The sequence below is a fragment of the Schistocerca nitens genome, chromosome 3, assembly GCF_023898315.1.
Source record: "Schistocerca nitens isolate TAMUIC-IGC-003100 chromosome 3, iqSchNite1.1, whole genome shotgun sequence".
Lineage (NCBI taxonomy): Eukaryota > Metazoa > Arthropoda > Insecta > Orthoptera > Acrididae > Schistocerca > Schistocerca nitens.
Window position 1 is genome coordinate 689,395,009 of NC_064616.1, and position 144,179 is coordinate 689,539,187.

Here is a 144,179-nt window from a genome sequence, read left to right on the forward strand (position 1 = left end):
GTTTTACCAATACCAGCTTTCATCAGTGACATTGAAGAAGCTGTTTGTTCTCTTTCTATGAAATCAGCAGAAGAAATAAGACATGAAACTTGACGAGCAGTTATGAAGGCTCACCCACAAATGAGTAACATATCTCTGGCAGAGAGGGCTGCACTGCGTAAACTTTGCTAGGATACCGAGACAGTGGTTATCTCAGCTGATAAAGGTAACACTATTGTTTTAAAGTCATGTGATGACTATCATGATAAATTGAACAGTTTACTGGGTGACAGCACATACTGGAAGATCAGTAAAGACCACAGCAACCAGGTGGTAAGGAAGACTGCTTCGCTTCTGAACACCTCCCCCCTTCCACCAGAAGTTGTGTGAAGATTGAAACCAAGTGGTGCAGTGCCTTCAAGGCTTTATAGACTTCAAAAGATCCACAAGAATGGTGTTCCTCTGCATCCGATTGTGAGTAACATTGGCTCTGCAACACACTTTAGCATCGTTATTAAGGCCTCTGGTGGGAAAATGTGCTCATCACATACATAACTCTGTGGACTTCATTGGCAAACTGAGATCACTCAAACTGAGGATTTCTGATATGTTGATCAGTTTTGATGTAGTGTCACTGTTCACAAAGGTTCCTCTTTCTGAAACATTGTTCCTCATTGGAAAAACTTTTGATATAGAGATTTCAGCTTTGTTTGAACATGTTTTGACCTCAACGTATTTTTTATTCAATAACGAATTTTATGAACAGGCTGACAGTGTCGCCATGGATAGTCCTTTGTCACCTTTGGCGGTCAACTTTTTTATGGAAGACTTTGAGGAGAAGGTGCTGAAATCTGCTAGCTTGAAGCCCACAGTGTTTTGGAGGTATGTTGATGACACGTTTGTAGTGTGGCCCCATGGCGAAGACAAGTTAAAAGAATTCTAAGATCATCTGAATTCCATCCACAGACATATTGAGTTCATGATGTAAATCAAAAAAGATGGATGCCTTCCATTTTTGAATGTGTTGGTACAACACAAAGATGATGGCACTTTGGGACATGGAGTACGTGCAAATAGCTGCCACCATCCTTTGCAGACGATGAGTATACTCAGAACTCTAGTGCACAGAGCACACGTCATTGCTGATGAGAGCAGTCTGGAGGATGAGCTTTTACACATGAGAAGTTTTTGAAGCCAACGGGTACTGTCCACAGCAGATATGTAAGGTGCTACAAATAAAACCAACTGTGGGTGTAAGAAAAGCAGAAGAAGACATGGAAAGTTTTAAATCGATGGCTCTTCCGCCCTACGTGGGAAGCCTATCATCAAAAATAGGATGTATCCTCAGTAAGAACAAAGTGAAAGTGATTTTTCACCCTCCACCATAGACAGCAGCACTCCTGGCTTCCGTTAAAGATGATTTGGTGCTTCGGAAGCCTGGAGTCTACAAGGTCCCCTGTGAATGTGCCGTTCATACATCAGACAGACGACACATACTATCAAGGAGAGATGCACAGAGCACCGCAGGTACACCAGGCTCATACAGCCTAATAAATCTGCAGTTGCAGAGCACTTTATTGACACTGGGCACTCCATGGTGTACGATAAAGTCGAAATGTTAGCCTTGATTTCATCTTTCTAGGACTCAGTAGTGAAGGAAGCAATTGAAATTTGGTTGGCAGCAAATGTTGTTCACAGAGATAGCAGCTTCATCTCGGACAAATCATGGAATCCGGCAATTTCTGCAATAAAATCACAAAGACATTGCAACAGTGCAGCTCACAGAGATATGTTGATATCACCATATGGATCGACTGCGCAACCATAGATCTAATTCCATGCATATGTCATACCTCTTTGCCACCAATCAACGTCTCTGGCACCATGTGTATCTGTGCCCGCATGCGCAATGATGCAGTCCACAGGTATAAAAGGACAGAGCACGTGGTGGAGCATCAGTCACCTCGGCTCACTCGGAAGATGGCTGGACGGTATTCAACCGAAATATTAATAGAAGAAGTCGAATTTATGCGGCTGCATGCCTGAAATTTTATGTATCAGTCTTTGCGCCGTAAAAATATGAAGATGCACTGCAGGATATACAGAAATCTAAAAATGAGATTGACAGGAAATTCAAAATGGGAAAGGTAGAGGAGAAATGCAAAGTTGTAGAAGTACGTATGACTATGGGAAAGAATGATTCCACTGAATGATGTCACCTATACAAAAATTAAAGAAACATTTGGAGAAGATAAAAGAGAAGCAGTTGTGTGAATATCAAAAGCTCAGATCGGCAACAAGCACTAAGCAAAAAGCGAAGGCTGAAAGGTGGAAGAAATATAAAGTAGGGCTATACAAAAGATATAAACATGAATTACTACAGAAAGAAAGGAGGAAGTAGATGAAAATGTAACACACTGAGAGTAAGCTGTTATATAAGGACTTTCAATGATCTAATCAACACCTATGATCTAAATACAGTAGTAAATAGTCCCACAAGTTACAGTAAAGATGCAGAGACATCATGTAATTACCAATGCACCACAATACAGACAAAAGGTACAGTTCATAAACACAGCCATTGCTGATTACCATGGTGTATTAACAGAAGTATCAGATAAGATGACAAAGTCAGAAAAAATCTTTAAAGAGTTTCGCCAAACAAATCTATGGAGGCTCAAAGATCAATGCAGTCTAAAGACAAGCAATATAGAACTATACCAAACATCAAATGTAAATAAGGGATGGGAATCATTCTACAAAGCATTTTCCTATTACATGGAACCTGCACGCCCTTTACTATGTAGGCATACAAATGTTAAGTGCAATTAAATTTGGGTCACAGCACATGTAAAAAGAAAGAAAGAATAGCTAAAAACTATGTGTGGGAAACCTCAGATAAATCCAACACAAGCAAACTGTGATGTCCATAGTGACAAGAAGAGATTATAAAAGAAATTGATAAAAGAAACCAAATCCAATTACTGTTGTTGTTGTGGTGTTCAGTCCAGAGACTGGTTTGATGCAGCTCTCCATGCTACTCTATCCTGTGCAAGCTTCTTCATCTCTGAGTAACTACTGTAACCTACATCCTTCTGAATCTGTTTAGTGTATTCTTCCTTTGGTCTCCCTCTATGATTTTTACCCTCCACGCTTCCCTCCAATATTAATATGGTGATCCCTTGATGAATCGGAATGTGTCATACCAATTGATCCCTTCTTCTAGTCAAGTTGTGCCACAAATTCCTTTTCTCCCAAATTCTATTCAGTACCTCCTCATTAGTTATGTGATCTACCCATCTAATCTTCAGCATTCTTCTGTAGCACCACATTTCAAAAGCTTCTATTCTCTTCTTGTCCAAACTATTTATCGTCCATGTTTCACTTCCATACGTGCCTACACTCCATACAAATACTTCCAGAAAAGACTTCCTGACACTTAAATCTATACTTGATGGGAACATATTTGTCTTCTTCAGAAATGCTTTCTTTGCCATTGCCAGTCTACATTTTATATCCTCTCTACTTCAACCATCATCAATTATTTTTCTCCCCAAATAGCAAAACTGATCTCCTACTTTAAGTGTCTCACTTCCTAATCTAATTCCCTCAGCATCACCTGATTTAATTTGACTACATTCCTTTATTCTCGTTTTGCTTTTATTGATGTTCACCTTATACCCTCCTTTCAAGACGTTGTCCGTTCCATTCAATTGTCTGTGCCAGAATTACAATGTCACTGGCAAACCTCAATGCTTTTATTTCTTCTCCATGGATTTTAATTCTTACTCCAAATTTTTCTTTTGTTTCCTTTATTGCTTGCTCAATATACAGATTGAATAACTACATAAACAGAATTATAGCTTCTAAAAATATCACAAAGACCATCATGGCCACATAAAGAAAAAGAAGGAAGGTGTAGACCTGAAAAACAGTGGGAACAGTAGTATTTTAAAGCGACATTATTTTGAGGTAGTAGACAAACTAATAAAGCAAAGCTTTCCTGATGCAAAATGCATACAAAGTACTCCTCATAAGACAAAAAAATTGTTTCTTCTTCTAAAAAATGAACCTGTATTATAAAAATATAAATGCACCAGTTAAAAAAAATACCAAGAAACTAGATTGTATATCTACTAGAATATACGAGGGTTGGAACTTTAATAGTGGTAACTATTTACTTACAGCTCGTACAAAATAGATATGCATTTCAAACTTTTACTGACTTTCAAAGTAGTCACTAGCATTGTGTATAACCCATTACCAGCGATGTGGAAGTCATAGGATACTCTTAGCAGTGCCAGTTGTGTTGACAGTTCAAGTGTCACGGTCTATGTTCGTTTTTGGAAACTAACCTATGACCAGCTTAGAGACAGAAGCGATGTCACTTTCTGCAGGACCTGACCATTATTTTGCTGGACAATGCTCAAGCACGTACAGTGCAAGCTGTTACTGGTTTGTTTGACTGGGGGGGGGGGGGGGGGGGGGGGGTCTGCTAAGTGTTATACCACCTACTGCACTCCCCTGACTTAAGCCCTTTTAAGTTCAACTCGATTTCTAAACTGAAGGCAACACTTCACGGCATTCACTTCAGAACTGCTACAAATTTGTCAGGCAATGGACCACACCGCTCGAACAGTCAACACAACTGGCACTGCTAAGGGTATCCTATGACTTCCACATCACTGGCAACGGGTTATACACAATGCTGGTGACTACTTTGAAAGTCAGTAAAACTTTGAAACATGTATCTATTTTGTACAAACTGTAAATAAATAGTTGCCACTATTAAAGTTCCAACCCCCATGGTCCAATTAAAGTTAGTTGATATCTGAAACTTCCTGGCAGACCGCTGTGTGCTACACTGACACTTGAACGTGAGATCTTTGCCTTTCACAGGCAAGTGCTCTACTATCTGAGCTACCCAAGCACTACTCACAACCCATCCTCACAGCTTCAATTGTGCCAGTAATTTGTCTCCTACCTTCCAAACTTCACAGAAGCTCTTCTGCAAACCTTGCAGAACTAGCACTCCTGGAAGAATGGATATTGCAGAGAAATGGCTTTGGCACAGCCTGGCAGATGTTTCCAGAATGAGATTTTCACTCTGCAGCGTACTGTGCACTGATATGAAACTTCCTGGCAGATTAAAACTGTGTGCCGGACCAAGACTCTAAATCGGGACCTTTGCCTTTCGCGAGCAAGTGCTCTACCATATCCTTTCTTCCAGGAGTGCTAGTTCTGCAAGGTTCCCAGAAGAGCTTCTGTGAAATTTGGTAGGTAGGAGACGAGGTACTGGCAGAACTGAAGCTGTGAGGATGGATTGTGAGTTGTGCTTGGGTAGCTCAGATGGTGCAGCACTTGCCAACGAAAGTCAAAGGTCCCGAGTTCGAGTCTTGGTCCGGCACACAGTTTTAATCTGCCAGGAAGTTTCATATCAGTGCACACTCTGCTGCAGAGTGAAAATCTCATTCTAGTTGATATCTGTCACTTGCCAAAATAGTATTGTCAGATTGGCTGCCAGCTACTGCACAGTTAGTGACACACACATATGGCAGTTCACTTCACAAATGCTGTTAATGAATAACACATAGCAAAGCTGGAAGTAGCTGTCAGAATGAACTGCAGCAGACGATGCATTCTGGAGTTCTGAATTTAAACTCATGTCATAAGCTGACCACAACATCATGATGTTCTGAGAAAACAGCAGTCAACAACCTATGGCAGAACTAAAGCCATGATCACCTTGTTCACGGTGATTAAAGCTAACGTCTACGAGCAAAAGTCAAAGCAGAACAAAAATAGTTTTAGCATTAAAAGTTCACTATAATCCTTGCCATCTATGGTAACATGAAGCTATTCTTACACTAGGTACACGAGCTGCCGTGTTACCAACAGATCAGCAGTCCTCATTGGCAGTTAGTTGCACATTATAAGCAACACTGGCAGATTCCAAATGAAACAAGAATGACAGGGAGAAAAATAAGATGATGAAAATGACACAACAATCAATTAGAAATTAAAAAAATACATTTAAACCAATTAATTGAATAAAAATATTAATAAAACTTCTTTGATTAGACTTAGAAATGAAAAAAAAATGGCTACCCTTGGTAAGATTCAAACTCTCAACCTTCCACATGTAAGATTGATATGCTAACCATTACACTATGCCATAATTTTGGGAAGCTGTTATATTTATGACTCTGATACTACAGTTGCAAAGTTGAAATTGCAGCCTTCAAAAATCCGGCTTCATGCAACGTCATATGAAGCTTATCTAATGTAAGCCAATCTTTGTGATTATTATAATAGTATATGTGATGCTGAATCAAGTCTGCTGAATGCCAGACACAGAGTCAAAGTGAACTGACCAATTGTTGTGGCAGTTTGGCAATGGTGAATGGTTCGGGTGAGACACTGAGAGCTCTGATTGGAGGAAACCAGCTCCAGCACATGAAGACTATCAAGTGCTATCAAGACAGCATATGAGGACTATCAAGTAATTTTAATCAGACTATAATTAAGTTCTGCTTACAGTGGGTGATAAAGCCTTTGATCTTCTCACAATCTTAACAACGGAAGAAGGAATATTCCCAACGGGTTTAAAAAAAAGAGTAAAGTGATCCCTATTTTCAAAGGAGGCAGCAAATAAGAGCTAGGAAATTACCAACCTATAACTATTACATCTGTCTTACCTAGAACAACAGAATGTGTAATTACAGACAGAATGGTAAATTTTATAAAAAAATGCAATACTTTAATTGATGCCCAGCATGGGTTTAGGAAGAGTATATCCCCAAAAAAGCAATAGCTGAATTTATAATATGTGTCAATAAGGCACTAGACCAATAAAAAAAGTTTGTGGCCTATTTCTTGAGCTTTCAAAAGCTTTTGATTGAGTATGCCATGACATATTATTAGAAAGGCTTAAATGTTATGGTATAAGGGTGAAAGCAGGCGATATCATAAAATCATTTGTGGAAAGCAGTGTAGAAATTAACATAATGTGAACAATACTACTATAAATGTCTACTCAAATTCTGAATTAGTTCAATATGGAGTACCTAAAGGATCAGTACATGGTCCACTACTTTTTATTTTACATGTAAATGATATGCCCAAAATAGTAGATGGAAATTCTGCCATGTATGCAGATGACACTTCATTTGTTACACATAGTGTTTCAACAGGCAACTTACAACAGCAATCTTCTCTAAATATGGAAAATGGGAACAATTGTTCCAGAGGAAATAATCTTTTTATAAACATAAATAAAACCACATGTGTGCTAATAAATGTAAACAAATCACCTAACTTGAACAATATTACTCTCAAGTTTGGAGACTTGGTTCTAGAAGAGTCAGAAACTTATAAATTTTTGGGTGCAACAGTGGTACTTGGCATAAATAATATTTATCATAAAGTGAGTTCAAATATATTTCTAATGAGAAAAATGTCAAGGACAATAAACACACGAAAACTCCTAACAAAGTACTGTGGGCTAGTTCATTCACAAATTTCATACGGTATCGTGGTCTGGGGAAATTCTGCAAATTTGCACATTCAAAGGGTATTTAAGCTATAAAAGAAGGCTGTGAGATGCATATCAAAATTATCTCTTAGAGAGTCCTGAAGAAATAAATTCAGGGAACTGTAGCATCACTATACATATGTGAAAGAATTATTTATGTAAAAAGTAATCATTATGTATTGTTAACTATATTACAAGAAATAAAAATGATTATCTTGTTGAAGGAAATTGGTGCAAATTAACTGACAAAGAGCCTGAAAAAAAAAGTAGGATGCCTTCTATACAACAATTTGGCAAACTATGTAAGCATCATAGAAAACATGTCTGTCTTCAAAAATAAACTAAAATGTCACTTGATTAAAACTTGTCCATACAGTGTTGAAGAATACCTTGAGATAAAAAAAATAATGTAATTTTTTTTTCTTGGGTGTTAGAGGCTATTTTTGAAGAAACATTACTGATATATGCATGTAGTTGTGCAATTTTTAAACTCTTAATTTTACAAACTTCATGTAAACATGACACATCCAATACCATTGTACAGAATGGTTCACAAAGATAAATAAATAAATTGAATTGAGATGTTTGAAAGACTTCTTCATAACTCACTGTACAGGTAAGTGTAGTATTGTATCTAAGTGAGAAAACATAATGAAACAGAATTTTATTTCTTTTTAAGGCAAGCCTTGGATGACATTTGATCCCAGTTAGATGAAGACTTAATCAAAAAGTTTATATTTGAAATACTTTTATGCTAACTAGCATAATACTAGTTACTGAGTTCAGTAGTGCCTTGTAAACACACATTCACAATTATCTCACAAGTGTCTTGTTTGTGGACCCATATTGACTGGAATCTCTTTGCTTCTATCATCATATATTTTAACCCATTTCAGTTTTCACTACTAATTATGATTTACCCTGAATATAATTTTCCACTTTGGCACTTCTGATGCCCTCTCAGCTTGGACTGGGGAATAACATGTTACCAGTAGCACCTGTACACTATGTTTTTCTATTTGGGGAGCAAAATAATTGGCAGTGGCAGAAGTGAAGATAATATGAAATGTGGACTGGCAGTGTCAAGAACACATTTTCTGAGAAAGATCATTACATTAACATTTAATTTTCCTTTCCATTTCAGGAAGTCTTTTCAGAAATTATTTGTGTGAACTGTAAAATTATATGTAAATACCATGTGGATCATAAATAGCTCCTGAAACATGATGTTACACAAGAATGCTAAGGATTAGATGGGTACATTTGTTAACCAATGAAGAGGTACTGAATCAAATTGAGGAGAAAAGTATTTTAGCATAACTTGATTAAATATAGGGATAGATTGGTAGAACACATCCTGAGGCACGAGGGAACAGTTAATTTGATAATGAAGGTACATGTGAGGAGTAAAATCTGCAAAGTGAGCCCAAGGTTTGAATCTAGTAAATAGATTCAAATGTATGTAAGTTACAGTAGCTATGTGGAGATGATTAGACTTTCACAGGATAGACTAGGATGGACAGCTGCATCAAAGCAGTCATCAAACTGAACACTACTATAACAAACATCTCTGTATGTGATAACATGCCAAACTTTGCATTTCAATTATAACAATATTTAAAACAATACTATTAAATGTAAGTATCTAACAAAATTAATAACAGGTAATATTTGTTTATGAGGAGGTACAAAAGCAGTGACACCCCCCCCCCCTCCACCACCCACATGTGCCATTATTAGTAACTGATGCCATACTTGGCATCATATGTCTTATGAACAGCAGTGAACTACTCTGTTCTCTACAATAAAAAGCATTCCAACACATATTGGCAGGATTTGATATAAACAGGTAGCTGATGAATTTTATTATTCACAAATTAAAATTTCCTTTGCAGGAGATCAAGCACAAAGAGCACAGGAGAGTCTGGTGGCCTGCATTCATTGATGACATGGCTCCACCAGGAATAGTGCTGCTGTAAAGAATGATGGCGGTGATGATGATGATGATGATTATAAATTAAATTTATTGCCAACAAAAACATAACAATTTCATTAAAATTTGCTTAACAAGTAATGAGGCATTTTCATTGCATTTGGTTCTTTCTATAAAAGAAAGAATGATGCTTGTCATATTTCACATCTTACAGAAGGTACACTATAAATGCATGTTATAGTGGACAATTTTTTATTTTTATAGTTTTCCATGTATTTAAATGCCCTTTCACTTATCTAAATATACTATAATTTATAAACAAAATATACCCTCTGACATTTTCAATAAGTTATAGAAACTACATTCTATGCAACATTCATCCTTTTTTGTTTAGTGAATTCTAATATCATCAATATTTTTTCTGGTTCTTAGACCAAATGAATTTTCTCTCCTCTTACACACAAACTTGTGCAAAAATTTTAATATGAGCAATCTTCAAGGCAAGTATTTTATCCTATAGATACGAGCACAGAAATTAATACGTAAAGGTACACCTCATACCCATTTAAACAATAATTTTTCTTGAATTTCTTCAGGATGTTTGATTATGTATAAAATCAAAAGGTGTTCCATTTAGTTCTTACACAGTATATGCACAATACCAATAGATTACAATTTAGTTCTTAACAACCAAATATTCAGCTAAAATAATATCAATTTCCACATAGTTCTTAATACTATATCACTGCAGTTTATATGAAGGAACTTTTAATATTGTACTATTCTCAGCTAAAAAACACAACCATAAGAACAACAAATATACTTCTAAAAACTATTGTCTATCTCATATGATCACATAAAATGAACACACAAATACTTTAAAAGTTTTACAAGAAATCACACTTAACAGTATAATCAGTTAACAAAAATTATCAAACAGGTTAAAGTCCACTTTTATTACAATATTATCACCTGAGTAAGCTGCATACATTTTGAAAAGCTTGTGCTTAGTTTTGAGCTTAGTTATGTTGATGTGTTTAGTCCCAAATACTCAGAAGGAACACAGCCTTCCAGTACCTATTTAGATTTTAGGTTTTATAAAGTTTGACACATATGCAAAGACTTGAGTCCATATTTCATCAGAAGTTTTTCCATGGAAGTTCTGAAGGAGACCAGTCTTCTGATATAGCTCAAGCAGAGGCTCAATTGTTGATGCATATATTTGTAGACGTTTTTTCACCGTTTCTGGATTGTCATCAGCTCTCTGTACCAATGGTTCCCCTGTTACATCATCAATTCCCTTCAAAAGAGAACACAAAATTAGAAAATTACATGGAAGAATTAAGACAAGGATTTGATTATTAATATTAATTAACATTTAGCTGCTGTTGCTCTCAGTGAAAGATTATGACAAAACTGATGATATGATTCAAAATCATACAAGTATTTTTTTAATTGTTGCAATTTTTCACACTAAGTAGGGTTTTCAACATATTCACCAATGTATTACCAATGTTCCCAATAGTGAGCTTCATCAGGAGAGCCTGTGTTTTTCATTTGAAAGACATGCAATCAGGTTTTGTCCCCATGTTATGTCAACTAGTCATTTTCTTAAGCACTATGTGCATGCTGCAAGCCACTATCTTAGTGCTATAATTTGTAATATATACTTTTAACAGTTATCAAGAACTGTGAGCAAATCTCATCATGGGCAGATCATCCTGCATATGCAGTATTCTTGCATCTCTTATTTCTGAATACACTTACATCTCTTTAGTATTAAAGCAGTCATCATTCCAAAGATTGCTTTGAACACAACAGTGCTATACTAGGCATGGTCCTGTTTGAGATTATATGCTGTTGACTTACTCCAATCTCTGAACTGACTTACCCAGTCAGTTATAAGGAACTTACAGTTTAACGTGGATTCTGAACCATGGTGCAACTCAGCGTTTTTCACATAATCAAACATTACCAGAGGTGAAAGAAGTGATAAGTGACAGATAAAAACCCTAGGATTGACTGAGGATCAAATCTGAGACCTTTGGATTTGTAGTCTGGCACTTTATATCACTGAGTCACTGCTATTGTTTAACAATATGTGTTGGCAAGTTATTTCCAGTTTCGAAGCCAGTATCATGAGTCACCATTATGAAATATTCACATCATCAAACTAAAAAGTATTATTGCTTATACGGTTTTAATTTGGGTGATGGGTCTAATGAATAGATCATAGACTTTTAGAATTACCAATAATTTTTTGGTTGCTGTTCTAAAGAAGAAAAATGAACAGCATTTTCATGTAAGTTGATATATAGAGCCCATGTAATCTTACAGGTGGCACTTCTTCATTGAAGTTAGTCTTATCAGTCATGATACTGAAGTATTTAATGGGTGTACAATGCACAGGACATGTTTTGCAACAAAGGTTACAAAAGTATGTGGCACAAAAAATTGTTTTGGAATGGCAGGAGCATAATATGATGCAAAGATTTGGAGCGGGAGCAAAAACTATTCATACTTTAAAACCACATTTTAGAAAATTATAGTGCAGACAAGGAAGCTCATTTATGCACACCATGCATACCAGATCATAATACTATTCTATCTCCTATTCTGCAATCAGTTCATGAAGAAGTCTGGACAGTGATAAAATGGCATAAGAAATATATCATTTCACCAGGCCAGTAACTGAAAAAAGATAAGCCAGTGATGGAGTTAATGGCTGTTTCAAGGACACTTATGAGGATACAGCAGGTTGTGATAAGAAGGGCAAGGTTCTGTAGTTAGGTAGGCATTGGAACTCAATATGAACAGCAGCAAATATGAGATAGGCAAAGGGAATATGAGTAGAAAAGAAAATTAACAATGACATGTAATGTGTGATTGGCAGAGAATGCTTGAGTTTAGGGCATTCAATCTTGAGGATGCCAGTGCTAGTGTAAAATTAGTTTTTGATGAGTGAGTCTAGAACATATAGAATTTTTGAGATAGGTTGTCAACATGATAGAAATACACATGATATAAAATACTTTAACCTGATGAATCAATAAAATACTAACTATCTAAAGCTGCCTCTTAGATTGTGTGACTACGCTTATACAGTCCTGAGACAAACACAAAATCTTAATTAAGCAACATTTGTAAAATATTACAAAATACAGAACATTCCCCATACAGATATAGAGTAAAATTAACTATGCAGATAAATGTAGCTGGTTCATCAAGCAAAATATTGAATGAAACAGCCACTCTGTGACACATTAAAATCTGTCAGCAAGCAAAAATGGTAGGATAAAATGCTATTCACTGAAAAGAGTATATTACAAGCACGCAGGTCCTCATATTATAATGGAGGTAGCCCATAACTTTTTTGTGAGTTTCCCACGTCACCACATATTGTCACACACAACCATCCACGTGTTTTCCCACTAGCACACCACTTCATGGCTCAACAGTATGCAGGGAGATGTCACACTGCACTATTGTCAAGTATCCATAAGCAACCTTCACTGCTTCAGCAGCAGTTAAACTTCTCTTGATTCTCACATGCCCAGGTACACAGCAGGGAGTGCCACTACCTTCCCTTGGTACTACACTGGCAAGTGGTGTCCTGGATTCTTTGGAGAGTTTTGTGTGCTTAGTACAAGTGCTGGATGGAATACACAGCATTTAGGAAAACAGAAAAGATGAAGAATTTCATGCCTCGATCGTGTCTCAACTGCATCAGTGTCTCCAGGATTCCATTACATACAAGGTCAAAGGTAGAATACTCACCTGGGACCAAAATCTTGAAGACATCAGGGAAAACAATGACACTGTCCCCTGCTTAGATTTACCAGTGTATATATGAAGCGCTTATTTTGATAGTGGTACAAGTCCATTACCTCCACTTTTCTGCCTATAATGCTTCTGAAATTAATGATCCAAAAAAGAAAGAAAGGTTCATCTCTAGCAAGAAGCCATATGCCTGAATATTTCTGGTATCTCAACTGCAGATTTTGCAGCGCTCATTTAACTTTAGGACTGTATATCTCAAAATGAACAAAAATGGACTTGTACCACTACTGAATAAAAAAATCATAATTCTCTTTTAAAATCTCATAAAATGTTATTTTCAAAATATATTGGGAAGAAAATAAATTTAAAAGCTTCATGAGCCTTGCCAATAACTGGGAAGGAGGCTTACTCCAATCCTGAGATATGATCATTATACTTGCTGCATCTTAGTCTATCACATGGGGCTTCGCTCGGATTCCAAATTGCCTCGTGGAATTTTGGTGCTGTAAATTTACATGCACCACATGGGAATGGGCAACACAGATGACTGCTTGTTGGTATTTACAGCCACATCACTGGTACTTACAGAACAGTGTCCACTTCCAGCTTTGCACGGACACGGGAGATTTGCCATTATTCTTCTAGCAGCATGGTGTGATAGTAGCCACAGAGAGAGAGAGCTACTGGTGAGGCCAGGTCCCAAGAAAAGGGTCATATAGGTGAACCACATGACCTTCACTTAGCATATAAGGCATGAAATTATGAAGTGCTCCTCTCAGACACTTTTGAGTTTATGGTTTACATCATCTATTGGATGAAATTTGAGTGCAGTGGGCCTGGGACTGGCTTACATTACTGGACTATGATTTTTGTTGTTTTTCCCTTGACTTTGGATGCACAGTTTGCACTGATGATTCTTGGCTTTGTGTTACAGATTTGTATGGGCCTTCCTCACTGACCTATTTCAGCAAGAGTTCAGGAGACACTCACTTGTCATGGTGGTGGTTATAATTTTGAGTGTGTCAGTGTTTTTGTGATTATATTTTGTACCCTGCAATAAAGGAGTTCAACATTGATACAAGTTTAAAATCCATTCACAGTTCATCTACATTGGTGCTAAATTCCACCATTTTTAATGAAACAAATGCAGTGAGCTGCTTAACAAATTTTTGTACTACAAGAACCTTTCTTAAGAATAAATGTCTTTTAACTGGTGTCATCTAAAGAACCATTTTAAAAATAAAAGAAGAATGTTGTGTTAGCTCTCCCATAAGTTGTCAAATGATTTTGGCCTTGAGTATGATTGAACCCATTTACAAGCTTAAGCAATGATCACTTACCAACCTTAATCAGGTGTATGACAATTTCAGTGCAGCATGATGCATGAGTGCTCTCAGCTAACACCTTTTTAATGTATTCTACATCAGTATTCTGTCAAGAACTATATTAATTCACTTTACAGCACTATGAAGATGATATTAATCATGACACTGCGAGAATAGCCGTAAAAAGTGAACACTAGTGGTGCAAACATGAGGAGAAATTCCGTTCAAGTCACCATAAGCTCAATCAAGTTAGTGACTTTATTCTGTCAAAATACTCCCCTTATTAGTGATTATTCCCTAGTTAGCTTGCAGTGAAAATAAGATATTTTATTCCAGAATGAATTTCCACTTTGCACTGGAGTGTGCATTGATTTGAAGCTTCCTTGCAGATTAAAACTGTAATCCTGACCAGGATTCAAACCCTGAAGGTTCAAGCCATGTTCTGGCACACAGTTATAATCAGTCAGGATGTTTCAAACCAGTGCACATTCCCCAGAGAGAAAATTCTTCCTGGAAAAAAAGCCCCTAGGCTGCTGTTAAGCCTTTTCTCCACTATTCCCCCCCCCCCCCCTCTCTCTCTCTCTCTCTCTCTCTCTCTCTCTCTCTCTCTCTCTCTCTCTCCACTAGATTCTATGCATCAACTGGAATGTTGCAATGCACAGAAAGGAGAACAAAACTGGTCAGCCTGTTTTGATATGTACTATTTCGTAGATACATTTTCACATGTATTAAGTAGAAAATGTCCCTTCTTGTGACTTGGGATAATGATGTAATTTGGCACAGAGTTCTAGTAGAAGGAGAAGCACTCCGTCTTCAGGCCACGAGTGGCCTACCGGAACCATCCGACTGTCATGTCATCCTCCGAGGAGGATGAGGATAGGAGGGACGTGGGGTAAGGACACCGCTCTCCCGGTCGTTATGATGGTATTCTTGACTGAAGCAGCTACTATTTGGTTGAGTAGCTCCTCGATTGGCATCACAAGGCTGAGTGCACCCTGAAAAATGGCAACAGCGCACAGCGGCTGGATGGTCACCCATCCAAGTGCCGGCCACGCCCAACAGCGCTTAACTTCGGTGATGTCACAGGAACCGGTGTATTCACTGCGGCAAGGCCGTTGCCCCGCAGAGTTCTAGTACTGGGAATAAATACGAAATGCATATCTATGATGTCTCCAAAGCATTCTATGATCTCATACTTGACATTTTAGCTTCTAAATAGAAGATGCTTCAGCTACTGATGAAGGCTGTGGCAACAAAGAAAGACTGATAAAATGTAAAGCAACTGAGAATATCTTTGGTATTGTGAATCACACATTTTGTCAGACAGATACTTTAATGGAATTTAATCAATTTATTCACTGATTTTAAATCTGTAGTGCTGTTGGTTTCTTACATGAAGCAAAAAAGGTAAACTATTCTTATTCTACAGTATTACTACGGGCTGCTATCAAGCCTATTATCTTAGCAAGAGATTGCTGACACAGGCCTTGGTGCCAAGGTTGTTAATCCTTCTCCTTACAATAGTGCTGTGGCCAAGATTTTTGAATTCCTTATCACTATCCCACATTACTTCTTCTACACCACTACACATACTTGTTACATACACCAGTATCCAAACACTTTGGAGTGTACTGCAAAGAGAAGGGTGTAGGAGAAGTTTTATTTTCAGCAGTACAAAAATTACAACGAACTTGCTATGTGCAACAACAAATAAAAACTGGTGTGCATTTTGGGAAGTTTCTTCATTAGAAAGTAACTCTAACAGCTGCCAAGAATAGATCACTTATACAACCTTAGGAAATGTCAAATGTTTGCAGATCCACAGAGCTCTCCACATCTCTCTCTCCTAATGACACCCTTCGGTTTCTGTCAGAGATATAGAACTTGAACCATTTTGCTGTATTTCCTGTGACACCACAATATTCTAAATCATTTAAAAGAATAAATAAGAGTGATTAAAAAGTTTCTGTTCAAAGACCTTACAGTCCATAATCAGCATGCCAATCAGACAAAATCACTATGAGCATTTAGGCAATCATCCCATTGGTGCATCAGGAAAAGATACCTGTGTGGTAAAACACTGTGTCTTGCTGCGTGCAGAAGTCCATAACTGCCTGCTGCACACAGAACTTGTGCATCATTCCACAAGGGTGGTTTTTGACAGATATGCTGCCCCATACACATTCTTCATTCTTCAGTGGATGTCTAATGGTGTTTGTCCTTTGGCAGCCAAGAAAACAATAATAGCATGTTAGTCCTGTTTGAACACATTTGGTAATAATGTCACCATAGTTCACATTCCTGAATTTACTGCACACACGTTGGAATGACATGAATGTCACTCTTACCCTTTGCCTGTATGTCAGAGTTTATATCACAAATTAGAGTTGTGCTATGTTGCATATACACTGTAGCAATGCACTCAAACGGAAACCTTTTGATCGCCCCTTATTTTATTTGTTGTATATGGTTCAGAAGCTGTTGTATATTACCCTTTCTAAAACTTTTGGGAATGCTGGAAAAAGTGCAACTAGATGGAAATTTGACAGAATTTCTGTATCTTCTTTCTTAAACAAAGGCTTAACTTCAGCATATTTCAACAATTCAGGAAATGTCTCACCGATAAATGTCTGGTTACACAGATGCCTTAATATGTTACTAAACTCAACAGCGTACTCTCTTATTAACTTTGTTTATATTTTGCCATAACCACTACAATTTTTTAACTTTAAAATATTTTAATGTGGACATCACTTCTACTTGTGTAGTGAGGGTTATATTCACATTACTGAAGTTATTTGTAGAGATATTCCATGGCAGCATCTTCTAAGTCTGTCAACCCCATCTTTTCAGTAACAGTTATGAAATGCTTGTTAAAAAGTTATGCAACACTGCACACATCTGTTACCAATGTATCATTGTATATGGTATCATGGTATCTGCTCCTCATCATGTCTGGTTTTATCAGTCTCTGCCTTCACTAAACTGAGAGATATACACATATGAAGATGGCAGTAATATCGGGTAGACAAGATACGAAAGGTTAGTGCACAGGAGGAGCTGTCATTTGTACCCAGGTGATTCATGTGAAAAGATTTATGACTTGATTATGGACACATGATGGGAATTAACAGACTTTGAACATGGAATGGTAGCTGGAGCTAGATGCATGGGATATGCCACTTCAGAAATCATTAGGAAATTCAATATTCCAAGATCCACAGTGATAAGAGTGTGACAAAAATACCAAATTTCAGACATTACCTCTCACCATGGACAATGCAGTGACCGATGGCCTCCACTTAATGACTGAGAGCAATGGCATTTGTGTAGAGTTGTCAGTGCTAACAGACAAGTAGCGCTGTGTGGGATAACTGCAGATATCAATGAGGGACATATGACAAACATATCAGTTAGGACAGTGTGACAAAATTTGGTGTCTATGGGCTATGGCAGCAGATGACCAATGTGACTAATGGCACATCACCACCTGCAGCACCTCTCCTCGGCTCGTGACTGTTGGTTTGACCCTAAATGACTGGAATATTGTGGTCTGGTTGATGAGTCCCTGTTTCAGTTGGTAAGAGCTGATGATAGGTTCAAGTGCAGTACAGACCACATGAAGCCATGGACCCAAGTCGTCAACAAGGCACTTTGCAAGCTGGCTGTGGCTCCATAATGGTATGAGCTGTGTTTACATGGAATGTAGTGGGTCCTCTGGTCCAACAAAACCAATCATTGACTGGAAATGGTTGTTTGGCTACTTGGAGACCATTTGCAGCCATTCATGGACTTCATGTTCCCAGAGAACAGTGGAACTGTTATGGATGACAATCTGTCATGTCACTAGGTCACAACTGCTTGTGACTGGTTTGAAGCACATTCTGGTCAGTTTGAGTGACTGCCTCACATGAATCCCATCAAACATTTATTGGACATAATGAAGAGGTCAGTTCATGCACATCATCCTGCAATGGTAACACTTTCTTGATTATGGACAACTACAGAGGCAGCATGGTTTAGTATTTCTGCAAGGACTTCCAACAACTTGTTGAGTCCAGGCCACACCCAGTCGCTGCACACCAGGCAGAAGAAGGGTCAACACAATATTAGGATATACCCCACTACTTTTGTCACCTCAGTGTATATTGCATATTGTCTTTATTTTGTTATTTGATGTGATCATCTTTTTCTCTTAATGCATTTGCTTTGCTGTCTGTAGTGCCACATTTAATACTTTGCAGTGTCTTGTAATGATAAATAGTTCAAATGGCTCTGAGCACTATGGGGCTTTACATCTGAGGTCATCAGTCCCCTAGAACTTAGAACTACTTAAACCTAACTAACCTAAGGACATCACACATCCATGCCCGAGGCAGGATTCGAACCTGCGACCGTAGCGGTCCCGCAGTTCCAGACAGAAGTGCCTAGAACTGCTCAGCCACAGTGGCCGGCTCTTGTAATGAGCTATAGCATCAACATCAGAGCTGTTTCTGACTGACAGATACAGTTGTCTTTTTGAGCCACGTAATACATTTATTCCTTGAGTAATCCATGGTTTCTTTGTAGATTTTGGTCTAATCTGGGTTAGTTTTGGAGGAAAACAGTATTCAGATAATTTAAAGATTTCACTAATGACAGTTTTATAGTTTTTAATTCATGCCATGAGCACTGTATATCAACTCAAATACACAACAGACAGTGGGATAAAAACTGTCAAATAAAAATTGTTAGGGAGCCTCGAAAACCCCATTCATAGGGGGTAAGTAAAATGTGATGGTACCAAGCAGTGTCATATGCTTTATGTGGGTGACAAAAGACTGTGATGAGGTGTTGATGTTTAGAAAAAGCCTGTTGGATTGCTGTTTCCAACCTAACCACAATATCAGTTGTGGATCATCCCTCCCGGCAACTACACTGATAGGGGGACAAAAGGTCCTGAGATTTGAGAACCCAGTATACTCTGCAGGCAACCATTCTTTCAAGCAGTTTGTAGGGTACATTGCTGAGACTAATCAGTTGGTAGATATCAACAGACGATGGGCTTGACAATTGGGATGATGATACTATCTCGCCATTGCAAAGAGAAGACACTTTCAAGCGAAATATGGTTGAAGACCCTCAGTAGCTGGAGCATTTCAGTAAAATTCACATGTTGGACCATCTGATAATGAACCGAATCAGAGCCGGATGCTGTAGCATAAAATGAAGCAAAAGTTTGAAGCAGCTTCCAGTCAGTGAAAGGTTCACTAGACAATTCAACTTAGTGAGGTGTGAAACGTAGGGGGATGTCTTCAACTCATCATTTCTGTATTAGAAAGGTATCCAAGTAAGAAGAGGATGCCAACACTGTTGTAAAGTGGGTAGCAAGGCATTAAGCAAGAATCGACGCACTGGTACAATGACCATCCTGAAGGAAAAAAACCTGGAACAGTTGTTGATATTCGGTTGGCCCACAGTTGTGAGGAAGATGCATATGTTCCCGTGGAGGAGATGTAGCGCTCCCAGCATTCCTTCTTACTGTGCACAATTAGACAGTGAGCCTAAATCTTGTTTTGCTTAAAGGTGATAGGGATGGCCTCTGAAAGATGCCACTTGGACATTGCAAGGTCCTATGATGATCCTGAATAGCTGTTTCAATGTCTTTGGTCCACCATGGGACTGGCCCGTGAAAAGAGGAATAGCAATTCCAGCGGCATGGGTGATTGTGCCGGAGATATGTACCACAACCTCATTAATCTAATTCCAATCTGATGAGGAGGGGTGTGGTGTAGGAAGGGGGGGGGGGGGGGGGGGGGAGCAAGACAGCAGGTAGGTTATATGGTGAAAAGAACAGCAGGGGTATAACACTGTCTGTTGGCTCTTCAAAGATCCAATCATGGTGACTGATTCATTGGGTGGCAACAAGGAAGTGACAGAATCAGTGCCAAGTAGCCACTGTCACAGAGATCATTGTGGAGTAACCAATGTGGCAAAGCTATGAGATTGCGGGAAGAGACCGTAAGGTCAATAGTCAATATGTTGCCATGAGCTGCACTGAAGTGGGTAGGAGTTCTGTCATTTAGGAAGCACAGATGAAGATCAGGAGGAAGCTGGTCCCTACCAGATGAAGAGGAAGTGTTACTTCCTCACAGGGTGTACACTGGAACATCCAAGTAGGCAAGAAAGAGGAGGGGGAGGGGGGGGGGCTTTTGGGTTGAGGCGGTGATCTCAGAAGAAGTAAGTGAGCTGCCTGGAAGAAAATAAATGCTACAAGTTGTGATCACTGGTGTAGTTTGCACTCACACCACTATTCCAATGAGGTATACAGGGGAATTCACTCACTGATGACATCTGTGCAAACCAACGCACAAACCTCTCCAGTTGTCCTCCCAGTGCCACTATGACTCTGGCAGAATGCATGGTAATTGTGAAGCATTGGGAAATGGTAAACAGTGAAGTGAGTTTCTTGGAGGTCAATAGATACTGCCAAATAAGAGGAAATTTGTCATTGCAGTTCCAGCAAATGACAGTAACATCCACTGAAGATGTACTGGTTAGGCATGAAGGAGCAAGGAATATGTCATGTCACAGGATCACTGTGTGTGACCGGTGCAGGTGGGACAATATCAATGAACTTAGGCTCAGAATGTGACAGCACTGGGCAATCTGTCACCTTCGGGATTAGTGGAGTAGCCTTTGTCTTCTTCCCTTCAGTAACTTTTGATAGCTGAGATTCTTGTGAGGGGTCATCTGTTGAAGACATTGGGATGGATGAAGAGCAGGCAGCCCTGGGACACACAAGCTATATTTTGTCGGATCTCGGATCTGTGACTGGCGCTGATAACCTCGTTGTTGTGCGCCCTAAAACACTAATCATCATCATCTGATCTGTGTGTTTGTGGGTAGAGGGGTCCCAAGAGGGACCAGAGAAAGAAACTGCTTTTCCAGCCAGGTGCAGCAAGTGGTTCACAAAGGTAGTGTCATGGGAACCATGGTGGAGGGCGGTGGTAGATCTGGTTTGGAAAATATTCAGGTAGAAGGGTGACAGCAGTAACTTTTACCTAATTGATCATCATGTCAACAGGAAGCAGGCATTCATATTTTTTTTTTTTTTGTCTCAGTATATAATAGGTGCACAAGTGATTTATATTCTTGTATTTTAATTTTTAACTGACACACAAGACAGTTGTTCCCAAGACCAACCTTTGTGGAGTCATTATCCACAGTTTCCACATTTTGGGTCTACTGTGCAGCAAAATGACAGACAAGCAATGCGTAAACACCAAAACCACCTCATTGGCAGTGGGACATAAGGTTTCACATCAAATCGGTAAACCATTAATTTTTCTATGAGCACATTTCCTTCAAAGGCTAGGATGAAAGCACATATATCTGTTCAGTTATCCTTGGGACCTATTTGTGAATGACGGACAAAATGCACACCTTACCATTCAAGATTAGCTCATAGCTCTTCATCCATCTGTGATATAAGGTCTCTTTGAAAGATAACTCTTTGTACCATACTGAGAGTTTTATGTGCAGCAAGTCACTGGTATGTCAACCAGCCATTCACATGCCTAAGGAGCTTGATACTGTACAGTACAAGAGGCCTTAATCTATAGTGATCCAACACACATTTTGCCTAAGTCAACTTCTCCAAATCTTCTGTGTGTTCCACAAAAAAATAATGATTTTGTTACTGTAAAAGGATCTCCATCAGTTCTAGTATACACCAGGTAATAAGAAAATTGTTTCACTCCCAATCATCTGGCTTGTCCTTCTTCCCATCATGTAGCCAGGGCAAGGGAAAGCAGTAGGTTTTGTAACTGTCCATATTGAAATATCTACACTTATCTTTTGAGATGGCCAAACAAGAACAGCCATTGTATTGGCTCGGTTTGGTACATTTCATGTGTGAAATGTCTACCCTGATGCCACCTACACCAATCAAGGTCTCTTTCAGTGGGTGCTACCCAGCCAAAGCAAATGTTATGTCGCTCAACAGCCATTCCCAAGAGTCCTCATGCCCCAAGAAGATGGGCATCTACTCATTGACATGCAGCTCAGGCATCAGAAGTTGTTACCAGGGGGCTCTTTTAAAAGGATACATAATGAACCCACTATGTCAGATTGGCTGTCACATTGATTTTAAGCACATATGTGAGAGAGGACAAATGTACGGATTTAGAAGCATATTTCTCTGGGGGAAAGACCGATGCCACCTACAGGAAAATTGAAGAGGCCTTTGGATAAAAGAGAAGCAGCTCTATGAACATCATCAAGAGCTCAGATGGAAAACCAATCCTAAGGAAAGAAGGGGAAGTTGAAAGATGGGAGTATTTAGCAGGGTCTATACAAGGATGAACTTGAAGGTAATGTTATAGAAATGGAAGAAGATATAGATGAAGATGAGTTGGGAGATGAGATGCTGTGAGAAGAATTTGACAGAGTACTGAAAGACATAAGTTGAAACAAGGCCCATGGAGTATACAACATTACATCAGAACTACCAATAGTCTTGGAGGAGCCAGTTACAGCAAAACTCTTCCATCTGGTGTGCAAGATGTATAAGACAGGCAAAATACCCTCAGACTTCAAGAAGAATGTAAAAATTCCAATTCCAAAGGAAGCAGGTGCTGAGAGGAGTGAACATTACCAAACTATCAGTTCAGTAAGTCATGGTTGCAAATAACTAACATGAATTCATTACAGAAGAATGGAAAAACTAGTAGAAACTGACCTCAGGGAAGGCCAGTTTGGATTCTAGAGAAATATAGGAACATGCAAGGCTATACTTACCTCATGACTTATCTTAGAAGATAGGCTAAGTGAAGGCAAACCTGCATTTATATTGTTTATAAACTTATAGAATGCTTTTGACAGTGTTGAGTGGAATACTCTCTTTTAAATTCTAAAGGTGTCAGGGGTAAAATACAGGGAGTGAAAGGCTATTTACAACTTGTACAAAAACCAGGTGGCAGTTGTAAGAGTCGAGGGCCATGAATGGGAAGCAGTGGTTGAGAAGAGAGTGAAACAGGATTGTAGCCTATCACCAATGTAATTCAATCTGTACAGTGGACAAGCAGTAAAGAAAACAAAAAAAAATTGGAAGAAGGAATTAAAGTTCAGAAAGAAGAAATAAAAACTTTGAAGTTTTCCAATGTTATTGTAATTCTGTCAGAGACAGCAAAGGATTCAGATGAACAGATGGATGGAATCGATGGTGTCTTGAAAGGAGGATATAAGATGAACAACAACAAAATAAAACAAGGATAGTAGAATGTAGTCAAATTAAATGACGTAATGCTGAAGGGATTAGATCAGGAAATGAGACGCTTAAAGTAGTAGATGAGTTCTGTTATTTGGGCAGCAAAATAACCGATGATGGCCAAAGTAGAGATAATATAAAATGTTCAAATAAGTTATGGGAATGCAGCTTGATGACATTGACAACTTCTCATATTTTGACAGGAGCACAGGCTGCCATTTTCACGGTAAAACTGCAGCAAGTAAGCGCTGTTCAAGCGAATCTAAAACCTCAGTTTTCAGAGAAACTTTATAAAGGTCTCTCTCTCTCTCTCTCTCTCTCTCTCTCTCTCTTCTCTGTAAACACTAGATTCATCACAAACCTAAGACGACTGATGTCAGAAGTTATTGATAGTTATACTAACAATCAATGGGTGAAGTAGCCAAAACTTTGACCATCCATTTTCTAACAAGTGCACGAGTGTAATTCCATGCAGAATTTCAACAAAAACCACCATATCTATTCATAAGGTTACTTGCTAATTGAATTTCAACAGCTTCCTTAATGACAGTATCACAGCAGCTGGATGTACATGCTAGAATCCCCATGTTGCTATATGCCAAAGGATGACCGGTGCCAAGACAGCATGCTGCAATGGCAGATTTACTCACCTGTTTTAAGCATTTGTGCTGCTGATGCTCAGTACACTGGTCCTCCACAGTCCTGATAGTTTGATCACTGTATAACATGCCACAGATGCAAAGAATATGATAGACACCTGCCTTACACAAACCACGATCATACTTCATGGAATCTAAAAGGACCTTGATCGTAGATGGTGGTCTAAAAAGTCACTTAACATCATACATCCACAAAATACAACCAATTCCTGTTTGAAATGCTGCCTGTGTAAGGCAAAAAGGCTGTAGACTTTGGTGTCACCCTGGTATTGTTATCATTCAACTGGTGCACACACACATCTAACCTGTCTTTCACTGAAACCATTCTAATGAAAGGTTATTTTGAGATGGGCTAACTCAGCTGACAACCTTCCTCCTGACCAGCAAATCAATGAAGGGAAGACAGCCATTCTTTTCCACCTCCATTATGAAATAAATCTTTGAGTGGGCTAAATTCAGGTGTTATAAAAATTCATTCAAATTCTCACTGCTATGAGACCAAACAACAAAAGTATTGTCTACATATCTGAAAAAAACTGCAAGTTTCAAAGCCGCTGACTCCCATGCATGTTGCTCAAAATCTTCCATAAACAAACTGGCTATAATAGGTGACAATGGGCTTTCCATCACAATTCCACCTGTCTGCTCATAGCACTGGTCATTGAATAACACACAAGTGGATGTCAACACATGTCAAAATAGGTTTGTTAATTCAGCTCAAAACCAAACCTCAGTGAACCTAATGAACAAGACAGAGAAACATGGGTGAAGAGAGGGACTACATCAAAATGTACTACAATATTAGAGTAATTCGAACACATGTCTTCTAATTAACATAATAAATTGACTGAATTCTTAATATGGTGTTCAACTGACCTACTACAGGGCTCAACATAGTAGCAAGGTGTTTTGCTACATGATATGTCAGAGCACAAATGTTTCTCACAATTTGACAAAGAGGAACGCCCTCCTTGTGGACCTTACGGAGGCCATATAACCTAGGTAGGATAGCACAATAAGAACTGGGACTCTTGATAGTCCCCTGTGATAAGTAACTGTTCTTCAGGAGGCTGTTGCTCTCATCCCTAAGTTATGTGGCCTCCCTAAGGTCCACAGGGAGGGGTTCCTCTTTGTCAGATTGTGAGTAACATTGGTGCTCTGGCATATTGTAGCAAAACACCTTGCTACTCTGTTGAGCCCTATAGTAGGTTGGTGTAACCATCATATTAAGAACTCAGTGGATTTCTTACATCAGTTAGAGGGAATGCATTTGAATGACTCTGATATTCTAGTACTTTTGATGTGGTCTCTCTCTTCATACATGTTCCTCTGTCTGATTCATTAGGGTTGACTGAGGTTAGGTTTTGTGCTGAATCAACAAACCTATTTTGGCATGTGTTGACTTCTATTTATGTTTTATCCAATGACCAGCACTACTGGCAGATACATGGAGTTGTGATGGGAAGCCGATTGTCACCTGTTATTGTCACTTTAAGGAAGATTTTGATGAATATGCCTGGGAGTCTCTTTGACACCTGCATGCTTTTTTTCACATATGTAGATGATACTTTTGTTGTTTGGCCTCATGGCAGTCAGAATTTGAATGACTTTTTAGAACACTTGAATTCAATCTGCCCGAAAATTCGTTTCACAATGGAAGTGGAAAAGGATGGCTGTGTTCCCTTCCTTGAAGTGTTGGTCAGGAGGAACATGGATGGTATGTTGGGACATGCTGTTTACAGGAAGCCTACTCACATTGACTTTTATCTGCAGGCTGATAGTTGTCACCATCCAACTCAACATGGATGTCAGAGGGCCAATGTCATCTCGGCTCCTGAGAGTTTGTCAGTTGAGTTACTCGAAGTCACCTTTCATTAGAATGCTTATAGTGAAAGACAGATTAGACGTGCATTGTGTTTTTGACCAACTGTGCACCAGGTGAGTGATGATAATACCAAGGAGGCACCAGAGTCTATGGCCTTCTTGCCTTATGCAAGAAGCATTTTGAACAGAATTGGTTAAATTTTGTGGAAATATGAGGTGAAGTCTGTTTTTTGACCACTATCTAAGCTCAGGGTCCTTTGATTTGTGTCAGGCGGCTGTTTACTGTATTGCTTGCAGTTGTGGCATGTCGTATATTGGTCAAACTATCAAAACTGTGGAGGACCAATGTACTGAGCATAGGCAGCACCCATGCTTACAACAACCAAGTAACTCTGCCATTGCAGATCATTGTCTTGCCACTGGCCATCCTATGGAATATAACAACACGGAGATTCTGGCATGCACATTCAGCTATTTGGATACTATTATTAAGGAAGCTGTTCAAATTCATTTAGCAAGTAACCTTATGCATAGATATGGTGGTTTTTGTTGAAATTCTGCATGGAATCTCACTCTCTCACTTGTTAGATAATGGAGGGAAAGCGTTTTGGGTACCTCACCAACTGATTATTAATTTCACTATCGATAACTTCTGACATTGGTTGTCTTTGGTTTGTGATGGTGCTAGTGTTTACAGAATGAGAGAGAGAGAGAGAGAGAGAGAGAGAGAGAGAGAGACAGAGAGAGAGAGTGGAAGGGAGGGGTGGAGGGGTAAAAATTACAGAGGGAGACCAAGAGATGAGTGCAGAAGGATCTAAGTTGCAGTAGTTATTCAAAGATGACGAAGCTTGGACAGGGTAGAGCAGCATGGAGAGCTGCATCAAACCAGACTTTGGACTGAGGACCACAACAATAACATGAGTCTAAGCAGTTATTGTGCCCAGAGGGTCATCAACACTACAGGCAGTAGGTGCTATTTAAGGCAGTCTTCCTCAGTTTGTCCAAACTAGAGAAAAAAGTTTGAAAATGGAGGTCAATCTTGAAAGAGGACCAAAATTACTTCAGCTGAAAAATGATATAAAGGAAATGAATGAAGATGTCAACTGCAAGGAAGCCACTATTAGAAAGAAAGAGAAAGATAAGTGGAGATGGGGGACTGCAGTGCACGAAAGGAAGTAGGTGCTGCAATGACTATGGGCCTTGTGCACACCACAAAAGAGTTGTCAGTCCTCTGAGGTGTTCTTTTGATTGAGCTTCTAAATTCCTCAGTCAGTGATCTCATGACAAAGTGACCCTGCTTTTTCCATTACATTTCTACTTTTAATACTGTGGTCTCCACAGCACTTCTCTTTCAGAAAGAGGCTCAGTTTGAATAATATAACACAGAAATAATTCTATAGTTTTGATTAATAACTATATATGGAAAATTAGTGAATGTATAATCTATTATACGAGGGCGGTTCAGAAAGTAACCTCCGATTGGTCACAGTGCGGGTTGTGGGGGGAGTAGCGACGCCATCTGTGCGTTCACGCACTCAACAGGTCAGTCGGCATCAAGCCGTGGTCGAGTGAACGTCGTACCTGCGCTAGTTTAGTTTTTGTGGCAGTTTGAAATGTGTGCTGCAATAGAAAACCCCACCAAATGTGAAGTGCGTGCTGTCATAAGGTTTTTTACAGCCAAAGGATATTCTGCAGCAGCTATTCATCGTGAGCTTTGTGCCGTGTACGGACCAAGAGTTATGAGTGAAGGAGTTGTCCGTGAATGGGTACGTTTATTTAAAAGTGGATGAGAAAACGTTCATGATGAAGAGAGGAGTGGTAGACCATCATTGGTGACTGACGAACTCGTTCAGACAGTTGATGCAAAAGTTCGTGAAAATCGACGTTTCTCAATGTCGGAGTTGTCTACTGGTTTTCTACAGATTTCTAAGACTCTCTTGTATGAGATAGTGACAGCAAGATTGGGTTACTGTAAGTTCTGTGCACGATGGGTGCCCAAAATTCTTACCGACCACCACAAAACTCAAAGAATTGCCTCTGCATTAGACTTTCTGTCACGTTATGAGGACGAAGGAGAACCATTGTTAAACAGAATCGTGACCGGTGACGAAACCTGGATTAAGTACGTGAACCCTGAGACAAAAGAACAATCAAAGATGTGGGCACATTCAAATTCGCCTACCAAACCAAGAAAAGCCTCGCAAGATTTTTCTGCCAGAAAACTGATGGCAACGGTGTTTTGGGATGCCAAAGGGGTGTTGTTGGTTGAATTCATGGAACGTGGTACGACCATTAATCAAGACGTGTACTGTGAAACAATAAAAAAGTTACAATGGGCTATACAGAACAAACGCCGTGGTATGCTGACTTCCGGTATCGTTTTTTTGCACGATAACGCCCGTCCTCACTCTGCTCGCAGAACAACGGCCCTTCTTGAGTCCTTCAAGTGGGACGTTATCAACCATCCACCTTACAGCCCAGACCTGGCGCCAAGTGATTATCACCTCTTCATGCATTTGAAGAAATGGCTCGGGTCACAGCGGTTTGATGACGACGAAGAGCTCAAAGATGCGGTCACAGGCTGGCTCCAGGCACAAGCGGGTGATTTTTATGCAGAAGGAATTTCAAAGCTTGTGAAGAGATACGATAAGTGCCTCAATCGCTATGGAGACTATGTAGAAAAATAGTGCAAAGATGTAGTTGTAAGATGTATATATTAAAATATTTTTATTTAACTTGGTGTATTTTTTTAAATCAACCGGAGGTTACTTTCTGAACGGCCCTCGTATACAGGGTAGTCAGAAACAATCTGAAGAGCTTGTAAGGGTGTTGCAGGGTAGGTTTCTCTGAGAAATAATTGTTAAGGAAAAAATGCTACATTGAGCCATTTCTGAGTTAATTAGCATTGAAGTTAGCCAATCAGGCTACTAAGTGCGCACATTCAGGTGGCCTCGCCAGACACAATAGGTGTCAGTCTTTCCCATAGTGTATATGATAGCACACAATACTGCTCAGGTTTGACTTACTGCTGTCCCACATCCAACTTTTGTATTGCTCTCTTGTACAGTTTTAGGAAACCAAAGAACACATCTCTCTGGTGGGTTGCTTGAATCTGCACGTGCAACATCCTGATTGGCTAACGTCAATGCTAATAAACTCTGGCATGGCACAATGTACCAAACTTTTCCCTTAACAGTTATTTCTCAGCACAACCTACCCTGCAACACACTTACAAGCTTTTCAGACTTTCAGACTGATTCTGACCACCCGGTATATAAAGCAGAGAGAGAGAGAGAGAGAGAGAGAGAGAGAGAGAGAGAGAGTGTGTGTGTGTGTGTGTGTGTGTGTGTGTGTGTGTGTGTGTGTGTGTGTGTGTCTGAGATCTCCCCCTGGATTGATTTCAGTCAAATTTGGCACAGAAACAACAGGCCTCAGGAACATTACCACTGTGGGGCTACAACCTCACAGTTCCAATAATATGAAGATACAAGCAAAAATGTGGGTTTTTTTTTCGCAGCCCTTGGCATGTAGGTTGCCCTGCACAACAGGCATGTTGTGTGGGAACAGTATTGGCCCAGAAAATCAACCTCTGTTGCGAGGAGCCTGCATGTCAGTGGCAATGAACAGTTTTCTGGGCCCTGATACATAGGCTACCCTGCATAACAGGCATGTTGTGTTGGAGGTGTATCAGCCTGCTTCATCGATCTGCTTTGCATGGATGACAGGGGCCAATAAATGATTTTCAAGTCTCTGATGTGTAGCCTGCCCTACATGACAGGCACTTGGTGGGAATAGTATCGGCCTGCATTATTGAACTGTATTGCAGGGGCTACGCATGCTGAAGAGCATGGCTGGGGACTGGTTGAGATGGATAGAGGAGGGGGTGGGCAGAGCAGGGGTGAGAAGGAAATGGATAGAGAGAGGGGGGAGATGAATGAGGCAGGTGGTAGGTGTGGAGGGGTAGTGGGCAAGTGGAAAAGGAAGAGGAGGAAGCAGAGATGGGAAGAGAGAGAGGGAGGGAGGAAGATATAGTCAGAGGGAGAGGGTGGAGGAAACGGACAAAGCGAGCAGGAGGAGGAAATGAAGAGACAAAGAAAATGGGAAAGAAGAGATATATGACAGACAGAGGTGGGAGGATGAGGTGGACAGGTAGAGGGAGGAAGATGTGGCCACAGAGAGGGGTAGAAGGAGGTGAGTTAAACAGATGTGTCAAATGCACATGCAGGCAGAGCCACAGGGAAATGGCACATGTAAATGTAATAACAAATTTTAAGTGCTATTGCTCTGAGTATACAAAATAAGGAAAATTGGTATTTACCGCAATTTTTGGAGGTGAGTATTCTGTGTTGTAAACTCGCCCACTTGACGGGTGAATCCATCGTCCTTTCACCCTATTAACTATCACTTCAAATGGTACAATAAGATTCAGCACGCATGTGATAGGGTGGTTTTTCAGTAACAGTTCTGCTTGGTTTCTCGTTCTCGGGAAACCTGCAACAGCATTAAAATATCACTGAAGTAAGTGTCAAAACAGAAAATTTCACAGATGTTCAGTTTATATATTTACATGTTCCATAGTTCATTTGGTATCCCCACAAGTCTCATGCAAGTCAGATGAGGCATTGTTCACGGTTGAGAGTCAGAGTGACCAATGACACCATCACAACCGGTGTGAGTGTTGCATACAGCAGGCAGTGCCCCTGAGGTCACAACTTTCCTGGTTTGACCATGTGGACTTAGGAGTCAGTTCCATGCTATTCTAGCTCAAATTCTTGTTTATTTGGCCTACACTCATTTTAATTCATGTCATGAATTCTTTTGTGCTGTCATGCTCTCTTAGTTCCCTGTTTGACCCTGATCATGCTTTCAGACTCTCTGCTCAGCAGCTGGATCTACACTCACTTCTTTTCACAGAGTGTCATGTGTCATAGTACACTACATTCATTCCCGAGTGTTTTGTGGATTCTGTCACTTCACTATACAAGATGTAACAGTTGCCAATAAATGTGAGAGCCACACTGGACTGGTCTCCATCAGTGCCACTTGAATCTGCCTCCGAGTTTGCAGCAGGAGCAGAGAACCACCTTTCTAAAGTGCCAGACTCGCTCCAGAGACACAACAGACTTGGGCCCAGATTGATGGTCATTACATGAGAGGAGACAATGTTCCTATTTCTCTGCAACTTGTTGAGGCTGCCATACACCAGGGCATTTAGCAGCTGTGTGTGGAAAATGTTGGCGAGTTCCACAATGGGACAATGTCTCTATGTTCACAGTGAAGTCCACATGCACATCAGTAGGCCTATAGCCACACCATATTATGGCAGGCTTGGAGATACCTGGGTGTTACATGAAGTTTCAGTTAGGCTTAGGTTCACAGTTTTGAGCTTTGTGTGTTCTGTGTATTATCTTCATTTTTAGTTTATTTTCCACTCCATACAGAATTAAATGCAGCACTTTGACATGTTCTACATTTGGTAAACAGTTTCAAAATTTATGACAACATACAAAGAACACATAAACACAAGTGAAAACAATCTCTCTACATTCAGTATCTATCTTTGAGAAAATTGAAACTCTACAGTAGTCGTAACCACTAATTATTCCATTCTTTGTAGAGCTGAAAATGGAAACTACATGAACAGCGTAGAGGAAATAGATACCAATATACATATGGTAAAAAATTTGAACAACATTTTAAGTGAGCAAACAGAACTTAGAAATAAAAAATACATTGAGAATTTTGACAAAATTCTTACTTGTCATAGATATTTCATAACAAGAGACAACACCAAATTTAACATAAAATATAAGTACATTTTTGGCCAAAGGTAAAAATTTAATAACAAATGTTATATCTGACACATAAATCAATATTGTAAGAACTGCACACAAATATTACCACACACAAGTAGACATTATTTGGAAAATTACATTTAAGGTCCTATATCACAATTATAAATTATAATAAAACAAAAAATGGTTCAAATGGCTCTAAGCACTATGGGACTTAACATCTGAGGTCATCAGTCCCCTAGACTTAGAACTACTTAAACCTAACCAACCTAAGGATATCACACACATCCATGACCGAGGCAGGATTCAAACCTGCGACCATAGCAACAGTGCAGTTCTGGACTTAAGTGCCTACAACCTCTTGGCCACAGTGGCTGGCTATAATACAACAAAAAATTTTACTATTATATCTGGGTACCACTAAGAATGAACCACCATTCAAAACTGGTAGCAGCATATTAAATATAAAAAAACAACACTGGTGGATCTTGCAACAGCAGTATGCATTTCATACAATTTGTTGATGCTGCAGAACAGCATACACAAGAAATATTTTCAGACTTGATGCTTTCACTATTTTTAAATTTTAAGTGGTTGATAAAGTTAACATTGTCTTTCAGAATTTGGACACAATGCTGCAGTCGTTTGATCAACTTTTTGTGAGTATCTGAGTAAAGCGACCAAGTTTGAGATCCACATTACATTGAAACTGTCAGCAGTTCCTAAGTTCTGTCAAGCCTGCCCCATGACATTTACGGTGCAAGATAAAGTAAAGACAAAACTTGACAGATGGCAGAATCTCAGGGTTGGTGTCATTGGTTTTATCAAGCCATTGGGCCACCCCCAGGGCTGTGGTTGAGAAACCCAGTGGCAATGTTAGACTTCATGGCAATTTCAAGTACACAATCAACACACAATCTGAAATAGATGTTTATCTCATACGACATCCTGAGGACTTGTTGGTCAGGTTGGCTGGGGGTCAATTTTTTCCAAAAATTGACCTCAGAGATGCATACTTGTAGTTGCCATTAGACATCAAGTCTTGATGGATTTTAATATTATATATTCCTTGTGGGATGTACCAGTTTAATTGTTTGTCATTTGGGGTAGCTTCAGTTCCAGGAATAGTTCAGCACTTCCTTGAGCAACTTATCAAAGACATTCCAAGCTGCATCAACTATATGGATGACATTTGGGTTACTGGCTCCCTGAGAGAACAGCATCTGCAACATTTTCAGACAGTTTTTCAGCAACTATTACACAATGGGATGCACTGCAAGTTTGAGACATAGTTTTCTTGCTCCTAGAGTGTGGTACTTAAGTCCTGTCTTAAGTAAGGACAGTATAGTACCAATGGCACAGGATGATCCAGCATCAACAAGTTAACCATTCCTAAAAATATTAGGGAGTTTCAGTCATTTTTAGTGAAGGTAAATTACTATGCAAAATTCATTCCATGGGATGTTTACCTTTGACACCCACTGAATCGGATTCATAAGAAAGAAGTGAAGTCTGACTAGTCAGAGGCATGTCAGTCAGCATTCCAGAAATTGAACCAACACTTCTATTCCCCTCTGTGTTTAGCCATGTTCATCCCTGACAAGCCTTTGACTCTGAACACAGATACATCCAAATACAGCAATAGCATCATTCTCACTCACAGAAATACTGATAACTCAGAGCAGCTTATTGCAGTCACCTCAAAGACTTTGTCAGCAGCACAGAAAATTTACTGCCAGAGTGAGAAGGATGCACTCACGATCACACATGGTGTAAAAAAGTTCCCTGTGTTCTTGTATGGCACTAAGTTCTACCTCCTTGAAGATCATAACCTACTCATCTCCCTCTTTGGTCCCTGACCCAATCTTGTGGACAGAATGGCAGAGTATTTGACCTTCTTTCTGAGTAACTATTCTTGTGATATTCACTAATGGTCCACCTCACAGTGCTTGAAAGTGGATGCTTTGTCATGGTAAGTAGTGGGTTCCAATGTTGACTTTGATAAGCTGTGTTGCACTGGGCCAGAACCTTCAGAAATCCTAAACAAATTTCTGTTGACAGTGCAGGTAGTTGCAACAGCTATGAGGAAGGATCTGGTCCTGCCCAGAATAATTACGACAATCCTTCAGGTATGACAAAAAAGTTTTCCCATGTGGTCCGACCCACCACTCTAGGTATACTTCAAATTTCATGTTAGGCTTAACATTGTTGAAAGTGTCCTACTGTTGGCTATGAAAGATAAGAATTATCACACTGGTATTCCATCATTGTCATGACAACATATTCTGCATATGTTACATGCATCCCACTGGGAGATGTCCTGAATGAAAGTACTGGCCCAATGATACATCCATTGGCCAGAAATTGATTCTACCATTGAGAATGTGGTGCTCTTCTTGATGTATATGAATGACCTTTTCGATAGTGTCAGAAGCTCTGTGAAGGTATTGTGGATGATGCTGCTCACTATACGAATTTCGCAGTGCCAACAACCAGGCAGTGCTGCCACAAAAATTTTGTCCATGGTCCTTGCCAGAGCTCACATGGGGCTGAATACTTGTGGATTTCACCAGCCCCTTCTCATAGGCTGTGTGGTTGTGTGTGGTTACCAGGTTGTCTTCTATGATACTGCATGCTACAATTTGGGCCTTAGCTACTATTTTTGATATCAAGGGTTTGCTGCACATCCTTATCTCAGACAATGATCATCAATTTATGTCGGAGGAATCTGAAGTGCCAGGAGCTTTGCGCCCCCCACAGTATGTGCCATGATATCAGCAAGGTTCTGCTGTCTGGGTATGCATGTTCAGGCATTGTGGTGGGACATAAAGGGTGACAGCTTTACATTGTTGCAGTGGGTCAGCAGTGCCTGACACAACACACAAATCACATACGCCAATGTCAAACTGAGTGACAGGCACCACATCTCCAGCATACAGGAGACATTTATGTAGGTGGGAAGGACCAATCAACCCTTGCTCCAAGCACCAAGTGACAATCACAGACATTCCCATTGCCTGTGTACTGCTTGTTATATAATTTGCACCCTCACCCAAGGCATAAAGGAACACTGTTTCCCATGGATGATCTGTTGGAGGTGGAGTATGTCCCTGCATAATTGCAGTAGCCAGTAGAGGCTGCCCTCAGTCCTCATTGGTTCTCAACCACCAGCCTCTGATGGAGTATCAGCCCATCACCATCCTCAGTATCACCCTTGATGTCCCAGTGGACAGCATCCAGGCAGAATCCATGGTCGAGATACTGTCACTCCTCATCTCTTGACTTGGTGACTCTGGCACAGCCCAGGCATTTTTGTGTCTATGTGCCTCTTTAAAGGGAGGAGGGATTTGGTATCCCTGCCAGACTCATGCATGTCAAACGAGGAGTTGTTTGCTGGCTAGGAATGTGAAAGGGAGTGGTGAGAGGTTTATGGGCTAGGAATGTGATGCACAGTTGTAGAAACTGGTGGAGAGGCACAGTTGTATAAACTGGTGGAGAGCAACACACAGTCCTGTCACAGGTTTATCCTACCCCACCAGAGGCCAGGCCACCTGTGAAAGGAGCCATGTTGTATATCAACTCTGCTACAACACTGCACAGCTTTTTATGTCAGTAAAACTACCAACCAGCTGTCCTTATCCTCCACTCCCACAATCAGCCTCAACCTCAAGTAACCCACTGTCCCTGCATCTTCCATCCAATAGTTTTCCCTTCGACCATTTTGTCACCCTCTCATTACATGTCCCCATGTCACCTTCAGTGTACACTGCTCCCCACCAGCTCCTTCAATCGTGGATCACATGCTTAGTCTGTGTTCATTACCTAAAAATTAAATGGCCTTCACCTTATTGCTACAAAGGATAAAAAGTAAAACATGGTCAACAGCCCACACGTCGTTCACTAAAATGGCCGATAACTCAGATGGCAAACACAAACTATAAAGTAAGCAATTAAAAACAAGGGCATTCCATCAGGAAATGGCAGACCATCAAAAGTTGAGTGCAATGTGCACAAAGTGGTGGGGGAGCACCACATAACAAATGGCAATGGCTAAAAAGACAGTGCCCAATAGGCAATCTAGTTAAAATGATCTCCTCGCGGCATGAGGGCCTAGAGGAGGTTGTCCGAGCCACTGGGAGAGGCTTAATAACCTGTAGCTTGTTCCCATGAAGGGAGGAACAGTAGTGATGCCAAAGTGACACCACCTGCTGACAAATGGCAACACAGATATCATCACAGGGAATGTAAAAACTAGTTGGCTGAGGTATGAGGACTATAACCCTAGCAGCAGTGCCAGTGGCCTCATTTCCTGTCAGACTGGCGTAACCAGGAACCTACATAAACATCACACTGGCTCCATCAACAGTGAGCATATGAGACATTTCCTGGGCCTGTTGCACTAAGGGATATAAGGTGTACAGCACACAGGATTTGAACGGCACTGAGAGATTCGGAGCTGAAGACACAATTGAAAAGCCCATGTCTCCAGATGTACTGTGCGGCCTGATACAGGGCAAAGAGCTCTGCTGGAAATACTGAGCAGTGTTCTGTAAGCCAATATGGAAAAACTTCAGTGCCAATGATGAAGGCACACCTGACACCATGGTCAGTCTGAGACCCATCAGTATACACAAAGGTACTATTGTGGCCATGAAACTAAAGGTGATAGAGTGAGGCTGAAGTAGTGCCTTTAGGAAGTGAATGAAGGCCAAGATAAACACAGGCCACCACACAAAGCCAAGGTGGTGAAGGTTTTACACCCACCGGGAAACTTGCAGGTAGCGTGAAGTTAAACTGACGGAGAAAGAGTCAAAAGCGAACTCCAGGAGGTAACAGAGAAGACAGATGTGCACCGTACTGGCAATCAAAGGAGTCATCAAAGAAAGAGACATATGATGGGTGGCCATGTATGCCAGAAAAATGGCATGCATATCTGCTGAGGAGAAAGTCACAGCTGTAGAACAGTGGTAGTTCGGCAGCTTCTGCAGACAGACCCTCAACCGGGCTAGTGGAAAAGGTGCCAGTGGCCAAATGGATGCCACAATGGTGGATAGTATTGAGACGGTATAAGAGGGACAGATGTGAAGATGCATAAACCAAACACCTATATTCTATTTTCAAATGGACAAGGGACCAATACAAACAGAGGAGGGTGGTTCGATCTGCTCCCTGCTTTATGGCAGCAAGAGAGGGGAAGAAAACCAATGTGCACTCCGTGTGCATACCGGGGGGAGTCATTCCAGATGCGGAAAGGGTCCTTCCGGATGTCATGAAGGGTACAGGGTGCACCCATCTGCAGGTGATCGCTCATGTCGGCACCAATGATGTGTGTCGCTATGGATCGGAGGAAATCCTCTCTGGCTTCCGGCGGCTATCTGATTTGGTGAAGACTGCCAGTCTCGCTAGCGGGATGAAAGCAGAGCTCACCATCTGCAGCATCGTCGACAGGACTGACTGCGGACCTTTGGTACAGAGCCGAGTTGAGGGTCTGAATCAGAGGCTGAGACGGTTCTGCGACCGTGTGGGCTGCAGATTCCTCGACTTGCGCCATAGGGTGGTGGGGTTTCGGGTTCCTCTGGATAGGTCAGGAGTCCACTACACGCAACAAGCGGCTACACAGGTAGCAGGGGTTGTGTGGCGTGGGCTGGGCAGTTTTTTAGGTTAGATGGCCTTGGGCAAGTACAGAAAGGGCAACAGCCTCAACGGGTGCGGGGCAAAGTCAGGACATGCGGGGACCAAGCAGCAATCGATATTGTAATTGTAAACTGTCGAAGCTGCGTTGGTAAAGTACCGGAACTTAAAGCGCTGATAGAAAGCACTGAAGCTGAAATCGTTATAGGTACAGAAAGCTGGCTGAAGCCAGAGATAAATTCTGCCGAAATTTTTACAAAGGTACAGACGGTGTTTAGAAAGGATAGATTGCATGCAACTGGTAGTGGAGTGTTCGTCGCTGTTAGTAGTAGTTTATCCTGTAGTGAAGTAGAAGTGGATAGTTCCTGTGAATTATTATGGGTGGAGGTTACACTCAACAACCGGGCTAGGTTAATAATTGGCTCCTTTTACCGACCTCCCGACTTAGCAGCATTAGTGGCAGAACAACTGAGAGAAAATTTGGAATACATTTCACATAAATTTTCTCAGCATGTTATAGTCTTAGGTGGGGATTTCAATTTACCAGATATAGACTGGGACACTCAGATGTTTAGGACGGGTGGTAGGGACAGAGCATCGAGTGACATCATACTGAGTGCACTATCCGAAAATTACCTCGAGCAATTAAACAGAGAACTGACTCGTGGAGATAACATCTTGGACCTACTGATAACAAACAGACCCAAACTTTTCGACTCTGTATGTGCAGAACAGGGAATCAGTGATAATAAGGCCATTGCAGCATCCCTGAATATGGAAGTTAATAGGAATATAAAAAAAGGGAGGAAGGTTTATCTGTTTAGCAAGAGTAATAGAAGGCAGATTTCAGACTACCTAACAGATCAAAACGAAAATTTCTGTTCCGACACTGACAATGTTGAGTGTTTATGGAAAAAGTTCAAGGCAATCGTAAAATGCGTTTTAGACAGGTACGTGCCGAGCAAAACTGTGAGGGACGGGAAAAACCCACCATGGTACAACAACAAAGTTAGGAAACTACTGCGAAAGCAAAGAGAACTTCACTCCAAGTTTAAACGCAGCCAAAACCTCTCAGACAAACAGAAGCTAAACGACGTCAAAGTTAGCGCAAGGAGGGCTATGCATGAAGCGTTCAGTGAATTCGAAAGTAAAATTCTATGTACCGACTTGACAGAAAATCCTCGGAATTTCTGGTCTTACGTTAAATCAATAAGTGGCTCAAAACAGCATATCCAGACACTCCGGGATGATGATGGCATTGAAACAGAGGATGACACGCGTAAAGCTGAAATACTAAACACCTTTTTCCAAAGCTGTTTCACAGAGGAAGACCGCACTGCAGTTCCTTCTCTAAATCCTCACACAAACGAAAAAATGGCTGACATCGAAATAAGTGTCCAAGGAATAGAAAAGCAACTGGAATCACTCAACAGAGGAAAGTCCACTGGACCTGACGGGATACCAATTCGATTCTACACAGGGTACGCGAAAGAACTTGCCCCCCTTATAACAGCCGTGTACCGCAAGTCTCTAGAGGAACGGAGGGTTCCAAATGATTGGAAAAGAGCACAGGTAGTCCCAGTCTTCAAGAAGGGTCGTCAAGCAGATGCGCAAAACTATAGACCTATATCTCTGACGTCGATCTGTTGTAGAATTTTAGAACATGTTTTTTGCTCGCGTATCATGTCGTTTCTGGAAACCCAGAATCTACTATGTAGGAATCAACATGGATTCCGGAAACAGCGATCGTGTGAGACCCAACTCGGTTTATTTGTTCATGAGACCCAGAAAATATTAGATACAGGCTCCCAGGTAGATGCTATTTTTCTTGACTTCCGGAAGGCGTTCGATGCAGTTCCGCACTGTCGCCTGATAAAGTAAGAGCCTACAGAATATCTTACCAGCTGTGTGGCTGGATTGAAGAGTTTTTAGCAAACAGAACATAGCATGTTGTTATCAATGGAGAGATGTCTACAGACGTTAAAGTAACCTCTGGCGTGCCACAGGGGAGTGTTATGGGACCATTGCTTTTCACAATATATATAAATGACCTAGTAGATAGTGTCGGAAGTTCCATGCGGCTTTTCGCGGATGATGCTGTAGTATACAGAGAAGTTGCAGCATTTGAAAATAGTAGCAAAATGCAGGAAGATCTGCAGCGGATAGGCACTTGGTGCAGGGAATGGCAACTGACCCTTAACATAGACAAATGTAATGTATTGCGAATACATAGAAAGAAGGATCCTTTATTGTATGATTATATGATAGCGGAACAAACACTGGTAGCAGTTACTTCTGTAAAATATCTGGGAGTATGTGTGCGGAACGATTTGAAGTGGAATGATCATATAAAATTAATTTTTGGTAAGGCGGGTACCAGGTTGAGAGTCCTTAGAAAATGTAGTCCATCAACAAAGGAGGTGGCTTACAAAACACTCGTTCGACCTATACTTGAGTATTGCTCATCAGTGTGGGATCCGTACCAGATCGCGTTGATGGAGGAGATAGAGAAGATCCAAAGAAGAGCGGCGCATTTCATCACAGGGTTATTTGGTAACCGTCATAGCATTACGGAGATGTTTAACAAACTCAAGTGGCAGACTCCGCAAGAGAGGCGCTCTGCATCACGGCGTAGCTTGCTCGCCAGGTTTCGAGAGGGTGCATTTCTGGATGAGGTATCGAATATATTGCTTTCCCCTACTTATACCTCCCGAGGAGATCACGAATGTAAAATTAGAGAGATTAGAGCGCGCACGGAGGCTTTCAGACAGTCATTCTTCCCGCGAACCATACGTGACTGGAACAGGAAAGGGAGGTAATGACAGTGGCACGTAAAGTGCCCTCCGCCACACACTGTTGGGTGGCTTGCGGAGTATAAATGTAGATGTAGATGTAGAAGTACCATTGAGGACACACAGGATGCTGAAGGACCACATACAGCAGGCTGCCAGAGGAGGACCAATAAAGTTTCCTATCGACCAGGATCCCCAGGAACTTCGTAGTTTCAGCAACAGGTCCAAGATTTAAAGACAGTGGAAGAAACCAATTGTGCCACCAGAAACTCATAGAAACAATTTTGTCAGTGGAAAAATGAAAGCCATTGTCGATGCTCCATGAGTAAAGATGATCAGGACATTGCTGAAGACACCACTCAATGAGGCACGTCAAACTGCAATAGATGGCAAAATTGTAAATGAAAAGGGAGCCGGAGATGCCTGGTGGGAGAGAGGCCATTATAGGGTTAATGGAGATAGCAAAGAGGTCGAAGCTCAGGACGGAACCCTGAGGCACACTGTTTTCCTGGATAAAGGTGTCTGACAAGGCAGAATCCACACACACCTTGAAATCTTGGTCTTTTAAAAATTACTGAAGGAAACAAGGCATGCAGCCTGAGAAGCCCCACATGTAGAGTATGGAGGATACCAGTCCTCCATCAGGCTTTCTCTAAATCCAAAAACATGGACACAGTCTGTGATTTCTACATAAAGCCATTCAGGAAATTGATGGACAAAGTGACAAGATGGTCAACTGCCAAACAGCGTGCTTGAGAGCCTTATTGTGAAGTGGTTAGTAAATTGCAAGACTTGAGCCACCATACGAGCCAGGCATGAATCATACATTCCCTCACCCTGAAAACACAGCTGGTGAGAGAAATGGGCAGTAGCTAGAAGTAAGGTGCTTGTCCTTACAGGGCTTAGGTATGGGTATTACAGTGGCTTCACACCAGCATCTGGGAAATGTTTTTTTTTTTTTTTTTTTTTTTTTTTTTTTTTTTTTTTTTTTTTTTTTTTTTTTTTTTTTTTTTTTCAGACTACTTTAGGAATGCACCGCGAGTCACAAGTTTAAAACAGCAACAAAACGGAAAACACGATGAAAGACATACTGACAGGCATAGGATTAAAAAAGAAAACAGCATAATCAAATGTCCTTTGAGAGGGTTGTCAAATTGATAAAATGAAGAACGCGAGCAGCTGCTCGTGGGTCATCCGCTAAAATGGCTTCTACAGTACATGGCAGGCCAATATCGAGACGTACGGTGTTAAAATTCGGACACGACGTTAAAATGTGGCGGACCGTCAGCAATTGCCCACATGGGCAGAACGGCGCCGGCGCAGCCGTCAGCAGATGGCGATGGCTGAACCGGCAGTGGCCAATTCGCAACCGGGCCAAAACTACCTCCTCCCGCCGAGAAGGGCGTGAGGAGGACGTCCAAGCCACGGGTAGAGCTTTCAAGGCCCGAAGCTTGTTGTCTGAAAGTGCAGCCCAATCGGCATGCCACAGCGAGGCAATGCGCCGACAAATTACCCTGCTACAATCTGACGAAGGGACACCACAAGAAGCTGTCCGAGGCTGGAGGACCGCAGCCTTGGCCGCGGCATCTGCAGCTTCGTTCCCAGGGATACCGACATGGCCAGGAATCCACATAAAGCTAACCGGAGAACCGACGTCCACCAGCTGCTGAAGAGAGCGTCGGATCCGGTGCACGAAAGGGTGAACCGGGTACGGATCACCGAGGCTCTGGATAGCGCTCAGGGAATCGGAGCAGATGACATATGCAGAATGTCGGTGGCGGCAGATGTAAAGGACAGCCTGGTAGAGGGCAAAGAGCTCAGCTGTGAAGACCGAACAATGGCCATGGAGCCGATATTGGAAACTTTGTGCCCCGACAATAAAAGAACACCCGAGCCCGTCATTGGTCTTAGAGCCATCTGTATAAATGAAGGTCATATTAATGAACTTCGAACGAAGTTCGACAAAACGGGAGTGGTAGACTGAATCGGGGGTAACCTCCTTCGGGAGCAAGCAGAGGTCAAGGTGGACGCGAACCTGAGCCTGGAGCCAAGGTGGCGTGTGGCTCTCGCCCACTCGAAAGGTGGCAGGGAGTGAAAAATGAAGGTGTTGAAGGAGGCGACGAAAGCGAACTCCAGGGGGTAGCAGGGCGGAGACATACAACCCGTATTGACTGTCGAGAGAGTCATCAAAAAAGGAACGATAAGATGGGTGGTCAGGCAGTGCCAGTAGCCGACAGGCATACCGACAAAGCAGTATATCGCGCCGGTAGGTGAGTGGCAACTCACCAGCGTCAGCATGAAGACTCTCGACGGGACTAGTATAAAACGCTCCGATCGCAAGTCGTAAACCCCGATGTTGTATGGAGTTGAGGCGGCGTAAGATGGATGGCCGTGCAGAGGAGTATACGAAGCTCCCATAATCCAGCTTGGAGCGGACGATCGACCGATATAGGCGAAGGAGGACGGTTCGATCCGCTCCCCACGACATACCACTGAGAACACGGAGGACATTGAGAGAACGGGTACAACGGGCAGCCAAGTAAGACACATGTGGAGACCAACTAAGTTTCCTGTCAAATGTAAGACCTAAAAATTTTGTTGTCTCCACGAACGGGAGAGCAACGGGACCAAGTCGTAAAGACGGTGGGAGAAATTCTTTGTAGCGCCAGAAGTTAATACAGACCGTCTTCTCGGCAGAAAAACGGAAGCCATTGGCGACACTCCACGAGTAAAGACGGTCAAGAGAACGCTGAAGACAGCGCTCCAGGAAACACGTACGCTGCGCGCTGCAATAGATGGTAAAATCGTCCACGAAAAGGGAGCCTGATACATCAGCTGGGAGGCAATCCATTATTGGATTGATCGCTATGGCGAAGAGAGCGATGCTCAAAACTGAGCCCTGTGGTACCCCATTCTCCTGGCGAAAGGTGTCTGACAGGACAGAACCCACACGTACCCTGAACTGTCGATCCATTAAAAAGGAACGAATAAAAAGAGGGAGGCGACCGCGAAGACCCCATGTATGCATGGTGCGGAGAATGCCCGCCCTCCAACAGGTGTCGTAAGCCTTCTCCAAATCAAAGAACACAGCCGCGGTCGGGCGCTTCCGCAAGAAGTTATTCATAATGAAGGTCGACAAGGTAACCAGATGGTCAACAGCAGACCGGCGCCTACGAAATCCACATTGTACATTGGTAAGTAGGCGTCAAGACTCGAGCAGCCAAACCGGCTTAGGAATCGGGACAACAATAGACTCACGCCAGCATGCGGGAACATGTCCCTCAATCCAGATGCAATTGTAAGTACGAAGAAGAAAACCTTTACCCGCAGGAGAAAGGTTCTTCAGCATCTGAATATGAATAGAATCAGGCCCTGGAGCGGAGGACCGTGATCGGCCAAGTGCGTTTTCGAGTTCCCGCATGGTGAATGGGGCATTATAACTTTCACGATTCGAGGAGCGGAAGTTAGGTGGCCTAGCCTCCTCTGCCTGTTTGCGGGGGAGGAAGGCAGGGTGGTAATGAGCGGAGCTCGAAACCTCTGCGAAAAAGCGGCCGAAGGCATTGGAGACAGCCTCAGGGGCCACAAGGACGTCATTCGCGACCGTCAAGCCAGAAACTGGTGAGTGGACCTTAGTGCCAGATAGCCGGCGCAGGCTACCCCAGACAACAGAAGAAGGAATAAAACTGTTGAAGGTGCTTGTGAAAGCAGCCCAGCTGGCTTTCTTGCTTTCTTTAATAATACGACGACACTGTGCACGTAATCGTTTATAATGGATACAATTCGCCACTGTAGGGTGGCGTTTAAAGGCGCGTAAAGCACGTCGACGAGCACGTAGAGCGTCTCTACATGCCGCGGTCCACCAGGGGACCGGTACGCGACGTGGGGAAGAAGTAGGGTGAGGGATGGAATATTCAGCAGCAGAGAGAATGACTTCCGTGAGGTGTGCGACCTGACTATCGCAGCTTGGGAATGTTTGATCCTGAAAGGTCGCCCTTGAAGAGAAGAGTCCCCAGTCTGCTTTGGAGATGTTCCAACTAGATGAGCACGGAGAGGGGGTATGCTGCAGGAGATGGATAACACACGGGAAGTGGTCGCTCGAATATGTATCAGAAAGAGCATACCACTCGAACCGGTGTGCAAGTTGGGGAGTACATATAGAGAGATCTAAATGGGAATAGGTGTGAGATGTATCCGAAAGAAAAGTAGGGGCGCCAGTATTGAGGCAGACGAGATTGAGCTGGTTGAAAAGGTCTGCTAACAGGGAGCCCCTCGGGCAGGATGCTGGAGAGCCCCAAAGGGGATGGTGGGCATTGAAGTCTCCAGTTAACAAAAATGGTGCAGGTAGCTGAGCAATAAGTTGCATCATGTCTGCCCTGGTAACGGCAGACGACGACGGAGTGTAAACGGTACAAATGGAAAATGGAAAAGTGGGGAGAGTAATGCGGATGGCAACTGCCTGCAGGCCGGTGTGCAACGTGATGGGATCGTAGTAAATATCATCCTGGACCAGCAACATAACCCCTCCATGAGCTGGGATACCTACCACAGGCGGTAGGTCAAAACGCAAAGAGGTGTAGTGTGCCAAGGCAATTTGATCGCATGGGCGTAGCTTCGTTTCCTGGAGGGCTACGACGAGCGGACGGTGCAAGCGAAGCAGCAACTTCGAGTCCTCTCGGTTGGAGTGAATGCTGCGAATATTCCAGTGAATAAGTGCCATCGTAAGAAAAAAGGAAGATGAAAGAAGGGGTTACCTCGAAGGCCGCTGAGGGCCTGGCTTCGAGCGAGCACTGCCGCCGCTATCAGTAGGCGGACAGTCATCGTCCATTGGGTCTATAGGTTCATCGGCCATCTTGGGAAGATGGCCGGGAGGGGGAGCTTCCTCCGCCGGTGAACGGCCAGATGTTCGGCTACCAGCGGTGCGGCCAGGCGAAAGGGATGACGGCCTGGGGCGGCAACCGCTGGGTGGCGCAGGAGAGGAAATGCGCCGTGGCGGAGAAGGAGAACTGTGCTTCCTATTAGCCTTCTTGGATGGTCGTTTGGTGGAAGTACCAGACGAAGGCTGGGAGGTCGAGGTACGTAGGAAGTCTGCACGGGATGGTTCCTTCTTGAAGGCCCGTGCATCTGACTTCTGGGTCTTCGTCTTAGCAGAAGCTGATGAAGGGGCTGGTGTCTGTGGGGTGATGGGACGAAGAGGAGACGTCGACCGCGCGATCTTAGCACTGGCCGAACGGACGACCGTGGTGCTGAAGGTCAGATCACAGGTCTGGGTTGCCACCTCCCTGGTAGTCCGAGGAGAGGCGAGGACAGTACTGTATTTCCCCGCTGGGAGCAGCGTGGGCTTCCTACTAGCCAATAGCTTGCGAGCAGCCGAGGTGGACACTTTCTCTTTGACCCGAATTTCTTGGATACACCGTTCTTCCTTATAGACAGGACAGTCGCGGGAGGATGCAGCATGGTCACCCTGACAGTTCACACAACGAGGAGACGGAGGTGGACAGTCACCCTCATGGGCATCCCTGCCACAAGTGACACATTTAGCCGCATTGGAACAAGATTGGCGAGTGTGATTGAAACGCTGACACTGGTAGCAGCGCGTAGGTGTCGGGACATAGGGGCGAACAGAAATAACCTCGTAGCCCGCTTTGATGCGCGATGGCAGCTGAACACCATCGAAGGTCAAAAAAAGTGTCCGGGTCGGTACAAGGTCATTGTTGACCTTTTTCATGACCCTATGGACAGCCGTCACGCCCTGCTCAGCGAGGAAAGATTGAATCTCCTCGTCAGTCAAACTGTCGAGGGATCTAGTGTAGACCACACCACGAGACGAATTCAAAGTTCGGTGAGCCTCCACCCGGACAGGGAATGTGTACAGGAGTGTGGCCCGAAGCAGTTTTTGTGCCTGAAAGGCGCTCTCAGTTTCGAGTAATAAGGTACCGTTACGCAACCTGGTACAGGATTTGACAGATCCGGCTATGGCATCGACGCCCTTCTGGATAACGAAAGGGTTGACAGAGGAAAAATCCTTTCCGTCCTCAGATCGAGAAACGACGAGGAACTGCGGGGCAGGCGGTAGTACTTTTGTCACTGGTAGCTGGTCACGTTTCCGTTTTTGGGCAGAAGTCGAGAGAGATGGAGTGAAATCCATTGCGGAGAAATCCCCCATGATTGCCAGCGTCTCCGATGGCGCGCTCCTTCCTTGTGGGGACCCTCTCAGAGGGCACTCCCGCCTTAGGTGAATGTTTACACCTCAGGTCACACCTCCCGAGAAACAGACGGAGGGACCAATCGGCATGGTCAGAAGGTATCAGCTCAGGCAATCACCCCTCCCCGGGCCTGGCCTTTACCAGGGGGTACGCGCGTGCCTTACATGTCTACCCAAGGCGGGGAATTACGCGTTACCCCGTCACCGGCTACGCGTGCGAACGCGTGGGTCGGCCTTCAGGCGCGCACAGGGAGGAAGGAAGAAGAGGAAAAAGGAGAGAGAGAGAGAGAGAGAGAGAGAGAGAGAGAGAGAGAGGACAGTGTCTCAAACGCCGAGGCGGAGACCAGAGAAGGCAAGGAGAAGAAGGCAATGAGAAGGCAAGGAGAAGAAGGCAATGAGAAGGCAAGGAGAAGAAGGCAATGAGAAGGCAAGGAGAAGAAGGCAATGAGAAGGCAAGGAGAAGAAGGCAATGAGAAGGCAAGGAGAAGAAGGCAATGAGAAGGCAAGGAGAAGAAGGCAATGAGAAGGCAAGGAGAAGAAGGCAATGAGAAGGCAAGGAGATTATGCAGGGGAAAGAGTAAGGAAGACAGTGAGGTGGAGAAGAGCAAAGAAAGGAACCAACCAAAGAAAGGAAGAAACGAGAAGTGAAAAAGCAAAATGACCGCAAATAGAGGTCGTGGAACCGTCCGTCTCCAGACGCAGGCGCTAACTACCCCCTTGAGGGGGAGGGACTCCTTTTAGTCGCCTCTTACGACAGGCAGGAATACCTCGGACCTATTCTTACCCCGGACCCGCAGGGGGGATCTGGGAAATGTGCCCTCTGCTAGATGCGGTTGTATGTATGAAGCAGAAAGTGCTTGCCTGCTACAGAAAGGTGTTGCAACATCTGAATATGAACATCATCTGGCCCTAGGACAGAGAATTGGGATGAAGTGAGAGCATGATCTAACTCCCTCATAGTAAAGGCGGCATTGTAGCACTCATGATCCTAAGAATAGAAGGGTATTGCCCGAACCTCCTTTGCTTGTTTTTGATGGAGGACGGCAGGGTGATAGTGAGAGGAGCTCAATATCTCCGCAAAATAGCAGCCCAAGGTGTTGGAGATAGCAGCAATAGTGTCCACAAAGAGATCGTCTGCTACTGTCAGGCTGGAAATTGGGGAATGGATCTTTGTCCCAGAGAGCTATCACAGGTTGGCCCACATGACAGAAGAGAGAGTAGAACTGGTAAAAGACTAGGATATGAAATCCAGCTAGCTTTTATCCTATCCCAAAGAATGTGATGACACTGTGCACACAACTGTTTACAATGAATGCAAATGGCTTCAAATGGCTCTGAGCACTATGGGACTTAACAGCTGAGGTCATCAGTCCCCTAGAACTTATAACTACTTAAACCTAACTAACCTAAGGACATCACACACATCCACGCTCAAGGCAGGATTCGAACCTGCGACCGTAGCGGTCGCGCAGTTCCGGACTGAAGCGCCTAGAACCGATCGGCCACTCCGGCTGGCTACAATGAATGCAGTTTGGCATCATAAGATGATGGTTAAAAACATGGAGAGCATGTCTCCACACGTGGATTGTATTTCAGAACACCTCAGTCCACCAAGCAACTGGGACACAGTGTGATAAAGAGGAAGTGCAAGGAATGGAATGTTCTGTGGCAGTAAAGATAACATTTGTAAGATATTCTATCTGTTCATCACAACTGGGGAAATGTTGTTCATTGAAGGTCACCAGGAAGAAGTAAAGCCTCCAGTTGGCCTTAGTAAGTTGCCATTTGGGTGTGTATGTAGCTGGGATAGGAATCAGCAAACAGATAGCATACAGGAGATGGTCACTCAAGTATGTGTCAGAGAGAACGGACCACTCAAGATGATGGGCAAGCTGGGCAGTGGAGAAGGATAGGTCCAAATAGAAATAGGTGTGCTTGGAGTCTGAAAGGAATGTTGGTGCTCCTGTGTTAAGGCAGAAGAGGTTAAGTTGACTGGGGAGGTCATCTAAGAGGGCACCTCCTGAACAGGTTCTGGGAGAACCCCAAAGGGGATGGTGCACATTAAAGTCACCAAGAAAGGGGTGAGCTAGTTGCCCAATAATCTGCAGGAAGTCTGCCCTGGTGACATCGAACACTGGAGGTATGTAAAGAGTACAAAGGGAAAGGCCAACTGAGGAAGGAAAAGGCAAACTGAAACAGATTGAAGGTGGGTAGTCAGGAAGATGTGTTGACTATGAACATCATCCCGTATGAGGAATTCCATCCTCAGGGGGGGAACGTAAAAACGGACCAGGAAAAAATTGTGAGAGCTCAAACCAGTCGTGAGGACACAATTTTGTTTCCTGAAGGCAGAGAACATGTGGACGCTATGATTTGAAGGGCAACTGTAAATCCTCTTTGTTGGGTCTAAGACCACGAACATTCCATTGGAGGACAGTCATAACAAAGAAAAAATGAAGGGGTGTCACCTGGGTGGCTGCCGGTGTCAGCCTTTTAAGGCTCACTGCTACAGGGTAGAGAGTCAGGAGGATCCTGCTCCATGAGGTCTATATAAGCATTGGCATTCTCTTTCTGTCAGCCTACAGAGTCCAGGGCAGAAAAACAGTTGGTGGTGTGCACTGGCAACACAGAGGTTGGCCGGGCGAGGTTATCATGTGGCGACACCATCGATGAGGATCTTCAAGTTGGCAAAGGAAAAAGACTGTTTGCCACTGTTTGACTTCTTGGAGCCTTTTCAGCTGGCAAGACTCCAATGTGAGCTGGCTGGAGGGATGCAGGAAGTCGTCATGGGAGTATTCCTTCTGTCCTTTCCAGCCTGCCAGCTGAGGAGCTGGTGACTTTGCCCCGTTAGACAAAAGTTTGGTGGTGTGTTGCACAGTTGAAGGAGGAGACAGGGATGCTACCATGATGCTGGGTGATTTCACAACCCCAGCGCTAAATTTGAGATCACATGTCTGCATGGCTATGTCCTTTGTGGAGCGATATGTAGCAAGAACAGTACTGTAGAAGCCAGATGGTGGAAGACATGGTTTCTGGCTGGACAACAACTTGCAAGTGAACAGGTAAGGCACTTTTTCCTTCACCAGGATCTCCTGGACAGTCCTCTCAATGAGATACACAGGACAATCATGGGAGGAGGCAGCATGGTCATGTCACGATAGACATTTGGCTGGGTTTCAACATGACTCTTGGGTGTGGTTGTAATGATGTCACTGGTAGCAACTCATTGTGTTTGGAATATACGGTCTGACTGATTACTTCATTACCTGCTTTGATTGTTGATGGAAGAACCACTCTATCAAAATTGAGAAAGAGAGTGCGTGTGGGCACTAAGGGGACATCTACTTTTTTATCACCTGATGGACGGCAATGATACCCTGATCACAGAGGTACATTTGGATTTCTGCCTTGGTCAGACCATCAAGCAGCCTAGTATAATAGTATAAATAACACCATGGGAAGAACTCAGCATTCGATGGGCCTGAACATAAACAGGATAGCCATGTGGAGTGAAGCTGCAAGGAGTTGTTGTGCTTGAGAATCAGAAGTAGTCTTGAAAAGCAAAGTGCCATTGCATAAATGAGAGCAGGATTTCACAGGGCCAGCAATTGCATCAACACCTTTTTAAATATTAAATGGGTTTACCATAGTGAAGGACTGACCAACTTAAGTACGTGAAACCATAAGGAACCATGGTGCAGCTGAGAGTATCTTTGAATCGTTGACCTCATTCCATGTATGTTTCAGAACCACTGACTGTGAAAATGATTTTCTCATTGTGAGAAAATCCCCCATGATTGCCAGTGTCTCCAATGGCATGCCTGTGTCTCCAATGGCATGCCCCTTCCAACTGGGGGCCCCCTTCAGAACAGGGTGCACCCACCTTAGGTGACTGTTTACACCTCATGTCACACCTCCTGAATACTTGACAGAGGGACCAATTGGAAATTTGGAAAGATAGCAGCTCAGGTCATCACTCCTCCCTGGGCCTGGCCTGTACCAGAGGGTACATGCGAACCCTACTTGACGACCCGGAGTTGGGAGTTATACATTACCCAGCCACCTGTTATGCATCAGATGCATGGGCTGGCCTTCAGGAGCACTCAAGAAGGAAGAAGAAAAAGAGGAATCTCAAACACCAAAGTGGAAGAAGGATAGGAGAAGATGAACGAAGAAAGAAAAAAGGAACGAAAACAGTGGAGAGTATTCTGATATTGACTACCAAAAATGCAGAATACATATCCAAGAGCAGCCCAGACATGTTCCCCAAGGGAGGGGAAAAAGAACAGCAAGATGATAGACATGCAGCATGGAAGAGAAAAGATGCTGCAAAGGCTGGAACCCCATGGTAGCCAAGCGCCAACTCAGAGAGAAAAGGGATGAGTAGGTGGAGATGGACAGACAGAGAGGGGGAAGGAGGAGATGGAAGAGAGTGAGTGAGGGGAAAATGGACAGAAAGGGAAGAGGAGGAGACAGACAGAGAGAGGGATCAGGAGAAGATGGACAGTGAGAGGAGAGAGGAGGAGATGGACAGTGAGAGGGGGCTGTGAAGATGGCCAAAGAGAGGGAGAGAAGGAGATCAATAAAAAGTGGGAAGGAGGAGATTGGTAGAGAATGGGTAAGGAGATGATGGGCTAATAGAAGCTTGGAACAAATGCATTGCTGGGCAATGCCAGTACTCAAGCTAGTACTAAATACTTGAATGATTACTGGAGCAGGTAGGAGTGTTAAGTTGATGTGAATGTAGGACCGTGGTTGGATGAAGGTACTAAATACATGAGGCAAAGTCCAACATAGATGTTGGGTTGATTCTCATTAATGGTATGGAAGGGGAAAAATGTCACCATAGAGGTCAAGTGAAAGAATGTTGGTACTCAATAAGTTGAACATGGCTGATTCTGGATTTTGGACAAAGTGTTGCACACAGTATTTTAAGTTTGCCTGAACTATTTGTTTGCAGTATGCAAGAAGGAAGTTTCTGAATGTGTGGTAGCTGAAATAGGTCAGTAATGCAGCCACTGGAAGGTTGGTGTAGCTAACAGCTGCATTGGATAAGGGGTTGGGAGGGGGGAGGGGGAGGTGGGCAGTCTAATTCTTAGTGACTCTAGTTCTTTGGACAAGTAGAAGAAAAGGAACAGTTCTAGTGCAAAAGAGTCAATATTTAACTGCTCAGTAAATACAACGTGTAATCTCAAAAAAGTCAAAGTAGCATCCAGTACTGGTAGATCTGAGCCCATATACTGAACACATGCCAGGAAAAATAAAATACCTTTCTAGTCAATGTGTATTTGTTGAGCCTCTTGTATAAGATCTGGCCTGAATCACTTCATTAAGCATCACTCAAAGCATGGCAGAACTATTGGCCTTGGCATTGTTGAGTGTGTTGTCTTATATTAAACTCACCAATCACCCTTGCTACCTGCAGAGTGGTTTTTGGTCCTCAGGTGTGCCTGCCAATCACCACACCACCACTGTTGGAAGGTGGCATTGTGACACCTGTCCTCCCTGGAAGGTGGCATTGTGACACCTCTCCTCCCACTATCTCCAGGATAAGGTTGGAGGAAGGTATCTCATCTTTTGATGGCACAGTGTACACAGACAGCAAAGCTAGTCTATCAACATAAATGTGTAACTCCAACAAACCAGAGACATCCTGAACTGGCAATCATGATTGTTGGAATGAATGATGGTACTGGTCTGGCACTGATGGCTGCAGCAGGAATCCTCTCAGCTCTTGGAAATAAATTTGGATTTTGTTTGGCAATGAAAACAGCCTCTGGGCTGCCACAAGATATATCAGTTGCCCCCCAACAGAGGTAATTGAGCTCATAATCCAATATGACTGTCAGTCAAAACTCTGCATCTAGACTCATGAACTGATAGTGGAACAGCTGTGGTGGTGCTGACATGGTGAAAGGGTCAAGAGGATGAACAGCATCCTTGGGTCGTGCCTACACAAATGTTTGACTGGGTTGTGGTCAGCAATTTACATTGACCTGTAATGTTTAGAAATACAGTTAATGCAGCATCATGGTTAGTACATACAATTCCCTTTTCCATCTGGATCTTAAAAGTCCAGATCATTGTTTCTGTCACCCATTTGGCTGAAGGTGAAATGGAGTAAATGGAGAAGTCGGTATGTGCTGAATGTGACAGTGATCAGAAAATCTAGCCAATTTGACTTACACATATTGAGAGCCACTATTTGTCACCACAGCATTTTAAAGACCATCGATAGTCTAAATCTGCACCAACGTAGAAATTGTGGGCTATGCTGAGGTGAATATCATCTTTTGCATTTATGTGTCCACTATGATTATCACAACTGTATTCATTAAGAGTCTGTTTATACATAGCCATTCCCATGGTTCTGCCATGTCAGACCATGGAGAAAACAATTGTCATAGAGTTGTTTGATGGGATGCACATTGCTGGCAGGAGCACTCCAGGCACTTGACATCACTATCAATTGCAAACCATGCAGCATGTTGGAGTGCCATAGCCTTTGTACCAACAATGCTTCAATGGCCTCTATGCAGCAGTGACAACATTTTGAACTGGAGGCACAATGCCACTATGAGATCCATTCTCATTCAATAGGAAACAACTTCTGTAGAGACAAAAACTGCATCAGAGCTTGCCAGAAGATAGGAACATGCACTGGCATTTGCATGCTGACATGTTGACTAGTACAAAATTTTGTATTGATATTGACACAAAGACGAGGTCCAGTGATGTAACTACTAGGTTGTCCAGTCTGGAATGCTGAAAAAGGCGCAAACAGGTCTAAAAATGACTTAATACCTGCAATGAACACAAACTTTTTGCCACACAAGTAGGTATGAAACTCCCAAATTGCATGGACTATTGCAACAGCTTCATGCTTCATTTGGGCATAGTTGATCTGTGCAAGAGTAAGGGTCTTTAAAATATAAGTGATGGGATTTTCAGTTCCAATACTTTCTCTCTGGAATAGTAAGGCCTCAGAGTCATGAAAGGAAGTTATGAAGAGCTATTTTATGCCTTAAAAGGAATATGGTAAAGATCAGAATACCATTTTTGATTCATTCCTCAAACTGCTTTGTCACAGAGCACTGTCCACTCATACTCCATTCCTTTCTTCCTGAGTACATATTTTAGTAATTCATTTTACTCACAGATGTTTGATTCTTAGGAAGATACATACAGTTAACTGCCTTGATGTACTATTCAGTGAGTAATATGGTTTTATTGCTAAAAATAAAGCCTGAGTACTTATTTAATATTATGCTGGAAAAATTACGATTTGGCAAATTTCATTTAAGTTCTGCCAGTTACAATCTATGAGCAATATACAAAGATTATCCAAGATATTCCCAAGTTATTGTACCAGTGATGATAACAATGTCACATAGAAGAAGGTGTAAGTAGATGAATCATGAACACTAACTTCACTTAACGAAGGTTTACTCAGCACTTGCACATACAAGAGTGCAGAGGGAACTGCCTCCGGCCAGAACACATACAGTATATGTACAGCTACAGAACATTCCAGTACAATGATTCTTGACATTCATGGATACTTCTAGAATCTACTCAAACTGAAGATAGAAACTAAAATTGTACAGTACAGGTGAATTTTGAACTCACGACCCTCCATGAACAGTTTAGTAATCATAACCACTACACCACAGTGCTACTCAGCTTCTTCTGCGAATTGCTCCCTCCCAAAGAGAACAGCATCTCAGTGTTACATCCTCCTAGTCTAGGAATGATTGTTGCCCTGGTGGTGATCTTCTTAGAACTTCTTTTGCCACTACGATCTTCATCACCTTTCCAATTGTTGCCTGTTGCTGCAGCTTCAAATCTACCCTTGGTTGCAGGATCCTTATAGGGATTCATTCGAAGGACGTGGATCATATCTCTGATCTTCCGTCGTCTTGTGTTGGGGTCGAAATCTTCACCTTCATAAGTAACATCAGACAACTTTCTTACAACATTATAAGGTCCAAAGTAGCGCCTGAGGAATTTCTCAGAGAGACCAACCTTCCCTACAGGAGTGAAGATCCAGACGAGGTCACCAGGCTGGTGGACAACAGGGTGGTGGCTCGCGTCATACCTCCGGAGATCGTTTTCTTGAGCCTGCAGCGTGCGGAGTAAAGCTAACTTCCTAGCTTCCTCAGCTCTGGTTAACACCTAGCTGATGTAGTCATCGTCCATGTCACCAGGATGTAATGGAAACACAGTGTCCATTGTCATAGTCGTTTCACACCCAGGCACCAGGAAAAATCCCGTAACTCCTGTGGTGTCTTGTTTGGCGGTGTTGTAGGCAAACATCACAAAAGGTAGCACCTCGTCCCAGTTCCTCTGCTCAACATTGGCAAACATTGATAGCATGTCAGCCAAGGTCTTATTAAGGTGTTCAGTAAGCCCGTTAGTTTGCAGATGGTAGGCAGTCATCATGCGATGAGTAATGTTGCACTGACGGTTTATCTCTGTCACAAGATTCAATTGAAAATCTTTCCCTCGATCCATAATTAACAACCTTGGGGCACCATGTTTTAATACAATGTCTTCCACGATGATTTTGGCTACCTCGGATGCTTCGGCTGTTTTCATGGCTTTTGTAATGGCATAGCGAGTCAGATAACCAGTGCAAACAATAATCCATCAACTGCCACTAGCAGATGTTGGAAATTGTCCAAGGAGGTCAATCCCAACACGCTGGAGAGGCGTTTCAGCTGGTGGAATTGGTATGAGTCAGCCAGGTGGTTTCTGAGGAACTGCCTTTCTCCTCTGGCACTCTCAACAGTGTAATGCATAGTGACGGACACTCCTAAATAAACCTGGCCAGAAAAATCTCTTGTGGATTCTATCGTATGTCTTAATAAATCCTAAATGTCTGATGGAATTTCTGTAGAACATCTAAGAGCACGTGTTTAGGAATCACCAGTAGCTACCTCTTTCCAAACAGAGCAAAGTTTTTCTTGCAAAGTAATCCATTGACTAGCTTAAATTGTCCTTTCACATCCTCTGACTGATTTAAGGTGAGCATAATTTGAGATACCTTGGCGTCCTTCTTCTGCTCAGCAGAGAGATCCTGGAGTGCAGCGAGACAGTCACTATCTTCATCAAAGTCTTGATGGTCTTGCACAGGGTTTCTTGAGAGACAGTCAGCATCTGGTGTTTTCTTCCACTTTTGTACACTATGGTAATGTCATATTCTTGAAGATGTAGTGCCCACATGGTGAGTCATCCTGTTGGATCTTTAAGACCTGTCAATCAACAAAGTGAATGATGGTCTGCAACAACTGTGAATGGCCTTCCACAGAGATACTGCTGAAATTTGCACATGGCTCAAATCACAGCAAGACATTCTATTTCTGTAGTTGAGTAGTTTCTCTTGGCTTTTGTAAGTGTCCTAGAAGCATAGGCTATAACCTTCTCTTTTCCATCCGAAATCTGCACCAGAACGGCACCGATCCCATACCCGCTGGCATCTGTGTGTAGTTCTGAACGTGCTCTCTCATCTTACAGACCAAGTACAGGGTCAGTCATCAGAGCTTTTCGCAGCACATCGAAAGAATCTTGTTGAGCACCATCCCAGATAAATTTAGCATCGGCTTTTAATAACTCTTGGAGTGGTCTGGCTTTGATACAAAAGTCTTTGATAAAACAATGGTAATAAGAACATAATCTGAGGAAGCTTCTCACACCTCTAATACTTTTAGCAATAGGAAATTCACCTTTCCTGGGTCTGGTTGCACACCTTCATTTGACACAAGGTGTCCAAGTATTTTAATTTCTTTTGCTCCAAAGAGACACTTTCTTGGATTCAGTTTCAGTCCAGCTTGTTGGAGACACTTAAGAATGGTCCTCAGTCTTTTTATATGTTCATCAAATGTCTCTGAGAACACTATAATGTCATCTAAATAAGAAAGACACATTGTCCACTTCAGGTGCCTTAGAAGATTATCTATCATCTGCTCGAAAGTTGCTGGTGCATTACACAAACCAAACGGCATTACCTTAAACAGGCCCTCAGGGTTGATGAATGCAGTTTTCTCACAATCAGCCTCCTTTACTTCGATTGGCCAGTATCCCAAGTATATGTCCATGGTTGAGAAAAACTTAGCCCCCTTTAGACAATCCAACATATTGTCAATTCATGGAAGAGGGTAAACGTCCTTTTCAGTTATCTTATTAAGCTTCCTGTAATCAACACAAAAGCGCCAACTGCCAACCTTCTTCCTGATGAGGACCACTGGTGATGAACATGGGCTCTGTGAAGGCTGAATCATGTCATTCTCCATCATTTTCTCTACCTGATCGCGAATTATTTGACATTACATTGTTGACACATGGTATGCTCTCTGACTTATTGGTTGATGGTCTCCTGTGCTAATCCGGTGCTTCACCATCAATTTGTCTAATTTGTTCTTCACCTGTGGATTGAAGCATTCAGAGAACTCTTGAAGAATGGCAAGTAGCTTCTTCTGTTGTTCCTTACTGAGATCTGGTGATAGTCAAGCTAGAAGATCTTGTTTTGTATTGGTAGAGCCAATTTCACCCACAGACTCAGCATGGGAGGTTTCTATGAAGCTCAGCTGTCCTTCAATTAATGGCTCAGCATTTGCTACGCACATGCGTCTTGGACAGATCTGCGGTTCTCGTCAACAGTTAACTATCCACAATTCACTGAATCTGTTCTTAAACGAGAGGACAGAGGGTGGGATGACCAAGTTATTCTTCACTGATATGCTTTTTTTACATTCCACTGCAAGATCCATGGGTTGATGCATGGCATGACATGTGACAGTTACCTTTCCAGCACTGAATGCAGGAATGATCACTTCATCCAGCACACGTAGTCTCCACACACACAGATGCGCATCTTCCTGTCCACAGTATCTCATCTCATCTAGCATAATCTTCGAGTGACCACAATCTATAATTGCCTGAGAAGCTTTCAAAACGTCCCACCCAAGAATGATGTCATGACTACACTCTTTTAAGACGATGAATTCTAAGGACTGTGTATGGCCACTTATACCCACTTGAATGGTACATCTTCCTGTAGGTTTTACATATGTCCCATTAGCCACCTTCAGCAGAGATTTTTATTGTTGACAAATATGGTTTTCTGTAACTGGCGACGGTACTTCTCCGAAATGACTGAATATAATGCTCCAGAGTCCACAAGAGCTTGGGCTGGCCAGCCATCCATGAGGATATTGACATAGTTTCCCATCATTTCTGTAGTGATCGATGGCGGAGGATTTTTCTCTTCGGTGGCCTCACCTCCAAGGAAGGTCGCACCCTTTAGTTTTCCAGGTTGCGGCAGCTGGGTGATTGTCTGGAGCTCCTAAACGGCAATGTAGACCTTGATCAGCATGTTGGAGAGCATCCTTTCCAGCACCTAGCTTGCAGCGGTGGTGACCTACGTCATCCTGCACCCACATCATCTTGTTCATCTTCATTGTCCTGGAGCTGGCATCGGCTAAGATCAGTCTGCTGTCTTCTGGCATGGGTGTCTTCAAATATCTGCCACCTTTCTCAACAATAGTGCAGCACAGTGGAAACATACTGGTTGGTTATCCTGGGTCCTCCAAACGTCAGTCTTCCTTGGTACCCAAACAGGTTCCTCATGTGGCATTGTAGGAACGTAACTCCGCCTGGGTCTCGACTTTTTCACCATCTTAAAGGGAAATGAAGGATGAGAGATTGGGTTCAACGTCTGTTCCACTTCCTCCCTTATGACCTCTTGAAGTGTCTCGGTTTTTTGCTCGCCGTGCAATCCAAGTGCCTTCTGAACTTCCTCTCACACTATCTGACGAAGAACACTTGTGAAATCAGTTGCTTCATCCATCACAAACAACAATATGATGTCTGTGAGCCATTCAAACTTCTTGCATGTAATTCTTTCTTGATGCATTGTCTCGATATACTGGCACCATTTTATGAAGACGTCTGCTGTCAAAAACTCCTTCAGGAGTAGGGCTTGATACATGTCCTCAGCAACACCCTTCATGAGATATGCAATCTTATCTTCCTCCTTCATTCTAGGATCCACTATTTTACACAGCTCCAAGACATCTTCAATGTAGCATGCTGTAGTTTCTCCTGGACACTGTGCCCTGCACTTTAATTTATCTTCAGCCTTGCACTTCTGTCGTCGTGTGTCGCCAAAATACTTGTGCAGTTCTGCCTGGAATACTTCCCAGCTTGTGAACTTCTCCTCGTTGTTCTCATACCATTGCTTTGCAGTGCCCTCCAAGTAGAAAAATATGTTAGCCAAACACATGGTGTCAACCCATTTGTTAAATTTGGCTATACGCTCATATACCTTCAGCCACTTGTTTGGATCTTGGCCATCGTCACCAGAGAACCCAGAAAGATGTCTCATGTGGTGGCACACAGTTGTTGTCATCGTAATGTCCTCTTCTTCTTCTGTCTCCGATGGATTGCGATCTGTTGAATATGGCTCAAACTCGGGTTTCTCACCACGTAAACGGCGGCTCTGTCATGGCCTGATTGGAGCCCCTGTGTCATCAATAATGCGTGCTATCACAAGGTCCAATACCCAGTGCCTCCATCAGAATAATGTCACGTAGAAGAAGGTGTAAGTAGATGAATGACGAACACTAACTTCACTTAACAAAGGTTTATTCTGCACTTGCACATACAAGAGTGTGTAGTGAGCTGCCTCTGGCGAGAACACATACAGTATATATACAGCCACAGAACATTCCAGTACAATGATTCTTGACATTTGTGGATACTTCTAGAATGTACTCAAACCGAATATACAAATTAAAATTGTACAGTTCAGGTGAGTTTTGAACTCATGGCCCTCTATGCAACAGTTCAGTATCATAACCACTACACTACAGTGCTACTGAGCTTCTTCTGCAACAACATGCATGTGAATGTCAGTGACCAATTACCTGTTCCAGGAATTTTGAAAAATAGCTAGGACAATAGTCACCCCAAATGGCAACCTAAAGACTAGAAATGACTTTGTTTTCTCACCCAGTGACAACTGGGAATGGGAAACTGAGAATAGGTTCCTGATAAACCAAATTCCAAATAAAATTTACCAACTTTCATACTACAAAATAGATCATCTGGTCATGGACTTAGTTACATAACAAGAACAGAAGGTCTTTCACTGCTTCAAAACTGCCACATACATATAAAGAGCAACTGGGTTTCTTGAATAGGACTAACAAAGAAATCCAGGCAAAATGGAGAGAAAAAGACTTTGACGCTCAAACCTTCTAATCCTGCTTTGATGCCCCCACACACAAAACATGGGGGACTGGCTGTATTCATCGAGATCTGTGAATTTCCTGTAGTTTCATGACAATGTCCACTTGCATTTTAGTGACACACACTATTTAGGGTGAAACAAGTTCAAAAACTTTTAAATAAGTCATCATCCACATCCTTGAAAATGCCTTGGTGAACCACAGATTAACTGATTAGCTGCTCAATGAGTTGAAACTGTTAAAATCGTCAACATTTGATACATTTTTAGCACTGGTGCCAGTAATGTCACTTGCAGAGTGACATGGTTAGATGAAAGCTTTGCAGAAATTTACTGTGACATTGGTAGTGCCTTTCAGCTACATGTGCAGACTTGCTTGTGATGCATAGAGTGCAGGGGGTAAATCGAATTTCAAATGTGTTAATCCATTTAATTGAGAGGAGACAGAACTTGCATTCACCTGGAAGTCTATATCCTGCACCAAAATCTGTAGCTATATAAACAATGATGGAGCCAAAGAATCTGTGATGGTGTCCTTTTTTCCCAGACAAAAAAGCATGGCGCCAATCACTAAAAACATAAACATGGTGAGTGTTTGGACACAGCTTCAATTTTTGTGACACTGCTTTTAATGACATGGAAAGAAAATGTAAGCAGTGAATAATACGTTCTCATAACTGAAAAGCATTAACATGATTTTTTCACCATCAAAGGGCACCCCACACATCCGTGCTTTCAATAAATGAACAAAACGTTGGGAGTGCCAGTACTGAGGTCAGGTAGATATTGTTGTAAATGGCTTCTACAAAAGTTTGAATCATATGTGTTTGGCATAGGTCCCCATTGCCTCCACTCACCCTGAGGGCAATTTACTATCTATATATTCATATGCCCTGTTTTTTTGTTATTTTATTAAAACCAAAACACTCCAGGCTAATACTTACATTTCCAAATAAAATTTGAATGATTTGAATTTAAGTTATTGATTTTGTGCCATTATTTGCCCTATGGTGACTGAATAGTGTATCAAATGTGACAATGGAGGCCATTCCATTACTTCTAATAGTTACACATTGTTGAAATATGCAACAACAATACCCAGTCCAACACTATCACATAGTTCTCACTAATCACAAATGTTCATCACACTATATATTCCACAAAAGAGTGAAAACACATTACCTCATATTTGCAACAAAGACTAACTTGAAAGTTTTGTTAGAAATATTAGTGCAGAGACTCCAAATATTCCTAACAGTTTCAAAGAAACCCCCTTACTCAGTCAGTTATAAATTTACATTATTAGTGAAAGGCAGCTATAATTACAACAGCTGATAATCATTCACATGTATGTTTTATTGAGAACCAATGCTCCATTAACATAAATAACATTCATACATGCAATACTGACCATCTAAAAGCCAGTTGTCATTAGGAAGTTTCTTTAGCTCTTCATTTACTAGATTCATCATGACATCATCTGGTACAAGACGACCTTCATTGATGAACCCCTGAACTCGAACACCAAGTGCTAGAACAAAAATAATTTTCAGTGAAAAACTTCTTTATCAGAGATAAATCTTCTTACATGAAAAAACCACAAGAAATATGATAAAGAACAATTATTGACAGTGAAACTAACAATGTGTGATATTCTTCAAAAAATGAAATCATAAAATCTTTTCTGCCCAACATTATATGACTTGACTTATGCATCTAAAAAATATCCTTCACATTTATAGACTGTTAACATATGGTGATGTAAATAAAAGACAGTTTAATAATACATCTGTAAAAATATTAAATTATGATTTGTTTTGATCACTTCTGGAGAGAGTGGCTATTTTTTTAGAGCACTGATAATTACCCCACTCAATTGAATATTGCATGAGATTAATTTGAAGTGATTCTATCAATTCAGCATGTTAGAATATACTTTGCTTTCAGAAGGAATTTTCATTTTGTGGTGAAGTGTGCACTGGTTTGAAAGCTTCTGGTAGATTAAAATTGTGTGCCAGAATGGCACTTGAACCTAGACTATGGCTAAACCATTTTCTCTACAAAACGTTTCTTCTAGAAGTGTTAGCCCTGCAATGTATCCAAGAGAACTTCTGTGAAGTTTGGAGGGTAGGAGAAAAGGTACTGCTAGAAGTAGAGCTTTGACAGTAGATCGTGAGTCATGCTTGGATAGTTTAGTCAGTAGCGCCTGTGCTAGAGAAACGTAACAGTCCTAGATTAAAGTCCCAATGTGGCATATAATTTTAATCTGCCAGGAGTTTTTATCTCTAATGATTATGCAAATGGTATTTTCTATTAATGCTGTATATCTCATGGATCACCTTATGAACATCTATGTATGAGACAGCTTCCTTTACAGGATCAAAGGTCACTTGTCACAATCTAAGCACCACAAGTTCTTATTTTGTCACTTGTCTCTTCTTTCCATAGCAACTTTTATTCCCTTCATCAAAATTTATCTCCATCTGCTCCATTTCCTTGTCTTCACATGGATGTATTTTTATAGTGATATTCCATGAATCATGAACCTTCCCACTGATGGGGAGGCTTGCGTGCCTCAGCAGTACAGATAGCTGTACTGTAGGTGCAACCACAATGAAGGGCATCTGTTCATAGGCCAGACAAATGTGTGATTCCTGAGGAGGGGCAGCAGCATTTTCAGTAGTTGCAGAGGCAACAGTCTGGGTGATTGAGTGATCTGGCCTTGTAACATCAACCAAAATGGCCTTGCTGTGCTGATACTGTGAACAGCTGAAAGCAATGGGAAACTACAGCCGTAATCTTTCCCTAGGGCATACAGCTCTACTATATGGTTAAATGAGATGGCAGCATCTTGGGTAAAATATTGCACAGGTAAAATAATCCCCCATTCACATCTCTAGGTGGGGACTACTCAGGAGGATGTTGTTATCAAGAGAAACAAAACTAGCATTCTACAGATCAGAGCAAGGAATGTCAGATCCCTTAATCAGACAGGTAGGTTAGAAAATTTAAAAAGGGAAAGGGATAGATTAAAGTTATATACAGGGTGGTCCATTGATCGTGACCGGGCCAAATATCTCACGAAATAAGCGTCAAATGAAAAAAACTACAAAGAATGAAACTTGTCTAGCTTGAAGAAGGAAACCATATGGCGCTATGGTTGGCCCGCTAGATGGCGCTGCCATAGGTCAAATGGATATCAACTACTTTTTTTAAAATGGGAACCCCCATTTTTTATTACATCTTCGTGTAGTATGTAAATAAATATGAATGTTTTAGTTGGACCACTTTTTTCGCTTTGTGATAGATGGCACTGTAATAGTCACAAACGTATAAGTACATGGTATCACGTAACATTCTGCCAGTGCGGATGGTATTTGCTTCGTGATACATTACCCATGTTAAAATGGACCGCTTACCAATTGCAGAAAAGGTCAATATCGTGTTGATGTATGGCTATTGTGATCAAAATGCCTAACAGGTGTGTGCTACGTATGCTGCTCGGTATCCTGGATGACATCTTCCAAGTGTCCAGACCGTTCACCGGATAGTTACGTTATTTAAAGAAACAGGAAGTGTTCAGCCACATGTGAAATGTCAACCACAACCTGCAACAAATGATGATGCCCAAGTAGGTGTTCAAGCTGCTGTCGCGGCTAATCCGCACATCAGTAGCAGACAAACAGCACGAGAATCGGGAATCTCAAGAACGTCGGTGATGAGAATGCTTCATCAACATCGATTGCACCCGTATCATATTTCTATGCACCAGGAATTGCATGGCGACGACTTTCAACATCATGTACAGTTCTGCCACTGGGCACAAGAGAAATTACAGGACGATTACAGATTTTTTGCATGCGTCCTATTTAGCGACGAAGTGTCATTCACCAACAGTGGTAACGTAAACCAGCATAATATGCATTATTGGCAACGGAAAATCCACAATGGCTGTGACAAGTGGAACATCAGCGACCTTGGCGGGTTAATGTATGGTGTGTCATTATGGGAGGAAAGATAATTGGCTCCCATTTTATCGATGGCAGTCTAAATGGTGCAATGTATGCTCATTTCCTATGTGATGTTTTACCGATGTTACTACAAGATGTTTCACTGCATGACAGAATGGCAATGTACTTCCAACATGATGGATGTCTGGCGATAGCTCGTGTGCGGTTGAAGCGGTGTTGAATAGCATATTTCATTACAAGTGGATTGGTCGACGAAGCACCATACCATGGCCCGCAAGTTCACCGGATCTGACGTCCCCGGTTTTCTTTCTGTGGGGAAAGTTGAAGGATATTTGCTATCGTGATCCACTGACAACGCCTGACAACATGCGGCAGCACATTGTCAATGCATGTTCGAACATTACGGAAGGCGAACTACTCGCTGTTGAGAGGAATGTCGTTACACGTATTGCCAAATGCACTGAGGTTGGTGACATCATTTTGAGCATTTATTGCATTAATGTGGTATTTATAGATAATCATGCTGTAACAGCATGCGTTCTCAGAAATGATAAGTTCACAAAGGTACATGTATCACATTGGAACGACCGAAATAAAATGTTCAAACGTACGTACGTTCTGTATTCTAATTTAAAAAACCTACCTGTTACCAACTGTTCATCTAAAATTGTGAGCCATATGTTTGTGACTATTACAGCACCATCTATCACAAAGCGAAAAAGTGGTCCAATTAAAACATTCATATTTATTTACGTACTACATGAATATGTAATAAAAAATAGGGGTTCCAATTTTAAAAAACGCAGTTGATATCTGTTTGACCTATGGCAGTGCCATTTAGCGGGCCAACCATAGCGCCATCTGGTTTCCCCCTTCAAGCTAGACAAGTTTCATTCTTTGTAGCTTTTTCATTTGATGCTTATTTCGTGAGATATTTGGCCCGGTCACGATCAATGGACCATCCTGTATAGAGGGAATTAGTGAAGTTCGGTGGCAGGAGGAACAGGAATTCTGGTCAGTTGAATACAAGGCTCTAAATACAAAATCAATAGGGGTACTGCAAGAGTACAATTAATACTGAACAAAAAATTGGAACAAGGATAAGCAACTATGAACAGCATAGTCAACGCATTATTGTAGCTAAGATATACATGAAGCCCACACCCACCACAGTAGTACAAGTTTATATTCCAACTAGCTCTGTAGATGATGAAGAGATTGAAAAAATGTATGATGAAATAAAAGACATCATTAGGATAGTAAAGGGAGACAAAAATTTAATAGTCATGGGGGACTGGAATTTGATAGTAGGGAAAGAAAGACAAGAAAAAATAGTAGGCGAATATGGACTGGGAAAAAAGAATGAAAGAGGAAGCTGCCTGGTAGAATTTTACACAGAGCATAATTTAGTCACAGCTGACACTTGGTTCAAGAATCGCAAAAGAAGGTTTCATATGTGGAAGAGGCATGGAGAACCTGGAAGGTTCCAGATTGATTACATAATGGTAAGACAGAGAATTCTGAACCAGATTTTAAACTGTATGACATTTTCAGGGACAGATGTGGACTCTGACCACAATATATTGGTTATGAACTGTAGATTAAAACTGAAGAAACTGCAAAAAGGTAGTAATTTAAGGAGATGGGACCTGGATAAACAGAAAGAACCAGAGGTTGTAGAGAGTTTCAGAGGGAGGATTAGGGAACAATTGACAAGGACAAGGGAAAGGAGTATAGCAGAAGAAGAAAGGGTAGCTTTGACAGATGAAATAGTGAAGGCAGCAGAGGATCAAGTAGGTAAAAAGACGAGGACTAGTAGAAATCCTTGCGTAACACAAGACATACTGAATTTAATAGATGAATGCAAAACATATAAAAATGAAGTAAATGGGTGAGGCGAAAGGGAATACAAACATCTAAGAAATGAGACTGACAGGAAGTGCGTAATAACTAAGCAGGAATGGCTAGACAATAAATGTAAGGATTTAGAAGCAAATATCACTAGGGGAAAGATAGAGGCCACCTACAGGACAATTAAAGAGACCTTCAGAGAAAAGAGAACCATCTGTATGACTATTATGAGCTCAGTTGGAAAACCAGTCCTAAACAAAGAAACAAAAGCAGAAAGGTGGAAGGAGTATAGAAAGGGTCTATACAACGGAGATGTACTTTAGGGCAATATTATGGAAATGGAAGAGGACACAGATGAAAATGAGATGGGAGATATGATAATGTGGGAAGAATCTGACCAATCAGTGAAAGACCTAAATCAAAACAAGGCCCTGGAAGTAGAGAACATTCCGTTAGAACTACTGATAGCCTTGAGAGAGCCATTTATGACAAAACTCTTTCACTTAGTGAGCAAGATGTATGAGACAGGCAAAATACCCTTAGACTTGAAGAAGAATACAGTAATTTCAATTCCAAAGACAGCAGGTACTGACAGATGTGAAAATTATGAAACTACCTGTTAATAACTCATAGTTATGAAATATTAACATGAATTCTTTACAGAAGAATGAAAAAACTGGTAGAAGCCAACCTCGGGAAATATCAGTCTGAATTCCAGAGAAATGTAGGAAGACAGAAAAACAAGTAGTTTCAAGGCAAATGTCAGATTTTATAGAGGAGAACGGTGTGGATCAGACCCTTATTTAGTAAAAATGGAATGTTTTTGGCCATGGCAGAATGCAAAGAATGATACTAACAACACTAAAACAAATTGTGTCGAGACAGCTCAAAATATACCTTCAATATCAACAGCCAACAAGATGAAATTATACAAACATTCTTTACTGCCAGAATGGAAAGGACATTGGAAGAATCATTTGCAGGAAGTTCAGAGGAAATATATGAAAACATAAAAACCAATGTTATAAAAACAGCAACAGAGATGTTGGGCATAAAGAGAAACCACCACAGCTGTACTGCAGAATGGTGGTCAGAGGAAATAGAAGTGGCAATTAAAGAAAAGAGGAATGAGTCAGAAGCAACATGAACAATCTACAAGGAAAAGTAGAATAAATTTATGGAAAAAATAAGGATAGCAAAGAATGAAGCATGGGAAAGGACATACGTCAATATCAATGTCAATGTCAATGTCAATAGAAAACTACGATTTCGGAGAACAAAAGTAGCATGGTCAGTATTAAAAGGGCTTCAATAAGAGATGAAAGCCAAAATCAGTCTTCAGTTGATAACACCAGAGGAATGGGAAGAATATTACTGGAAATTATTAAATGAGGATAGGGAAGAATATCTGGAAGAAGAAACAATAGAAGGAAAGGAACAGGAAGGGAAGGAGATCCAAATTTTTGAAAGTGAGGTGAGTAAGGTTAAGAACAGGGAAGTATGATATATCATTTGGACCAGGTAGGAACTGTTTGGAGTTCTTAAAATATGGTGATGACAAAATTTTGAAACTCGATGAAATTATGCTAGAATATATTAATGCCATATTTGAGACAGCAGATTGCACAAGCTGCTCCAAATACCAAGGAATTTGTGTTATAAACACATTAATGAGAATTTTTGGGAAAATAATTAAAAACAAGCAGGAAATAAATTTTAAAAATGAGGGATAACAATGTAGCTTCACTGCTGGTAGATCATGAATAGACCATATTTTCACATTATGACAGATCTTAGAGAAACATAGGGAATAATAAAAAAACCTAGGATCGCATTACATTATTACATTAATACTTGTTCCCTAGATCATAAATACAAGATTTTGTAATGATATGGAACATGTCAGTTTAAAATAAGTTTTCTTAAGTGAATATCCCAAGTTCCTTAAATGTCTGCAAGGTGATCTTAGGTGGGCTCCAGCTACTATTCTGATTGTACACTTTTGTGCAATAAATAGTTTTTCTCTTAATGATGAGTTACTCCAAAATTAATTTTCATATACATAAAAAAAGCACATGAAACTCTTCCGAGAAAACTACTTTGGAGAGAATTATATGTGGCAAACATAAAGGGTACTTTAATTAAAGTAAGACAAGAAATAAATAAACATAATATACGTCAATTGAAAATTGGTAATACACTTTCACAGAAATTTAGAACAAGCAAGGGTCTGCTAAAAGGCTTCCCCCATGTCAACAACTTCATTTAACATCTACACTCACATTCAGAAAAAACAGAACACCTTTTACCTCCATCTTTAAATGGATCCCAAATAACAGAAAGTATTGATCTTCTTAAGTCTCTTTCCCTCCATGTATAAGTCATATGGATCATTAGTCATGTATTCTGTTTTCTGATAATTAATCTTCAGTCCCCAGTTTCTGCATTCCATTACTAACTGATTATATATAATTTTCATCATCCCTGTCTTGTGCTATAACTGCTTGATCATCAGCAAATAGTAGGTGATATAAATAAACTCCATCTTTATTTTCTAGCCCCATCCAATTGCCTTTATGTGACCATGTCTTAAGACTAATGTCTATACACACTCATTTTCAGAAAGTACAGAACACCTTGAATGACTAGAGACAGGACTTTCATATTCACAGGACATGTACAGGCTCTTGGTATCTTCTTCAATTAAAGTTAAGCCCAATCTTTCTTCCTCCCTTCTTCAAGTAAAGTAAATAAGGACAAAGCAAGAGCTGCCACATATATAAAAACAGAACACAAATTCAGAAATACTAAAATAAGCAGACCCTCTGACAATGTAATTAGGGCTGACATTAAGACAAGATTTTTGAAACTACAGATCACTCAATGGATTAACATAGCTTGTTACTCAAAAAGGGCACATTATATAGGAAGGACGAAACATCACGATTTAATGTCCCCCAACAACAAAATCATTGAAGATGGAGCACAAGCTCATAACTGACATTCATGGCATAAAAATCAGTTGTGCCCTTTTTGAAGGAACTGTTTTGGTTGGCTCTGAGCACTATGGGACTCAACTGCTGAGGTCATTAGTCCCCTAGAACTTAGAACTAGTTAAACCTAACTAACCTAAGGACATCACAAACATCCATGCCCGAGGCAGGATTCGAACCTGCGACCGTAGCGGTATTGCGGTTCCAGACTGCAGCGCCTTTAACCGCACGGCCACTTCGGCCGGCACTGTTTTGGTGTTTAACAATTCACAGAAGTATCAAAAAAGCTAAAGCTGGATGGTTGCATGGGGATCTGAATCCCACTGCACCTGAATGAAGATCCACTGGTCTACCTACTATGCCACAACACATAATAGCTAAAATTTACTGATAAGTCAATAAGTTCACACATTATGACAGAAATTAATGGTTCAGACTCAGTGCGGAATGCAGTGAGATGAAATATTATGTAACTTGTACCACAGACCAATACAGTATCACACTTATGATGAATGAGAAGGTCATGCATTACAAATCACAAGCGGAAAACATATGGTAATAGTCAACCATGGCAAAAAGAAAAGCAAATTGCATATTAAGAAACCATTTACAAAAACTGTCAAGTCTAAGCAACTTCCCTGATGACGAAATAAATCTCGGGTGAACAGCCTAGTATGAGTGTGCATAGGACACAATATTTCGGAAATCGACCATGTTGCCATCATCAGGTGCGCTGATGTATTGACCGGCGGTGGGCCGGCGCCCTGTATATTTAGGACAAATGGTTCAAATGGCTCTGAGCACTATGGGACTCAACTGCTGAGGTCATTAGTCCCCTAGAACTTAGAACTAGTTAAACCTAACTAACCTAAGGACATCACAAACATCCATGCCCGAGGCAGGATTCGAACCTGCGACCGTAGTGGTCTTGCGGTTCCAGACTGCAGCGCCTTTAACCGCACGGCCACTTCGGCCGGCTATTTAGGACAATCTCCCTCCCAATCCTCCCTTAGGTGCTTCCTTTGAGTTGGTGCAGTCACCACCCCGGGTGTGGTCCAGGTGCAGCATCCATTCTCCCGCTGTCTGGGCGCTGCGTCCTAGGTCTTCTCATTCAGGAGGGTCTGCCGGCACCGCTCTCATTATTCTTCCCTCCTCCCCTGAAGTCGGTACACTCTGGGAAATATCCTTTTTCTTCTTAATCCAGGTGATCGCGGGTTCCCACACCTTGCTAAGGATGTAACCGCTGTCACGATTTAGTTGTGGCTCCCTTACTCTGATCTCTATGGCTTCTTTGATGACACAGTCCCAGTATTTGGAAGTCTATGTCACAACTTTGGTTTGGTCATAATCCGTGCTGTGGAGTTCTGACAGGCAATGCTCAGCAATTGCTGACTTACTGGGCTGTTGCAGTCATCAGCCAGAAATTTGACGAAGAGACCACCAACTTTTTCAGACATGTTCTGACATCAAATTACTTCTTATTTGACAGCAGACAGAAGGAGTAGCCATACGGAGTCCACTCTCACCTGTTGTTGCAAATATGTACATGGAATATTTCGAAGAGGAAGCTCTTGAATCAGCACATCTAAAGCCCACCTGTTTCTTTAGATATGTGGATGATACCTTCGTTATCTGGCCACATGGAAGAGATAAACTGGCAGACTTCCTCACACATCTCAAATCCAGACACGAGAATATTAAGTTCACCATGGAGATTTAAATGGATGGGATGCTCCCTTTCCTAGATGTTTTGATTAGAAGATGAGCTGATGGCACTTTGGGCCACAGCGTTTATAGGAAGGAGATGCACACCGATTTGTACCTACATGTAGATAGCTGCCACCACCCGGCACAAAAAAATGGCGTGCTCAAAACTCTTGTACACAGAGCTCACACCGTCTCCTACAGGGACAGCCTCCAACAAGAATTGGACAATCTGAAGACCATGTTTCGGAGGAATGGTTACAAGGAAGGGCAAATTTGGAAGGCTCTACATCTCACACCTGCAGCACCAGCGGAAACTGAGGATGAACCTCAGGAGGAGGTGGCCTTGGCTATTATTCCGTTTTGTGGGGCCTTATCCAGAAAAATTGGATGCATTTTACGTAAACACCAAGCGAAAACCATCTTCCATCCTCCAAGCAAAACCAAGAGCCTTCTTGGTAGTGTCAAGGACAACCTTGGTCTGTGTTAATCAGGGGTTTATCAGATACCTTGCCAATGCGGTAGTGTATACATAGGGCAGACCATTCGTACCATTGAGGGCCGATGCTGAGAACATCAACGGCACACTAGACTGCAACAGCCCAGTAAGTCGGCAACCACTGAGCATTGCCTGTCGGAACTCCACAGCATGGATTATGACCAAACCAAAGTCCTGACACAGACTTCCAAATACTGGGACTGTGTCATCAAAGAAGCCATAGAGATCAGAGTAAGGGAGCCACAACTAAATTGTGACAGCTGTTACATCCTTAGCAAGGCGTGGGAACCCGCAATCACCCAGATTAAGAAGAAAAACGATATTTCCCACAGTGTACCGACTTTGGGGGAGGAGGGAAGAATAACAAGAGTGGTGCCGGCAGGCCCTCCTGAACAAGAAGACCTAGGACTGCAGTGCCCAAATGGTAGGAGAGCGGATGCTGCACCTGGACCGCATGCGGGGCGCGGACCGCACCGACTCATAGGATGCGCCTGAGGGAGGATCGGGAGGGGGATTGTCCTCTATATACATGGCGCTGGCCCACTGCCGGTCAGTACATCAGTGCACCTGATGATGGCAACGTGGTTGATTGCCAAAATATTGTGTCCTACGCACACTCATACCAGGCAGTTCACCCGAGATTTATTTCGTTATAAAATATGCCAGGAGAAATTGAAGAATCACAACTTCCCCGATGAAGATAAGAAAATTATATATTCTCTCGCATATAAAAGCCCATACCATGTCGATTGTCTTTCCAGTAGAATACTTGTTTGTTGACCAATGACCTTGGCAGTTTGGTCCCTTAGGAATTCACACACACACACACACACACACACACACACACACACACACACACACACTTGTTATTCTCACACAGTAACTACTTAACTGGAATACAGGGGGCAAGGCTAAGTTTTGAGTCCAGTCTTCTGACTGGTTTGATACAGCCCATGCCAACCTTCTCATCTCAGAGCCACACTTGCAACCTACACCCTCAATTACTTACTGTATGTATTCCAAGTTCTGTCTTCCTCTGTAGTCTTTACCCTCTACAGCTCCCTTTAGTACCATAGAAGTTATTCCCTGATGTAATAGATGTCCTATCATCCTGTTCCTTCTACTTACAGCATTTTTCATGCATTCCTTTTATCACCAATTCTGCATAGAACCTCCTCATTCCTCACCATATCAGTCCACCTGATTTTCAACATAATTCTGTAGCACCACATCTCAAATGCTTTGATTCTCTTCTGTTCCAATTTCCTCACAGTCCATATCTCACTACCATACAACTCTGTGCTCCAAACACACATTCTCAGAAATTTCTTCCTCAAATTAAGACCCATGTTTGATGCAAGTAGACTTCTCTTGGCCAGGAATGCCTTTTTTTTTCAGTGCTAATCTGGTTTTTATGTCCTCTTTGTTCCATCTGTCATGAGTTATTTTGCTGCCTAAGTAGCAGAATTTCTTAACTTCATCTGCTTTGTGATCACCAATTCTGATGTTAAATTTCTCACTGTTCTCATTTCTGCAGCTTCTCATTACTTTTGTCTTTCTTCAACTTATTCTCAATCCATATTCTGTTCTCACTGGACTGTTCCTTCCATTCAAAACATCCTGTAATTCCTCCACTCTTGAACCTTTCTTTCATTTCCGTCATTGTTTCTTCAATGTATACATTGAACAGAAGGGGAAAAAGTTTACATCCCTGTCCTACATCCTTTTTAATCCAAGCACTTCATTCTTCTTCTTCCACTTTTATTGTTCCCTCTTGGTTCTTATACATATCGTATATTACCCATCTTTCCCAACAGCTTACTCCTATTTTTCAGAATTTTGAACATCTTGCACCATTTCACATTGTCAAATCCTTTTTCCAGGTTGACAAATAGTATGAATGTGTCTTGATTTTTCTTCAGTCTTGCTTCCATTCTCAACCACAATGTCAGAGGTGCCTTTACCTTTCCTAAGGCCAAACTGATCGTCGTCTAAGAGATGCTCAATTTTATTTTCCATTCTTCTGTGTACTATCCTCATGAGCAACTTAGATGCATGAGCTGTCAAGCTGATTCTGTGATAATTCTTGCACTTGTCAGCTCTTGTAATCTTTGGAATTGTGTGGATGATGTTTTGCCAACAGTCTCATACATTCTACACACCAACAGAAATAGTCATTTTGTGGCCATTTTCCTGGATAATTTTTGAAATTCTAATAAATTTTATCTATTCCTTCTGCCTTATTTGATCTTAAGTCTTCCAAAGCCCTTTTAAATTCTGATTCTAATACTGTATTCCCTATCTCTTCCATATCAACTCATATTTCTTCTTCTTCTTCTATCACATCAGCAGACAAGTCCTCTCCCACATATAGATTTCCAATGTACTCTTTCTACATCCCATTCCCTCCTCTGTTTTTAACAGTGGAATTCCCATTTCACTCTTAATGTTACCATCCTTGCTTTTAATTACAATGGAGTTTGTCTTAAATTTCCTATATGTTGAGTCAGTCCTTCCGACAACCAATTGTTTTTCTATTTCATCACATTTTTCATGCAACCCATTCGTCGTAGCTTCCTCACACTTCCGATTTATTTCATTCCTAAGTGACCTGTATTTCTGTATTCCTGAATTGCCCTGAACATTTTTGTACTTCTTTCTTTAGTCAATCAATTGAAATATTTCTCCTGTTACCCATGGTTTCTTTGCAGTTACCTTCATTGTACCTATGTTTTTCTTTATAACTTCTGTGACTGGCCTTTTTAGAGATGTTGATTCCTCTTTAATTGAACTGTCTATTGAGCTATTCATTATCATAGTATCTATAACTGCAAAGAACTTCAAGCATATCTCTTCATTCCTTGATGTTTTCATATTCCACTTCTTTGAGCATTGATTCTTCCTGGATAGTCTCTTAAACTTCAACCTATTCTTCATCATTACCTAATTGGGATCTGGGTCTATATCTGTTCATGGGTATGCCTTACAATCTAATATCTGATTTTGGCACCTTTGGCTGACTGTGATGTAATCTAACTAGAATCTTCCCATACCTCCCAGACATTTCCAAGTATAACTCATCCAGTTGTGATTCTTGAACAGAGTATTTACTGTTAGTACCTGAAATTTGTTGCAGTGCTCAATTGGCATTTGTCTTCTCTCATTCCTACTCCCTAGCCCATATTCTCCTGTAACCCTTTCTTCCACTCCTTCCCCTAAAACCACATTTCAATCATCCATTACTACTAGATTTTCATCTCTCTTTACTTACTGAATTACCTGTTCATTGCCCTTATATACTTTCCTCACGTCTTCATCTTCTGCTTAAGATGTTGGCATGTATGTCTGAACTTTTGTTGTCAGTGCTGATTTGCTGCCAGATGAGAACAACCCTGTCACCGTACTGTTCACAGTAACTCACTCTCTGCCCTGCCTTCTTATTCATAATGAATCCTACCCCCATTATACCATTTTCTGCTGCTGTTGATATTACCCTATACTCATCTCATCAGAAATCCTTGTCTTTTTCCCATTTCACTTCACTTACCCCGACTCATCCAAGGAAAGAGGAAGAAGTCACTGGGTATCATGCTGGGAGAACTCAGTGGTTGTGCCAAAATTTGGCAGCCCAAAGAAGCAATATGTGTGACTGTGTCCTGTACAAAATGCGCTAGGGCATTGTCATGGAGCAAAACAACCCCTTGGATAGTTTCCCCTGATGCCTCAACTTGATAACCTCCTGTAATCAAGTCAGAAGATTTTGGGGTATGCTCCTGTAATAGCCCTTATAAGCATAACCTGTAAGTACCACACTGAGATAGATTCAAAAAAATCTCATCACTATCTTATTAAATGATTGTTGGTTCTTTGGCCCCTTTCCAGTGGTGCTGAAGCAGCCTTTGCTTACTTTGCTCCTTTAACTCAGGGTCATAGTGATACAATTAGCACTAATTCGAGGTGATCAGATGGACAAAGAAGTCATCCAGATTGGCCTGACATTGCTGCAACATGTCTGTTCCTGCCTCAGTTTGGCAGGCTTCTTCAGTGAGTGTGAACTGTCACAGAACTCAACAAACAGTTACCTTTATTATGTTCAAAATGTAATGCAAGATGAAAACAGATCCATACCAGATTTTCGTTTTTTCTACAAATACCGCGATTGTGATACACAGGTCTCTGAGCATCAGGGGCTCCATTTCTCCTAGGATTCCTCGTTCTTGACAGACAAATGGTCTACCAGTTTGATTTTCATCATTCAGGCTTGTCTGACTGCATTGGAAGCACCTGTGCCATCTAACTACAGTATCATATAATGGCACACTGTTGATGTACACTTCTACTGACTCAGTAGGGAATGTTTCTGTGTTGTTCCACTTCAAATGAAAGGGAAAATGAATTAACTTATGAAACTATACTCTATCAATGGGCTCCTCTAGCAGTGTGAAAGAGTACTGTGACATGGGGGTTCCAGTGTCTACCATGACTGCAGTGATAGACCAGCACACAAATATAAATTTTATTAGATGATTTCAGTTTTTGGGGTGATGATTACAGTTTCATGACAAACCCTCACTCACAATGCATCAGAAGATCTGAGATGTTGCAATATGCCATTGTTCAGTTATAGTATAAGAAGTGTGACATGAGAATTCACAATTATCACCAACCTGTCTAAATAATGAAATTTTTAGACAGTGATATACTCTAGAAATCAGTCCCTTCTTGATGATTTGGTTACAGTTACAGACGATATATGCAGTAAATCACATTTTGGACCTTATAATGGTAATAGATTCACTCATCAAATATTATCAGGATTAATGTACAATCATATCTCAATATAGCATTTTTTGTGATCTGCCCAAAGCTGTAGAATATGACGATCACAAAACTGGGGCTTTATGGTACCAAAAACTATTTATAGACTAATTCATAAAATGTTTAAAACATGCAAATGTTACCTTAAATAATTTAGTTAATGGAACTTGAATGTGAAGATGAAAGGTTGGGGGGAGGGGGGACGGGGGAGGGGGGGGGAGAAGAAGAAGAAGAAGAAGAAGAAGAAGAAGAAGAGGGAGGAGGAGGAGGAAGAAGAAGAAGAAATAGAGTGTTTTCTGGCTGAGGAAAAATCATTAATAGGTTCTGCAATGTTTGAAGACAGTGCACACTTCTCATACTTCTCCTCCTCAAACAGTATATGTTAAAAGTCACACATTTAAAATACAAAAACAGTACTAGTGTGTTTTGCAAATTACTTATTTAATTTTAAAATTAGCAATTGAAATGGTAAAAAAATATTTTTTTTATATCAGTAAAATGTGTTTTTTATGAACAGCATCATATTCACATACTAGCAAGTACAATAGCAACCAGGAATTTATTACATTCATGAGGGTATTTTTGATATGTCATTGCAACTACAAAATGCGTGATTTTCTCACCAGACGTGTTTCGCTTTATTGAGGTAAAGCATCATCAGTGGTCTGGTGAAAAAATCACGCATTTTGTAGTTACAATGATGGATCAAAAATACACCCATGAATTATAAAGCAACTACAGACACTATCGCCACACAAATGAAGACTTTATTACATGGTTGGATGTTATTGTTTGAGAAAGAAACTTCTAAATTTTTGCATGTACGGGATGATGATGGAATTGTGTTCCTCACTGAACACGAAAGGCAGATACTGTGAGTTTGCTAAGTGTGGAGGGTAAAACGAATGGGTAATGCAAAGGAGCAATGTAACAAAAGACATCTGAATACTAAACAGTTCATTTATTGAAATGTTAACAGGCACAATTAATTGTAGAACACATTTACAAAGGTAAGTTGCCACAAAACTGCCTACGAACAAAAACTCTCAATCAAGTCAATTCATTAATCCCCATCGCTCATGAAGTCATTACACATACACACAATGGGTGCCCACAGTCTGTGTGTGAGGAATCAGTATACATAGTTCTTTAGACAACATGAGACACATCATTCATGCTCTTGAAGTATGGTATCAATCTCGCCTACTATTTCTTTACAGACCTTGTGAGAACCTGCAATGCTGTTTGCTTTACAGAAATATAAAACTGACTTCCCATTCATGTCTCCATGGGTCGTGCGCCTACCTGGTAGCAATACAGCAAGCCGTTAAGTTCTGACAACGAAATAAAATGTACATAAACTTAACACCAAAAAACATTAAATCACTGCACTCACATGGAGAACTGAGCATCGATGCAGGAAGTCAGGTAGTTGAGGACACTTCCAGCAGCATACTTTAAGGAAAAACCCCACGTAATGTGGCAGAGAGGCTCAGATGCATAAGGTTTACGATGTGGTTTTATGACAGGCGGTACGTCGTCTGCTGCATTCTGCAGCACGAGATCTTCTGCTAGGGCAGATGGGTGGCAGGCATGAATGAGTAGTAGAGCATCGCCACATAGTTCCCACCCCACCCCACCCCACCCCCCCTCCCTCCCACCACAAGAAGGAGAGTGAAAGTTGCAGGATGCAGTGGCCACTCCGGGTACCAATCAGTGGACTGCCGCAGTCAACAGAACAGTGTCGACAATGCTTGGGCCCCTGGCAACTGTGGAGGCCACAGTATGGCATATGGTGGGTTCTGGGGCATCTCATCATGAGTAAGGGGTAACATCCCACCAGACCACCAGCAGGTACAAAGGACAGCAATGCATCGTGCTTGGCAGGCATATTTGGATGTGCTGCAGTGCATGTACAGGGTCTGGAAGAGGGCTCAATGGTGTGCTGGGGTTTGGACATGTCATGCAAATCAGCTAGTGTGCAGTGCACCCCACGCAGGTGGCATAAAGCTTGCCATGCCATGTTGCCACCATAGGTGCTCACTGCTGCCACTCTTGCTGGTAGACTGGCTCACGCATTGTGAAGGAGGCTTGTGGCAATGGTTGGTTGGTTGGTTGGTTTTTTGGGGAAGGAGACCAGACAGCGTGGTCATCGGTCTCATCGGATTAGGGAAGGATGGGGAAGGAAGTCGGCCATGCCCTTTCAGAGGAACCATCCCGGAATTTGCCTGGAGTGATTTAGGGAAATCAGAACTTGTGCCAATGTCACAGGGGCAGTGACAGGTGCCTCGGAGTCGAAAGCATGGTGTTGGTGCTTTGTAACTGCTAGGGTGCCAGAGGGCAGGTCTGGCAGTGGGGTTGAGGCAGTAGGTGATGTTGGCAGCTCTGATGGGGCATGCGGCGATGTGAACAGCAGGTAGCCTGCCCTCTTGGGTCCCAAGCTCTGCCTGCCAGCTCAGCAATGATGGCCAGAGTACCATTTTCATAGCTCAGTGTTGCCTCAGTTTCAACAACTGGCAGCAGGCAAGTGATGAGGAGGTTGAGCCTATATGCCATTTTGATTGATCAATGGATACTGTGGTGGCAGACCCATTGAGATACACAGAAATGATCTTCTCCCCACATGCTTGAGCACAAGGTGTAGGTCTGAAGAGTGCAGGTGGAGCAGTGGCTGGCTGGCATCCAACCAGAACATTAAATGCATGCATGTGCAAAGCCCCAATGCATGGAGGACTTGCCCTCGCCATGGCATTGCAGGAGTGTTAGGTGCAGGTACGCCATGCAGTCATGCAGCTGCTGTATGAAGGCCGGCGTGCAGGTGATGGCCAACAGGACTGCACCTCAAAGAAATTGCCTGGGATGGCGAGCAGCTGCCAGTAGATCAGTACATGACTTTGGTGGGTGACACACCCAAGTCGGTTTTGTGAGCCACTCGCAAGCCTGGGAAAACAAATGGCTGGGTAGTAGACCAAGGTATGGACTGACAGGTAAGGGCAGCTTTCAGGGTATACTGGAATCTCTTCACCATGCCGTTAGTGGCCGGGTGATAATTAGTCATAAAATGGATGAGTATACTGATATAGCGAGAGCTTTAAATAGGCAAGATGTGAATTATTATCTGCTGTCCGTCATCACACTTCTGGCTACCAAGTGAACCTGTCACTGATAGTGAAAACGTACTGGTAGCCGTTTGATGGTGGAAGGGGGTCTACATTGACAATATGGACATGATAAACATGATGGTCCACCAAAATGAAAGAAGGGATAGGGGTAGGCACATGGTAGCCTATCTTGGGACACTGGCAGAGGAGGCAGGTGCAGGCCCAGTTGGTGCTGGATTCCATACCAGATGAAATACTCCTGCATGAGGGCCTTGGATGCACAGACACCAAAGTGCAACAATCCATGGAGGTGTGTGAATGCTGTCTTCTGAAAGTCTGGGAGAAGGCATTGGTGGATGTGTTTGGTGGAGTCACCTGGGTGGTCAGAACTTGCACAAAAGTTACACCAGACATGTAAGTAAGTACCGGAAATCATGTGGAGTTTGAGGTTATGGCTGGTGTTTCAGTTATTATACAGTCTTAGCAACTTGTGATTAGCTCCCTGGGCAATGTAGTGAAGAGGAGGGGGGCAGGGTGGGGGGGGGGGGGGGGGGGGCAGCAGCTGAGGCAGCCAGCAACGATATTCTCAATGCCTTCCATGTCAGTTGTGAACTGCGTTATTTATTCCTGCTGATAGAACTGCTGAGGGGAAATCTCTGTGCCTTCCTTTCAACAAAACTCTGTTGCAAGGAGGCACTGGTAAATGAAGATCTTGAAGGGGTGTCCTTTCATCCGGGGATAAAAGTACCTCATCATCTCATATATGCCAAGGAGTTCATGTTCATACACAGCCCAGCTCTGCTGCAGCACAGAGAACTCCATGGAACAGAATGCCAGCAGCTGCCAGGAACATTCAGCGCAATGCTTAAGGACAGCACCTAGAGCAGACTGGCTGGCATCAGTAAAGATTACAAATGTGGCAGTTGGATGGGTGTGGACCAGGAGAGCAGCCTGTGAGGGGTCATGTTTCATTTGTTTGAAGCTCTCTGTCATATGCATCATCCAGGGAATAGCCCTGCTACCTTTAGTGCAGTCATCCTGGAGTGCAGAAGTGAGTGGTGACTGCAGGCTTACAGCACTCTTCAGGTGGCACCATAAAAAATTTGCCATCCTGAGGAACCTGTGGAGTTCTCTGAAGGCTTTGGGGTGTGAGAAACTGGAAGCAGCCCAAACCTTCTTGTCCAATGGACAGAATCCCGCAGATGACATTCTGTGTACAAGTAAGTTGATCTCCACAACATCAAAGATGCACTTCTCCAGACTGAAGATAGTTCCCATCTCTTGGAGTCTGGAAAATACCACCTACAGGCGACGGTGGTGCCCTATGAGATTGCACAAGTATATGAGGATATCATCCAGGTAGGCAAAACAACACAAGGTGCCGTGTAGGACATTGTCGAGAAAGCGTTGCCAGATCTGGGAGGTGTAGCACAGTGCGAAGGGTATAAATACCCTTTCTAGAATACTGAAGGGATTGATTACTGCCCTCTTTTCCACATTCTCTGGCCTGACTAAAATATTCATAAATGCTTTTACACAGTTGACTTTGCTAAAGATAGTTGTGCCAGACAGATCAACGCTGTAGCTGTGCAAGAGAGGCACTGGGTAGTGGTCGGAGACCACCTCGGCACTGAGGGCTTGAAGGTCACCACACGGATACCAACAGCCATCTATTTTTTGGACTAGGTGTAAGGCAGAGGCCCATGGGCTCTTTAAGGGGCAGAACACACTGGCAGTGATTGATAGCAATTGATGCCTTGATTTTGGACTTGTGTGGCTCTTTGCTTACCCAGCAGAAGGCAGTGGGGGCAGTAGAAGACCAGGGGGCCCATGTCATTGTGATGTAGTGCAATATATCATGGTGTACCTCCCAGGGGGAGGGGGAGGGGGGTGCTGGAAGGGTGGATGAAGAGAGGGAATTTGGTGAGGTGGTCAACAAAGGAGCCAAAATATGACAACTGCTTGATGGTGAAATGGATGGCAGTGCAGGATCTACAAGGAACAGAACGGCGGGACATGCCATCTCCTATAGGGTGATCTGGCAGGTTGAAGAGGAGGCCATAGTGGGTGATGAAGTCAGCACCAAGCACAGGGTCTGTAACAACAGCCATGGTAAAGTTCCATGCAAACTCTCCCATATAGACTGGGTGAGAAATCTGTACCACATTTTTACAGACTATAAGATGCACTTTTTTCTTCAAAAAATTGCCTCCAAAATTCAGGTGCAGCTTATACTTGAAATGAATATAAAAATGTCCAATGTTTGATTCAAAATTCCCACCAGTCTTAAAAATGGCCATGTATTCGATGCCACAGGAAACCGATCTCTATCTGGCAACATCGGATTCAACTGGCACAGCAGTGCACCAATACGATGAACATGAGTTGTAGGGATTCACAAGCTTGATAATACTGCCTCCCACCCACCCTGCCATCAGAAACCCAGAACACTGTCTAGTCTATAATGCATCATTGCGATCTATGGTGCCAGTGAACTTGAACTGAAAGTGATTTTTGTCATCACTAACAATATAATATTTTTGTTAGTAGCTAGTTTCCTAATGGTAAAAAAGAGGTATTCATATGATGTGGGCTATAAATTGAAAGTAATAGCATATGCAGCAGAACATGGAAACAGAGCAGCTGAGTGGCATTTCGGCCCTCCACCAACAGAAAATACCATTTGCAATTTGTGGGCCAGTAAAGAAGAATTGAAAAAATGAGGAACAATAAATGTGCAAATAGAGGACTGAATGCAAAATGCTGAAAACTAGAAGGTGACATATTGAAAAGGATTCAAGGACAGTGTGAAAATGGCTTTTGAATTAATACAAAAATGATTCAGTGGAACTTAACAGACTTTAAGGGTGGAATTGGTTGGTGCTACAGGTTTATGAAGCATCATGGACTTAGCATGCGAAACAAAACCAAGATATCTCAGAAAATGCCACAAGAGTATGAAGAGAAAATATTCTTTTTCCATCACTTTATTATTGAACATTGAAAGAAAACCAGTGTGGAACTGAGGCAAATAGTGAACATACATGAAACTCCTCTGACATTTGATGTGCCGAGTAAACAGAACTGTTGCCATGAAAGTTGCTAAAACAGCAACTATAAAAACAAGTCGACAAGAAAAAATGCACGTTCACTGTCGTTAAGTTCTGATAATGAAATAACTTGAACATACACTTAACACAAAATGAACACTAAACCATTGCACTTGTTGCATGGGCAGCTTGGCATTGGCTTGGGAACTCTGGGATTTGGGGACACTTTCTGTAGCGTGCTTTAGGGAAAACCCCCCACATGCATGGTTTTGCCATGTACGTGGCAGAGAAAACTCTTGCCCTCACATGCATACAGTTTGCAATGCAGTTTTCTGTTCAGTGATGTGTTTTCTCCTACAGTGCAAAATCATCTGCAAGAGCTGATGAGTGGCAGGCACAACTGTATACTAGTGTGTCGTTACAATGATATGAATTAGAATAAAAGCATTCTGGAGCTTATTATGCAGCTAGATGCAACAACATTTGCACATCATTTCTTTGCAAGTAATGGAGAAAAAGGCCAGTAGCAAGTACTGGTATACTTTGTCTAAATTCTTTATCTAACATTATTTTGAAAAATATTATGACAGCTGAGATTTCATAAACAAAGCTTTTGTTGTACAAAAATGTACAGTATGAAATGTACAGTATGAATAACACTTGGTGTTTATCCACAATTACCCTGTACACAACTCTATTAGTTGTTAGGCATTTTAGCTAAAGCCTCGCAATACATAAATTCTTCAACTAAATATCTTGTGAATAATTCATCACATATTATAATACCCATAGTTCAGAGACTAGAAAGAAAAACTACCTTTATTACTCATAGTTAAAGATGAATTTGACTCAAAATTATGCTTGCAACAAAAACATTTCAGCAACTTCTGAATAATTTAAAATGCCTGACATGTTTCGTTTTGACAACTTCACCATAAATTAATTATTATTGATAAAGTTATAATGCAGCATGTGTAAAACAATCATATGAATATTTTTAGGTTAGCAACAATAAGTAGGTTACACACCTAGTATGGTATTTACCCATGTGTACATGGGTGACAATTACTGGTGTCACATGAATTAACAACCTGTGCACAAGTAATTTGACAGCAAAACTATAAATCATGCAATTGGTATCTGAAATATGTAATTGACTGACAACACCATCTTTTACTACCTGAATGAATTTGGTCTCTCATTCTTTGTGCTGCAATATTTGACTTGTTGATATCAATTGGCGATCACATCACATGTTAAGCAATTAACTACCAAACTGGAAATGAAGATTTTAATCCAATTTCCACTGATGAGTTGCACTTTACCTTCAATGAAAATAATGATTAATACCAGGATTTGGCATAGAAAGAAACAGCTCATTAATTCAGCACTCATTCGTGAAGACCATGTGCTACAGGGAAGGGAAATTACAATCAGTAATGTGATAAGTTATGATTCTTGTTTATCTGTTGAGTCTCATAATTTGACATGCAGAGCATAACAATAACACAGATCCATTCAGTAGATTCATTTTTTCCCATAAGAAACACAACAATGTTCTGCAACAAGACAGTGTGCATAAGTCAACAAATACTATGAGTTGTTAATAACATTCTTCAAGCCCTGGTTGCCTATTAAATGCAGCAAACTTCAATGAACAACTGTAGAAATAATTGTGGTGATGTTTCACAGCAATCCTATACAATAAAATGTCCTTTAACATAATTTCCTTTCCTTTATAATTAAGAGGCATCAATTTATCATTAGTAATCTGATTGTCAGAAGCATACTTCACCTCCAACACGGCCACAATATTTCAGTTTTAAACTTGACTTTTGCTCTGTAGATACTAAACACATATATTTATACTTGGTCATCTTTGTTCTGCCTCTCCACCACTGAACATTGTTGGTCAAAGTGCTAGGGCACTGTGGCTGTCTCCGTATTTGTCAGTCTGGAGAAGATCAAAAGTTCATATGCTGAGCCACAATTTTCTAGTTTTTGTTTATGTACCTGTCTATACAGGGAGCAGATACAATCATTCTAGTGTGTGCAGCCCACCCACAACTTTTCATTATTGCATAAATATTCCTGGACAGCTCCCATCTCTCTTATTAATAACGCATGTGTCACTACTGTGAGACATAATCCAGGTGCAATACCTGTCCCATTTATCCACCTAGCACATCCTATCCGGTCCTGTCAGAGATATATCCATACAGAATAAGAGGCTTGGACCTAGGTAAAAGCAGGCATATGAAATGGCCACCAGTTAGCTCTTCAACTGGATACAGGACCATCACCGATCTGTGGCCAATGTCTATGAGTTGTCATCAACACTGCTGTCTCAGTGATATCACTCTCCCTTTCTTCTATCCTCCTCCTCCTCCTCCTCCTCCTCCTCCTCCACCTCCACCTCCACCTCCACCTCCACCTCCACCTCCACCTCCACCTCTTTCTTAATTCCTCATTTCAGTCTCATTCTCAAATGATTTTGTCAGTGCTTTAATTAAGCCAATATTTTTCTCGACTTCCTAAGATAGAGGCAAATAATACAACTACAATTATGTTTTTCATTTTTATAAATAAATTTGTAAATTTTCTAAGTAACTTCATATGAGGTAATTAACATACTTCTTCCTGCACCTATTCATGCTCACAAAGAACATACCACCAAAAGTAATTTTTCACAGTGGTTTGTCACTGGAACGTTAAACCCTACTCGTCGTCCTTATTCAAGGTGATTATCTCTATGCACTCATTATGAAAACAAATGACTTTTGCATCACAAGAGTAAATGAGCAGGCATCTTCCAGGAAATTTGAAAACAGTGAAGACTCCATTTTACATGCTGATTTATTCTGGAAGCAGGCATCTGTTACCCTAGAAAGTTGGTCTGTCTTAAGTTTAGACTGGAGTTATATTCACAATTTTCTTAATGTATGCTAGACAAGGTGGAAAAGAATCCACAATGAACAAGCATCTTCATTGCAGCCACCAGATGTGATGATATCTTTGAACACAGTGATTATGAAACACATTAATCAGGTGATACAGGTGTTGAAAAGGGTAGGCACTCAACTGTGTTGCATTCATAATCTCTTACCGACAACACAAGATGAAGCTTCCACTGACTCAAGCTGTGTTATGAAGAATGCCATGCATTGCTGTCAATTCAAATGAAGAAGCAGGAGGTAAAATGCCTCATGCCAGAGGATAATATGCACCTGCATCTAGACATTTTCAAACCAGTAACTTCTCTGTTTGGATCCTTGTGTCACCTGTCTCATTTTAACAAAAGAGGATCGAGAAACATGATAGTTGCTCAGTCATCCAAAAGAAATATTACATGAGCAACATAAGTCCTATCTCTCACCCCCCCCCCCCCCCCGCGCATGAACCATGGACCTTACCGTTGGTGGGGAGGCTTGCGTGCCTCAGCGATACAGATGGCCGTACTGTAGGTGCAACCACAACGGAGGGGTATCTGTTGAGAGGCCAGAAAAATGTGTGGTTCCTGAAGAGGGGCAGCAGCCTTTTCAGTAGTTGCAGGGGCAACAGTCTCGATGACTGACTGATCTGGCCTTGTAATACTAACCAAAATGGCCTTGCTGTGCTGGTACTGCGAACGGCTGAAAGCAAGGGGAAACTACAGCCGTAATTTTTCCCGAGGGCATGCAGCTTTACTGTATGGTTAAATGATGATGGCGTCCTCTTGGGTAAAATATTCCGGAGGTAAAATAGTCCCCCATTCGGATCTCCGGGTGGGGACTACTCAAGAGGACGTCGTTATCAGGAGAAAGAAAACTGGCGTTCTACAGATCGGAACGTGGAATGTCAGATCCCTTAATCGGGCACGTAAGTTAGAAAATTTAAAAGGGGAAATGGATAGGTTATTAAAGTTAGATATAGTGGGTATTAGTGAAGTCCAGTGGCAGGAGGAACAAGACTTTCGGTCAGGTGAATACAGGGTTATAAATACAAAATCAAATACGGGTAATGCAGGAGTAAGTTTAATAATGAATAAAAAACATAGGAGTGTGGGTGAGCTACTACAAACAGCACAGTGAACGCATTATTGTGGCCAAGATAGACACGAAGCCCACGCCTACTACAGTAGTACAAGTTTATATGCCAACTAGCTCTGCAGATGATGAAGAAATTGATGAAATGTATGATGAGATAAAAGGAATTATTCAGGTAGTGAAGGGAGACGAAAATTTAATAGTCATGGGTCACTGGGATTCGAGAGTACGAAAAGGGAGAGAAGGAAACATAGTAGGTGAATATGGATTGGGGGGAAGAAATGAAAGAGGAAGCCATCTGGTAGAATTTTGCACAGAGCATAACTTAATCATAGCTAATACTTGGTTCAAGAATCATTAAAGAAGGTTGTATTCCTGGAAGAATCCTGGATATACTAGAAGGTTTCAGATAGATTATATAATGGTAAGACAGAGATTTAGGAACCAGGTTCTAAATTGTAAGACATTTACAGGGGCAGATATGGACACTGACCACAATCTATTGGTTATGAACTGTAGATTAAAACTGAAGACATTGCAAAAAGGTGGGAATTTAAGGAGATGGGACCTGGGTAAACTGACTAAACCAGAGGTTGTACAGAGTTTCAGGGAGAGTATAGGGAACAATTGTCAGGAATGGGGGAAAGAAATACAGTAGAAGAAGAATGGGTAGCTTTGAGGGATGAAATAGTAAAGGCAGCAGAGGATCAAGTAGGTAAAAACACGAGGGTTAGTAGAAATCCTTGGTAACAGAAGATATATTGAATTTAATTGATGAAAGGAGAAAATATAAAAATGCAGTAAATGAAGCAGGCAAAAAGGAATACAAATGTCTCAAAAATGAGATCAACAGGAACTGCAAAATGGCTAAGCAGGGATAGCTAGAGGACAAATGTAAGGATGTAGAGGCTTATCTCACTAGGGACAAGATAGATACTGCCTACAGGAAAATTAAAGAGACCTTTGAAGAAAAGAGAGCCACTTGTATGAATATCAAGAGCTCAGATGGAAACCCAGTTCTAAGCAAAGAAGGGAAAGCAGAGAGGTGGAAGGAGTATATAGAGGGTCTATACAAGGGTGATGTACTTGAGGACAATATTATGGAAATGGAAGAGGATGTAGATGAAAATGAAATGGGAGATACAATACTGTGTGAAGAGTTTGACAGAGCACTGAAAGACCTGAGTCAAAACAAGGCCCCGGGAGGAGACAACATTCCGTTAGAACTACTGACGGCCTTGGGAGAGCCAGTCCTGACAAAACTCTACCATCTTGTGAGCAAGATGTATGAGACAGGCGAAATACCCTCAGACTTCAAGAAGCATATAATAATTCCAATCTCAAAGAAAGCAGGTGTTGACAGATGTGAAAATTACCAAACTATCAATTTAATAAGACACAGCTGCAAAATACTAACGCGAATTCTTTACAGACAAATGGAAAAACTGGTAGACGCTGACCTCGGGGAAGATCAGTTTGGATTCCGTAGAAATGTTGGAACACGTGAGGCAATGCTGACCTTACCCTTACGACTTATCTTAGTAGAAAGATTAAGAAAAGGCAAACCTACGTTTCTAGCATTTGTAGACTTAGAGAAAGCTTTTGACAATGTTCACTGGAATACTCTCCTTCAATTTCTAAAGGTGGCAGGGGTAAAATACTGGGAGCGAAAGGCTATTTACAATTTGTACAGGAACCAGATGGCAGTTATAAGGGTCAAGGGGCACGAAAGGGAAGCAGGGTTGGGAAGGGAGTGAGACAGGGTTGTAGCCTCTCCCCGATGTTATTCAATCTGTATATTGAGCAAGCAGTAAAGGAAACAAAAGAAAAATTCGGAGTAGCTATTGAAATCCATGGAGAAGAAATAAAAACTTGGAGGTTTGCCGATGACATTGTAATTCTGTCAGAGACTGCAAAGGACTTGGAAGAGCAGTTGAAAGGAATGGACAGTGACTTGAAAGGCAGATATAAGATGAACATCAACAAAAGTAAAATGAGGATAATGGAATGTAGTCAAATTAAGTCGGGTGATGCTGAGGGAATTAGATTAGGACATAAGACACTTAAAGTAGTAAAGGAGTTATGCTATTTGGGGAGCAAAATAACTGATGATGGTCGAAGTAGAGAGGATATATAAAATGTAGACTGGCAATGGCAAGGAAAGCGTTTCTGAAGAAGAGAAATTTGTTAACACTGAGTATAGATTTAAGTGTCAGGAAGTCGTTTCTGAAAGTATTTGTATGGAGTGTAGCCATGTATGGAAGTGGAACAGGGACGATAAATAGTTTGGACATGAAGAGAATAGAAGCTTTCGAAATGTGGTGCCACAGAAGAATGCTGAAGATTAGATGGGTAGATCACATAACTAATGAGGAGGTACTGAGTAGAATTGGGGAGAAGAGGAGTTTGTGGTACATACTTGACAAGACGAAGGGACTGGTTGGTAGGACATGTTCTGAGGCATCAAGGGATCACAAATTTAGCATTGGAGGGCAGCATGGAGGGTAAAAATCATAGAGGGAGACCAAGAGATGAATACACTAAGCAGATTCAGAAGGATGTAGGTTGCAGTAAGGACTGGGAGATGAAGAAGCTTGCACAGGATAGAGTAGCATGGAGAGCTGCACCAAACCAGTCTCAGGACTGAAGACCATAACAACACAGTACACACACACACAGTTTTTCATATACATCCAATGTATATTTCAAGGTACTACACCAAGACAACTGAATACAGTCAAAAATCATTAATTAACATGCTGACTGTCATAAGCATAGTGATGAATGTTTCACTGCCACACCAGACCACAGTGTCAGGTTTGAGGCTTTACTGTGGCTATCGGTAGGCAGATAGTGTCAGGTGGAAGACACTGCTGTGGCAGCTGGTGGGCACAAGGTGTCAGGCTCTGCTGTTGTCAGTGGAGGTTTCATGGCAGTCAACATGTTGATTACCTACAGTCAATAAAACTCCCATGCATATTTGAATTGAACTGGATGTTCATATGAATTTCACCAACCACATTGATTTCTGCTGTGTCGCCAGAAGATATGGGGAGCAGGCTATTTAGAAGAGTACAGCATAGTTAAAATCACTCTAGAGAGAGAGCACATGCTATAAGGACTATGTTACACACAGTACCTCAACACACAACCAGCCCTCATCGAGTGTCTTAGGACTCATGCACAGTTAACATCACTGTACAAGTGATGTTAGTCATCATTCACCGAATCTAGGACTAGACCAGTGTTTAAATACGACAGATCAGAGCAAGTGAATACTGATCTACACTGAAGCACCAAAGAAAGTGGTGTAGGCATGCATATTCAAAGACAGAGATATGCAGACAGGCAGAATAAGGTGCTGCGGTTGGCAATGCCCATATAAGACAACAAGTGTTTGGTGCAGCTGTTACATTGGTTACAGCTGCTACAATGGCAGGTTATCAAGATTTAAGTGAGTTTGAAAGTGGTGTTATAGTTGGTGCATGAGCTACAGGACACAGCATCTCCGAGGTAGAGATGAAGTAGAGATTTTCCTGAACGAACAATCATGAGTGTATTGTGAATATAAGGAACCCAGTAAAACATCAAATCCCTGACGTCACTGTGGCTGGAAAAAGATCCTGCAAGAATGGGGCCAATGATGACTGAAGAGAATCGTTCAATGTGACAGAAGTGCAACACTTCCGCAAATTGCTGCAGATCTCAATGCTGGGCCATCAACAAGTGTCAGCGTGCAAAACATTCAACAAAACATCATCAATATGGGTTTTCAGAGTTGAAGGCCCACTCATGTACCCTTGATGACTGCACAACACAAAGCTTTATGCCTCGCCCGGGACCTGTCAACACCAACGCTGGACTGTTGTTGACTTGTTGTCTGGTCGGACGAGTCTCATTTCAAATTGTATTGAGCAGATGGGCATGTACATGTATGGAGACAACGTCATGAATCCATGGACCCTCTGTGTCAGCAGGGAACTGTTCAAGTTGGTGGAGGCTCTGCAATGGTGTGGGGCATCTGCAGTTGTTGTGATACTGAGCCCCTGATATGTCTAGATATGACCCTGACAGGTGACACGTACATAAGCATCCTGTCTGATCACCTGCATCTATTCATTTCCATTGTGCATTCTGGTGGACTTGGGTAATTCCAACAGGACAATGCAACACCCCACACATCTAGAATTGCTACAGAATGGCTCCAAGAACACTCTTCTGAGTTTAAACACTTCCGCTAGCCACCAAACTCCCCAGACATGAACATTATTGAGCAAATCTGGGATGTCTTGCAAATCTTACAGATTTATGGACAGCCCTGAAGAATTCATGTTGTCAGTTCCCTCCAGCACTACTTCAGATGTTAGTTGAGTCCACGTCACATTGTGTTGCGGCACTTCTGTGTGCTTGTGGGAGCTCTTCAGTGCCTAATGCCACATAAAGTCTTCACACTCCAGTTAAGAACTGTAAAAGTTCTTTCAATAAATCATTTTACTTTCCCACGAATCTGCGTTGCCATCTATTTTTGCCATAGCTGTTGACTACTCCTATTTGGCCCTGTGACAACACTATATAGTTGCAATGTGCAAGCAAGCCACCTCATAACAGCAAACTTTGGTGGTAACTGTTTCTCTTTCTGCCAAATTTATATGTTTAATGCCAAGTGAATTTGGTGAACACAAATCCCATTACCTTCCAACAATAAAATAATTACACAGGTCCATGTAAAAAGACAAAAAAAGAGTGTTAATGTGATTTGCAATTCTGTCAGAATTGAGTCAGACGTTCAGAATAATGAGAGACAACAGATTACCTCTTGGTACGCTATTGTTAAACATAGTTTAAATTACCTTGCAAGGGTACACTGCAAAGGAAGAAAGAAAGGAAGATTAATGTTTAACAAAGATTAATGTTTAACATCTGTAAAATGCAAGGACATTAGAGGTGGAGCACAAGCTCGGACTGTTTTTAAATTTATCTTTGCTATCCATCTGTCATCTTATGTCATCAGATTTGTAACCATAGAGTTTGGTAGGAGACTTATTTGCCCTTTCTTGAGCTAAAGCCAGTGGCAGTAATGTGTAATCAATGTATTTTTCCCACTAATAATGTAATTAGGGGCGTTATTATTGCTTATGGACTGTAAGCATCCCTATTCAGAGAAGGGAGTTAATAACAAAAGCAGGCAACTTCAACACCCTGTAATACTTTTACAAGCAAATGTGTGGGGATATATAGTGCATAATAGTAATGTCTTGTCATTCTCCTGAGCTCGATATCTCTCATCTGTGGGCGGGGACCCACTGCTAACATAGTTTTCCAATCAGACTGAAGTAGGGCATGGAGATTTGCTTGTTCACGGTTATGGAGTCATCAGTGGGTGTCCGTAGTGTGTGCAGTGGCGCAGTACAAAACATTGTTTTCTATTGCAAATTATCTGGTACAAGGTATGTTCCATAAGTAATGCAACACAATTTTTTTAATGAAAGAAGCTTGCTTTTGTTCAGGATTCCAGTACACCATTTTATTCCCCAATCTTTTGCTTACACAACCCTATTTTTTCCTCATAATCTCCATTCAATGTGATAGCTTTACACAACCTTACTGGGGGTGCCTGTATCCTGTATGCCTGCATTACCACTCTCCTAGCTGAGATCCGAGCCAACACACTACTGCATCAATAACCTTTCCGTCATCCATGTACTGTTTCTTGTGGAGTGAATCTTTCATTAGACCAAACAGATGAAGTCAGGAGATGAAAGATCTGGGCTGTGGGGTGGATGAGAAAGAACAGTCCAGTGAAATTTGGTGAGCTCCTCTCAGATGTACAGACTTGTGAGGGGCCTTGTGTTCTCATGGAGAAGGAAAACTTTGTTTGCATTTTTGTAACAATGAGCATGCTGAAGTTGATTCTTCAGTTACCTGAGGGTAACACAATACACTTCAGAGTTGATCATTGCACTATAAGGGAGGACATCAAACAGAATAACTCCTTCAGAGTCCTGGAAGTCCAGTGCCATTACTTCATCAGCTGATGGTGCGGTTTTGAACTTTTTCTTCAGAGAATTGATGGTGTGGTGCCACTTCATATAATTGGCACAATCAGGCTCATAACGCGCATGCAATTCTGCATGGGTGGTCCGTCGTTGACCTTTCTGGTCTTCTGTTACGAACCCTGTAGGCATACAACTTTGCGTACCCCAACTAGTGGACAAGTGGGTCAGCACTACCAACAGAGATGTCCAGTTGAGCAATGAGGTGTTTGGTTGTGGTCCATGGATCACCTTGAATGAATGTGTCCACATGTTTCAATACTGTAGTAGTCACAGCTATGTATAGCTGGCCAGCACCTAGGAACTGAATAGGTTTCCATGACCTTACTGTTATGATGACAGATGCTTCATCTAACAGCTCACCAAGCTTTTGTTTACTGACATATCTCCAAAGACATTCTAGAAGTGCCTGTGAATATCCGTGATGCTCTGGTTTTCCCCAAAAGAAACTCAATGGCCGCTCTCTGCTTGGAATACATCTCTGTGACAGATGCCATTTGTAGGCTGCATATAGTGCCCTCATGTGTCGGAATTTCATGAAACTACAAGGGCCAAAGTAGAAATAATCAACAATGCCCCACAACAAATTCCGCATATTTGTCAACTGAAATTAGCCAAGAAAAAAATGTGTTTCACTTCTTATTGGACATTGTGAGTGATCGAAATAATATTTTACAGTGGGGATCAATGACTCAAGCAGGGCAGTTTTCAAGACACTGCTTTCATATTCAGGAGGATGGAGTTTGCTCTGCCCAGCCATCTCAATTTTGGTTTTTTGAAGTTTTCCTAAATTATTTCAGGGAAATGCTGGGATGGTTCCTTTAGCAATGACACAGCCAACTACCTATCCTGCCCTCATAAAACGTACTTACAGATTTTGTGTGAATGTATATTAGAGCTTTTTTTGTGATGAAAAAGCTATATCATTGTGAGATGATACCTGGATGAATAAATAATTAAATTCACCCTGTTCTGTGCATCCCATGATGAAAGAGAAATTCCAGACTTGTAGAAAGCTTTAAGTTACACATTAATGAAGTTAAGTAGCTGTTGAAACTGCATTAGCAATTAACTAGACTTAGTTGATTTGATTTTTATTGAACTATAGTAAATAATTTGTGCTTAGTCAAATGAAATAAAATGAGTTACACTAATTTGGAACAAGCTGTTGCTTCCTCAGTTATCTTTCACAGCTGTCATTTATTTCTTATTGTTAGCTTAGTATTTACATGACCAAATTGATATTTATCATGCAACAGTTATACGTCACTCATGAGAAGAGAGACTGGTTTACAATTAACATTGTCACTTGTCACACGTCTAACAGAGATCTTCAGTTCTTGAATATTAATAATCAGATAATTTGTTGTAGCAGAGGCTAAGAAGGTATGTTTCTGATTTTCTTCTGAACTTACACGAATGTTAAATTTCTTGCTTTATGTCAGCTTGTTGAAGGCCACCACAGCAGAATACAGAAAACAGTCCAAACTCTTTTTTTAAAGAGGTAAAGGCTTTGCAGATTTTTCTCCATCCAGTTTTGTGTTAACAATGATTCATCTCCAGCTGATTTTTATTAGTAGTAATAAATGCCAACAATGAGAAAATATATTTGGAAATGGATGCAAGAATTCTAAGATCTTTGAGTAGATCTCTGCAAGAAGTGTGGTTATCAACAATACTTTACAAGGTAACCTTACAACTTATTTTATCTGATGAACACATACTTATGATGCACAACCCAAGAAAATAATATAAGAAGACAACTGTGAGCAAAAATATCCTAAACAAGCCAATGTCAATGTCTTCAAGTCAACACAATAAACAAATTGAGTTTCTTGATTAATTTATCTGAATGTTGACACCATATTGACTTGTTAACTAGCTGGACCCCAATAAAGTTTAGTAGCTGTCTGCTGTGAGCTGGTAATGTACTCCTCAAACCACAGTGAGGTGCATAACAGAGAGTAGGTCTCATTGTAAGGTATGAGGTAGTTGTGTATTCCTAAAAGTCACCATTCAAAGCCAGTTCTTTAACTTATGCGTTGTAGGTGACCCAGTGCTTTGACTCATAAGCTTGTGTATTCTGCATACTTTACAGCGCTTTTTAATAGTCTATTAAAGTCATTGGAATGTCCTTTATAAAGTTTCGAAATAAGTGTCGACCAAATTGTGAGTTTAGTTTTATTCCAATGGTCTAATTTTCACAATCACAAAATATACAAACATGATAAAGTTTGTTGTTTAGCCCTTCAAGGGCTTTATGACGTCACATATAGCTATCTGTAAAGAAGCCCTTACAAAATCCAAACTGAGAGGCAATAAGAAAGTTACGCTGTGAAAAATGATTTAGTATGTTATTGTACATCACTTTCTTTTAAATAACTGGTAGAAGTGAACTGGAACTGTAATTAGAGGTGACTTACTTTTTTTTTATTTTTATAGATTAATGTCACTGCTGGATATTTAAATTATTTAGGAAATATGCCTTGACTCAAAGACTGACCACAAATATAACTCAACTGTGGTCTAATCTAAAAGCTGTAAATTCAAGTAAATACCTTGGAATAACAATTACGAACAACTTAAATTGGAAGGAACACGCAGAAAATGTTGTGGGGAAGGCTAACCCAAGACTGTGTTTTATTGGCAGGACACTTAGAAAATGTAACAGATCTACTAAGGAGACTGCCTGCACTACACTTGTCCGTCCTCTTTAAGAATACTGCTGCGTGGTGTGGGATCCTTACCAGATAGGACTGACAGAGTACATCAAAAAAGTTCAAAGAAGGGCAGCACGTTTTGTATTATCGCAAAATATGGGAGAGAGTGTCAGAGAAATGATGCATGATTTGGCCTGGACATCATTAAAATAAAGGCATTTTTCCTTGCAACAGAATCTTCTCACTAAATTCCGATCACCAACTTTCTCCTCCGAATACAAAAATATTTTGTTGACACTGACCTAAATAGGGAGACATGATCACCATGATAAAATAAGGGAAATCACAGCTTGTACGGAAAGATATAGGTGTTCATTCTTTCTGCACACTATACGAGATTGGAATAATAGAGAATTGTGAAGGGGATTCGATGACCCCTCTGTCAGGCACTTAAATGTGATTTGCAGAGTATCGATGTAGATGTGATTTTATCAAGTCAGTTCAAGGTATTAATGATCTGCTAGAACCACTGCCATATCCCGAAGAATTGCTGCTTTTCAGCAACATTTTTTTTTTTTTTTGTAATATTCTGAAAGGTTTTTGAAATTAATGTTATTGGCTGGTGTAAACAGCATCATCTCATGAATTTAATGTAAGATTTACATAAGGCTGTTACTTAGTAAGCACAATTTCTGCTGCTTCTACGAGAAGGTAATAAATGAAAGAGGTGGCCTACAATATGAAATTAACATTTATGTCACAGCTATTATCTGGTAACTCAGTTTTGTCCACCTCACTGTTATCATTTCTTCAACCCGGGCTGAGTTTGTGTTCTGCTTGGGGTGTTTTATATTTTGTGTCTAATACATGGTCCCCCTCTCCCCCAACAGACTGGAGGATTTCACAACACACGTAATTATACTTCTTCTCTTGATTACATGTATTCTGAATTAGGAAGAGGTTTCTCACACCGGTATAAGATACTTTAAGCCCATGTGGTATCCATCCCTTTTCCCTGCTTCTGTTTAGTTGTACCTTTGTTTGAGGCAAAAGCAGGACTTAAAGAATGTTTAGGAAAAAGTTAAATTTTTGATCACTGCTGTCTGATTTCTAAATTTCTTTCCAGTGTTCTTCCCGAAAATTATTGTTAAAAACTGCGACTGAGCCCTAGTTTCAGTTTAACCTATGTTCTATCATCAACATTTGACCTTAACACTCAAATACTGGATTTATCATCACTTCTAGACCTAAATTGCTAAGAAAAAACTGTCAATGGCTTCTGCACTATGACTTCCAATTTAGGTTGTGAACTTCACTATGGGAAATAATCCAAAGCTGGACATAATCAGCTCTGTGTTCATCAGTACCACCAAACCAAAAATTAATAGGAAAGTCACCACAAATAACTAGTCCCCAGTTCAGTCTACAGAACATCATCAAGGTGCCCTCTAACTGTTTTATGGGACTGTCAGTACTACCATGTACATGTTTTTAAATCGATGGTTGGGGCCAGTCAGTCCAAAAGCTGTTCAGTATAATATTCACTAATCTGCAGTCACTGGGACGTAATAAAAATTTTTGCATATATGGGTACTTCCCCTCTTCTTTTACTAACTGCACATTGTATGATAGTACCTTGCATCCATCTACATGTATCTGTTCAATTTCAGTTATTAGCAAGTGAGATTCTGACAAGCATAACACAGCATTTGTACTTTTGTTTCCCTGTCTTACAAATTCATCATTTTTATTTATAAAACTCGCTATGTGTTCATGGAAAATACTAAATGAACATTATTTTAGATTTACTCCGATGGCTGTAGATTTTCCCAGCATATACTGCTGATGAAATCCTCTCAAGCTTTCATCTGGGTTGCTGCACTGAAACTGTGTGAACTTTTGATTAGTGTCATACTCATCATCATCATCTGGAAAAAATGTCGAGATTATGCAGGCATCCCATATATATACATCTGACCAGTGGCCGTCTCTCACCATCCCTTCCCCCTAGTGAACTGTGGTGGGGAGTGCGAACTACTGTTCAACTCTCAGTTGTTCAGATTACCTGCATAATCTTGACATTTCACCAGAAGATAATGAGAGAGACACTGGGGGGGGGGGGGGGGGGCACTCTGTCTGTTAGAATTTACCTGGAGGGAAGATGATGATTATGATGGTGGTGGTGGTGGTGGTGGTGGTGGTGGTGGTGGTGATGATGACAGAAGACGAATGAGGAGGAGGAGGAGAGGAAAAAAGTCAAAAGTTTGTAAATCATTGAGACAGGTTGGATACTGCTACCGTCAGACTGGATGTTGGTAGCACTTATTCAAGCAAGTAGCCTCTTTATTACAAGCATTCTGATGTAGAACAATCTGCATTTGACACAAATGAATGAGAGATGACACACAAGCATATCCAAGCTCTGCATTAACACTTTCCACAAAATACTTCATACATGACTTGTCATAACATTCAAAGTGTGCCGTGATCGTCACAGCAGTGAGAAGTGCAGTCTCAACCTGGAGTCGTCTAATTGGGGTTACAGTCCAAATTGTTGCCTGCAGACTAAGATATAATAGCATGATTTTTTCCAAAGCATAAATCTTTCTATTCCCTATCACTTGACTCAAAAATATTTGGTAATCAAATAGTTCTGTACCACTAAACATTGCCCTTATGACTTCCTACCTAACACTGAGACCTTCTCAGTTCTTAAACATTACCTTATCAACCTTAGCTTGCGTCTTATACCATTTACTGTCAAACTGCTAGTGAACTAGTTGGGTTGCCTGAATACTTATGTCCACAGTCTCCTAAGAAGGGAAGGCATTGCAGACTGAGACTATCACTACAGTTAGCAATATACTAAGTATACTGTGATGACATATTTAAATTACCCAACAGTTGTCCACAAAATGATGAATGAGAACAAAATATCATCCTTACAGTACCCTTTTTTGTAAGGAAAATTTTCTTGCTTAAGTATGAGTTACTTGGGAATACTGAACAAAAATAAGCAAGGTATTTTAACTAATCATTTTCACTCTCAGATATTTACAAGGCATTAAATACCTTAATGGGGTTCTTTGGAAAGCTCCAGGGCATTTTTTTAAAATTAAACTCTAATTTTTGTGTTTATTATTAACTTGAGTCAGTCTACAAAATTTATAACTGATGTTGTAACCTTTTGTCATGAACTGAACCTTTTTATATTCCTTTTTTATTATTTTAAGAGAGCATTTATACAAAACCAGTCAATACTTTTTATCAAGCCATTAACATCACTTAAAAGTTCCAGGTTAGTAGACCATGATCAATGCATAAAACTTTCTTCTAACATTTCCTCTCCAACTGTGGGAGACACCTTCAGAGGTAAAGTGGTGAACTGCAATCAGAACTTGAGGGAGTGCCAAATACACGGGCAGTGTAGAGGGCACCACAGCCCATCATGAGATGTCAGCTATGAGATTATTTTTGGTAATGCCAACATTCTCAATTGAAAGTAATCGATCGTCACTCTTCTGTTGCAATGTTGAAATCCAAATTTGGTCTAATTTAACCCTTCCTCTTTTCCATTAAAAATTATTATGGTGTTTATAAATCTCAATAGCCTCTCTGTACATATGCACATGATGATGCAATGTTTTCGATATGACACTCATCTCAGTGAATTTTATTTCATGATCACACTCTTGGTAAGATATTCTGCTACAGCGGATTTATCTGTATGTCCTAGACAGCAATTCCTCTTGTGTTCAACCAGATGGGTGTCAACACTTCTTTTTGCGATACCAATATAAACCAATCCACAACTACAAGAAATTTTATATAAGCCCTGTGTAGCCTAAGCGTTTCGTACATCTTTTGCTGATCTTAAACATTCTTTTATCTTCCTGGTGGGTCTGAACGTAGCAACATAAGAGTGATTTATTACTTTCAATTGAGAATGTTGGCATTACCAGAGAGAGTCTCATCGCTCCCTCGAGTTCTCGTTGCAGTTCACCACTTTACCTCTGAAGATGTCTCCCGCAGTCAGCGAGGAATCATTATGAGAAAGTTTTATACATTGACCACGGCCTACTCACCTGACAGTTTTAAGTTATGTCAGTACCAGTCATGAAAGCTTACACTGTATGATTACTTGCATTGTCTTTTGCTTCTGTATTTCTCCTAGGATTAATTATAATATCTGTATCAGCTTTAAAATGTATGAATGCAGCTTTTTTAGTGTTAAATGGTAGGTAATTTACATTTAAAAAACATAGTAACAACAGAAGCTTTCTTATTTAGTTACTTTCTCTCACAGTTCATGGCCTGATGTAGGCCTTTCTAGTTGATATCACTTGAAAATGCAACATGAACTACGAGTCCATTCACTAACAAGTATGTATTTACTAGCTCGCTCTTAGCTTCACCTGTGCAAAGATTATCATTACAGGTTCTGCCACCCTCAACAACACCTGAAGGATGATTAATTATTGAAATAAAACTGTATGGACCAAATCATATTTCCAGGTCAAATTTTTTTTTATTATTATTATTATTAATATTTCTTTTTTTAAAAACAGAAGTCACTACAAAATCTATACTGAATTCACTACAATTATTAATTGTTGGTTATTACCCGACAGATAACATACTAAAAATCAGGATACCAAGAAAACGCCTGCAAGTTTTCTAGTAACAATTTGCATATAACTAAAACAGGCATTTACATTTTATAGCATTAGCTCACAATCACATGTATCTATGTGCTGATTAATGAAAAAAGTACTTGTTTTATTTTTCTGTTATTGTAACACCTTTTAAAGATGTGGCATTACTACTCTACATGAGGAGGAAGCCAATGCACAACCGTTTATATCTCGCTTTTTAATCCCTGCCATGACATGGTATTTGGACAGACACAGAACTAGTAATTGTTCCTTCAAACATCTTTGTGTTTGGTGCACAATGAAGAGTGATACATTTACTGTAAAGCTACTTCTTAAGTGAATCTAATGTAATACAATGTTTTACCTTATTGGTGAATTATTTGGAGTCAAAAATTTTTCTCTGATTTATGTTAGAGCGCAAAACTAAAGACATTTTCAATTGTGACATTTTCTTGTGAGAAAAGAAAACTGTTTGGTGCACAATGAAGAGTGATACATTTACTGTAAAGCTACTTCTTAAGTGAATCTAATGTAATACAATGTTTTACCTTATTGGTGAATTATTTGGAGTCAAAAATTTTTCTCTGATTTATGTTAGAGCGCAAAACTAAAGACATTTTCAATTGTGACATTTTCTTGTGAGAAAAGAAAACTTTGAAAATTTCTGTTGTAGCTCTCTGCATGTGACAATTTCCAAACAAATGTCACTGTAAATCTTATTAATGGTGTACAGGATAAAATTTTTCACATTTATTTTTCATGTAAATTGTCTGAGTTAGTGTTGGCACATAAACAGTTATCCATAGAAGGCACGAAAGGATATATGTACCGTACCAGATCTAAACTGCAAAGGCAGTGTGATGACATACACCTTACACTACATTTTTGCATTACTGTGGCAGGAACTGAACCAAAACTGAGCAATTATGACATTAGACTGTCTTGTATAAGCTGTAAGTAAATCAAAATAGAAAGGTCAACATGTAGCCATACTTATAAATAAGTTTGTTCTTTGAATGTAATAGGCCTCATTACACATCACAATGATTCATCTGACATGATACTAAGTAACTAACTAACAGGAAGGACAATCATCACGTTATAGTTATTTCCAATTGCCAGTCCCAAACATTGTCATCATTTTCTCCAGACCAAATTGCATGTATTGTAAATTAATTAAACTTAAAACATACATTCTTCAAAATGTCGGGAGGTGATGAATGTGCTGTGACATTAGTTTTCGGTCTGAATATGACTGTTGTGAATATATGAAATGTAATTTTCAATTACTTTTATATGACTCTCAGGAATGAACACTTTATAAAGAGAAAATCTATATTGCTGGTGAGAGTGTTTCTGCATTAAAATATCATTGCTTTAAGAGGAGAAGTTAATGTCATGAGCCTCATTTATTAAAATAATCTCAGTTTGTAAAACAAGTTCCTACACAAAATAATTTTCATTAAAAATGAGCATTTAAAATAACTACAGATCACTGATCTAGGGCCAATTTTAAATCATTCCAACAATTTGAACATGCTCCATTGCAAGAGCGCACATGTATATAGTTGTGAATAAAGCTAGAGCAAGTGGAATGTGAAAACTTTCAACACAACATTATAAAGGGCATCATTAAAAAAAAATCAATGTATAGATACACAAAGACATGAGTCATGCCCAAAATGTTTCCATGTGGCAAAGCGTAGTTAAATATTTTAGTGTGTGTATAGCAAAGAGAAAGAAAATGAGTAATTTTAGTCAAACAGTAATGCATCTGGCTCAAAAGAGGAAATGTGCTTCCTACTATGCAGATATAAAAACAAGATATTACATTGAGAATGAAACTAATAAAAAATAATTAATTTTGCACAGAGATTTGTTCCAAGAAAGTTCCAAACAACATTTTAGCAAAACATAGGTTAAACACAGCATACGAGAAAATTGAAAGGCAAATTTTAAACCTTTGTCTCTTGATTAATAAAGAATTATTTATTTGAAATTGTGGAGTCTGTTATATTGGACACATCCGAAAAGTCAGACATCACATGGGATCTGCAGCAGTAATATATATTATGTAAAGTGAAGGTTGTCTGGGAAGCAGGGAGAAAGGGAAGGACATAATGAATTCCTTCCATTTCCTTTCCTTTCTCCCCTCCTCCACCTTCAATTTATATATAGAATCATTTGTCATAAGTCCACCCCTGATAGCTGAGTGGTCAGCGAAACAGAATGTCAATCCTAAGGGCCCGGGTTCAATTCCCGGCTGGGTCGGAGATTTTCTCCGCTCAGGGACTGGGTGTTGTGTTGTACTAATCATCATCATTTCATCCCCCATCGACGTGCAAGTCACCGAAGTGGCATCAAATCGAAAGACTTGCACCCGGCGAACTGTCTAACTGACGGGAGGCCCTAGTCACACGACATTTATTTTTATTTGTCACAAGAAAATTGGTACTGATAACCAAACCAGAAATCCTTAAAAATTTACATGTTTCTTAACCATAATTCACAAAACCATTTTATTTATTTATTTTTGATATATTTACAGAAGGGTTTCACAGTAAATAAAAACTAATGAGTACTTACTATTTTATATGGGCTATTTCCTGCAGCCATTTTTCTTCCTCTGCTAAGTTCTTCATTTAACAGGTTAGTATATTGATTTCATTATTAAGACCTAATCATCTGTGCTCCTTCTCCTTTACACTTGTCATCCCTAAGTACTTACCTTTGTTTCTTTTTACTGCATGTGTATCCAAGGTGAAAGACCATATTTCTTTAGCTATTCAGCGGAGTCATAATGTCATATGTTTACTACTATTTTTCAGTGCTCAAAGCGATTTCCTTTATCTGTGCCACAACAATTGCGGTTCGGCCCTCTAAAAGGCAGGTGGGCAGGGCCAACGGCTTGGGCAGGGGGGCAGGGCCGAAGGCTTGGGTGGGGGGCCAGGATCGAAGTGTTGCCTTCGGAACAGGGCCGCTGGCTCACGGAAGGGGGGGCGGGGGGGGGGGGGGGGAGGCAACACTCTGGGAGGCAGAGGACGACGCTCTTGAGGGGCAGGGGCCGACGCTCTTGAGGGGCAGGTGCCGACGGTTTTCGGGGGCAGGGGCCGACGGTTTTCGGGGGCAGGGGCCGACGGTTTTCGGGGGCAGGGGCCGACAGTCTTGGGGGGCTGCAGCCGACAGTTTGAGGGGCAGTGGCCAACAGGTAGGAGGCCTGCACTGACTGGTTGGGGGGGCAGGGTCTGACGTGTAGGAGATCTGCGCCGACTGGTTGACGGGCAGGGGCCTACGTGTAGGGGATCTGGGCCGACTGGTTGGGGGACGGGGGCTGACGTGTAGGGGATCTGTGTCGACTAGTTGGGGGGGCAGGAGTCGACGTGTAGGGGATCTGCGCTGACTGGTTGGGGGGCAGGGGTCGTCGTGTGGGGATCTGTGTCGACTGGTTGGGGGCAGGGGCCATCGTGTAGGGGGAGACTCGGGGTTGGGATGAGGGCTGAGAGTCGAGGGGGGATGGATGTGTGCCAAGAGTTGGGGGGGGGGGGGGGGGATGGATGAGGGCCAAGGTTTGGGGGCAGATAGATGTGGGCCAAGTCTCAGGCGGGGGGGGGGGTTGTGATGGATGAGGGCTGAGCGTCGGGGGTGGGGGATGGATGAGGGACGAGCGTTGGGGGTGGGGTGGTGTCCTGGGGTTGTTGGAGTAAGGGCGTAGAGGGGCGAGTGAGGGCCAAGAGTCAGGATGGGGGTGTGAGGGGCGGGAGTTGGGGTGTGAGGGCCGAGATTTGGAGGGGCGTGACGGCCGAGTGTGTGGGGGCGACGGCCAAGTGTGTGGGGGCGACGGCCGAGGGGTGAGGGCCGAGTGTGGGAGGGGTGAGGGCCGAGTGTGGGAGGGGTGAGGGCCGAGTGTGGGAGGGTGAGGGCCGAGTGTGGGAGGGTGAGGGCCGAGTGTGGGAGAGTGAGGGCTGAGATTGTGAAGGCTGAAAGTGTGGGAGGGTGAAGGCCAAGAATGGGAGGGCGGGCAAGATTGGGCAGGGCGAGGGCCGAGAGAAGGCGGCCGAGGGCCGAGAGTGCTGGTGGTGGAGGGAGGTAGACCTGCGAGGGGGTACGGCCACGGTGGGGTACGAGTGGCAAGAGTTGAGAGTGGGGTCGTCAATGGTGGATGGACAAGAGAAGGGTGGGAGGGATGTGAGGAGGCAGGGAGGGCTGAATGGGATGTCTTGGGAATTGGTGTGGGGCCTGGAGGGGGGGGGGGGGGGGAGCGATTGGGGGGGGGCCAAGGGAGGAGGGTTGAGAGGGGGCTAGAGCTTCATTACATGTAATTCTTTATAATTGGACCCAATATTACATGAGAAAATAGTGCTTGGACTGCCTAGATTCAAAAATTGAAGATTCCTGTTAATGGATGACTAAATGTAATTTTTATTGCAAGAATACGTATGTTCCTAAACCATACAAATAACAGTCTATCAGTTATAGAGTGGTTATATAAAAGTTAAGGATAAACTGTAGTTATTTATTAATCATGCAGCTTGGAGATTATTTTATTAACTACATTCAAAAACTTAAAGATTCTTCTTAACTACGTGACTAGATGTAGTTTTCAAAGCAAGCAGGTCTCTATTCATACAGCATAGAAATAAAAGATAAGTGTGGTGACGTAATTGTTCAAAACAATTGAACAAGAAGCCACTTCTTTTATCCAGAAGCTTTCCAGCTAATTTTATATGTGAAATATGAAGTAAGAAGAAAACAGTTTCTTAATGCAATGCTCAGATTTAAATTCTAGCAACGATTTCTCTTTATAAATGCATAGTTAGATTAAGTGCAAGAAGATGGGAACAATGCCTCAGTTTCCCAAACATGATTCAGAAGTTCTGACAAAAGTGTGTCCTGTCTCCTAGAAGTGTTAACTACAAACTAGCCACGAAACTGTTAAACAGAATTGAAAAATAAATTAAAAAAGAAATTCATGCTGAAAATCCTCAAAGATTGTTTACAAATTTCCTTTGTAGTTGCAATCAAGTAAAATATAACTGAGGAAAACTTCCCGTTGTTCATGAAAATTGTATTATTACTGGATTGCCACAAGTTTCCCAAATGAAATTCCCTGACTTCCAGACAAGTTTTAGCAATTTTCCCTGACAAATTTTGAGACCTCACATGTAAATAAAGACACAAGTTGAAAAAATGTATGGACTTCTGTATTTTTAAATGCGTGAGCCAAAATCTTATGTAATAACATCAATATCTTTAGTTATGAACTGTTTTTAGATGGAGAAAGCAAGCCAAATGGAGTAGAGGTTTCATTAAGACCACTGATGTTATTTTATTTCAATAAAACAAAACATATTTGGTGACAAAAATACGCATTTCATTTGTGTCGCAAGACAGATTTAAAATACCTTCATTGATTTCAGACACAAGCTCACAAAAAAGCAGCCTCTTGAAAGAAGTGTATAAGGCGGGGAAAATTTGTGTAAACTAATACTATAGGTGACCGTCAATATTCTGTTATGCTCATTATTGTTGGTTATTACCCACTGTGTTATGTCTTTTATTTTACAGATTTTGTGTGGTTTTTCTTTCAAGAAATACGTGAGTACATAGCGTGCAAACTGCCAACAACTGCCACAATTTTCTTATTATTATTATCCATATTTTCTAATATATAAACTACTTTCGAAGTGTCAAAATGTACTAGAACAAGTAAAATGTTGCACTCTGCAATGTACTTGTGGTGAGACCGCCGCAATTCCTGAAATCCATTGCCCGTGGCCTGCCGAAGAGCACCACAGTCCTAGGTCCATGGATAAACAATGAAAATCCACCACAGTAGCCACACATAAACAGACCTGGCCTGCGGGCAGACAGGGGAGGCAAGATCCGATTGGCAGGACCTGCACATTAGTGGGAAATGATGGGCTTCAGATCGGCAGGCCCGATCCATTAGAGATACCTACAGAAATGGCCTGCAGTTTTGGCCTGTCATGGAAGTACACTCATGTGGCCAACTATTCATATCACAGACACCACATTGATGAAATGAGACCACAGTGATCAATCCATGCAACAGATAATTTGTGCGAATACTCTGAGCATCAATACTCATGAGGACAGGTAGCAACTCACCAAAAAATGATCGCTGAGCCACAGACAGGCACATAAAGAAAAGACAATCACACTCTCACAACTAAATTTTTGGCCACAGCCTGTGTTACACAATCACTCAGATACAACTCGTGCACACATGACTGCTATCTCCAACCGTTGTGTCAACAGTCTCTGAGAATCAAATCCAAACAAACCACTCCTCACGCCTCCCTGCCTCCGTTGGCAGCTCCTAGGCTAACGGCAAGAAATGGTGGCAGCACTGACTGCAAGCTGAGGGAATGGTAGGGAGGGGAGAAACAGTAAGAATGAGGGAGTAGGGAAGTGGCGCACATACTCAGCTGCACCCGGCCAGCAGCAGTGCATAACATCTCAGTAAGAAACAATTTCATCTATTAAGACAACAATGAGATTTTTCCAGTGGGTTTCTTTTTCCAAATTTCCCTGATAATTCCATGACATGTTTGAAATTCTCTGATTTCCAGAACTTGGGCAACCCTGCACTGGGAAGTAACAGACCCAGAAGATTATATTTCAATACATAGATTGTTCATGACAAATCATGTTAACTTCAGTGTAATTATTGTCTTTGAATGAAAGTATCATTTCTGTTCATCTTATTCCATATTTCTTTCAGTTATGTCCTGTACTCAACTGTAGCAGATTTTTCTATGTATGGTCCAAGTTTCATTGACCCATGCTAAAGATATTTCTTTCCTTAAGTTTTACACACCAATGTATATAAGAAAGCATAAACAACTGTTGTGTGGAGTGACCCACAATGTAAAAATAATTATACACACCAACTTCTTCAATAAAGTGTTTTGTTGAATACTCACACTATGAGACTATGGATGTGTGACCACATGTGAATTTTTTCAATAACACTGAAACAGTACGCACACTGTATTATTTACTTTTATTATTTTAAAAAATCATTATTGGTTTCCAACTTGAAAGGTCCATCATCAGATGGCAGTTCAAATTATATATAGAGAATATATAATTTTGTTGTTGACAATCTCATGCCGGTTCACATTAGGAGTCTTGTGTTACTGACGTCAATGTTTTATGGTGCCATATATCTTAAAAAAATATATTTCTGAAAAACTATCAACTGGTGTCTACAGCATTTCATATCACTTCAGAGAGTAAACTTTGTCTAGTGACACACACACACACACACACACACACACACACACACACACACACACACACACACACACACAGTGCTCTAGAGACTGTATTTCCATAAGTGCTGAGAAGTAACCAATTTTCATTCAACATCACAGTATCAGACACAGTCTTTCAGGAACAGGGATGTATTTTCCACCTGTGTAGCATCCCCAAGAATTCATTTGTTCATTAAGAATCATGAAGGATTGTTATAGTTTGTTACTAGGCAGGTACAAAAGAAATTCCAATTTCTTCCTTTAGCATAATCCACCACTAGTACACACAACATTGACAACATTAGGACAAAAGAGTCAAAATGAAATAACATCCCTCTATTAACATCAAAATGTAGAACATACTAAATAAAAGACACACTGTCATCTGATGATCAACCTTCGAAGTTCAAAATTGGTAAGAATTCTATTTTTGTCTGCTGTTTCCATTCTGGTAAGAAACTGAAATTCCCAAACATTCTGAGATTTCTGAATAATTTTTAATCTATCGAATGTTCTTTGACATTATTTAACAAATGTAATGCTGCAGACGTGTTATAGGATATGTAACTACTAGATTGTGCTACATACTCAGCTTCCCATAGAACAATTCAAATAGAATGCCTACTGCATTCAGTGTCTGCTAATTATTGATCACAGATTTTCCTTTACTGAAATGTGCCTACAAATAACCACAACAAAATGAAGGTAAAGTTGAAGGTCCAATACGCCCTCTCTACTAACAATCCATGTGAATTTCTTGCAAGTTTTTCAAGAAAATATTTAACTACTAGGAACAAACATTCCCCCTAGGAGGAGAGAAGATCAAACTCATGGGTAACACTTGTCAACCCCTCCTACTACACACACAGTTTTCTTCTTGTTCCATTTACATATGGAGCATGGGGAGAAAAGAACGACTGTTCAGATGCCTCTGTGTGTAATGTAATTACTCCAATCTTGTCCTTACAATCCATACAAGAGCGACACGTAGGGGGTTGTATATTCCTAGAGTCACAGGTGGAAAACAAGGTCAGAGTGGACATTACTGGGTACAGGAAAAAATTGTGTACTTTCCAAGGAAACAATCCAGTATTTGTCTTACGTGATTTACAGAGACTACAGAAAACTGACACGTGAATGGTTGGCCAAGGATCCGAATCCTGTTCCTGCTGAATGCAAGATCATTTACTTAAACACTATTCCATCAAGCTCAGTACATTACTACAAAAACCTTCCTTATTTAACACAACTTCACCCACATGAAATGGTCTCTTAGAGCAAGTAACATCACTTACAGCTTCTTTGATCTGCACATTCTACTTCATTGATTCCATGAATCATCAGTCCTCTATCATTATCTTTGCATCATTTTCCATTGATAAATTACACAGTGCACAGAAAATTCCACTATAAGCAGGTACACATTAGCAAAACTGATTGAATCTGCTTCCTGTTTAGTCCCTCTTGTTTTTGTGAATGAACTGTGAGTAGTTTGTCAGTTATGGGCTTTGCACAGCTTCATCAAATTCTCCTGATCAATTTTAATTTCTGAGAGATTAAAAGTAATACTACATCTAACATTGATAATAAATCACTAGTCTGATTGAATGTGTGGTGCTGTATTGTGTGTGAGCCAAACATTTTAAATAGAGTAAACTAGCCACTAGCATCACTCCAAAGTGCATTCAGATCTGTACCAATGGAGGGCATGCTATGTTATTACACTGGTGTTGTTCAAACGCACTTAACATTGATCACACTGATGGTAGAGGAACGATGAATGTTTACAATATGAAAATGTGTAATCTATCACAGAATATACCACCACATGCTTGAAAATGAAAGTACGATAATAGTTTCTACAAGAACATATTATACTTCATTGTTTTCACATTTCGTGAAGCAACACACACAATGGTGGTGGGGAAAGAAAAATTGATACTCCTCTTAGATTCAAGCATTAGAATAAATATTATTTCATATCACATTGTGGTATTGCAGCATGGAAATGGATACAGTTGGCAGTTGTATATCACGAAATTAAGAGGAAATAAAACTTCTCTACATTGAACTTTTGGAAGCCTTGTTACTTGCACAATTAACGTTTTTCCCACAACAAACAACGATCACTTATATAGATTTTTATGCCTGTATTGCCCTAAAAATGGCTCAACGAAGGCTCATGTTACACTTCCGTGGCTCCATCATTTAGAAACAAGTTAGAGGTTTTAACAAAGTAATGGCTATATTTTAACTCTACTGCGGTACTTAATACAACCGAATAGTGATATATCATTTACGAGCCCGTAAGGTGAGAAATTGACCACTATCTGGTTACAAAACAAATGTCTTACGTTAGTGTGTTCTTACGATAAATACTTCTAAGTGTTACCTGTGTTATTCAGAATGTGGGTCCGCAACATGTCCCCACTTGACAAATGTTTCACTTCGAAGTATTTTACAATCCTTGAAGAAATAGTACCCTTCCCGGATGCGGGGGCTCCCATAATAATTGCACGAAATATCTGTCCCCTCATGGTTGCAATTACCTTCGAATCCGTGCTAATTCTTCTATGCTGTGTCACGCAACTAAGATAATGACAGATAACAGAATACAAACAGCCCTCACATTCAACAACGATTAGTTAATTTCAACAGTGATACAATTTCCCTCACTGAAGGTCGCAACGGTTATTTTCATGCTTGTTTCTATGGCAGATTAACAAAAATACACTGTCGGGGCAAAGTGCAATTGTTTCTCACAAATATTTGGGATATAAGATGATACCACAAATATTAAGGGTATGTCCCATTATGAGAGAGTTTCAAGAATCTATTACATGTATCGTATAGTCTTCTGTTTCACTTGTACCCAGATTTTATTTACATTTAATTTTTTTGGCAACATTCGTGCAAACATATTCACCTTTCAATTTCCTGCCATATATCGCAAACATATCATCATATACAATCGATTAGATTCCGGATTTTGTGATATATTTCTTGAATCGATATGACAACAACTTTCGACAAGCAAAGAAGAAAATGAATATGGTCAAGCTCAAGGGACTATAGCATTTCGTACGAGAGCGGCAGATTTATTATTATTATCATTATTATTATTCGTTCGATCATTTTGAGAGTTGTATGAGACACGTAAAATTAAGAAGGAGTGTCCAAGCTGTTACACTCTACAGACAATTTTGCATACAAAAAGAAACATCTGTATACAATTATTTTCAGTCCTTTGTGGTGGACACGCACAGTCAACGAGGGACGCTATGCCGTTAAGTGTGGTTAACCACAACAGCGGTACAACACTGAAGCTAACATCTTATGAGACATACGCTTCTTTAGTATGTAGTTGTAGTGGAATACTAGATCCATTTGATTGCGGTACCACTGGCGATCTTTCAACACACCTTGTCACTTGATCTAAACCAAACATGAAGTTATTTTATTTTTGTTCGTATTATTATTAATAACTTACCAGATTATTAAACGTCTAACTTTTAATATTTTTGGGCCAGAATTACGAGTAATAATTTTATGCAAATAGTGTGTTTGTTCCTGAACAACATCTACCCTGAACAGCAAATAAGTTTAATAATATTATTGTGTTGAAGGTAAACCTGTGCTCGTAAAAATAGTGTTAGAGAATGTTTTACTATGTATATCATAAGACAAACTTCAATTTCTGAAAATAATATATTTTTTTTAAATTCCAGTCACTTTTATGACACTCATCTACAATTTGAAGATAAGATGATTAGTGTTTTAGGGCGCACAACAGCGAGGTTATCAGCGCCCGATTTGAAGATAAAATATTGTGGAACATTCCCACAGAGGTGCCTAACAATGGGAGAAATACACCTAAAAACAAATTAACCCAGAGATACTGAAGAAGTACCAGGAATATATTCACACTTCAAGCAAATTTTCACGAAGCTCATGAAACTAATGCAGCTTCGTTTTGGTTTTCAACACATCACACTGTATTCCACAGATCTCTATTTGCATATGCAAACGTATGTATTACCTCATTTTGTACCAGTTGCGGAATTCAATCCCTTAAGGCATGCTCCTGATTAAGGCTGAAATGTCCTATAGAGGAATCATCTCCCATTCTCTCAGGATCCTGTAGGGTCTCTGAATAGTTCTGATGAGCCCTTCACCTCAGATGATTCCATACATGGTCAACAGGATTCAAATCAAGGCTTCGTCCAGGCCGAGCCATAGCATGAATTTCGTGTTCCCACAAGAATTGCATAAGCGGAATAAGAGCAACATATTCACAATGAAATTCAAAGAATTCGATACACTTAAGAAGTCATAATCAGGAATACAATGCGATGAAATCATCTTCCGCTCACTATGAAACGAAAACGATAGGCCACCAAGTACATAATTCTGCCAGTAGATGTCAGATTCAGTACGTTGTTCTTTTCGAAACTTGTGAAAATGACGACAATCTGTTGTAACAGTCACCCTTTGGGCCAGATGATCAGGGACTGACGAGGTTTTAAAGGTGAGGTGGTGACTTTACAGTGTGTTGGAAGCTGAGCTATGGTGATAGTTTCAGTCTGACATCCAAAGATGCCAGTGAAATAGCGGTCTCTGAAATAATGTTTTATTAACAAGTTTGTTACAGCGAATACTATCTTCCTTGGTGCTCAGGAAATAGGCCACACTGTTCGCCCAGGGGTCGGTGAGAAATGCTGGACACAGTACTCAAACAGCTCTAGTTTTGCGGCAGGTCAGGGACTCTGCTTGACAGTGAGGCAACATAAGGGTGGCAGTGGGACCCCATGTGGTGACCAGTGATGCACTGTGGTGAACTTCAAGGCCTCACTGCACTCGAAGAGGGATGTTTGCTTAAACCTGTACCCACAGCATCTTTTGGATGGCATTTGTCGTGAATGTGGAAGCCTAGGTCTCCCTCAGCTTGTGTAGCGTATAGCCAGGAAAAGGGTACAGGTACAGCTTGGGAGGTGGCAATCAAATGCTCGCCAAGCAGGTAGAAGATGGCAGCTTGCAGTTGGTCAGCTAGGCTCTTCACCAGAGAAAGGCCCTGTAGGTCTGCATCTTCTATCAGTCACGGCTGTGACATGTCAGGAGCGATGGCATGGAACGACGAAGTCCAACCACAACCAGCAAACTGCACTCTCATAGTTGAAGTGTTCAGGCAGGCAGGAAACAGCACATCATGGTTCGCCAGCAGATCTAATCTGTAATTCGCGAATCTGTCATTCCATCGGGATCAGTTATGCAGACAGAATGAACAGACACAGTGAGGACGAGCTGTCCAAAACAGGGGTATCTAATGCCAGATATCACGTCAGTGTAGCAGGTTAGGTGGAAACTTACTCTCGTTTAAACAGAGGTGTCAGTGATCCAGTCTGCATTGTGGTGTCTCAAGTATAGATGGTTTTCCCTGCCTCTGCATTCATCATCAGTACTAGCACGTCTTAGAGTGGTGGAGCTTGGATATTGCATATTTTAACTCCATACTGTAGAGTTTGCAGATCGACGTTTTGGGTGTTATAATACAGCACCATTTGCACTCCCTGCAATAGTTCTGCTAGTTGTGTAGCAATGAGGCACAGGTTTTGCCCTGCTTTTGAAATACTGGCAGTCTTTGCGTGCTCTAGATTTGACTTGGTTCTTTTACTGCAATAGCTCCGAAAATTTATTAGAACTCCCGGAAACAGGGTGTTTCTCCAAGAAATTCACCTCGAATTTTAGGTTGGCGTCACCCTAGAACGACTTCACTGTGTAACAACTAACAAGAGTGGGTCTACTGCTCATTACCATTCCATTCCTTAATATCTAGTTTTAACCTCTAATTATTATAATCTGATAAGAAGCATAACCATAAGTAAGCCTAGTTATGTCGAACAGTTGGAACAACACATACTGGCACGTGGGATCCATGATGAAAATCGAAGTCGGGCTTTTTTTTTTTTTTTTTTTAGCAACAGTCTGCTCATAGGTATCGTAAAATTCAACAATTGAACCCTGAACACTCTCCTCGCGATCGCTGATTTACCCATATCAAGGGCTGCTTTTTTGAATACTTTGACGCGCAAATATACATCACCTCTTCCCATCAGACTTTCTATTCTTGTCGAAAGTCATCAGGTCAGACTTATTGGGAATGGATTACGATGCTCCAGGGTCTCTGCCGCAATTGTAAATTCCGGTGCGCCAACATGGCCTGCAAGCAGTCTTATGCCTCTTCATTGATTCGCGATAAGGTGGTGTTTCACGCACCAGACGAGGGTCTTTGGGCTGATATTTTGAAGTTATAGGACTCATCCTTCGACAGCTGTCTGCCAATCATTTGTGGGTTTGAACAGTCTCACCAGCTATAACCACCATGTCTTGATCCAGCTGTTTTCGCGGCTCGCCAGTTGCCTAGTGTTGAATGGGAGTCTCGTCGATCCGTTGGTACATTCCGTGACAGGAAGTCTTTCACCTGGCTTCCATCCTGTCCGGACTGTTTCCAGACTCACCAGTAGATGGCTTGCAACCGAGCTGGTCAAATCGCCATGGTATGTCAGGCTTTGCAGAAACATCATGTAGATGCCACGCTTCCAGCAGACACACAGCCTTGTGACGACTCGTCACCTCAGGACCAGGAAGCCCCACATTCCAATGATGGACAAGTATTCTCCATCATTCACCATTTGGATGCCCGTTTTCTCCTTACCTTGGAGGTCGCGTATATCCTGGTGGTCTTCCAAATTGACACGGCATCATCCGTTTCTATTGTGGATGGTGCCACATACCAATGCTTGGGCTCGCCAGCTTTATCGCTATATACTCGCGCCTTGTGCAGTTTCAGTAATCACTCTAGATCAGTCTACGGCGTTTTTTTTCGCACAAATCTCTTACAACGGTCGTTCCTTCACCGCTAAGTTTTTGGTGGTCGGATCTCCTGGCGCTACAAACCTTCTGGGTGTGGACATTTTTGGTCGTCTGGGTTTACCAGCGCAGGATGCGGTACAATTTGTGTCAATTCCCTCATCGGATACCCTCCTCGCCCCATTGCTCAGGAAATACGAAATGTTATTCGCATCCTCCACACCAGATGTGAAGGGTCTCACTGCGCATGTTAAGCTTCTTCCCTCTGCTGTTCCGCGTTATTTTAAGGGCCGCCCGGTCTTCTTCGCTCTCAGAGACAGACTCCAGGTGGAACTTCACCGCTTACAAGACGAAGGCATCCTTTCTCTCGTCAAGCACAGTCGCTGGGCGACGCCTATCGTGATAGTCGACAAGCCAAACGGTGCTTTACGCATCTGTGGCAATTTTAAGGTCATGGCCAATTCTCAGTCTGTAATCGATGCATATCCTGTCCCACCAGTGGATGACATACTCACACGCTAGGCGGGTTCAACCGTTTTCGCCAAAACTGATTTACAGGACGCTTATTTGCAGCTGCCATTGGACGAGGAATCTCAGCAGATCCTAGTTATCAACAGCCTATGTGGCTTTTTTCGGTACAACAGTCTCCCGTTTGGCATTGCCAGCACCCCCGCCATTTTCCAACATTATTTGGAATGCTACACAAGCTAGGTGCCCAGTGCGGCCAGTTATCTGGATGATGTCATCATCAGTGTCTCGTCTACGGTGGACCTCGGGGATAAGCTGGATCAGATGTTTCAGGTTTTTTCCAATACTAGCCTGCAGTGTGATTGTTTTGTGCAAGAGGTCAATTATCTCGGGTTCGCGATTGTTGCCCGTGGCCTACAAACCTTTAAGGAGTTTGTTGAGGTGATTCAAAACCTGCCTCCTCCCACCAATGTGAAGCAACTGCAATCTGTCCTTGGCCAAATCATCTATTATCGGCGTTTTATACCCCATGCCGCCGAGATTTCGGTACCCCTGACTGGGTTATTGCACAAGGGTGCGCATTGGTTTTGGGACATGGCGTGTGAGCAGGCTTTCACACATCTCAACTCAGCTCTCTCCTGCACTCCTTGTCTGGCCACTGATGATCCTTCCCTGCTCCTCATTGTCGCCACCAGTGCCTCACACTATGGCCTGGGTGTGCTCCTCTTGCAAGTGGTCGATGCCATTGAGAGGCCGGTGGCTTTTGCATCCAAAAAATTGACCGATGCTTAAACCAAATAGTAAAATTGAAAAGGAAGCTTTGGCTCTGGTTTTCATTCTGACGAAATTCTATGATTTCCTGTATGGTTGTCATTTCACAACGCAGACCAACCACAAACCTTTGGTTTCTTTGTTTCACCCGGATGCTGCAGTGCCCACGTGGATGACGTTCCAGCATTGGGAGCTCTTCCTGGCTACGTTCGACTTTGATATTGCCTATCGCACCTCTGAATGGCACGCCAACACCAATTTTCTGTCCTGGCTGCCTGCCGGGGCTCACCATGAGTTTCACGCCTCCCCCTTGGTTTGTTTTCATGTGGTATCAGACGTGGATGCAGCTCCAGATGCACTTCCGTTGTTTGCCGATGTGGTCTGATGGGCCACCACTCAGGATCAGACACTGCAAGCTCTCCGCCACCAAATCGCTGTGGGTTGGCCGATCAGCCGTTGTAGCATCTGTGATGCAGAGGCCCAGCACTTTTGGGATCATTGGCACAGTCTCTTTTTCTGTAGTGGCATCATCCTTTTGCATACTAATTCCAACATGCCCCGGGTGGTCATACCGCATGCATTGCGCCACTGTGTCCTCAAACCCCCCTCCAAGCTGGCCATTGGGGCATCATCCTCACCAAACAGCTGGCCCACCGACACCTTTCTTGGTGAGGTTTGGATAAAGACACTGCCTCCATCGTCTTAGCCTGCACCACGTGCCAAACACATCAGGCAGCACCCGTCAACCAGTATTTTTCGTGGCTAGATGCAGCTGCTCCGTGGGAATGTCTCCATTTGGATTTTGCAGGGCTGTTTCATGGTTCCCAGTGGCTCACACTGATCGACTCCAGGTCGGGATACCCTTATGTCTCCCACATGATGAACACCACTTCTGATGAGACTATCAAAATTCTCTAGCACCTCTTTGCTGTCGAGGGACTCCCCAAAACAATTATTACGAACAACAATCTACCGTTCAATTCTACCGAGCTTAAGCAATTCTGCAATGCCAATGGAATTTCCCTTGTCCAGACTGCCTCTTTTCACCCTGCATTGACCGAGCGAGGTGGCGCAGTGGTAGCACACTGGACTCGCATTCGGGAAGACGACGGTTCAATCCCGTCTCCAGCCATCCTGATTTAGGTTTTCCGTGATTTCCCTAAATCGTTTCAGGCAAATGCCGGGATGGTTCCTTTGAAAGGGCACGGCCGATTTCCTTCCCAATCGTTCCCTAACCCGAGCTTGCGCTCTGTCTCTAATGACCTCGTTGTCGACGGGACGTTAAACACTAACCTAACCTAACCTAACCACCCTGCCTCACACATCTGGGCAGAACATTTTGTGTGGACGTTCAGGAACCAGCTCGATAAGTTGCTGAACCATCTGCCACTGGAGGTAGCCATGCTTCTTTTTTTGGCTACATACCACGCCGCCCCCATGCCAATCGACCATTCTGCTCTCCCCTATCTGTCCTGGTTCCCGAGGCCAGCGCACTTTCTTCTTCCATCCATGGGTGCACTGGGTGCCTGCGGTCATCACCAAGCTCTGCAGTCAGGCGATGTCATCTCTCCAGTGGGCCGATAGTTATGCCACCCGCCAGCACCTCAGCAAGCTCTGTCCCCATCTGGTGGATCATGACGCCCCGGTAGAGCTATCAGTGCCCATCGCCGACTGCCCTGTGGCAGAACCTCTGCTTCTGCCTCTGCCTCGGCCACTGTCTGTGCTGCCAGCCGCCTCTGCTGCGTCGCTGCCTCCTGCCCCTGCCAGCCACGAACCCATGGACGTCGACCAGGATGTCCCTACTCCTAGGGACGTTTGTGGTGCCGTGAGTTTTTTCCCCAGGGAGAGAAATATCGTAGCAGCCAGAATTATATACTTATATAGCAGAAATATATACCAGAAATATATACCAGAACTATATACTTATATGGATATGGTGTCTGTTCTTTCGGACATGTCCGAAAGAACAACACCATATCCACATAACTATATAGTTCTGGCAATACCAGCCATGACCTTCTTCTTCCATTCAGAAGCACAGATATTCACCGAACTCTTACGGGAATTGGTAAGAATGTCTTTCACGAGTAATGAGTGTGTTAGGGTGGGACACTACAAATGTAGTGTGTGGATACACAAGATGAGAATGTGGGTCTTGCAGGAGGCGTGTGCGAGATAGTCCCTGCAGTCGCACTATGCTCTGTGCCCTCGATGGTTCAGATGGATAGAGCATCTGCCATTTAAGCAGGAGATCATGGGTTCGAGTCCCGGTTGGGGCACACATTTTCACCTGTCTCTGTTGATATATATCAACGCCCATCAGTAGCTATGGTGTTAATATATAATTCTAATGTCGTTCTAGACAGCTGCAGGTCTTCAATTATGTCTGTTCCTCCAGGCATGTCTGAAAGAACAGACACCATATCCAAATAAGTATATCAAGCAAGGAGGTTGCAAGCGATTCACAGTTGTCAGTGTGTCTTCGATTACTAACACAGATCCCATGCAAGTGCAGGAGAATGTCTCCCATAGAATAATACTTTCACCTAGACGATGGCGTTTGTGGAGATGACCATCGACCTAAGTGTGGCAAAAATGAAGAGCTGACACGTTTCCATTCATCGACAGTTGAATCCCAATGGTACCGTGCCCACTACAATTGTAATTGGCAATGTTGTTGGGTCAATGTGTGAATACATAGGTATGGTCTGCTGCAGAGCCCTATGCTCAACAATGCACGATGAACAGTATGTTCAAAACCACTTGTGCATGCACCAGCACTCTGCTCTTTCGACAGAGATGCCACAGAACACCATCTTTCATACTTTACAGAGCAGACAAGTATCCAAACCCCACGTTCTGCGAAGAGTCGTCGACATCCAACCAATTAGCGCCTAGCGGTCATTTCACTGTCCTTCTACCTCTTTCTGTAGATGCTCACAACAGTAGAATGTGAACATTCGACCAGCTTCGACAGTTTCGAGATACTCGTTCGCAGGCTCTGTGTAATAATAACCTGCCCTTTGTCAAAGTCGCTTATTTCAATGGATTTCCCCATTTGCAGCCCATATCTTTGATAGGGTGATCCCCCATCAATACCTGCTCTGCTTACATACTTTTGTTACATGCCTGCAATGCACCAGGTGGCATCCAATGTCGTAGTGGACAGTGGTCATAATGTTTTGGCCTATCAGTGTACATTTGTCAGTACCTAATGTAATACAGGGTGCTCTTTGTCTATCAAAAACTTTTTCCAACCATTTAACATGTTTGTCCATATCTTTCACTAAAACTATGATACCATCAAGATATACCAAGCGCTTCCTAGATTTCAAGCCACGCAAGTTCCATCTAGCAATCTTTGAAATGTGGCTGGCGCATTTTTAAGCCCAAATGGCTTCTGGCAGTTTTGAAATTACCTCCATGGGACCGTAGAAGCTGTCTTAAATCTATCTTCTGGTACTACTACCAACTAGTGGTATCCTCTATGCACATTCATTGTAGAGAAGTACTTGCATCTGCCTGAATTGTTAAGTGTCTCTGTAATATTCACTATTGGGCATCAATGGTGGTAGTTCATGCATTTAAATATCTGTAGTCACAACAAGAGCAATATTTCTTTGCTCCATCCACTGACTGTTTTGGCACCAGGACCATAGGTGCCCATCATGAAATATCACTGGTTCCTATAGTACTAGAGTACTATCTGGCAGTTGTTGGTTGTTAAATTCTTCCATTAGTGGTTGTAAATGTTTTGGTATATGGTTTCTTATAAACTGGAGCATTACTCCCTGTTGGGTAACAGGATTGTCAGGTAATGGACACTGTGCATAAAACGAATCAAAAGGGAAGTTAGAACAGATTTTTTTTCACATTTTCGGATTACTATCTCATTATAAAATTTGCAATTCTCCAAATAAAGTGATATCACTTATAAACTACCATGGGAAGTATTTTATTTTAGTTTTTTAAATATAAGCTACACCTGTTGAAAGTGTTAAAATTTTTATGTGCATTACTTCAAGATCTAATAAAATCGGTAACTTTTATATAAAGAAGGCCGTGGATTGCTGTGTTATAATGGTTAAATTACGTGTTTGTATTTTTAGCACTGTCAAAAACAGTATCATATCGTTTCATAGTATAAACACACGTATGTCGAAGCGCTAACGTTTTTCCGAGGAAAAGTGACGAATAGATTGGTAAATCTCTCAAAAAGTAAAGTTTGATGCCAAAACGAAGTGTTTTTAAGAAACGTGGGTTTCATGGTAATAGATTTTCGAATAAAGGGAAACATTGTGTTCAACATGTGGCGTGTGAAGTTACAGACAATGAAATACAGCCAAACTCGTCAGTATCTAAATAAACACCTATTAGTGCTTCGAAGATTAAAATACAATGTTGTGATACACAGTTTTCTCGAAACGGAAGTGATGTAAATGGTAGGTTAGGTTATATTTTGATAGACTTACACATCCTGACAAGGGTGTAAGGGGAATGTGTGAGTGTTTTAATATATGTGGAGGGCCAATTAGTTTACATGAAGACAGTGAGGTATCATATGGACTAGCCAAGAAACTTATCATTAATTGTGCCAGTTGTAAATATACTCATTTATTTTGGAATTCTGACAAGTGTAAAGATAATTATTTTGAAGTAAATGTTAGGTGGTTCTATTGATTGAGATCTATTGGCAATGGACACACTGCAGCAGAAACAATGCGTGCTGTGACGCATATACCACACCCACCTTGTAAAATCAACAAGTACCATTTACATCACTTCCTTTTCGAGAAAACTGTGTATCACAACATTGTATTTTAATCTTCAAAGCACTAATAGGTGTTTCTCTAGATACTGACGAGTTTGCCCGTATTTATTGGAGCTGCAGTGGAATCTGTTGCATGTGAGTCTATGAAAGGTGCTACAAATGAAGCTGTTGAAATAAATGATGGTATGACTGACATACCAGTAGCTTTTGATGGCACTTCATCTACATCTACATTTATACTCCGCAAGCCACCCAACTGTGTGTGGCGGAGGGCACTTTATGTGCCACTGTCATTACCTCCATTTTCTGTTCCAGTCGCGTATGGTTTGCGGAACTGTATTCTGTACAGTTTGCCTTGAACTTTTTCCATAAACACTCAACATTGTCAGTGTCGGAACTGAAATTTTCGTTTTGATCTGTTAGGTAGTCTGAAATCTGCCTTCTATTACTCTTGCTAAACAGATAAAACTTCCTCCCTTTTTTTATATTCCTATTAACTTCCATATTCAGAGATGCTGCAATGGCCTTATGATCACTGATTCCCTGTTCTGCACTTACAGAGTCGAAAAGTTTGGGTATGTTTGTTATCAGTAGGTCCAAGATGTTATCTCCACGAGTCAGTTCTCTGTTTAATTGCTCGAGGTAATTTTCGGATAGTGCACTCAGTATAATGTCACTTGATGCTCTGTCCCTACCACCCGTCCTAAACATCTGAGTGTCCCCAGTCTATATCTGGTAAATTGAAATCTCCACCTAAGACCTTAACATGCTGAGAAAATGTATGTGAAATGTATTCCAAATTTTCTCTCAGTTGTTCTGCCACTAATGCTGCTGAGTCAGGAGGTCAGTAAAAGGAGCCAATTATTAACCTAGCTCGGTTGTTGAGTGTAACCTCCACCCATAATAATTCACAGGAACCATAATAATTCACAGGAAGTGCGACTACAGTTCTAAGAATTTTGTTGCTACAGTGACCACTGTGGATACTGGAAAAGTAATAGATTTCCAGATTTTAACCAAACACTGTTATTGGTGTAAATCAGGGAATGAGAAGGGCATATCTGTGACAGAAATTATGAAGGAACAAGTGGTGGTATGGAGGCCTCTGCAGCTAATGAAATTTTTAGTCGATCTGTGAATGAAAGGGGAGTGCGTTACACTAAGTTCTTAGGTGGTGGAGACTCAAAAGCATATAACAGTGCTGTATCTGCTCAACCTTATGGTGAGAAGATTATCACAAAACTGGAATGTGTTGGTCATGCCCAGAAGACGATGGGCACCAGGTTGAGGAAGTTGAAACAAAATTTGAGAGATAAGAAACTTTCTGATGACAAAACCATAAGAGGCAGGCTGAGAGCCAAAATGATTGATGAACTACAGCAGTATTATGCGATGGCCATTAGAAATAATACTGAAAATTTGTTGCAAATGAAGCAGGCAGTATGGACTACCGTCTTCCACAGACTGTGAACTGATGAAAAACCAGTACACCTCCTTTGCCCTCCTGGACCTGATTCATGGTACATTTACCACAATGCCCAGTATTCAAACAGTTCATCCTAGCAGCATGCATGGATATCATAAAACCTATTTACAGTGACCTGGCAAATCCTGAATTACTGAAGAATTGTCTGCATGGTCAGACTCAAAATCCCAATGAGTCGTTCAATAATCTTATATGGACTCACTTACTAAAAAATGTTTTTGTTGGAATGAAGGCACTAAACTGGGAGGTCAGTGATGCTGTTATCGTTTTTAATGATGGCAACATTGTTAGGGTGAAAGTGCTACAGCATATGGGAATTAATCCTGGAGTAAACTGTATCAGAGAAGTTGAACAGATGGACAAGGTTCGCATTGATAAAGCAGAGTGTGCAGAACAGTTGGCCGCTAATGAGTCCAGAAAGAAGAAAAGAAGAAGAAACTTGGAAAAAGATGAAGAGTATGATATATAGTCTGGTGCAGGGTGCTTCTGAGTGACTAAAAATAAAAAATTAAATGTATATTAAGTGAGTTACAGGCTTTTGAAACTTTAGAAGCTGTTCCTGAAAACTTACATTTTCTGTTGTACTTTTCCATAAATCTCAAAAACCACTTCGAGTTTTTAAAGGAATTTCTTGTGCGGTGGGGGAGTGGTTATGTACATAAAAACAGTATTCCATTTGAATCCATAAATGTATCACGCACTGCACTATACAGATGTTGTGCAGGGGCAGTTTAATTTGGTCAAACTAAACTTCGAATTGTTGTTGTTTATACGTCCCCTAACTCTGACTTCAGAGCATTTCTGCTCAAGCTAGAGAGAGTTATATGTGGTGACTTCAATATAAATTTTTTATATGATGGTGGAAGAAAAGGGATGTTGGTAGATCTCTTAAATTCATACTATCTGATGCAGACTGTGTTTTTTCCAACTAGGGTGCAGAGGAACAGTAGCACAGCCATAGACAATATTTTTATTCATTCTTCATTATTAGATGGGCGTTCTGTTAGTAAAAGGGTGAAAGGCCTTTCAGACCAAGGTGCACAAATTTTAACACTAAAAGGCTTTTGTACTCAAACAAATGTTGCATATAATTACAAACTGCGTAGGAAAGTTAACCCAACAGCAATAGAGAGATTTATAAACCTTGTCAAGGAACAATAGCGTATAACAATACTTCAACTAACAGTTAATTAGTTCAAAAATTATCACGTCGCACACTCAAAGTATGATCTTTTTATTGCGCAACTAAAACGTCTTTAATGTGGCAGGTATTGCTACATCAATTGATTACAGTCACTGAAGAAAATTAACAATAATATCACTTATCTTGTATTTGCAATCCAACGATGATCTAGCTCCGGCTTTGGCTTGTTATTAAAAATGTTGTCTAGGTAGCATGACTATCGCTGTTGGTGCGAAAGGCACTCAGATTTTAATTACGCTGACTTGAAGAACTTACAAAGACAATCTTTCAGGATTAATTTGATGATTTATGTTTTTCATTGCAATGTGCTTCATACTTTGTTAAACAATGGTCACTTGAAAATAATTCTTGACACTCACTTTTCATAAAATTTCACAATTATTAAACTTTTTACACTTTCGCATGTTCAAAACATTACTTCATCATACAATTTTGGAGCTGTTACTGCTCTTAATAAAACTCACAACATTTTTCATTGTCCACAACTCAGACTCATCTTTTCATTTCCAACACAAAGTCAAGACTGTTCATATTCAACACAAAAACTTGTATACCCTGTATGCTTCCTCGCCAAAAGTCACACACCAGCATTGAAGATAACAAGAAGTACAAAGATATTCACACTAGATATTATATCAAAATATCGACGTACATACATATAAAAGTGAAACCAAATTTGAATAGAGTGAAAAATATGAGCTATTATGAAGAAAAATATTCATTAATCTACGGTATCGAAAAGTAGCGTTGACGGGTGGTAATGGTGTCGCAAATAAAGAACCATTACAAGTGCCAGGATGTTTATAGTGCCAATAACATAGATGATAATAATGCTTTCTCGTGCTCTTTCATAGTTGCTTTCCACTAGAATGTTCTAAACGGGATACTAGAAATAATAGGTATCCCAGGTGGCTGACTACTGGGGTAAGGATATCATGTAGAACAAAGTGGTAATTATATCAACATGTTAGAAGTAGTCACAATCAGGTTACAGTAGCCCATTACAAACTGTATTGTAAGATGCTTAAAATGTCATTAGGAAGGCAAAGAGTATGTGGTATGCAAATAGAATAGCTAATTCACAGGATAAAATTAAAACCATATGGTCAGTTGTGAAGGTAGTGCCTGGTCAGCAACACGAGGTCGACGATATAAAGTCAGTTTCTAGTAAAAATATTTCTGTTACTGGTAAGTCAGATATATGTACAGTATTTAACAACAATTTTCTGTGCAATTCTGGTGAATTAAATAAAAATTTAGTTTCTACAGGGAATCATATAACTCTCTTGGCAAATGCCTTTCCGAGATTGATGTCTGAAATAGTCCTCTGTGATACAGAAAAGAGAGAGATTGAGTCAATAATTAAATCACTGAAGACTAAGGACTCTCATGGATATGATGGAGTGCCTAGCAGAATATTAAAGTATTGTGCTGCCCATGTTACCCCTGTATTTAGCCATATTAGTAATTTTTCCTTTAGAAATGGGCAGTTTCCTGAACGATTAAAGCCCTCAGTAGTAAAGCCACTTTATAAAAAGGGAGAAAGAGATAATGTAGACTATTTTAGACCTATTTCTATGCCATCAGTGTTTGCTAAAGTTATTGAAAATGCTGTGTATGTAAGGATAATTGATCATTTTATATGACAAGATTTGCTATCAAATGAACAGTTCGGCTTTAGAAGTCGTTTAACAACTGAAAAATACATATTCTCCTTCTCTGTGAGGTACTGGATGGGTTAAACAAAAGGTTTCGAATGCTAGGCATATTTTTTGATTTAAATAAGGTGTTTGATTGTGTTAATTACAAAATATTACTCCAGAAGTTGGATCATTACGGAATGCGGGGAGTAGCTCACAATTGGTTCACCTCTTACTTTGGTAACAGGTCATTATTCCCAATGTTGAGAATGTCTGTGATGTGGGGTCTGAGTAGGGTACAGTCAAGTGGGGTGTGCTCTAGGGATCAGTGTAAGGGCCACTCCTGTTCCTTATTTATTTCAATGATATTCCCTCTAGTATTATGGGTAACTCTAAAATATTTCTGTTTGCTGATGGCACTAGCTTGGTAGTAAAGGAGGTTTACATTACTCTCGTCAGGTACATTTTTCCAAATCTCCATAAAGAGTGTGCAAAAGTGCTTTCGATCGACATATCTGTGTGAAAGACCTTCTACAGATTGTGAAACTAAATAAGTCATGATTATGTGGCAACTTGAGTGCGGAACTCAGTGAAATTGTATGTGTCTGTCCGTATGCCGACATTTTGTACAGATAAAAATTATATTATGTCTTCAGCGTGCCAACAATAATTAATTAATACCAAAAACTTGTTTTGTTTGTTACATATGTTGTTGATAAACGTGAAATATAAAACCAAGATACATGCAGTGCAACTCCACTGTCATTTAAATATGGTGCATTCACTGTTTTCTCCTCTTCCCCTCCTGGCGCTCAGCCTTCGTGCCAGTAGCAGAAACGTGCCAGTGAGGCACAGCGCTATAGCCCTGGGGCCCAGGCATGGTTCGCAAGCCCAAATCTTGGCCACCACTGCTCTGTATACTCCTTCCACCTTTCAGCTTTCTCTCCTTTGCTTGGGACTGGTTTACCATCTGAGCTCTTAATGTTCATACAGCTGCATCTCTTTTCTCCAATGGCCTCTCCAGTTTTCCTATAAGTAGTATCTATTTTTTCATTAGTGAAATAAGCTTCTAAATCCTTATAGGTGTTCTCTACCCATTCCTGTTTAGCGATTTTGCACTTCCTGTCAGTCTCATTTTTTAAATGTTGGTATTCCCTTTTGCCTGCTTCATTTGCTGCATTTTGAAGTTTTCTCCATTCATCAATTACATTCAATATCTGTAGGCAATATTCTACTAAGCCTTGTCATATTACTTATTTGATCGTTTGCTGCATTGACTATTTTGTCTCTTAAAGCTACCCATGCGTCTTCTACTGGATTCCTTTCCCCTGTTCTAGTCAACCGTTGCCTTAAGCTCCCTTTGACGCTCTCAAAAACCTCTGGTGCTTCCAATTTATCCAGGTCCCATCTCCATAACTTTCTACCTTTCTACAGTTTCAATCTGTAGTTCATAACCAGTAAATTGTGGTCAGAGTTCACATCCGCTCCTGAAAATGTCTTACAGTTTAAAAACTGGTTCCGAAATCTTTGTCTAACCATTATTTAATCAGTCTTAAAGTACCTAGTGTCTCCAGGTCTCTTCCACGTATACAGCCTTCTTTCATGATTCCTAAACTGAGTGTTACCTGTAATCTACCCTTCTCCTTCCTAGTTGCTATTCTTCAAAACATGCAAGGTCTTTTCTGACGATTTGACAGGAGTACATTACAATAAACTTTTTAGTTTACTTTCTCCAATGGCCTCTCCAGTTTTCCTATAAGTAGTATCTATCTTTTCATTAGTGAAATATGCTTCTAAATCCTTATAGTTGTCCTCTACCCATTCCTGTTTAGCGATTTTGCACTTCCTGTCAGTCTCATTTTTTAAATGTTGGTATTCCCTTTTGCCTGCTTCATTTGCTGCATTTTGAAGTTTTCTCCATTCATCAATTACATTCAATATCTGTAGGCAATATTCTACTAAGCCTTGTCATATTACTTATTTGATCGTTTGCTGCATTGACTATTTTGTCTCTTAAAGCTACCCATGCGTCTTCTACTGGATTCCTTTCCCCTGTTCTAGTCAACCGTTGCCTTAAGCTCCCTTTGACGCTCTCAAAAACCTCTGGTGCTTCCAATTTATCCAGGTCCCATCTCCATAACTTTCTACCTTTCTACAGTTTCAATCTGTAGTTCATAACCAGTAAATTGTGGTCAGAGTTCACATCCGCTCCTGAAAATGTCTTACAGTTTAAAAACTGGTTCCGAAATCTTTGTCTAACCATTATTTAATCAGTCTTAAAGTATCTGGTGTCTCCAGGTCTCTTCCACGTATACAGCCTTCTTTCATGATTCCTAAACTGAGTGTTACCTGTAATCTACCCTTCTCCTTCCTAGTTGCTATTCTTCAAAACATGCAAGGTCTTTTCTGACGATTTGACAGGAGTAACATTACAATAAACTTTTTAGTTTACTAATCTCTCTCGTGGAGTTGGCTCCAGTTGTTCTCGTATGGGTGTCAGATTCTTGAAGCTGAAATTCTCACAGTTTAGGTTCTCATGGTTCAATTGACCCAAAAAATTTTAAAGAGAGTCGTTGCAGAATGTTTGTTTTCACCTTAATTTGAACTTTCACATTAACAAAGCCGAAATTACATTGTTCATCCAAAATATAAAAATATGTACAATCACATCAGAGGCATGCTCACAACTAATTCTCTCTGCGGTAATAACAATATTCCAAAGGGTTTACAATTTTTCTTAACAAATGAATTTCTATTAGTTTCGATTATTATTTCATAAATGAATCCAGAAATAAATATAATAAACAGTACTAGATTACGTAATTAATAACAGAAATTTTAAGTGTGCCAAATAATTCGTAATTTCCAATGCTGCTAAAAAAATAACTTTAACTGTACATTCAGAATTAATACCTATCGATTGTAACATCGAAAATAAAGTAATTCCTTTTCGTAAATCTTAGCTTGAAATATAACACATTGTGTGTGAAATTATAGGAAATTTTTCAGAAAAACAGCTGAGATAATATTGACCTATCCAAAATTCTAAAAATATTAGTGGTATCGACTACTAATGTTGAGGAAATGTAATGCTAGAGGAGGATGCCCGTTACACAGCGATGATTAATTATGCTCTTTGCATAATTCTACAGGCGGCTTCCTCTTTCATTCCTTTCCTCCAGTCCACAGTCACCTATTCCTTTTCCTTCTCTTCCTTTTCCTACTATCTAATTCCAGTCCCCCATAACAATTAAATTTTCGTCTTCCTTAACTATCTGAATAATTTGTTTTATCTCATCATACATTTCTTCGATATCTTCACCATCTGCATAGCTAGTTGGCATGTAAACTTGTAGTACTGTGGTAGGCATGGTCTTAGTGTTTATCTGGGCTACAATAATGCATTCACTGTCCTTTTCATATTAGCTAAACCGCATTCCTGTTTTCTTATTCATTATTAAAACCACTCCTGCATTACCCCTATTTGACATCGTATTTACAACCCTGTATTCACATGACCAAATCTCCTGTTCCTCCAGCCACTGAACGTCACATATTCACACTATATTTAACTTCAACCTATCCATTTCCCTTTTTAAATTTTCTAACCTACCGGCCTGATTAAGGGATCTAACATATCCCGCTTCGATCCGTAAAACATCTGTTTTGTTTCTCCTGATGACGACATCCTCCTGAGTAATCCCTGCCTGGTGAAACGAATGGGAGGCTTTTTTAGCTCCAGAATATTTTACCAAGAGGACGCCATCACCATTTAACCATAAAATAGAGCTGCATGTTATCGGGAAAAATTATGGCTGTAGTTTCCCCTTGTTTTCAGCCGCTCGCAGTACCAGCAAGGCCATTCTGGTTGATGTTACAAGGCCATATCAGTCAGTCATCCAGACTGTTGCCCCTGCAACTACTGAAGAGGTTGCTGCCCCTCCTCAGGTACACATATTTGTCTGGCCTCTCAAGAGATGATCTGTGTGGTTATAGCATAAACAATGTATTTTAAAACAAATCTATTATGTAGGGCCGGCCGAAGTGGCCGTGCGGTTCTAGGCGCTGCAGTCTGGAACCGCGGCACCACTACGGTCGCAGGTTCGAATCCTGCCTCGGGCATGGATGTGTGTGATGTCCTTAGGTTAGTTAGGTTTAACTAGTTCTAAGTTCTAGGGGACTAATGACCTCGGAAGTTGAGTCCCATAGTGCTCAGAGCCATTTGAACCATTTATTATGTAGGTATGTTATTAACGAAAGTCTCCACGAAGTGACGATTCATTTCAGCTTCTAATTTGTGCCCCATATTTTGATTTTAGAAATCTGGTCACCCTAGTCTAGGTCCTTCACCAGAGGGAGGCCCCATAGGTCTGCATCTTCTAGCAGTCACGGTTGCAAACTATTCGGAGCGACGAAGCCAACCCACAGCCGGCAGGCTGCACTCTCATAGTTGAAGTCTTCACAGAGGCGGCAAGCAGCACATCATGGTTCGCCAGCAGAGCTAACTTATAACTTGCGAAACTGTCATTACTTTGGGACTGATGATGCTGACGGAACGAACAGACACACTGAGGAAGAGCTGTCCAAAAAACGGGTATTTAGAGCCAGATATCACGTCGTTGTAGCAGGTTAAGAGGCCGCTTGCCCTCGTTTGAACAGAGGTGTCAGCGGCCCTGTCCGCACTGTGGTGCCTCAAGTACAGATAGTTTCCCCTGCCTCTGCATGTATCAATACTAGCACGCATTGGAGTGGTGGACCTTTGATGTTGCATGTTATTACTCCATATTGTAGAGTTTGCAGAACGACGTTCTGGGTTCCGTCAAGCTGCGCCTTTTGCACTCCTTGCTATAGTTTTGCTCGCTGTGTAACAATATGGTACGAGCGTTGCCTTGCTTTTGCAGTACTGGCACTCTTTGTATGCTCAAGATTAGGGTTGTGACACACGATCTAAGTTGGACTTGGTTCTTTTACCATCTATGTCGAGCAATAGCTTCTAAAATGTATTAATGCACCGGAAAACAGGGTTGCTGTGCAATAGGATTTGAGTTATTTTTGAATTTGGTACACACTCTGTATGTTGATGCACTCTGGTCAGACAGCAAGTTGTACAGATTTTACGCCTGTGAGCGCATAAAATTCGTGCACTCGGACTTCGCAGTGCGATTCCTCAGACACTGGCAATAAAAAAATGTCTCTCACAAAATTTCGTCCTGTGCATATTTCGGACAGTAAATGGACGTTAAAGATTGGCAAACTGGTAACACTGTAATCACATGTACAGTAAGTACCTCTGTCAGGAAGCTGATGATCGCTGTGCGGTCGGTGCATTGGATAGCGTTTTAGGTTAGTATGCAGGAGGTCGAGGATTCGATTCTGGGTCGAAGTTTTTCTGTTTGCTAAAAGTAGTCGACGTGGTACGATATCTGGCATCTTAATCATTATACAGCGACTACAGCGGGTCTTCTACAAAGTATTTGGAGTTAAGTACTATGAACACAGAAGTGGATGTACAATCGTTGTCATTGGTCAGCTTATAATGCTGAATGGGTGTGCTGACCTCCATATCTTAAAATAAAAGTTCGCTAACCAGTCCACGTTACTGTGACACTTCTTCTTCCAATGAGCATCTTTCCAGTTGTGTATTCAACCCTGACTTCATTTTTATGGATGACAATGCACGACCATTTGGAACAGCTCAGGGGAAGGAGCTCTCGGAAAGAGAGGATATTCGAAGAATGGATTGGCCTGCCCGTTCCCACAGCTTAAATCCCATTGAGCACATGTGTGATACGTTGGGGAGACGTACTGAAGCAAGTTCGCATGCAGCAACGACCATGCAGCAGTTGTCAACCGCACTGGTGAGGAATGGAACGCCCTACCCAAAAACTCCTTGCCAACCGTGCGCCTAACATGAGTTCGCGTTGCAAAGCATGCGTAGCTGTCCATAGTGATCACAAGTGATCACACAACCAATTAAGGGGCAACGTTCCACCTTTTGTAATGTCCAGGAGACCATCACAAACCACACTGGCTTCAGTGTAATTATTGTCTTTGAATAAAAGTGTCATTTCTATTTGTCTCATTTCTTTGGAAATTTGTGGTAAGATCCTATGGGACCAAAGTGCGGAGGTCATCGGTCCTTAATCCTACACCCTACTTAATGTAACTTAAACTAACTTACGCTAAGGACAACACACACACCCGCCCCCGAGGAGGACTCGAACTTCCGACTGGGGTGGTGGAAGGGGAGGGGGGGGGAGGGAGCCGCGAGGACTGTGATACTTGACAATGACACATCATGTGAAAGTTACTCACACCCTAAATTTTGCACTCCAGTGTAGTATATCCTTCTACTGTTCCTTTTGTAAACGCATCACAAAAATAATAAGTGTACTCGCGAATTCAATATCACTTGTGTGACCTGAAAAAACTACTTGTTTCTGTAACGTTCTTGTTAGAAATATCTTTTCTCTGGTTCTAGAAGAAAAATAAAAAATAGAAAAAAGAATTCGGTTTGTAGCTGCACCTGTACATACGCCACTGTACATAAATGAGGCACAACTGAAAATAAAACATTATACCTCATTCTAAGAATGATCACAAAACAGCACAGGAAAACTATAGACAAATGAAAGACACTAGAATTGGATCTGAGATATTGGAATGTGTTGTCAAAACATATGATTGCTTTCTTGGAGGCCAGTCAATGGCAATTCATATATTAAAAATTGTGCTGGCCCTCTATTATATTTAATGCTTTTGGTGGAATGTTAATATTACAACTATCTGAAGAGCAGTGGCGAATCATCCATTAAGGCTCTAAGGGTGAGTCTAAAAAATTCGGAAAGAATTCGTCCAACCTGAATTTAATCCGATCTGATCATGTGCCCTCGTAAATATTTTCAAATATTTCAGTATAGTACATTACTCCTCTAGCTTTGCAACCACTAGCAGCTCGGAATTCGGTACTGGAGTTTCTACAGAGTGGATAAGGTTTTTAAAAGCTGGCGTTTGATTTGTTTCCACTTGTCGCCGGCAGGTGGATACACGCCTAACTGTAATGGCAAGTCATTTAGTAGTTCCCTAACAGATGGCGCTACTTCGCACTTTCTAGCACGTTAGTAGCAAGCTGGGCAGAATGTGAAACCATTGACTCTTTAATCTAAATGTTTCTTTGAAACAGAAAGTATAAGAAGACATTCATAATTCATAGAAAATAAAAGTGAATGCGCCGTTGAATGTTGTTGAAAGATGACAGGAAATAGCATATGTACTTTCATTATTCCTTAGATTAAAATTTAGTAGCCTCACTTATTTCAAACGTTGGTAGTTCCGTAGCGTGTCTGTAAGTTTTCATATCAATAGGCTAGACATGGTTATGGTGAAACCTAGAACGTGAATTTTATAGTTAACATGTAGTAGGTAGTGGTAGTGATTAATTCATTAGTGAAGTACATTTCGGTGTGGCCTGTCACGTGTGAGGTGCCATCGACAGTTTGTCTTGTCATTGTGTTATCGAAAGGAAAACTGTAAGTTCTCTAATATTTAAATCATTATCTTGTACCTCAAACTGCAATGGACGCGTTTCTTTCATCACAAGATCCACTGAATTTTTTGACTGAAAAACCTGCATTCTTCTCTCGCTTTTCTTTGGAAGATAAACTCGTGGTATTCGTAAGACGCTTCCAGACACAAAGGTACAATTCAAAACCTTGTTTAAGTGGTAGCATTGTAAGGATCAAACTTTTTTGTTTTTACTCTATACTATTTGGAACGAGTAATGATGGTTTTGAATGGTGTAAGAGGAGAGTAGGCGAAGAGAACCTCCAAAATTTCTTTTCGAAAGCAAAAAACGTGAATGTTCCATTTCGTATATCACAGTAGCTGTTAAAATACAATCAGCTAGGTACAGTAAGAATTGACCATGGTCTTTCAGAAGCAACACACCCGGAAGCTATGAAACATAACGAGAAGATTGACCAAAACATAAGCATAATGTAGACTTATTTCGACTATCTGCTTTTTAGGAAGGCAAGATGTAGCTCTTCGAGGTCATGACCAACCTGAGGTGTCAGTAAATAAAGGACATAGTTTAGAACTATTGGATTTCTTGACAGAAGAAAAACGAAATATGAAAGATCATTTAGCATCTGATGGAGTACTGAAAGGCACTTCCTCTGACACACAGAATTAATTAATAGCTTGTATTACGGATGTTGATATACAGCAAATTTCAGATGAAGTTAAAAATAGTCCTTTTTTATCAATACAAGACGACGAAACAGCGGATGTCCCAACTAGAAGTCAAATGAGTGTAATTTTTCGTTTATCAAACAACGAATTAGGAGAAATACGAGAGAGATTCATAGGGTTTTATGACGTATCCAAAGACTGGAGTGCACCAAGCATAGCCACTGTTTTGTTGCAGGTGCTAAGCAGTTGGAATGTCGATAAAAGCAAATTAGTATCGCAAACATACGACGGCTGCAGTGCAATGGCAGGGAACAATTATGGTGTCCATTCTATTGTGAAGGAAACATACTCTCACGCTCTCTTTATCCACTCCTACACACATCAATTGAATCTATAGTCTGTTCATTGTAAGAATAAACCTGATGTAAACATTACGCCAAGTTTCTTTCGCGTTTGCTTGAATCTCATTGGACTTCGTTTCATGTGGAGCAGAAGGCAAGCTGTGTCGACTACAGTAAAGTACGGACACAAGGATACGTTTTATGCTGTGTTACACATACATAGACTGATAATGCGGAACAACAGCTTTACTGGTGCATTAAACTCGATAATGCGGGATAACGGTTTTAACGGTGCATTAAACTTTGACAGCACTGGCCAGCCAGCTGGTCCTACTAACCTGCATCGATGTAAACAGTTGCTGTTCAGACGTAAAAGAAACGAGCAGAGAAACAATATAGCTTCGAATGTCATTTAATTTTTAAAGAGAATGAAATAATATTCGGCAAAACTCCAGGACTACCGCGCGCTCCTTAGGTGAACAGACGGAAAGCATAAAATGCTCTCGTTCTCGCTTACATAGTATTCTAATTACAAAGAAGACTGATGAAAATTCCTAATTTAAACACGGTTAATTTTTCCGAGCAAGCTATGTGTGATGCAAAAGCATACTACAGGAATTTCACCATTCTGTTGCACACTGAAGCCACTGAAGGTCGTCTGGTAGGCTCTTGGCTCCTTCCTCATCCATATTCCACAAATATATTTCACTTGGGGAACTGTCATCTGCTACGTCGATAACGAGTCGATCAATAACAGAATCCACGAAGCCACCCAGGCGTCGTTTTTCTGCCCTTCTTATGACATGCCTTTCTACACTGAAGAGCCAAAGAAACTGGTACACCTGCCTAATATCGTCTAGGGCCCCCGCGAGCACGCAGAAGTGCCACAATACGACGTGGCATGGACTTAACTATGTCTGAAGTAGTTGTGAAGGTAACTGACACCATGAATCGTGCAGGGGTGACCAAAAATCCGTAAGAGTACGAGGGGGTGGAGATCTCTTCTGAACAGCACGTTCCAAGGTATCCCAGATATGCTCAATAAGTTTCATGTCTGGGGAGTTTGGTGACCTGCGGAATTGTTTCAACTCAGAAGAGTGTTCACGGAGCCACTCTGTAGCAACTCTGGACGTGTGGGGTGTCGCATTGTCGTGCTGGAATTGTCCAAGTCCGTCGGAATGCACAATGGACACGAGTGGATGCAGGTGATCACACAGGATGCGTACGTATGTGTCACTTGTCAGAGTCGTATCTAAACGTGTCAAGGGTCCCATATCACTCCAACTGCGCACACCCCACGCCAATAAAGAGCCTCCACCAGCTTGAACAGTCCCCTACTGACATGGAGGGTCCATGGATTCATGAGGTTGTCTCCATACCGGTGCACGTCCATCTGCTCGATACAATTTGAAACGAGACTCGGCCGACCAGACAACATGTTCCTCTGTATTTGCATACGCATGCCTATACTAGTTTGTTTGGCGCTTCAGTGTATATGCCTCCAGCGTTCGGTAGTGACATGTGAAAAAGCTGCGTATGGTAGTTGCAGTACATCTGGCAGCTTAACAGTCTTGTTATTTCTCGGGCCATATCCCTTAACTTGGCTCCAGACCAGTCCTGTTGGGTTCATGCTGTAATGGCACAGTGGCAAATGTAAAAGTGCAAGATATGTATGGTGTGCTCGATGCTGTGAAAATGATTGTTTATGTTTCTACGACACTTGCAATTTTGGCTCATGTGAGACTACATATATGGTATTCAACAATGGACATAGTCCAAATAAAAAGTATTTGGCTTTTTGTTTTTGCCCTAAAAATTAGATTTTTATATTTCCTTAATTTAAGCAATCTTCATTAATAATATTTCATTATATATCGATAATTATGAATTTATATCTGAAATGGAAATGGAGTTTCGCCTGCAATATGTAATTAGAAACAATAAGACGTACGTTATTCATAAAAAACGATGATGAATTTTACAATTACGAGATGTAAGTATTTCAAATTAAACGGGAAAATAAAAGTGACTTGGGCAATACTTGAACCAGTGATGTATGAACCGCTCTTGATTATCAGTCTGCTATATAACCAATTCCGCTATACATCCGATACGTATTTATATTTCAACTGTACCTCAAAACACCTCAGAGCCGTTTTTCTGTAAATTTATGATAAACATTAAGAACAATTTATTTTTCGGCACTTTTTAACCGTGTTCCACACGCGTGTTTCACTACGGAGCAGGAAGCAGCCTCAGCCACTTTCATACTGCGTGTTAACAGCGCGACACTCAGAGCACAACAGTATAGAGACTGTGGCTGAACACGATTTTTGAAATAACAACTACATAGCTAAAGCGAGATCAAGAAAAACATTGATGGCTGTTAATGCATTAGAGTATCATAAAGTTTCGTTTAACGTAACTTAGTAATAAGATATCTAGTACATAAGACGGACCTACTTCCAAGAGTCTAACAACACCAGTGCATGTGTGCTATGGCTTCTGTCCAATCATTGCGTTTGTGTTTGTTTACATCAGGTTTATTCTTATGATGAACAGAGTATAGTTCTCTGCACTTGCAAAAAAATTACACAATTAAAAATTTTTGTGGCAAATCTGTAAGGATATTACGTATTTTTTAGCGGTTCCAGGAAAAGAAGTGAACTCCTGAGGGAAAGGAGATTCAAACTACCACGTCATGTATTTTCATTCATGCGCTGTACAAATCATTGTTCTTCCCTATGCAGACCTGGAAGCAGCATTTAGTGATGTGATAAACAATGAAGGGTGGGATGATAATTCTTTACATCAAACAACTGGGCTAAATAGTATACTGGATGATCAGACTTTTCTTTTTCTACTGCAGCTGTACTGTTTCATTTTCCAGCATACAAGTATCTTGTTTGACATCTTGCAAAGTAAAACTGTGGACATAAGACGCTGTAGTTCGAAATTGAAAGCTGCATTAACGCTGTTGAAATGTTAAGATCTGATGAAATTATTCTGAAATGTGTAAGTGGAAGCTGATTGCCTTATAAATTCAGCAGGAGTATCTGAAATCAATTTTAACGACACAGAAGCAAGTATTCAGAAATTGAGAATGCTAACTTTAGAGATAGTTGACTCTCAGTAGTAGTAAACATGGAAACTAGATTCCAGGACTTTCGTGAAACAGATTTTACAGAACTTGTAAATGAGAAAAAGTTCTCGGGATATAATAGGCCAAACAATTTAAATATATCCTTCTTTTTTTTTTTTTTTTTTTTTTTGACAGTGAAAAACTGGAACTAGAAATTACGTTTATTTAATGCAGCGAGGATAAACATCCATTATAAACAGTGTATTATAAAACGTGTTCTCAAAAATTGTGAAATTACTGTCGTTGGGTCTAGCAACTCTAGCGAAAGAAGCGTGAGTACCGGGTGATCAAAAAGTCAGTATAAATTTGAAAACTTAATAAACCACGGAATAATGTAGAGAGGTAAAAATTGACACACATGCTTGGAATGACATGGGGTTTTATTAGAACAAACAAAAAAAAAAAAAAAAGTTCACAAAATGTCCGACAGATGGCGATGGACAGCAAAACGTGTCACTGCGCATGACAGTCGTGTATAAAAGTAGCTGTAATGAGAGAGAGAATCAGATGCGCCAGCAGTCGGAGCATGTTGACGTTACCTGAAAAGGCGCTTTTAGTGAAGCCGTATTATCAGAATGGGGAATGTGCTAGTTCAGCGTTACGATCCTATCACCATAGGAAGGGGATTCGAACGGGTAAAGGTCCATTGACAAATGCAGCTGTGGCGAGAATGATTTCGAAGTTCGAAGCCACGGGTTGTTTAGATGCTAGACCCCATAGTGGCCGACCGAGCACAAGGCGTAATGCTGCTGAGACAGTTCAGGAAGAAATGGAGATTGTAGCGGGTTCGTCTATGCAGTAGCACGTCGCACCGGCATTCCATACACTACTGTTTGGTTGGCACTGAGGCATACCCTCCGATGCTATCCGTACAAAATCCATCGGCATCATGAACTGTTACCTGGCGATTTAGCGAAGCGGAGGGTATTTTCGGTGTGGGCGTTTCAAAAGATGGTGGAGGATGACGATTGGTTGAGTAACGTGTTGTGGACCGACGAAGCTCATTTCACGCTCCGAGGGTCTGTCAACGTCCACAACTGCAGAATTTTGGCTACCTAAAATCCTAGAACTGTCGTGGAAACTCCATTGCACGACGAGAAAGTCACGGTATGTGTTGGATTTACCACATCTACCCTTATCGGGCCTTTTTTCTTCGAGGAAATGCTTGATTCTGGTTTTGCAATTGCTACCGTGACGGGTGAGAGGTACGCCGATATGTTACAGAATCACATCATCTCCAGCCTGGCTGATAAGCACCTTCTGGAACGTATGATGTTTATGCAGGATGGCGCTCCACCCCATATTGCTAGACGCGTGAAAGATCTCTTGCGCGTGTCCTTTTGTGATGATCGTGTGCTCAGCCGCCACTTTCGTCATGCTTGGCCTCCCAGGTCCCCAGACCTCAATCCGTGCGATTATTGGCTTTGGGGTTATCTGAAGTCGCAAGTGTATCGTGATCGACCGACATCTCTAGGGATGCTGAAAGACAACATCCACCGCCAATGCCTCACCATAACTCCAGACATGCTTTACAGTGCTGTTCACAACATTATTTCTCGACTACAGCTATTGTTGAGGAATGATGGTGGACATATTGAGCATTTCCTGTAAAGAACATGATCTTTGCTTTGTCTTACTTTGTTATGCTAATTATTGCTATTCTGATCAGATGAAGCGCCATCTGTCGGACATTTTTTGACCTTTTGTATTTTTTGGGTTCTAATAAAACCCCATGTCATTCCAAGCATGTGTGTCAATTTGTACCTCTCTATCTACATTATTCCGTGATTTATTCAGTTTTCAAATTTATACTGACTTTTTGATCACCCGGTACATTAAAACGAGCGCATTAAAACGTACTTTCGCAACACAATGACAGGCTGTCAAACTTGGCGATTTTTCCTGTAGAGAAGGAAAATGTGAAAACTTCAACCAAATGGCAGGAGTTCATATCTCGTGTCATCTATGTTTACACTCAGAAAAAGGACAGGAGGATAAAACTAATTTATAAGAAGATATAACAGTGAGTTACTATGTTTTATATTTTTTATAAATGTGTCGCTGTTTAATATTTTTATGCATTTATTTATAATAATTTCTGTAGTAGTATCAATCTTAGTAGAAATATGTAACTAACTGCAACGGTGGCTGCCGTGTATGACATCTTGCAGATTTTTTTGTTATTTTTCTTTGAATGCTGTTACATGTAACGTAGATGCTTTAGCCTGACAAACACAGCACAAAATCTACCGCACTATGCTACATTGCTACTCCTCTAATCTTCGTGAAACTTGGCATCAGGGTCGTGAGCGGACCTTCAGTTGTGCACATTTTAAGGAGCTTTGAAGCATGCGCAACTGGCGTGACGTAATTGCCTTATGGGCCAAATACATACGGATTTGATAAACAATGTGCACATTTCACAGCAGCACAGCTACGCCGTTCCACTCAACTACAAGTTTACATCAATGCCACCAGGTGGTAAGGACACTAAAGCTGACTTTATCCCCATTCGCTTGGCATGAATCCCACTAGATGGTAGCACACTCCTCGGGTATAGCAATTCACTCGCTATATTTAAAATCAGATCGGATGTGAGTATTCGTTATAGTTATACTGACAGAAAAACCTATTTTGTGGGGCTCTGAGTGAGTTATAGTATATTAAGTTTTGAATTTTATCATACACTGATCCATTTGAGACGTTGAAAACCACAAAGCACATCAGCCGGCCGCGGTGGTGTAGCGGTTCTAGGCGCTCAGTCCGGAACCGCGCGACTGCTACGGTCGCAGGTTCGAATCGTACCTCGGGCATGGATGTGTGTGATGCCCTTAGGTTAGTTAGGTTTAAGAAGTTCTAGGGGACTAATGACCTCAGAAGTTGAGTCCCATAGTGCTCAGAGCCATTTGAACCATTTGAACAAAGCACATCATCGTCGATTCTGAGTTTGTAATATATATTCATCCTTTTGAAATCTGTTGATCTTATGGTGAGTCAGATTTATATGTTCAAATGGCTCTGAGCACTATGGGACTGCCGGCCGCGGTGGTCTAGCGGTTCTGGCGCTGCAGTCCGGAACCGCGGGACTGCTGCGGTCGCAGGTTCGAATCCTGCCACGGGCATGGGTGTGTGTGATGTCCTTAGGTTAGTTAGGTTTAAGTAGTTCTAAGTTCTAGGGGACTTATGACCTAAGATGTTGAGTCCCATAGTGCTCAGAGCCATTTGAACTATGGGACTTAACTTCTGATGTCATCAGTCCCCTATAACTTAGAACTACTTAAACCTAACTAACCTAAGGACATCACACACATCCATGCCCGAGTCAGGATTCGAACCTGCGACCGTGGCGGTCGCGTGGTTCCAGACTGTAGCGCCTAGAACCGCTCGGCCACTCCGGCCGGCTACTTATATGTGCTATAGGTCCACACAGTATATGTAAACTTTCACGAAAAGGTGTCTCACTGGTTTGTCTGATATTCAGATAAATGTGGGATCGATGACGGTGTGCTTTTGGCCCTTTTGGTTCTCAACACCTCATTTGATTCTAGTCATGTGACCATGCTGGTGGACATTACTATCTGAATTTAATCATTTTAACAAACGGAAGTTTGGAGTTGATTGTTTACGGTGTGGGAATCGGCTTTCGTGTGCAGCATCAGCATGAACTCTGTTGAATGTGTTTGTGCTAACATAAAAGAAAATTACCGTGATAAGTTAGTTACAAAGGAACTAAGGCCTCCCATACTAGATCCGTTGACTCAAAAAGTGATGAAATCAAATAAGTGTGCCTACAGGAGAACATTTAACGAAGAAGTTTATAATAAGCGTAAGTTGTGTAGATGTTCCTGCAAAGCGAACATGTAACGAACAAGTGTGTAATATGTGCAAGTTGTTGTGTAGGTGCAACGTAAGAATGTCCTGGAAGTTAATTCGTGGGTTAATACATACGTTGAGGATCTTGACATTTGTCCGAAAAATTAAAAAAGGCAAGAAAACTACCCTTGCACAAAAATGCGGAATGGGGAGTAGTGAAAGCTTAAACATTATTTCGTTCTTGCCCGAAACTGTACTTAATTATGTACAAAACAACAACATTTCACAAAAAATTCTCTCTTTTTTGACAAGTTTTGCATATTATTGGCGGTGAATGTATTTGGATACACTTGTTGATAAGCGTAACTGTTATACAGCAGATGCTATTAATTTCACACACTCATATTTATGTGGATCTAAAAATTTGTGAACATCTAGAATGTATAATCAGGAGCTGCCACTGTAACTAAGTTACTTTGGCAGTGTTTCTGTCTTGCAGATTTTTATTTTAAGATTTTTTTTGTTTTCCGAAGTTCGTAATTCCCCGTCTATGCTATAAAAAATGGCACCCTTCACCACTGTTGATGAGAGATTTTAAATTTCCTCCATAGAACTCAGCCTGACGTTATCATGAATTTAATTGATGTTACGATTGCCAAATTGTATGAAAGACATAAACACATTGTCTTCACAGTGCCTTCATTCAGCTTCCCTTACTACGTTCGCTTAAATAATTATTTAACAATTTGCTGGTCATGCAAAGGTAGAGACAAATCTACGTTCGGTAACTGTCTTAGGTACCTAAACTACATATTTTCATTTGAACAATGTGACTCTTAACTAGTAGTGTATATTTTAAGTCTGCTCTGAACTGACACATAAACATTAAGAAACCACTTCGCACTTCCTATTACAAAGTGTCAATGCGTATTAACCGTGGCCTTTCGTAAACTGACAATCATTTATGGAAAAGCTATCGTTTTTCGAAGTTATTACTACGTTTTGACTAACTAGCCGCTACAGCAGCACTTCATTGTACATAATTTCTTACCAGCGCTTTGCTTACTTCCCACATTATATAGTATCAGTACAGTTTGAAAAGTTCTCGGAACGGAATAGAAAAAAGGTACCTACATCACTGAAGCTTTCTTTTTTGTTTTTGAATATAGTTTCCTTGTAGATTAATGTACTGGGTCCGACGATTTTCCAGTGCCTTGATCCCATCTCGAAAATGAGTTTCCTCCAGGTCTGCGAAATAGTTGCCAATTCGGGCTATCAGTTCTTTGTTTGAAGTGAATCTTTGCCCACCAAGAAAACTTTTCAGTTTTACGAAGAGATGGAAGTCTGACAGTGCCATATCAGGTGAATATGGCGGGTGTGGCAATAATTCATACCTTAGTTCGTGTAATTTTGCAATGGCGACAGCAAGTGTGTGGGCACGCATTGTCTTGATGGGAGATGACTTTCTTCCTTGCGAAACCTGGTCTTTTTTGGCGTATCTTTTGTTGCAATTTATCCAGGAGGTTAGCATAGTATTCTTCAATATTTGTTTGCCCAGTTGGGAGATAATCTACAAACAGAATCCCCTTTACATCCCAGAACATTGCTGCCATGGCCTTTCCCGTCGAAGTAATTGTCTTTGCTTTCTTTTGTGGCGGAGAATGAGCATGTCCCCACTGCTTTGACTGTTGTTTTGCCTCTGGGGTATAGTAGTGCTGGTCACAAACCAGCACAAAAAATCGTGTTCGTTTCTCCTAAAACAGGCCACACATTGTTCCGATATTCCATTCTCATGCGATTTTGATCCAGCATCAAGAGTCGCGGCACCCATCTTACAGATAATTTTTTTCATTTCTAATTCTTTAGTTAAAATGTGATATACTCTTTCAGATGACATCTATCAAGCATGAGCAATTTCACACACTTTCAATTTGCGATCCTCCATGACCAGTTTGTGCACTCTTCAATGATTTCTGGAGTAGTGACACTTCTTGGCCGATCACTGGGTGGATCATCAAGTAAGCTCTCCTAACCAAATTTAAATTGATTTGTCCACTTGACGGCAGTTGAATATGAAGGAGCAGAGTCCCCCAGTGTATTCTGGAAATTGGCGTGAATGTCCTTTGCTTACATACCTTCCTTTACAAAGTACTTAATCACTGCTCGAATCTCGATTTTTTCCATCTTCGCAAATCACTGCGCGGGAACAACAACAGAACCACATCACCGCCACAGCTCTCTTCCAAGAGCACTGACGTGGCACGTGTTTACAGGCAACAGTCCAATGAATATCACGTGAACAACTCGTTGCGCTAGCGCTGACCTCTCGTGCTGATTCCGAGAACTTTTTAAACTACCCTCTTAGCATACACGCACTGAGACCGGAATGAGCACTCACCTTTTAAATTTGCACTTGCAACAATGTTATTGACAAACTCTTTTTCAAAACTCGATCTTTAATACGTCCTCTGATTTAGAAAAGAATTTTAACCGCTTGTACAGAGAATGGTATTATTGTAAACTCTCTTATGAGGAAAAATCTCAGCGAATACACTTTAAATTACTTTTGGTAAAGTTTAATAATATCATTTATATAAAATTATCCTTTAAGATACAGGTTTAAACATTACCAGCTGATGAATATGTCAGAAGGCCTTGACGAGCTAGAAGTTTGGTAATGCTATATAAGACAGTTATTCAATTAACATGAATTTCTCCCAAGCTGTGAAGTAGATAGCAACTACGAGGGGCGTTCAATAAGTAATGCAACACATTTTTTCTCGTCCATTTTCGGTTGGAAAAATGTGGAATTTGTTGTGGGACAACGTGCAATATTCCCGCTTCAGCCCCTATAGTTTCATGAAGTTTCGATAGGTGGCAGAGCCAATTGGCGTCTGTACCGGAGGTGCGTTCTAAGCGGAGAGCTGTCATTGAGTTTCTTTTTGCGGAAAACCAGAGCATCGCTGATATTTATGGGCGCTTGTTCTGTATTCGCTTTTCTTTAGACACAAATATGTTCGAAATTGATGTTGCGCATCACAAAGGCAAATATGAATAAAATCAGACGAGAAGGTGGTCTAAGTTGGGTTGGGTTCTTTGGGGAAGGAGACCAGACATCGAGGTCATCGGTCTCATCGGATTAGGGAAGGACGGGGAAGGAAGTCGGTCGTGCCCTTTCAAAGGAACCATCCCGGCATTTGCCCGAAGCGATTTAGGGAAATCACGGAAAACCTAAATCAGGACGGCCGGACGCAGGATTGAACCGTCGTCCTCCCGAATGCGAGTCCGGTGTCTAACCACTGCGCCACCTTGCTCGGTGCATGGGATAAGTTTAAGATATTATATTTTAAGTAATCAGTTAAAAATTTAATCTTGATCACGCCCCTGTTACATTCATAAATTTCCCAATGGTTTAAAGTATAGTGTTATTGTAGAAAATAGAAAAAGCTGTCAGTGCTATTTTTACAACAATGCTGACAGAAACTAGCAACAAACACATGGCTTAAGAGTTAGTACAGCGTTGGTGTAAGATACAAGGCTACATTCAGTATGCAAGACTTTCCTGTCTCTGACGGCAACGAACAACCATTGTATTTTAGAATGGTACAAACCCTAGTCTAGAAATATATTTTTTTTACAAAGTGACGTAGCAGTTAAGTACAATGCTTTGTTTGCTTTAAAATATCAAAGATCTGCCTGCCATTTCTATGAAATAATAAAAGAGGACGTAAATTATGGTAACAGTAATAAATTAAAGACTTAACAACTGTTCATTCATAGTCCTCAATAAAAACAGAAAGTTGCTGATCTGCTGCCTGTCTCTACACAATATGCCTTTATCTGCATGTGGCCTATGAAGACAGACAGATTGGCACGAGAAACAGACTTCTTCAACCTCAGTTTTCACCTTTTGAAATTTGAATCAGTAGGAGACTACTGGTAATTTTTTTTTTTGTAGTATTCAACCACTTACCAGTTTTCGAGAAAAACAGCGAGCGTTGCACTGATTAAGTTTTCTTTTATTTGCCTGTTTAATTTGATATTTTGATTCTATACAGGGTAATTTTGTCCACCGTGCTCAAACTCAAGGGATTGATAAATGGGAAGATAGAGAATAAAATAGGTCTAATGAACTTATGTCCGGAAATGCATGGTTTCCATCGTAGAGACCATTTATTCAGTCATACTTTGTTATGTTACAGAGGCTGCGGTCTAATTCGCGCTGTACCATAGAGCCACAGTTACAGTATGCATGGTTTCCTCGTAGAGGATGATACTGTTCCTCATACGTCATGCCCTAGCTCCCTCTCCTGTCATAGTAATTGGTAATGTTGTGTCCGATTTACTTCTCTTGCTGACTCACCTTGTAGTGGATGTGATACAGCATTGTAGACAATGGTCCCATGTTCAAATTGAGAGCTTGCCGACATGGTGTTCACTTACGGAAAGGTAAATGGCAACGGGCGGCAGACAGCAAGGTTGTACTAGGAGACCTATCCCCGCCGACAACCACTACAGCATTCAATGTTTGCGACAGTGTTTCGTCGTTTATCTGAGACAGGGTCGTTTCAGGAAGCAAGAAATCATGAAGGACGTACCCGAAATGTTCGGACTACAGACTTAGAGGAAAATGTAATTAACACTGTGGAAGGCGACTGCCGTGTCAGTACCAGGCAGTTGAGCCGACAGTACAGGGTAAGACAGAAGACCATGTGGAACATTCTCCGTGCAGCGTTACTACCCTTATCACTTACAACGTGCAGGGCTCACTAGCGACAGACTTTCCACATCGGGAGCGGTTTTGTCACTAGTTTCTTCACCAGGCAACCACGATTCCAGGATTTGTATCATCCATCCTATTCACAGATGA

At 41.3% G+C, this 144,179-nt stretch overlaps 1 protein-coding gene across 1 annotated transcript; it reads right to left on the reverse strand.

The window, feature by feature from the left end:
• Positions 1–9,630: 9,630 nt before the first annotated feature.
• LOC126249718 (GTP:AMP phosphotransferase AK3, mitochondrial) lies at positions 9,631–109,336 on the reverse strand. Its single transcript, XM_049951399.1, has 4 exons — positions 109,006–109,336; positions 61,365–61,484; positions 30,603–30,775; positions 9,631–10,746 (listed from the first exon to the last, which is right to left on the reverse strand). The coding sequence occupies exons 1-4, from the start codon at positions 109,148–109,150 to the stop codon at positions 10,528–10,530; spliced, it is 657 nt and encodes a 218-aa protein (XP_049807356.1). The 5' UTR covers positions 109,151–109,336; the 3' UTR covers positions 9,631–10,527.
• Positions 109,337–144,179: the final 34,843 nt, after the last annotated feature.

Coding starts and splice junctions, on each gene's coding strand:
- LOC126249718 (XM_049951399.1), bottom strand. CDS start 109,150: ATGAGGGGACAGATATTTCGTGCAATTATTATGGGAGCCCCCGCATCC. Junction 30,776..61,364: donor TGACAACTGGCTTTTAGATG/GTCAGTATTGCA, acceptor ATGCTGTTGCAG/GTTTCCCGAGAACGAGAAAC. Junction 10,747..30,602: donor ACTCACCTCCAAAAATTGCG/GTAAATACCAAT, acceptor TCTCTTTTGAAG/GGAATTGATGATGTAACAGG.